Source organism: Centroberyx affinis, unplaced genomic scaffold (genome assembly GCF_046629955.1).
Source record: "Centroberyx affinis isolate AG114_WGS23_722 - 3 ecotype Tasmania unplaced genomic scaffold, CSIRO-AGI_Caff_v1 ptg000102l_1, whole genome shotgun sequence".
Classification (NCBI taxonomy): domain Eukaryota; kingdom Metazoa; phylum Chordata; class Actinopteri; order Beryciformes; family Berycidae; genus Centroberyx; species Centroberyx affinis.
The window spans coordinates 166,544-299,030 of record NW_027278804.1 but is presented as its reverse complement, the minus strand read 5'-3'; the positions used below and the strand labels follow the sequence as shown (position 1 = coordinate 299,030).

The 132,487-nt window shown below is 43.7% G+C and overlaps 6 protein-coding genes across 9 annotated transcripts; 4 read left to right on the top strand and 2 right to left on the bottom strand.

Moving 5' to 3' along the window:
* The first annotated feature begins 5,396 nt into the window (after positions 1-5,396).
* Positions 5,397-11,215, top strand: LOC139647894 (microtubule cross-linking factor 3). The gene is made up of 10 exons (XM_071523901.1): positions 5,397-5,552; positions 5,763-5,987; positions 6,496-6,654; positions 7,604-7,675; positions 8,001-8,320; positions 8,666-8,825; positions 9,206-9,278; positions 9,489-10,035; positions 10,809-10,938; positions 11,105-11,215. Exons 1-10 carry the CDS (start codon positions 5,412-5,414, stop codon positions 11,213-11,215), a joined length of 1,938 nt encoding a protein of 645 aa, XP_071380002.1. The 5' UTR covers positions 5,397-5,411.
* Positions 11,216-14,372: 3,157 nt separating this feature from the next.
* On the top strand, positions 14,373-30,089 carry mtcl3a (MTCL family member 3a). Of its 2 annotated transcripts, XM_071523889.1 has the most exons (8): positions 14,373-14,526; positions 15,318-15,485; positions 20,908-21,210; positions 24,466-25,059; positions 25,383-25,462; positions 25,830-27,672; positions 28,514-28,549; positions 28,632-28,748. In XM_071523889.1, exons 1-7 carry the CDS (start codon positions 14,482-14,484, stop codon positions 28,541-28,543), a joined length of 3,063 nt encoding a protein of 1,020 aa, XP_071379990.1. In that variant the 5' UTR covers positions 14,373-14,481; the 3' UTR covers positions 28,544-28,549; positions 28,632-28,748. The 2 variants fall into 2 exon arrangements, with proteins under 2 accessions (XP_071379990.1, XP_071379982.1); XM_071523881.1 differs by lacking the exon at positions 28,514-28,549 and having other exon boundaries at positions 28,632-30,089.
* A 6,771-nt stretch (positions 30,090-36,860) lies between these two features.
* echdc1 (enoyl CoA hydratase domain containing 1) lies at positions 36,861-40,637 on the top strand. The gene is made up of 6 exons (XM_071524018.1): positions 36,861-36,925; positions 37,821-37,996; positions 38,361-38,503; positions 38,590-38,642; positions 38,846-38,926; positions 39,121-40,637. The coding sequence occupies exons 1-6, from the start codon at positions 36,861-36,863 to the stop codon at positions 39,542-39,544; spliced, it is 942 nt and encodes a 313-aa protein (XP_071380119.1). The 3' UTR covers positions 39,545-40,637.
* Positions 40,638-52,468: 11,831 nt separating this feature from the next.
* On the bottom strand, positions 52,469-56,766 carry LOC139647851 (E3 ubiquitin-protein ligase rnf146-like). 2 transcript variants are annotated; one of them, XM_071523841.1, is made up of 3 exons: positions 56,653-56,766; positions 55,824-55,883; positions 52,469-55,439 (listed from the first exon to the last, which is right to left on the bottom strand). In XM_071523841.1, the coding sequence occupies exon 3, from the start codon at positions 55,425-55,427 to the stop codon at positions 54,273-54,275; it is 1,155 nt and encodes a 384-aa protein (XP_071379942.1). In that variant the 5' UTR covers positions 55,428-55,439; positions 55,824-55,883; positions 56,653-56,766; the 3' UTR covers positions 52,469-54,272. The 2 variants fall into 2 exon arrangements, with proteins under 2 accessions (XP_071379942.1, XP_071379951.1); XM_071523850.1 differs by lacking the exon at positions 55,824-55,883 and having other exon boundaries at positions 52,469-55,428; positions 56,653-56,762.
* Positions 56,767-56,859: 93 nt separating this feature from the next.
* On the top strand, positions 56,860-58,431 carry mdh2 (malate dehydrogenase 2, NAD (mitochondrial)). 2 transcript variants are annotated; one of them, XM_071523868.1, is made up of 2 exons: positions 56,860-57,406; positions 57,527-58,431. In XM_071523868.1, the coding sequence occupies exons 1-2, from the start codon at positions 56,981-56,983 to the stop codon at positions 57,992-57,994; spliced, it is 894 nt and encodes a 297-aa protein (XP_071379969.1). In that variant the 5' UTR covers positions 56,860-56,980; the 3' UTR covers positions 57,995-58,431. The 2 variants fall into 2 exon arrangements, with proteins under 2 accessions (XP_071379969.1, XP_071379962.1); XM_071523861.1 differs by having other exon boundaries at positions 56,863-58,431.
* Positions 58,432-59,585: 1,154 nt separating this feature from the next.
* rspo3 (R-spondin 3) lies at positions 59,586-77,972 on the bottom strand. Its single transcript, XM_071523817.1, has 6 exons — positions 77,101-77,972; positions 69,961-70,155; positions 69,142-69,285; positions 68,734-68,880; positions 67,879-68,064; positions 59,586-60,719 (listed from the first exon to the last, which is right to left on the bottom strand). The coding sequence occupies exons 1-6, from the start codon at positions 77,198-77,200 to the stop codon at positions 60,487-60,489; spliced, it is 1,005 nt and encodes a 334-aa protein (XP_071379918.1). The 5' UTR covers positions 77,201-77,972; the 3' UTR covers positions 59,586-60,486.
* Between the last annotated feature and the right edge of the window lie 54,515 nt (positions 77,973-132,487).

Sequence of the window (132,487 nt, the reverse complement as noted above, 5' to 3'; positions counted from 1 at the left end):
TATAATCATGGTACATAAATGAGACCATGGTTGAGACAACTGGTACGCAGTGAATTTCTCTAAAATAAGACTACATTTCCCATAACCCCTGTTGCTTCCTACAGCAAACATGATGTTTCCTTCTTCAGTCAAAGGCTTTCTTGTTTTTTGTTTTACTGAAGAGGATAAACATGTTAGAACTGAGTTTTCCATCGGCCTTTCGCTCTTTTCACCATCTGCCTTTGCAAAAAACTCTGAAAGCTTTAGCTCCGTTTGCACTGGAAGATTCTGGAACAGCGCCCTCTTCCTGTTCTGTGCTGTAAAACAATCTCTGTACAATTGGATTTTGACATGAAATCTAACCTGGGGGTACACAATGTAAAATGCAGTGTAAAGGCTGCCAATCTTTTCCGCAATGGTCTCATTCGATTATGGTAAATACATGAAATTAATGTGGTAATTATTCATTGATGTTAAACACGTAGCACCTTTAAGTGACACCATGTATTAGAATCTACAAAAACATGAAACTCAGTATGGAGCCCAGAGAATGACACTGCAGATTATTCTTAATAATCTTTAACAGTGACAAGTACGCCGCCTGGGATCCTCCGTCTGGACATGGTGTCACTGAGGATTTGGGGGCGAGACAGAGGGAGAGAGAGAGAGAGAGAGAGAGAGAGAGAGAGAGAGAGAGAGAGTTGAGTGTGTGCAGTGAATGGGGATGTTGTTATTTTTAGGTGTGAGTTCATCAGGGCCTCTCTGTCTCTCTTTCCCTTCTCTCACTCTCTCTCTCCCTCTCTCTCTGCCCTTGTGCTGATGCAGCTTGTCCTAGCCGCTGCCCTCCCTGTTCTCACACCAGAGCAAGGTGTGGGATGAAGTGCTGGGATGTGAGAAGCACTTTTACTACCCAAGATGATACACACAGCCTGTTTTCGCAATTTTAACAGACCTTGATTCTCAATTTCTACCATCTGACAAATACTGGCAAGGATTGCCAAGTGAGTTACCTCATTATCACTCCAAAAATCTCCATCTTAACAAGTCATTCAGTCTGATGTGAAGGCTTAAAGTCTTACTTTTTGTGAAACGAGTGAAAAATGCTGACAATAGGGTGAGATAATTCCACTTGTTTCCAATGTAGCTTCACTTGTTTCAGGAATATTCTGGAAACAAGTGTCAATATCTTGACACCCCCCAGTAGTACCTATTGACAAAATGACACTTAAATCGAAAAAATTTAACTCAATACTAGATTAAATGACAAAATGGAGAATATGCAAATCAATAAACTGACACATGATGAAGATCTTGTGTGAATTTCCTATTCTTACCCTGATGATTAAGGCTAAGATTTCTTCTCAGAGGATGATCTGACACTTTCACACCCCAACATCATCCCTCTCTCTACAGTCCTGTGTTGCCAGGTCTCACTCTTGTGTTCTCACTTTAGACATAGTAGAATCAGTAATCTGGTCTAGCACATGTGGGCCCCCATCTGTCATTGTAAAGTCCCCACAAATGACTGAATGGCCAAAGGGCAGAAGGAGAGGGGGGTTGGGGTGGAAGTGGTGTGGCGTGGTGTGGTGGCAGTGGTGTGTGTGTGTGATTGTGCAAGGGAGTACAGCGAGCCCCCGAACATCTGTGATCCTATTCAGAGAAAATGGACGACAACCCCTTGTGCAAAGCCGGCTGATTGGCCCTGCGACATCTTGTCTGGCAATTAAACTGTGATTACAAAAGGAGAGCGGTCTCGTCCTTGGGTTGGATCAAGATATAGTGTTATACAAGCCAACGCAGACTGAAGCTAATGGATCGCACAGAGGCAGAGGGCTAAGAGCCGTGGCTACCGAAGCCTTGACAAAAGCGGAGATCCGTGCCATGAAGCATTCAGAGCAGAGCGAATCCTCGCTTTCCATCCAGCAGCGTTCTCTCCGCTCCTGGCGCTCCCTACAAGCTTTCTAGTCACTGCGCTTGGCTTCATATGGGGATGATGCATGGGAGAACAATCCGTCTCATGTGTAGCGCATTTCAAACAATCACGGAACTTTAGACGTGCATGTGATTTATCCTATCAGGTAGAAGAGAGCCAGTGGAGCAGGGCCAAGAATTAAAAGCTCCAAATGACAGGCGAGCCGAGTCTGGCCCACCTCAAGTATAATTCAACCAAGGTGAAGATGCCTAGGAGTTTATGTGGAGCCTAGGAGAGTCGGGCCTGGTTCCAAACTGAATCAACGGTCCTCGGTAACCTTTTCCGTCTGAAAGATACACACATGAGCCCGGTTCCAAACTGAATCCGCTCTCCTGACAACACCTATTCAGCCACATTCTGGGGGAAATGCGTTGGCAGGCGGGATTCCAAAAGAAATTTCTTATTCATCCCCTGACAACGGAAAGTACTCTACCTCTCCAACACACACTAAGCCTTCCTCCTGACAAATGCTTTCTGGGCATCCGAGGAAGGGTTTTGCAACCAAGGCACACACAGAGAGAGAGAGAGCGAGAGAGAGAGAGAGAGAGAGAGAAAGAGAGAGAGACGACAGCAGCCAAGTAACAATAAAAAAAAGAAAAGACCATGCTTTTGGTGAAGGGCCGATTGTTTTGAAACACAGAGGCATGGGGTCTTAAAATAAAACCTAACCATGACTGAACTATTTAACTGGGCTCCAGGTTAAGACTGGGCGTATTAGCTTACAAGAGAGTATCGGGAGAGCTAACAAGCCATTCCTGATTATTAAACCAAAGTCAGATCTTTGTCCCGAAGCCATTCTTCAAACCGAGACCAACAAAACAAAACGTGACACGGGTGCAAGTATTTGAACTCTCTCAGATGTGCTTGATTTAGCTTGTCAGACGCTTGAACTGCCTCATATGCTGTGAACAGGAGATGGAAATTGTCCTGGCCTGCTTCCCAGCTAGTGTTTATCAGTCAGGGCCTAATTGTCCCCATCTCCTAAAATCCAAATGGAGACTAAAGGAGATTGTATGGAGGTGGCAGTGAATTCCACCTGCTGGATGTGCTGAAAATCCCTAAGTCAAATCCCTGATTGAGATACTGTACTTGTCCTTGTTCAATGACACAGCCTCGAAAAGAAGAGATGACGTCTCCTGTCTGTCTATGCAGCTGTCAGCCATAATGTCCTCCTGATGTCATGTATTTTGCTGCCCCATTGGCAGGAAATGCTTATTACAATATTTATGAGAAGTGAGACGCCCTATAGGGGTCAATTCAAGTCTATGGTGACAAGGTCAATTCAGCTGAGGATAATTTAGAGTTGATCACATTGTGGTGAGGGAAGGAGAGAGAGGAACAGACAGAGAGAGAGAGAAAGAGAGAAAAAAAAAGAGAGAGAGAGAGCCGGGCAGCTACTGTATCCTGCTGCATGTATCCTCTCCTCTGTTCTTCCAATGAGAGCAGCCTGCTGCGCGCAACTTCATTTCCGTCCGGCCCCTCCCTCCCAGCGATGATGTAATGTCATGAATATTGAAACAGTTGGGTTGGTGGTCGGGAGGCGCTCGGAGTCAGCATCCCTCTGCCTCCCCATCACCACTACCCTTCGGGATCCGACAAAACAGCCAGGAAAAGGTAAGGAAAATCATTTTGAGGTGCATTATTTTTGACGTGCTTTTCCCTTTTCCTTGACCACGTGGTTCTCTGTTGCATGAATGTGACAACTGTAATCTGTATAAAGGACAACCGTCTGAATGTAGTCCACCATTCATCTTATGCTCTGAATTGTTGGGCCTCCACTGTAGCTTGATTTACTGTTGCTGTTCCCAGTTGTTTGCATGTAAAAAAAAAACAACACATTAGCCTACTCCGAATTGTGCTTTTTTCTTGCTTAGAGTAATTGAATGTTGTTTATTGGAGGCAACACTGATTGAGGAATTATTGGTGATAAGCAATCGACCCTTGGTTCTTCTGAAACCAAACAGACAAAAGAAAAAATGCAAAAGCAACTATGCCAGCCGTGCAATAGATGGAAAAGGTATTGTGTCTTTGCTCCTGACACTTTATAGCTCCTCTTCCATCCGTTTGAGTAATGAGTCATCGAGCATGTTGGATACGAGGAGTAAGATGATGGCTGACAGGAAAGGATTCTCTAAACACTCTCATAAATCTAGATGGCACTTCTAGCTCCATGAACCTGGATCATCCCAGACAAAAGCCTGGTTTCTGCTCAGCTCGGTTCGGTCTGAGGACCACAGAGGCCGCTCAGAACCGACTATATGTCTCACTGAACAAACAGCGCTGTTTAATTGGCTGGCTGCTGGTTCAGATTTCATATCCAATGACACTGCCTTTTCTTTGCGCTCGCACCCGCCCTGTTGCCCTTTCGGCGGCGCACAAGATGCAAATGTAGAATGCCCGTAATTGTCTGAGCAGCAGCTGATCTCACACACATCAAATCAAACAGGGCTTGAATGGCCGACTGCATAATTACTACGCGCAAACTGGTGGTCACATAGGCTACTCCAGCCTCTGGGTGCTTTCCATTGACAGTAATTGGTCAAGCTTATGTAAATACCTCATCTAAAATGCACGGTGCGTCCATTTCTCCACCTGGTTTTTATACCTAAATTAATCCCGTTCCTTTTTTGTAGTTTCTGGAAAACAACAAACTTGCACTATGGGTAGACCTATAGGGTAAGGCAGACTTATTCTTCATGGGTGTGCTCTGGATCCTTATCCATCTTTTCCATGCACATTATATAGGGCTGAATATTGGCTAATTGTTTTTCAGCTGCAGGGATAAAAGGGGAAGGGATGGATGTTGTTGTTGTTGTGGATGAGCTGAGCCATCGCCTATGACACCATGATGAACCCATCCTCTGCCGACTCGCCGCGGCAGCCAGACAATAGCAGCCGGAAGCAGCAGCAGCGGGCTTCATCACCTGCCGGCCTCAAAGACGGCGGATCCAAAGCTACACAGAAGGGCAGCAACTCGTCAAAGCCCATCACGTCAAAACAAGGAGGAGGAGGAGGGGGAGGAGGGGGAGGGAGAAGCAGCCGAGGTCACTCTCCCGTTTCTACAGCCACAGGCAGAGACAGGCAGGCCGGGGGCGCTTCTGCCTTCAGAGGCGCGGCTGCTGTCCAGCCCGCTGGTGCTGAAAGCCCGACGCTGAGCAGGGCGGCGGCGGCGGAGCGAGGCGGCGGCCCGACACCCGACGACTCCTCCCGCCTCGCCGCTGACGCCTCGTCGCCCTCGAGGGCGGAACAGAGCCGCGTCGTCTCCGACCAGCCGTGCGCTTCCAAATCCCCCAAACTGAGGAGCAAAAACCCGAGAGGAGGGGAGGCGGCGACGAGCGGCGGCAAGAAGAGCTCCAAAAGCACAGTAGGCTGCGGACCTGGCTTCTGGAAGGAGGGATGCTTACAGTCCGAGCTGATACAGTTTCACCTGAATAAGAGCTTGGGGAAGAAAGGGACAAAGATGCAGGCGAAATCGGCCTCTCCGCCGGCCTCTCCGCCGGCGATGTCCCCCGAGCCCGACAGACCGCAGCCGGCTCCACAGCCCGACCAGAGGCTGCAAGACGAGATAGAGAAGCTGGAGGACGAAAACGATGACTTAAAGGTAAGCTAAAGGGATATAGTCCAAGATTGTCAATTTTTCTGATATCAGTTGTTATGTTTTCAGCATGCGCCATGGTCGCACCTGTTGTAGCTGCAGGCTGCATAACGGCTAGTGGTATCAGTACTGTAGGCTATAGGCCTAAGCAGGTTTTATAAAGGCCTAGATTTGATTTTTTTTGTGACGCATTCCCATTTTCCTCACTCTTGTTAGACTGAAATCGAGGAGATGCGGGCAGAGATGGATGAGATGCGGGACACCTTCTACGAGGAGGACGCATGCCAGCTGCAGGACATGCGCAGAGAGCTGGAGAGAGCCAACAAGAACTGCCGGATCCTCCAGTACCGACTGAGGAAGGCCGAGAGGAAGAGGCTCCGCTTCGCAGAGACCGGCGAGGTGGATGGAGAGCTGCTCAGGAGTCTGGAGCAAGACCTGAAGGTGATGCTACGGTCATGTTAGACAAGACAAAAGCTAGTGCTGAAATAAAGAGTGAATTGCAGTGAAAGGAAGAAAGAAGCCCGAACAAGCTTTCCCATCCATGTGTTATAGGTTCACATTTCTATTCTATTCTATAAAAAAAATAGAAAACTATCCAGATACGGATTTCTGACTCTTCATATAATCAGGGAGCTACATAAAGTGAACTGTATGCCATACACACTTTAAATTCCCACTGTGACAAGTGCTTTTTGCTATTCTATTCTATTCTATTCTATTCTATTCTATTCTGTTGTAGTTGATGAATAAGGCACTTCTACTTTAAGGATCTAGTTATATATCATTCAATATTACCAGACATGTCCTCATGGGTGAAAAGATGGGTGGCTGGTGCATTCACAATATAGCCAATCTATTTCACCTTTTACATAGAAATAATAACGTCCTTAATAATGACCCCTTCTCTTTCTCTCTCTCTCTCTTTCTCCTGTCCCTCTCCCTCTCCCAGGTGGCGAAGGATGTGTCGGTGCGCTTGCACCACGAGCTGGAGATCGTGGAGGAGAAGCGGACGAAGACAGAGGAGGAGAACGAGAAGCTGAGGCAGCAGCTGATAGAGGTGGAGGTCACCAAGCAGGCCCTGCAGAACGAGCTGGAGAAAGCCAAAGAGGTGAAGCGGGATGGGAGTGTGTGTCTGTGTTTGTAGGACAAAGCGTTGAGTTGAAGCCTTTGGGTCCGAGGCATCCTTCCTGTCTTGCCCTAACCAGGCCTATGTGTGTGTGTGTGTGTGTGTGTGTGTCAGTGTGTCCGTGTGTGAGTGTGTATAGCTGAGATGAGTTGACACAGTTGAAACCTATAGTGGTGAAAATCATCAAACTGAACAAACAAAAGTATGCCAAGGAAGTTGGGGAATGCAGATAGGGAATACAGTAAAGAAGGGGTGATGCTGGCAGTATTGATAGCGGACATATCAATACAATGCAAAAGGCATAGTAGGGAGAGCTCTATTACAGTAAATTCTATCTAATGCTGCAATGCTTTGTGTTTTTACCATTTTTATCTCAAAAAGATCACATTAGCCTTTACAGGGAACAATCACACTAAACAGAATTCACATTCTATTCCTACAATTTGGGACAGTTCACTCAATGACAGTTTGACATTGCTGACTTATAAAATGTGGGGGTAAGCATTTTTTTTTAAAGAATCTGTCCCCATACTCATAAATAATTCTGGATCCTGCCACAGTGTCCACAACACCAGTCTGCTGTTCATTCTCAATGGAGCAGCTCCCAAAGTGTCACTTGATGACATAACAGATGAGAGCCTTTTAAGTTTTGTGAGATATTCAAATCTCGATTAGTCACTATCCAACATCAAAGGCACAACAGATGTGAATGCTGTTTTCGGGTGTATTTTTACATGAAGGCTACAAAAATACACTTGGTAATCTGGGCTCCGCGATCATTTGAATATCTCACCAGAAATGTTCCTGACAGTGATTTTAAGCAGTAGAGTTTTTCCATTGCTGAGCCCTTAGTGTCCCGTAAATCTGGATGATATCACTGCCTCCTCTCAGAAAATAGTGGGCTGATGACGTAACCACTGTTTCCCTGCAGCTTTCACTGAAAAGAAAAGGAAGTAAGGATGGGCAGAAAGCAGAGAGGAGGACTCCACAGACTCCAATCGAGGTGAGTCAAAATATAAATAGATTACAAACCTATGAACTGCAATGGAGATGTCTAATAATGAGGTCAGAGCAATGTTTCTCAGTGCAATTACTAAATTAATTGCTTACTAGGCCCTGTCACAGAGAGAAAAGACATGTTGCAATTGAAATTATTATTAGGCATGAAAAAGAACATGGCTGTCACCTCCTTACAAGATGTTGTGCTGAGGCAATGGAGTGAATACGATAAATGGAAATACGATTAAAAAGAACAATTTGCTTGTGTATTTTTCTCCATGTTAAATATTAACAATACTCTCCTGGTTACCTCTCTTCCCTCTTCGCAGGAGGAGAACGAGGACCTGAAATGCCAGCTCGCCTTCATCAAGGAGGAAGCCATCTTGATGAGGAAGAAGATGGCCAAGATCGACAAGGAGAAGGACCGTCTGGAGCAGGAGCTGCAGAAGTACCGTTCCTTCTACGGGGACGTGGACAGCCCTCTGCCTAAAGGCGAGGCCGGAGGGCCGCCCACCACCCGCGAGTCAGAGCTGAAGCTCCGCCTGCGTCTGGTGGAGGAGGAGGCCAACATCCTGGGGAGGAAGATCGTGGAGCTGGAGGTGGAGAACAGGGGGCTGAAGGCCGAGCTGGATGACATGAGGGAGGACAGGTACTACGCTGTTCATCTGCTTCTTGATTATTAAAGCAGTGGATGGTTTCTTCAAATAGAACCAAGGCTGCTGGTGGGAAGGCGAAGCATTGATTTCTCTTAAGTGTTTTGTATAATGGGGAGAATGCATATTTTTTTGCGGAATGGAATGGGCTGAAAACCAAATTTCAGAGCAATCAATGCCTCTCCTCTCTTCTCCTCTCCTCTCCTCTCCTCTCTTCTCCTCTCCTCTCCTCTCTTCTCCTCTCCTCTCCTCTCCTCTCCTCTCCTCTCCTCTCCTCTCTTCTCCTCTCCTCTCCTCTCCTCTCCTCTCCTCTCCTCTCCTCTCCTGTCCTCTCCTCTCAGTCTGGCGGCAGCAGAAGCGGGTGGTTCTGGCAGTGGGGGTCACCAGTCCAGGGAGCAGGGCGAGGCCCTGTCAGAGCTGAGGCAGCAGCTTCAGCTGGTGGAGGATGAGGCAGAGCTTCTCCGCAGGAATTTGGCAGATGTGGAGGAGGAGAATAAAAAGGTAGACGCTGTTTAGATTGCACTCATTTGGTTCCTGCGTCTGGGACAGATATCCCTGTTGCCCCCCTTCTAATTGCAGCCCTGTTAAAAACTGTGGAATTTTAAATAATTTGTATGAAAATTGCACCAGATAGTAACTACTTTCAACCTAATATATAATGTATGCTGTGTGATATTTATGTGACTATTAGGCTACATAATGAGATGCAATTTTTATGAGCGTCTCCTTTTTCCTTGTGTATCTACTGCTAATATTAGTATCATGTGGGACATCGTATGAAACCTGTTCTCATCTGAGTCTCATACATAACAAATTCAAGTGCATATATTATTTTTCAGTGCTGAACATACAGAGGGAATAACATTCACTTTCATATTTAGGTGACTACTGAGCTTAACAAGCTGAAATACAAGGCTGGGTCCCACGAAGCTGGGTCGAGACACGGAGGAGGAGGTCTGTTTGTGTTTTTTGGATTCAGTGTCTTTCAGCCAATTATTCTTCCAAGAGACAAAACAACTGCCTTGCAGAATAAGACATATCTCTTCTTTTTTCAGCTTAATAAATCTGTATCAAAGTGTTTCATAAAGCCTCCAAGAACTGCACGTTAAAAGTTTCCTTTCCCGAGGTGTTCCACTTTCCAATGCCTTCTCCGTTCAAACCCAGGAGGAGCTGACCCCGCCAAAGTGGAGACCCTGCAGGAGGAGCTGAAGGCGGCGCGTCTGCAGATCAACGAGCTGAGCGGCAAAGTCATGCAGCTCCAGTACGAGAACCGCGTGCTGCTCTCCAACATGCAGCGCTACGACCTGGCCTCCCACCTGGGGATCCGGGGCAGCCCGCGGGACAGCGACGCCGAGAGCGACGGGGGGCGGGACGACGACACGCCCTCGGCCTGCGCCTCCTCCCCTCGCCTCCTGCCGCCCCACCGCAAGCGCGAGGGCCCCATCGGAGGGGAGAGCGACTCGGACGAGGTGAGGAACATCCGCTGCCTCACGCCGACGCGCTCCCTCTACTCTCCCGTGGACAGTCGTTTTTTATCCCGAAGCCTGAAGGACCGGCAGCAGATGATCGACATCCGCATCGAGGCAGAGAGGCTGGGCCGGACCATCGATAGGCTTATTGCAGACACCAGCACCATCATCGCCGAGGCGCGCGTCTACGTCAACAACGGGGAGCTGTTTGCCCGGCTGGATGAGGATGAGGAAGGGGGCAGGTATGAAAGACATGAAACTGCTCCCTCTGTGGTTAGGGCTGCAAGCGTCAGCCCACTCAATTCAGCCTTACTGAATCTCTGAAGAGAAACCAAACCCCAAACCCAAATCTGTGTAAAGCCTGATATCTAAAAGTAAAAATCATGCTACTGAAATTGCCATCTGTTATTGGCTGATCTTTGCTGACAGGTGATGTCACCATCTGTTGTACTCTATAGAGGGGTGACATCACCTGGCACAAAAGATCAGCCAATAGCAGATTTCAGTAGCATGCTTTTTACCATTAGATGTCAGGCTTTACCCAGATTTGGGTTTGGGGTTTAGTTACTCTTTAATTTCAGTGCAATAAACTGTTGATGTTGTCTGAAAACCTTGCATTCCAATTTGTGTGATTTTTAGGTTTTTACTTCACTTGAAGACTTGCATGATCCTTAATCATTTTTGACATCTTTGGCATAAACCCTATTCAAGATCCACTGTACAATTTCAAAAATGAAACATTGTCAGCCTGAAAAAATGTCAGAATTCCTAAAATGATTCGTTTTTGTAGATACATGTTTTTTTTTATCTGACGCAAGCAGAGGGAGGGAGCAGCTGCATAGGTTACTAAAGTCTCCAAAACACAGGAGAAAAGGAGGATATAGTGAAAACATGGCAATTTAAAGTGGAACTCACATACTCTTAAACTAACAGATAGAAAGCATGCACAAAAGAATACGGATAATAATGGTAATTCAGTTTGAATGCAAAATCACTTACTCATTTGGCTCCACAGGATCAGGGAGCATGAGCTGCTGTACCGCATCAACGCCCAGATGAAGGCCTTCAGGAAGGAGCTGCAGAGCTTCATCGACCGGCTGGATGTTCCCAAGCCGGAGGATAAGAACGCAGAGGAACCACTGTCTGTAAGTGGATGCAGATACATTGGAAGGATGGAGATGGATTGCTGGTGATAAATGTATGGTGTGTGAGTGTGACTTGGATGATTGTGTGTTCTCCAACATGCACTTTTCTCTAACTGCTTCTCTAACTCCCTCTTCCCCCCCATTCCTTTCACTTTCATCCATCAAGATGTTTCAGCCCATTATTTTGCTGATCCTCATTCTCGTTCTGTTTTCCTCACTCTCTTATGCCACCATTTTCAAATTGGTATTCCTTTTCACCCTATTCTTTGTCCTGTAAAGCACATATCCGATCGCATATTATGTACCCCTTTGTTTTTATTTTATTTTTTAACTTATTCATTCATTTCAATTCTGTTATGTTGAACTCATCACATAAGGTCACTCAAGGTACAGGACACGTTTCATTTTCCACATACGACCCAAGCCACTCATCTACTCAGAAGCTTTCCACATTTATTGGAGTCCACACACTTTGGAGCGTCAGTGGAGGATGAGGTGAGTAGATATGTCTCTGAACTCTTTGACTCTAGATAGCGTGCTGATCTGTTAGACCAGCTATGTTTTTGTTCCAGACACACGCCTGCCACACCCAGAGGTTGGTTTGCATTACTAATCACATTTATACGCATGGTGGGGGACTTCAATAATTGCTACCACTGTAAAAATAACAGAAGAAGAGCACTGGTTCAGATGCACAGGCCTATAAGTAGTTACATTGTAAATAGGTTGCCAGAGTTTGTATTCTGGCTATTAGGCCAATGCATAGAGCCAAGTGTGCGCACATAGCCTACATACAAGCGTGCACGTGCACACACACACACACATTCATACAGTTTATTTCTGAAATTGGAACAGACATTATGTCACTTGCAAGTTCTTATAGGTAACTGTACTCCTAATGTTGTCATTAAGTCATGACATAATCTGTATCAAATTGTCCATATGGCCATAACTCCCCTCCACATCCCCCCTCCACCAGCTATAGTATACCCCCATATTTGCGTTTATGACAGTTAGGCTATGTGACACTCAGGATTGTGAAAAAAAATGACGCCCTTGGGTCTGGGTCTGAAAATAAAGCCCAAAATATGCTGGATGTGGATCTATTTATCCAACTGCTCGGATGTGGCCACCAGGACGGGGGCGGAACCGGACCACTTCTTTCATCCCACCGGTGGGATGTTTTACGTCATATATTAGGGCCAGCTGTGGAGAGAGAGGGAGGGAGGGAGAGACGGGGAGCGAGTGAGAGAGAGAGAGAGAGAGAGAGAGAGAGAGAGAGCGAGTGAGTGAGAGAGAGAGAGAGAGAGAGAGAGAGAGAGAGAGAGAGAGAGAGAGAGAGAGGTGGGAAGGGGGGGACTTTTTATTCTCGTTAATGAAAGCATCGTTTCAGCTGTAGGCTATCTCTCTCAAGTTGTTATTTCTACCGGATTCTAGACTTTCGTGGCTGTTTTTGAAGAGGTTTTAGGACATTCATTGCAACATTCAGGATCATATTACCAGAACAGGTAAGAGGCTGTTTTAGCCAGATGGCACATGCTTCACATAACTTCAGACAGTGGAAAATTGAATCATATTAGCTCATGGTAGGCCTATATTGGATTTTTTTGCCGCACGCGCGCAGTATTTGGCTACCGAATTGACACGTGAAAGCTACAGACATCGCGCGCAGACACTATAGTGTTGTTGTATAGTAATGCGTTACAGTAAAGTTATTACTGGTAACGAGTAGTGTAACGGTTAGCTATTTCAAATTCAGGTGTGACGTTACAGTTACCAATCAAAATAATTGGTTACTTTTGTTGTCACCCTTTATAAATATCAGACTGAAGTTGAATCCATCGATGAGAAATGGCAGAAAGGTGTAGGCTATTCTATGGGTGTAAGTTTTCCCGCTACTTCGACTTTATCGTGCAAACGGATGATATAAACGCTGGACATCAGCGCTATTTGGTTTTCCTGGAGGAAACGAGATGTAGGCTAACTAACGTTAACTCTACGTTTGAAGGTAAGACAAGAAGACACTAACAGCTAATTGTGCGGAGGTAATGTATAGCCAGTAGCTTGAAATCACTGTTCCCGTTGCGTAAGAAGTGAAGTAATTACTTTTTTTTTAATGAGTAACGAGTAATAGCCTACAGCACTTTTTGAGTATCGAGCCCAAACTACAGCACTGTGCTTAGCGTACAGCATGCTGCTGTGCGTAAATTGATTTGTTGCCATGGATACTGCGCAAGGTCGTATCCAGCGACGTAATTAGAGCGATGCAGGGCTGATTAATTAATGCTTCCCGCTGCCTCTGCCAGACTCCTCTCATAGCTGGCTGGAGGGACATAAATGCATGGTTACAGGGGGTAAAAATACTCCGCTGCTCTTACATCAGTGCGCGGCGTGATATTTTTGGGTACTCTTTCCCATTCGCGTCGGAGTGGTTACTGGGTGTCTGTCCTCGCCAGCTCAGGATCGTGGAGTAACTAAACCATCTCCCTGTACAGTTGTAGTAGGGGAGAGAAACGAGACAGCGCGTCCTGAGATTTGTGAAAGAGATGTAAAAGGATAATAACACAGGAGTGCAATAGTGAGGAGGACTTGGAGAGAGAAAAGGGACACAGTGGGGAGTCTGGCACCAGAATGACGGACTGACCTTGTCCCACTAAAGACATGGAGGGGACTAAAGCGTCCTGTCCCGGTGCCTGTGCGAGCAGAGCGGCGACGGCTGCCCTGAGAGCTGCTGAGCGGCCGACGGGGGAATTGGCCGGTTTTGGATAATTTGCTCACTCACCATGCCATTGAAAAGGCTGTCATTTTGTGTTTTTTGTTTTTTTTCATGGGTGTCAGTTGGGTATGGCAAGGTTTGGGCACTCGCCATACTGTACAATAGAATAAGTGAGTCCAAATTTGATTTTGTGGTTTTTATCGTTATAATGGAGAACAAAGATCAAGAAACAATTGCCAGAAATCTAGTTCCAAACCATACTTTAAAATAGTTTGGTGACCTGCGTCTAATAATTTATCACATGGAGCACATCTAGTCAGTCATCAGTCATTGCTCCATTGAAATTTGACTATTTCTAAGCAGGTTTGGACGTTTTAGTGGCAAATGATAGATGCGGGGACTTTGCCATACCTTAGCGTTCAGTGAATTGACGCCCCTGTTTTTTTGATTCGTTGCTTGTTGGAGGAATGTGGAGCGCGTTTGGGAACGGGTCGGGGCTGCACGGTGGGGGCGGCGCAGGTGGGGGGTACGTACCATCCCAGGGCTGGGAGTTTGTGCCGTGCTCCAGGGTGGAGAGGGCAGATCGGGGCAGGGGCAAAAGTCGCAGCCCGCTGAGGAGGATCTCCTCTCCACCCACCGTCTTCAGTCAGATCTTCGAGCCCCAGTCCGGTGCTTCACCCGGAGGAGGAGGAGGGACGCCGCTTGAGGTCCTCAGGAGCCAAATCTGGCCGGGTCCCGAACCGCAGCAGCAGCAAAGCCAACACACACGACTGAAAAAGAAATTTGAAGACTTGAAAAAGCGACACGGACACGACAAAGACGAATGGATGCGCGAGAAGGAGTTACTGTTGAGAGAAGTGGCTGACATACAAGTAATTGGAACGAATTACTGCCCCTAAATTACTATAAACTATAGGACTATTCCTATATGTAGGCTACTTGGAGTGTGTCTGTAGTACTCATTGAGTGTATAGTGACTGTAGTGGTATTTTTTTCACTATAATTTTCCTATAAAGAATTGTAGTTTGTCTGTGGTAGCTTGCTGTGGTTTGTTGTGACCTTGCTGTATTTTGTGGTATTTCTATCTCTTAAAATTCCTGGGGATATATAGTTTTATGCTGGGATCTTTGTATGGTAACCCTCTGATTAAGAGAGAGCAACTTTAACCCCAGACACTTTCGTCTTAACCTCAACAGGCTTACACTTTTATTCTCTGACTTAAAACATGAAGAATTCAAAATTTTATCATTTTATTGCATAATGTAAGTATCCGTTTATTAACTTATCCTTATTAGTACAGTGCGGTAGTTAAGCAATAACCACCTAAAGTTTTCCACCAGTGGAGCTCCAGTAACATTTTGTGTTACTTGGCACAAGGCAGCAATATTTGTTTAGCAAAAATTACCACCCAGGTTTTCCTAAGCAGGGAGTGGAGAAAGTGGCATGAAAGTTGAAGAATTCTGCATATATTATCAATGTCTGATATATTTCATAGTATTTCATCAACCATTTAATTGTTAAGCGATTATATTAGTTAAGTAGTGAAAATGTAGTTTTTACATTTTCCACCAACAAAACGTTTCCATTTGGGGAAAGCAGGCATATTCTATCTGTCTGGTATATCTGGTTAACAAGATTACTGCCAACTGTGTATCCAATGCAGGGAGGGGAGAACAGGAGGATTCTGCTGGACCTGAAGTCGGTTTTGGAGGAGGTGCAGGTGGAGGTGAAGAGAGAGGAGGAGAAGAGGAGCGATCTGCAGCTGCAGTACACCAAGGACAGATGTGCCTGGGAGCTGGAGAAGGCTGAGCTCAAATGCAGGATTGCACAGGTACGGATAGGTGATGGCGACTGAGTGATAATGTTGTGTGTGTGGGGTGTATTCAAAAACTGTTATTCAGTAGTAGAGTTTTAGAGTGTGTGTGTGTGTGTGTGTATAAGTGTGTGCATCCAAGTGTGTGCATCCAAAACCAAAGAAACGATAATTATTTTGTACAGTGGGTGTATTTAATCACTATACCGTACAGAACAAGAGCAGGATTTGTTTTTTCATTTCGATGTATTTCTCTCTCTCTCTTTGTGTGTATGATTGTGCATTTTCTCATTTATGTACATGTCTATCTGTAAGTCTGGCCTCTAGTTTGGTGTAAATTGGGCTCACCACATTTGCCACCCACTTGGCGAGGTGATAAGTTGCCCTGGCACCCATCCAACCCCAGTCTCAGCTTAGACAAAAGCTTTGCACCGAGGAGACGAGCTTAGTTATCCCCGCTCAACCAGACACATAGACACCCAGCTCAGCTTTCAGCAGCTTGCTCCACTAGATGAGATATTAACAGCAGCTGTCTGTGGTAACAATAGGTTAAGCGTTTCTTGAAAAGGGCAGAAAATACTTCTTACACAGACGTAGGTTTACAGAGCAGTGCCATTCTTTATAAGGCATTGCCAAGGATCACTTGGGGGACCATGCGTAGCTATTCTTGAAAGCAAAGTGGCTTTAGGGATTTAGCATTTTGTTTTGGTTATAGTTTAAGGAAATGGGTTTATTTGGTAAACCTAAAGTAGAAGTCTGTGTGAACTTGATCAGACTTGATCATTCTTCGTCAATGTAAAATATGAAAACGTCCTTCTGCCTGCCTGTCTCTGTCTCCATGCCTATCATATCTGTTGTTTTCTGTGTGATATTGGGACTGTCGGGTCCTTATCTGCCCTCAGAGCCCCATATGATTTCTATCACAGACCTATAACTGATTGGTCACGCATTCACCCATCCACACAGATCTCATTTTGTTCCTCCCAAGCTAGAAGAAGAATAAAATGTTTCTCTGACTGAAGTGATCAACTTGGTCAGAAATTCCATAACGTGGTGCTGGAAATTAACAAGATGGTGCAGTGATGTTGCTGAACAGTTGGACAAGCGCGCCGATGACATGTCGTGATTGGGAATGTGACACTCGCACAGCAACATGCTTTTACCAGATTAGAATCAGAAGGATTGACCAGACGGTTTAACAACAATCATGTCGTTCCTCCAATCCCAAGTAGATGGTACAATGTTCCTGTCCAATGCTTCTCTTCCTCCTGGCTGCTGTGCCCTCACACACAGTATGGTTGACAGAGGGCCTTATAAAGACAGAGGCAGTCTGTGTTCTGCTTTGTGTTTCTGAAGCCTAGTGAGGCAGAGGGGAGCGGAGCGGAGAGGGAGCTTTAATCTACTGCAGGAGTTTATACCACAATGTCAACACACACACACACACACACACAGACACAAGTTTATACCATAGCGTGCGTGTGAGTCATCCACATCACAGAAACTTCAGTTGCCTGCCATTCCCTAGACAGAAGAATCAGGAAAATGGGGATGGTGTGTGTGTGTGTGTGTGTGTGTGTGTGTGTGTGTTATTGTCTATGAGTGTGGGGCAGAGATAAAGACAGACAGACTTGGAAAGGAAAGAGATGTCTTTATGTGTGTCTGTTCTGTGTATACATTTACAAAGTGCTCATAATAGTGTGTGCGTGCATATGTGTGAGCTTGCAGATTATGTACAGTACTGTTTGTATTTCAAATTACTTTTTAATCCATTAGCTACATAATTAAGGAACAATTATTGTCAGCTATGGCTATGGGTTTGTGCTGTTTGTGATGAAGACGTTCTTCTAAACAAAAACAACATGGAGACTTTTCTGCAAAGCTAGGGGTCAGTTTGCTTATGTGTCTGATCAAAATACTAACAATGCCTGGAATCCATTTGTTTCTCACTCACATATGCACAAAGCTTTTATGGAACACACAAACACACACACACACACACACACACACACACACACAGTTTTCTATATTGATTGCACAAACAGACTGAGGGGAATGTTGGCTTGGAGTTGAGCTATGTTGGGCGGGGTTAGCTGCATTGTAAAAGTTGTTTTCTGCCTCTGCCACATCCTGCCACAGTTTATACTTCTGGTTACATATTCACCAAGTGCTAATCTTGGGTTGCTCATCAGAGTCAAAATGCATCAAGTCAGGGTTTCCTAGGGAACCAAATGACAAATTTCACTCAAGGACCCAGACGTATTAATAAATGTTACTATTCTTGTCATGCGGGGACCCACCGGCAACAGGACCATAACCCATTTTTGGTCTGCCCATAACTTAAGAGAGCAGACGTTACATGTCATATGGCCGCTGATCTGAGACCAGTTTGTCTCTGTGATTGTGACCGTAGATCATTACTCATTTAGAGGCAGCAAGAATGCTTTCAGAGTCACTGGAAGAACTTCACTTTGAGGTAAAGAGGTGATAAATTTCAACATGAGTGAGAAATTCCCCTGATGCAGTAAAGCAAAAGCAATTCAGCTTCCAGCATTATTTACAGCAGGAAAAATGTCCATTGGGTCCTCGTGACCAATGACATCTGCACAAAAAGTTTATAAAAGCAAGATTCCACAAAGAAGGCATGGTCATGTTGGCTGCCAAGCCTGGTGCAAAAGGATTAAGGAGGATGCATGAATCAGAGCATGAAAAATGCTAATGCTGAAGCATAGTTTCACATAATCTACATCGGGCAGAGGGAGTGCGTGCGGCGGTCGTTAGAGAACAGAAGCGGCCACTCGGTCGACTGCCTTATCTGCAGGAAGAGAGAAAATAGTAAGAGGTCTGAGGACAAACTGAAGCCACACTGACTAACATGTCTGTACGGTTTAGGCGGCTGCTCTTATATGGCCAGTGACTAGTTGGTATTGACATCAGGTGCGATGGTTGATTGGCTCCAGCTGTTGGCACTTGTCTTGTCTGTTTGGGTTTTATGGTACTGCGAGGTGATGCTGAATGTCTGGCTTAGTGGCACAGCTGGCAGGACATGGTTTGGGAAAGTAAACCCACCTTAAAAAGACATCAACCAAAGCCACTAATCACAGTCACTGTGACTATAACCCTGGCTGCTTTCTGGTGTGTCAAATGCTGCAATCGAACATGCTTGCATGTCACCACGCCACTCTTACATCCTCACCTTGAGTCTGAACATACGGTAAAAGGATTCATGCATAAAGGCTCCAAGTCTTACTTGTTCTGAAGAAAAAATACCTTTTTTTTCTACGTCTTTGCAAACACACACCCTGTCTCCACAGCGTAGTGGGCCTGTGTAAGTATCTGTGTGTGTCTCCGCAGTCTTCTCGGCACCGCTACCCCCAAATACCAAGCAAGCATCCAAGGTCCCAGGCAGAGGTCCCTGGCCGGATATTTCTAGGCATATTTCTCTGCATGCCACTGATTTATGAAAGCTGCTGGCAGCAAGAGACATCTCACTTTGCCTTAGCAGCCAGCTCCCCCCTCCTCCACTTTCCTCCTCTCCCCACCTCCCCGAGGAATGTGACATTGTAAAGTCTTGGCTGTGTGTCTGCTATTTATAGTGGGACACCATGGTGACACAGTTACCTTTATATACCCTGTACCGTACAGTGACAGAGAGGGTGGCCAAGAGTAGCAGGAGACGGCTACTTGGGACTGTGTTTTTAGGTTGTGTGTGTGTGTGTGTGAGTGCGTGCATGTAAGTGCGTTTCTCCTCAGTTGGCTTTATTACTGTTTACCTGGTTCCCTCTTGTATGCACAGTACAGTAATCCTCTTGTATATACAATATTTCCTCTATAGTGCGCAGAAGCTTTGCCTTTGCTGTCCCGGTCAGTGGAGGTCTTGACTTCTTCTTTGCCATCTTGTTTTTGCACTTTCACTGTTTGTGTACCTTTGGGTGCTTAAATAGACTGTGGACAGCACCCGTCATCATGCATCTGTAATTGTGGAGAACTTTCAGAAGAGCCACAGACAGACAGAGAGGCTTGCCTTGTTTTCCTACACCATAATTTCATGACCCCAGGCCACAGGCAGAAATAGCACCATGACCGAGGCTTGCGAGAAGGCCTCGCTCAATGTCTGTATCTGAGTACTGAAAAAACACACGCACACAGGCATGCGCATATGCATTCTGTCTCTTTCTAACAAACACACGCACAGGCGTTGTCTTGGGCTCTTTCCAGTTCCAAACCATATTTACCACAGAAAGTGGTCCTTCTGTTTCTCCAAACCCACCCTTAGCTTTAAATACTTTAAAGAGGAATGCCTCTCATTTCAACAATTCCTATATGTTATCCCTGTGGTATTGGACAGCTCAGGGTAGATTTCTGAACACAATCATCTAATCTAAAGCTAGAAATAAGTCAACCAAGACTTATCTTAGATCATCATCAAGGTGTAAAATCTGCAGCTCCTTCACTGACAGTGAATGGGAGTTTGACATAATGGAATGTCTAGTAGTACAGTGTCTGATTATGTGGAATCTGTTTGAGCTTTTACACTGGAGTGAGCTTTATTTTATTATAGTGCTAACAGAACATCAGAAAAATGACCCTTCTAACTTGAAAATCAGTCATACTTTTGCAGCTTTTCCAATTAATTCTCCATAGAGTGACATCACAGATTTGGGGGGTGGGACAAACTCCTCTCTCTTGCTTTTGGCTAAAGGGATCATAAATGAAGAGACACTAACACAAACTGAACCGCCCAGGGCATAGGGAAAACATTGTTGAATTGGGGCATTCAGTAATACTGTCATGTAAAACAGAAATGAGAACTTTGAGCTAAACAAATTGATATTTTTAGATAATTCTAAGAATTGTGGCAGGGAATCAGTCGGGCCTTATTTGTGTTGAGAAAGATTCCGTGTGAATCAATTTTTAACCAAACACTGCTGCTCTTTGACTGCAACCACGTGCATCCTCTGCAGACATATTTTACTGTGCCTGGATCTGCCATATCCTGCACTGTATCCTGTGTTAGAGAAGTGCCATAGAGAAGCGACTGTCCATGAACCCCGCGTGTGAGTTCTTATGGGATATTTTCATCTTTCAATCCTCTCTTCTCTCATCTGTCTCCCTCTTCCCTCCTCTGAACCCACTCACACTCGTCCCTGCGGTCCCTCATTCCCCCCACTCCTCCACCTTCTCTTCCTGCCGCTCCTTCATTCTCTTAATTCCTATTCTAACGTCTGTTTTTTTTCTTGTTCCTCTCTCTCCCCTGCCTCGCTTGTCTTGTCATTTCTCTCTCTCTCTCTCTCTCCCTCCCTTCTTCTGACTCCAATCTATCTCTTCATCGCTATCGACTCTTTTCCCCACTGTCTCTCCCACACTTTTCCCCCCACCCTGCTCCCTTTTCTCTCCTCCTCTATCCTCTCTGCACTCCCCCTCTCTCTTTCCTTCTGTCCAGTTGGAGGCTAGAGAAGGTGCTGGGTTGGTCAGTGGAGGGGTCCAGTCAGGAGCGGGTCCTGGCTCTGTGGCGTCCCAGGGCGCTGCAGAACGGCACGGCGAGACCTCGACGTTCCGCCGGGAGAGGGAAGAGCAGCGGAGGCTCCTGGCGGACACGCGCTCGGCGGCCATGGACCTGCGCTGTCGCCTAGAGCACAACGAGAGGGACTGGTCGAGGGAGAAAGCCGAGATGCTGGAGAGGTTCGACACGGAGAGGAGGGAGTGGGAGAGCCAGCTGAGAGACATGCAGAGGAAGATAGAGGAGGTGAGGTACTGAGTGTGTGCATGTGTGTGTGTGCATGTTCTTGTACCAAATGTGCTCACAAGGATAGAAAGATTACAAAAATCTTCAAAAGTGAGGACAGTCCTCACTTTTCAAATTGCTAATTTATGGTTAGGACTTGGGTTTAAGTTTAGCGTTAAAGTTTAAGGTTAAAGTTAGGGTAAGGGAAAGCGTTAGGCATGTAGTTTAGAAGGTTAAGGCTAGGGTTTGGGAATGAGTGCAGTCAAGGCAAAGTCCTCACAAGTACAGTAATACAAACGTGTGTATGTGTGTGTGTGTGTGTCAATGATAGGTGGGTGGGTGCTTGTGCATGTGTGTGTGGATGTGTGCACATGTCTCTGTGCATTTTCTTAGATGGTCATTTTTTTTAAGGTTCATTTACATAAACCACAAACCATCATAACAGTATCAAAATCCACCGCTATTGACAGGCTGATAGATGATGAGAATGTCACTGTTAGATTCACTATGTGCACTGGATATTGTTTATAGCAGCTGTTCTTACAGATTATGGTTAACCCTAATTATAACTGCAAGTTTATAGGGAGACATTACATATGGTTAGCAGAGGCTCCTCTACATTTGAATTATATCATGTAGACCATGTTGACTCAAATCCCTTTGAACAGTATCTGTCATACATACTGTTGCCAGAGGTATAGATCACACAAGGATTTGGCAAACCTAGCTTTAGGGTGCCATACTGATAACAAGAACTGTAGATTACATTTATAGGGCAGCGGGTTGCATAGTGATTACAATAATTAAAACAAGTGATTCTACTATTTAGTGGATAGTAGATAACCTGAGCTCTTTGTTGACAAAATAATAACACTTTTTCAGACTGGATCCTCTGTATTTTAGAGATTTATTGAATGATGAACTTAAGATATTTCTTTTTCAAAATGTATGTATAGCATTTTGGAAATCAAATCTTTCTTAGGTGTATATTTCATGAGCTTGGAATTATAAGGTTCTAAATGACTTTTTTTTTTTCTCTCAACATTGAGCTGTGGAATAAAAAAAAATAAAAATTTTGGGATTAAATATTAAAAAGACAGAAATTATGTAACAGTTTAACCAGCTGGCATGTCAAATCCTTGATGCTGAATACTGCACTTCACCCAGATAGAAGCTTATAATTCCAACTTCACTAAATAGTTCTTATGGTTTTGGTTCTTATGCACATTTTATGGTCCATCGTCCTCAGGAGGTTTGACTAATTTGTATAGGATATATGGCGTCCTATACACTGAGGTGTTTACAGTGTGCACCGTAACCCTTCCCTCCTACACATCCTGTTCACCATCAACACTGTCAAAACAATATCGCTGATCAGTGCAGCTGCAGAGTAGAGGAGAGGGAGTGGAAGGGTGAAAGGAGTGGAGGGGGATCCGCCATTTCCCTGATCTCTGCTTGTGTACTGAGGTAGAGTTGGGCGATGAGCCGGTCTATGAGCTGGAGTGGGAGATGTTTATGAGAGAGATAAATGGGTGAGGGGAGGGATTTAAGCGGAAATTAACTTAAAAATAATTTACATACGTTAAATATAAATTTATATTCGTGAGCATGAGCAACTTTCTCCAAAAGATAGAAACTAGAGAACCAAGGCTGTAATCTGTGCATTATTTCACTGTACTGTTAACACTCATAAATTAGAAAATGTATCCATATGTGCCTTTGGTACTGTCCTGGTGGCTCAGTGGTCTAAGGCACATACCATGTAACCGCAATGCCCTGGGTTCAATTCTGGCCCAGGATGTTTGTCTTGTCATCCCCCTGTCTTTCTTTACTTTCAGCTATGTAATAAAGGAGAAGAATAATCTTTAAAAAAAACAGTCGTCCATTCACTGTTGAATGAATAAATTAAACATCATCAAGACATTGTTGGCTCCCTAGTTTCTAGCTTTGAAAGAGACCCATTCATGTTCAGAAATCTGACTGAAACTGTTAGATAAGAGTTTTTAAGATGGATTTTCCCTTTTGGGTGAGTAGAATTGTGCTAGGGTATATCAGGTTAGCTCGTAGGGCTGAAAAAGGGGAGGTGAGATGAGAGCTAGTGGATTAGAGGAGAGAGAATTATAAGTAGAGGAGGATGGGAGGACAGTGGGGAGTAATTCAGAAAGAGGGAATGGGACTTAGAGAGAGGGAGGGAGGGAGAAAGGTACAGAAAGGGACAGTCTAGCATGGGTGGTGACGAGGGCCAAGTCTACCAGCGGATTAAAATCTGACATTCTCAGAAAAGCAGATTAGTGTTTTAATGAGGGAAGTCATACAAAAGAACTTGGATAGAGTGGTAAGGCACAATTGGAACAATTTGCTTTGAAAAGAACATGTGGCTCTCATTTGGCCCCCCAAGACCAGAAAATGAAAGAGGAAAACAGCAGAGGAATAAAGAAGGCTAAAAGGCAGTAGTCCTATCCAGACATTGCATGATGGGAAGGGAGCCCAGTGAACTTGAAGTCGTTTTTATTTTGGGATTCTGTGGTAGGAGGCCAGAGGTCATCCAAGTTTGTTTTAAAGGAGTCAGTTTTTTTTATATCTTTGTGGTCTAAATATGTTCATCAGATCCATTGCTATGCTCTCTTGGCTGGCTTCTCATTATCCAGAGTTATTCTGTCATTTTACATGAGCAGTGGATCCAAAATTACTATTAGTTTGTTTGTAATGTAGTGATATCATGCCATTTCCAGCCTTTATAGTATCTCATCTTTTCATTCGTGACCCACTTATTTTCGTCTCTCTCAATGTGTCCATTGAGAGAAAAGTTGTTGCTGAAAGAGCTGCCATCATTTAGGCTGTTCAGCCTCTTTCAACACATTAGTCTGGTCTAAGGCTGTCCTTGGCTATAAATTCCTAGTGAACTAATGGATAATAAAGTTACTTAAAGACAGATGAAGTTAGACTAAAAAATATAGGATTTGTTGATTTTGTTTGATTTTCTTTGTTGGTTCTTAATTTCATTAACAGTAACATTGATTTTCCTGTATTATTGTCCTCCTGCAAAATGTAATCTTGACAAAGGATGACTTTAGATATCATGTTTACCATGGGCCAAAGTTTATTTTATTGTAATTCCAGTGATGTGCTCATAATTTTTAATACAGCATAAGAAAGAAAAAATAAATATGAGTATAAATAAGATCAATCCTAGCAGTCAACCCAACTCAGTGCTGTGAGTGTTCTACTACTGCTCTATTGCTGACCAAGACCTTCATTACCTTTTCTTATCTCCAGCTGTACTGTGAGGTGAGGGCCAAGCGAGAGGGGACCGGACTGGAGACCGGAGTGGACAGTGGGACGCAGGACGATGATGACATTGCACATAGGCTGAGCATACATTCAACCAGCACTGGCTCCAGTCTGCTCAGTGACCAATCACGCTCTGAGCCCCTCAGCAGTAGCAGCCAATCAGAACCCCCCAAACACCTGCCATTTCCTGGTTTCTACTGCCACAGCAACATCAGTGATGGTGGTTGTGGTGGCAGAGATAATCACCACTCCCCTTGTTTCCAAGGAAACAGCCTCTGTGAACTTAACGTTGGTGGCCCATTTGCCCAGAATGACCAAGCACAACCTGACCTAGAAGATGAACTGAGACCCCGAGACCCTCGGCAACGAGACTCAGTCACTGACAGCAAGGAAGCTGTGGATACAGCAGAGCTGGAGGCTATTTTTCAGGGAGCTCCAGGATGTGGTGTGCCACACAGGAACACTAACACCTCCAAAGGGAACGTGAAATATGTCCATGTTGGTCCTCTAGAAAGTCCCATAAGGACAGAGCTGAGTTACGGCAGCGACAAGAAGAAGAACACCACCGCTCTCAATGCTGTGAGTATATTAAACACTATTTTTCTATTTGCTGAAAACACTGTATTTATGTACAGTATGCACACATCCTTATGTTTTCCATTTCTTCTCTTTGCTCATTTGCTTTGCTATCACTATGTTATTGTTTCACCATCAGTGTCCCCGCATTCCCTCCTGTATATCTGCCTCCATCATGCCTTGTTTTAACTTTTTTAACTTTTTTTTTTTCGAATACACAGTCCTCTTTATCTACCATCAACACAACATCTCAAGTTTCTGTTTTCCTCAGTAATACACAGTATCCTACATCTCTGTCTGTTTCTCTCTGTTTCTCTCTCTCTCAGGCTCTGAAGGAGATAGCCCGTGTAAGCGAGGAGCTTTGTAGTTACCAGGATGAGATCAGAAAGAAGACTGGAGATAAGAGGTACATAAATCCCCATTGCTATGTCAACTTCCTGGCACCAACATGTCACTATGACAATCATTACAAGATTTAATCAGACTGTACTTGTCATGTCTTGGTGGTCTTAACCTTTATCACTATGTGTGCAGCAGTACATTTCATAGTTCTAATGCAATTACAATGTTCATTTTAGTGCAAACAGTGAATATCTTTTTGGTGAAATTAGATAATGTAGGATCTTTTTACATGTCTCTCTTACAAAGGAGATACAAAATATATGAAATACCAGATATACATGAGATATAAATACAGATTAATTATAAACATGCAAAATAATGTAATTGGAATAAATGCACTTTGTTTGTTTAATTTGTTTAATTTCCCTCAGGAATCGATCTGAATCCCTGTACCTCCCTGAGGAGAGGGAGATGCTGCTGGGCCATGTTAATACCGGACTGGAGCTAGATGAAGCACCCTGCGACCTCAACCAGATCTACGACGACCTCCGGGCCTTGGAAAAGGAAAACTGGATCAACTTGACACCAGATAACACCTGGCGGGCCAACAGTGTGCTGGCAGAATCCTGGAGAACCAATAGCACAGGACCAGACAGTCATGGAGACAATCAGACAAACCCCACAATACCTCCTGAGATGGATACAGAAGCCCCACCTGTCCCTCCTCGCACCTCCTCCTGGAGTCTGAGCAGCCCCACCCCCCCAGAGCCAGAACTCCACATCCCAGAATCCTCCATAATCACAGGCAGGAGGTGCCACAGCCCCTGTGTTCTAGTGGACAGGAAGTGTAGCAGCCCATCCATTGTGAGGAAGTTTGAGGCAATGCTACAAGAGAATGAGGGTAAAGTTCTGGCAGACGGTGTGGTAGCATCGTGCTCCGTACCTACTAACTCTAACTGTAATGCCGGCTGCTGCCACAACCGCTGGTCATGCGATGCAAGCAAGTTCAGTAACAGCAAGTTGTCTACATACATGCCTGTGCAGAAAAGCTTCTCTGAAATCAACATACTGACTGCTGGGAAAGACTTGCGCCCAAACTACAGGCCTGCCGTTGGCAACCTAAAAAGCCCTGAGGGACATCAAATGCCTCCCGTGGTCAAAGAATTACCTGTAGATTTGCTCTTGCCCTCTCTGGAAATACCACCTGCCTGCCCCAACCTCCAGGGCTCCAGAAGGAACATAATGCTGGAGCAGAAAACAGCTGAGTTCAACCGAACTCTGTTTCAGGCTGAGATGGGTCGTGGGGTTGAGGACAGTTTTATCCCAACATATGCCTCCTCTTCCTCCTCAGATGAGGTCCCAACACCCAAGGAGACTAACTTTGACCTTCGGCCACAGTGTGCCGAGGTCACCTCTGGCATCATCAATGTGCATCCTCAAATCACACTGTCTCCTTCCACCTCTGACCCCACAATTCAGAACCCTGAGGTCCAATTAAGGGGGACTGGATGTGACCCCCAAGGTCAGGGTGTCAGACTGAAGCAGGAAGTCCCTCCTGACCTTTCACCTCAACAGTCAGAGGTTAGGCTCAGGGAGGCAACCACGGTAACCTCTCTCACTGCCACACACCATTCTGAGGTCAAGCACAAAGCTCAAACCCCAAACAGCCCTTGCAGGAAAACACAACACAGAGCAGCTACAGAGACTCTCTTCTCTGAGCCTGCCTTGCCTGCAAATATCCAGCCAGCCCAGAATGTGGCTGAGTCCATCACTAAGAAGGAGAATCCCCATGGAGTGAGGCCTCACCCAGCCAAGGTCTGTGCCTCAACCCAGCAGCCTTCTCCTGAGGCCAGACCAAGACAGACAGCACAGCCGAGGCATACGTCTGTTACCTCTTCCCAGTCTGACACCCCCAGACCCGGGCCTCGTGTGATGACTGACCACCCCTGGAAGCCCCTCACTCTGGCCGCCTACCCAAGGCCCGAGGGATCCCGGTCCAACTACGGGGCGGTAGAAAGGATTCTGAAGAGTTATGAGAGCGCAGCTCAACAAAACCAGAGCCAACAGCATCAGATGGCTTCAAGTCCCAACCTCAGTACCAGGCAGGAGGAGAATGTCATTGAACTGTTGGGCATGCTGGACATGGACCCTCTGCCCTTGCCTCCTGTCCCTAGACATACACACTTTTCACACACCACACACACACACACCGCACATGCACAACTCAGCAGCCACAGTGCCATGGGCGTGAAAGAACTGCGTCTCACAGTGCAGGTGGGTAGAGTCCGATATACACAGACTGTATGCACACTCCCACAACTATGCATATGCCCTGCCGCCCACAAGCAGGTGTGCCACATACTGTACAAATGTTTACATTTAGAAGCTATCAAGCATTCTCTTCAGTTAACATATGTAGGCCTCCAGTTTGCTTTGACTGAAATACTTTGTCAAAGTATATTTGCAAGGCCAATTACACTAGTGGACCTGGAGGACCTCACACATATCGTTCTGTTTCATTCCATTCTGAAATACTCAGTGATTGCCCTTGGCTGAGGACGGATCCAGAGGGAATGTTGTTTATTTCTGGTATGTGCTCAGAGACAGAAGCAGGCCAAAGCCTTTATTATAATCTGGGCATCTGGGTCATTTCATTGCTAAAAGGCTCCTAACAAAAGGAACTGGTGGTGTGGCACACAAAGTTAACTTGGCAGGACGTCTACCCCCCTCACCACCCGTCCCCCAAAAACTTGTCTTTCATCTTGAGGGCCTCTTAGTGGAAGCGGTTTTCTGTCCTTTGTGTTGTAATTACAGAAATATCTCCAAACAGCCAGCTGACTGAATGCCCTCAGCAGACCGCAAGAATCAGAAAGCTCTAGAGATTAAACAGCTTTAAAGTCATGCAAATGTTTTCAGAAACGGTGGGAGCGATAATCAGGCCAATTTGATTTGGCCTCACAAAGCCAATGTAACTAGAGGCTGAATGACTGAAAGGAATGGGATTTACTTCTGTAGTTTTCACAGGAGACTATTGGATTTTTTTTTTGTGTTTCTCACTGGATAGGTTCGTGCACTCAAATGTTCCTGTTTGAAATATGCTTGTTGTTTTCCCTAGGGACGAGAAGACTACAGATCGGACAAGTGAGAAAATGTAAAGTATCTGAGCTGGTGAATTTGATTGTTGATAGAAAGGTGTGATAATCCTAAATGTTAATTCATTTGTTTCTCCACAGGAGAACAGAGAGTCTTCCCTCCCCTCCTGCTCCATCCAGAAGAACTTCTCGAGGCCCGCCCGTCCCGCCAACCGACGCCTCCCTGCCCGGTGGGCCAGCCGCTCCCCGTCTTCCTCCTCCTCCTCCTCCTCCTCTCCCTCCACCACCCCCGTCGTGCCACCATCCGTCCCCCTCCAGAAACACACTTCCTCCTTTGCCTACTCGCACGCCTTTCACATGGAGACAGTCATCATTTGAATCCCACCTGAACCCAGTGTCTGAACCAACGAGATGCCTTCGCTCATGACCTCTGACCCCCGAACCTTGAATCTCCTCCCACTCTTCATTATCTTTGTACATACTAAAATCCAGACTGCTTCTTCACTCCTACCGACTCAGAAGTGCTTTAGCTGTGAGTTCATCAACTCATTTTTAGAATGTAACGGCGCCTAGCTGACCTGGGCAAGAAAATAGAGATCTGAAACGGTTTCAAATATTTGGAGGCGTGCTTTGATTAACATGCTAGGCCAACATGTATAGCCTCAAAGGACTGTGAAATCACTTTCCAAGACAAATTGCATCAAGTGCACCTCAAGTTCATGTCCATCTGAATTGATATCCTATGCTCAGGTCTGGATCCTAGCTTTGACTAGTGTAGCCTTGCAGATCTGCCTACAGTGGACCCTTCAATATTTCCCTTTGTTCTATATATGTACACCGTATAAAGTGATGCTAGCTCCTATTAAAAAATGGTCTACAATTTCTAATCTACATCCATCCAAATTAATCTGTCCTCTGCAGCATGTCCAATATGATGTATTTTGTGGGCAACATGTTGTTTTGTCTGCTCATTACACAAAATACACAATATACAGAATCATGTTGGATTCCAGGCAGTTATTTTGGAGTAAAGTTTTCCATAGCATCACTTTTCTCAGTATGGTGGATGAAACAGTGTTGGTTTTCTGCCTTCTTGAGTATTACTTCTATGCCTGGACTGTACCTTGCCTGTGACTAAAATCATTTTGCTTTACATTCATGGCTGGCTTTACATTTTACATAATTGCAGCAATGCAGAAACAACCAATATTTACTTGATATCAACAGATAGATTAAAGTGTTTTTTTCTAACTTTGTACCAAAGGCTGGTTTCTTTATATAGAGTTCTTTAATTTGAAAATTAAATGCATTATTTTTATGGCTTTTATTTTTGCTCTTCACCCATTGCTGATGTTTTCCAAAATGTCTCTCAATATGGAATCTCAATCATGAGAGCCTGCTTTTGTGCATAACTGAAATAATGATGCTTACAAGAAATGGACAAAACCCTTTTTCTACTTTTACTAACTCTGAATGGTCACATATCAGGACATTACTCAGTTGAGTAGTACAGTCTGTTGGGTAAAAGTGGTGAATCATATCATGATGAAAGTGATGCCTTTGCTGTTCTTTTTGTGTAATAAATATAACAAGGACTTATATTTTCTCTTGTCTTTTCACCTTCCAAACTGAAGTATAGTACAAAGTGCAGTTTCATTCAGTGTTTTTGTTTCTACACTATATCTTATAGTTGCAGTGTATGTAGTTTTGTCTTTGACTTTCATTTTCACATAGTTTATCTTTTAGAAATATACTTCAGCTGTAATACGCTTTGCTTCATTTATGAAGCGTGCCTGTGAGAGGGGCTGCTTGTGAAACCTCCACCAATACAGTATAGCACATTATAAGGGGAGGTTATAGTATTCATTGGAAGTTTAAGACCAGGTAGTGGACCAGTGTTTCTTAAATTATGGTTTGGGACCTAGAACAAGGTCATAGGCCTGTTAGTTTAGGGTCATCATGTAACAGAAGTGCCAGTCTGTTTGAGTGAGCCTAGGCCACCGAGGCAGGACTAAATTTTACTCAATATGGGCAGTTTAACAACCCTTGCTTTAGACAACCCTTGCTTTAGACAAAAAAAGACTAATTAACAGGAGTCTTGTTTTACACGTTTTACATGTGTAGATTTTTAAATAATCTACGCAACATTTTTTGTACTAAGTTGACTGTATGCCACTGTGCAGTTGCCATACTCCAGAACAGGCCTCTTCAATTGGTAACCTGTAGGGCAAAACTCTGATAAGTTCTAAACATCAATCAAAAACTGCATCAAGAATATCAAGAGGATTCCTGGGGTGATAATAACCCCCCACCCCACCCCACCCCACCCCCCTCTCTGTTCAACCCGCTAAGATGAAGCACCAGAACCAAACCACTCATGGGGTATGGCTCCCTCAATCTTATTGGTTGACATCTTTGGTGACACTGTGATCTCTTCCTCTGAGTGATGACCGTGGCGCTACGTGACAGCAGCAGAGGGACAGTCCATCACTGTGATGGGGTGTGTGTGTTTGTGTGTGCCTGGGTGTGATTTGTGTGTGCATGTGTTTGTGTATTCCTCCATATACAGTATGTTTTATGCATTCCTTTCTAGATGTGTGTAATTTCACTGACACACGTCACATATCTGCTCTGGTGCTGTGATGAGCTTGACTCACCATCTCACTTCCTCACCTCTGTGTTTGTCTAATGCCTCTAAAATTTTACTGCACTGTCTGAAGGTAAGTGAATCACCTTCACACACACACGCACGCACACACGGAGGCATGCAAACATACACAGGGATACGCATGCACACACACACACACACGCATGCACCCCTGGCCCTGAGAGGGACAGATACCTAACCCCTCAGTCTGAAACCTGGCACCCTGGGCTGACTGAAATAGCAGGTGCGATAATGTTTTGGTGCCAGAAATCCTACCCGGGTGCTGATATAAATATTGTCATCCTTTCCTGATGCCCGGCCTAGCGCTCTCTTGGCTCTCTCGCCCTGTTTTCCGGTGTCAGAGCTGGGTGGGAGAGTAACTTCCCTACATTGGCCTATGCTCAAGTCTGGAGGCTCCAGATGCTGGAATCATTATATAACCGGCACTGGATGTTTTGTTTTCACTGCGGCTTAAAACACAATTTCACTGGAACGGTTATGGAACAACATGTATTTTTAAGCTAACACTAAAAGTTGCACCAACTTTTCTCAACAAAATTCCAAGATTGGACACAGCTATGAGTGATACATTTCTAATCAGCAATTACTTGGAAAACAGTTGCAGATTTTGTCATAGTAAAACAACTGAAAATCTAGCTACAACAATCACACTGGCAATATGACTGTCATTAGGCTTTCCATTATTTCTGATGTTGATGACAGTGATTGTGTGATGAGGGTGATGATAATGAAGGCAAGCTTTGAGGACAGCAGCTCACTTCACTGATTAGCACACCTTCAACCAGAGAGGAGGAACTAATCAGTACAATCAGCTACTGTCGTGTTTGGTTGGAATGAAAACCTGCATACACTCGGCTCTCCATGGCACATGGCTGGAGACGGCTGTTGTTTACAGCATCTTTCACTTTACACTGCACCCGGGCAAATTCCAACACCAGACGGCTTAGAATTAAACACAAACAGCTGTGATATCCAGAGGTCTTTACTGCATGTTTAGTACTTTATACAAGCTTCCCACTCACCACTGCCATACACACAAAGACAGAAATAGACACACACACACACACACACACACACAGCGCCCACTGGCTTGCATCTGGCCCCCGGCCTGCTATTCAACTTATAGCTGATTTGACCTGATTTGATCTGCCAGTCAGGTCACAGCTCTACACATTCTCCATCCTATCTAACATGCAATTTTCATTCTCTGCACTGCATAGCAAGCATATTTACCAGTTGTGTCCTTTTTAGTCCTTGGCCACTGTCCATGCTGCATTTTGGCCAATGACTTTCTATGTAAATATAGTTTAAGCATCACTGCCCTGTTTGTGTTTACTACAAACATTGTAACAGATTGGATGGTAAAACTGATCCTGTCTGGTCTGCATGGAAGCTCTCTTCGCTCACTAACGATTTCCATTACAGGGCCAAACATGGCCAGCCAAGCATTACTCATTCTCATGTCTTTGTATTTCCCACTGAAACAACAACACAGAGTTTTGTTTTGTCTCTTTTGCCAATAGAGTTTTATTGATTGTGAGGTTTGGGAGTTCCCAATAAACTAGTTTCAAATAAGTACTGATCCCATGTTGTGAACATTTTGAGCTGGTGCTGACAAGCCCCAATTGGCGTTGCTGTGGAAAAGTGTTCAGAGGCTCTCAGCCCTCCAGCCCCACTGACCTCCCTGCACTCCTCACTGGAAACCTCCAGGCCCCAGAGAGCCTCTGGCACCTGCCAACCTGCCATTCTTCCTGCCCTGAAATAGACCCTCGCTGGCACTTATCTGGTGTGTGTGTGTGTGTGTGTGTGTGTGAGAGAGAGAGAGAGAGAGTGTTTCTTATCTTGCTGGGCTGGTATAGAGCCATGCTGACTGCAGCGCATTCCCCAACTTCCTGCAGAGCGCTAGACAGCTGCATATCGATCAGCGCTTTTGATGCATCACTTCAGGGGCCTCTCTCTCTCTCTCTCTCTCTCACACACACACACACATACACACACACGTGCACGCACACACACTTGCGCATACCCGTGCATTCACCATCTCTCTCTCCCCCATTAGCTAGATTGTAATTTCAGACTTCCTTCCATTATCAGTGGGAGTCTGTGAGCAGCATCACTGATTCCTCCACTCTCCTCCACTAAGGGACGGATCGTAAAACTACATCACCGACTTTAATCAAGATGACTCAACAGGCTGATTGAGAGCAGAGGATGAAGTGGCCAGAATCACTCACACTCATATTCACATTCACATCCATGGCCAATTTAGAGTCTCCGATCCGCCTGACAAATACAGGGAGAACATGCAAACTGCAAACATGCAAGGTGCTACCCACTGCACCACCATGCCTACAGGTGCTGTACTTCATAGACTGATGTTTAGAAACAGGTGCAGCTGTTGACCTGGCTGCCTGTACTGTACAGAGCGAGAGGGAGAGCGTCAGCGTGTCTGGGATGCCTCCCGGGAAGAGTCTCGCCGTCCCGCCGACCTTTTTGAATTCCTGCCCCACTTTTAAATAGACCGGAGAGGTGCGGGTGCTCTAAAACAAGACTTCGCCCCTTGGATGCACTGCGCTGAATCCTAGCTGATGGCCTTTTATGTCTGCAGTATAGTTGTGAAGAAAATATAGTTCACTGGCCATCATTTACGCAATGCAGGTGATTACGTCTGCTAAAATGGTGCTATTTTGTGAGCAAAGATCTTTAAAAAGCTAATACATTCAGTAATAATCCAGGTTTACTTTCATGCCAGCAAGATCTTTGGAAGCTTGGAAGTATATAGGTGTGAAATATTTCAACTGGTGGATTTCTTTGGAACAAAACTCTTCCAAAAGTAGATTTAATAGGGATGTAGGCTACTCAGTGTAAATATGACTCATGAGCTGGTGCATGAATGCATGATGAATGGAGGTGATAGGCATGTAGATACATGGAGGGGAAGCTCTTAGCAGTCAGCAACCATGTTGTGCTAAGTGCTAATCCAGGTTTATCAGGCCACTATGACATGCGGGCATTATACAGATCCGCCCTCCTTTTGACGCTGCAGATCTGTAATCTCTCTCTCTCTCTCTCTCTCTTTCTCTCTCTTTCTCATTCTCACATACACACATGCTCCTGCAGTATGTCTTTAATCCATTTGCTTTGGCCCTTTGATTCAGCATTGTTGGAGGGACTGGAATTCTCAGCAACTGACCCAAGGGAAACAGTCGCTATTTCTGGTTCCTCAGTTTGTTTTCAGAGAGACGTGTAGGACAGTGAGGAGAGATAGAGGATGTGTGGATACCAGTGAAGGATTTATGCTCCCTCCATACCATAGATTAGCCCACAGGACAGGAAGTAGTTTAACCTCCCTCTGCTTTTGACACCATTTCCTTCCGCTTTCTTGCACCATCTCTCCGTCTTACACCACCCATCTCGGTCTCGGTCTACTCTCCCTCTCTGGCTTTGTTTCTGCTTATTTGTCTGCCTCACAGTCTCAGCCTTATGTTCTCTCTCTCTCTCTCTCTCTCTCTCTCTCTCTCTCTCTCTCTCTTTCTCTCTCTCTCTCTCCCTCCCTCTCTCCCATCTGATCCCCCCATCCATCTCCTTGACACAGTAAAGTTCACAAAGATGTTACGAAGCTTTACACACCTCATTATTTACGCTGGTGCTTTGGTTTTGCCCAACTCAGACATACTGGGTGTCACATTATTTGAATAACGCGCCCACAGGTCTGCAGCAGTTTATGTCTGTCAGTGTTTGTACAGTATTCTGATCCCGGAGCAATTCACACTTTTTACTGCCCCTCAGAAAGGTGTTAGTCCCTGTTGGTATGCCATTACATGTTGCTAGGATGAGTTGATGGTGTTGCTCATTACTCACTATTAGAAACTACGGCTACATTTCCTAAGAATGTTTCTTTCTGGCCAAGCTGCCAAACCAGTACCCATTGCATTTTTTGCCTAGAAACCAATAATAAAAATAAACGTTGCTTTAACCCTGACCTTAACCTCATTGGTGACCATATGCCAAACCTGATCCTTGAATATAAAATACCAAATTTTTGTGGTCATTGACTTTTGAGGATATAGACATTTTTGGCTTTGCGGCTAAAAAAAATTAAAAAGTAAAATGAGATAATTAGTATTTTTTATGTTTTGGGTTCAAAGGCACTTCTGAGAAACCACAGAAGACCACAGCTTAGTACAATACTGAAAAGTTCATTGGACAATAGGTCAACTTCATTGATTGTCAGATTGCCCATGCCAACACTGTATTGTAACTCTACCTTGTGTAATTTCAGAGCCCGCGGTCCATACTACTGAATAAGGACATGCCATTGCTGTGTTTACAAAGTGCTGAGACAGACAGAGACCAGATCTCTCTCTGCAGTGGCCTCAGCCTATCATTATCTTACAAATCATAGGCTTAAATTGGGCAGGATGTTATAGTTATGTGGTGTTTTGTGTGAAATGTATGTGGCCCAATATCGCAAATGCATAATTAATGGATCTTTATATTTAGATTTTGCCTGTTTGGAGGAGGTGATACAAATTAATCATTTTTTTTCTTTGCTGCATGACAGTATTATTATGCCCCCCTGTGGTGAAGCTGATGAAATACAACCCTATCGCCATGTAGATTTCCGACTGGTTCATGTTTCCAGGGGGACAGGTTTCAGAGTAACACCACAAGACTTTCACATCAACCAAGGTTGGCAATTGCATTTTCGTTGCTAAATGTTTTCTAATTACTCTAATAGCATGACATAAATTGATTCCAAACGTTTGGGTTTTCTCTGCGACGCGTCGTGTTTACATTTTAAAGTTGGAAAGGGACACTGAAACCTTGAATGACATTCAGTTTCCACATGACAATAAGAGTACATTTGTTTGCAGAAAAGCAACAGCAAGAGTTTCTACAGCATTCAATACTATGAGACTTTGGTGGTGCGGATTTGAAAACCCGGGCCTTTTGTAGTTAATACACTATTTTAATGCAGCGGTTTTACATCCATTAATTGAAAAGCAACCAAAAACAAACCAAGAGACGAATCCTGGACATGCTCCATTAAGAATGAATGAGAACACAGTGGCAGTGGCTGGGATCATTTTACAGGGATATCATCTCATTTTCTGGTTCAAAATTTTAGTATTATATCATTGTTTTGTGTCATTTTAAACCATAAAAGAAGGCTTATTTGAATGTAATATGTAAGCAAATATGACTGCTAAATGTCAGCCATTGTCAGAGGATTATTTTAATGAACAATGGCATTGTACAGCAAACAGGCAGGGTCAACAAAAGTGAAACAAAAAAAGATACAGTCTCCACAACATAAAATACATCTGTATAGTAATTAACAATGTAATCATTTTTCCTGTTGCTATATTACTTAAGTGAGTCTAGTAAAGAGGCATATTCATAAGACAAGGTTCGATATCTGGGTTTCAGTTTGCTTTTCTGAATTAATGACATTTTTTATATTCAGTCAAGTTATAATGGGAATTCATTGTCAAGTATGTGGATAGATTTTCCCAGAATGTTGCAGTAATATAACAAACCCAAAATAAGTGACACAATCTATTTGTCCTCAAAGTTAATTTCCCCTCTTACGTGCCCGCAGGCCTATTTTATATAGTCATGTGAGTCAGAGATCATTTCAAGGTGATTTTATGGTCTCCATCCTCCTCTCAATCCCTTCATCTTCATGCTGCAGCAGAATGGTTCTGTGTGCGGTGAGGCGTCTCCTCCTGAAGAGCAGCGGTGGCTGTGGAGCCTGGGCCAGGTACAGCAGCCTCCAGCATGGTTTATCACCACTTTAATCCCTTTTTATTGGCCTAATACTGAGGTGTATTGTATTCATAAATAAAGTCATAAGTAAAGTAACAGTAAGCTTGCAATGATGCTATGTTTTAAGCTTTTAAGCTCAAAATCACAGATTACAGAGTCTAGGTAGGGTTTTCTCATGTGCTGACACTGGCAAAAATGAATGCATCCTCTAAGTCACAATCAGAAATGGTTCATTATTATGTATTAGGAATTTTTCCAGGTGGATTGGTACCATATACCTTCAGCAGGCCGATTTATAGAGGGATAAAGAGTTGCAAGGCCTGTGCCAACAAAAATAAGTTTCAGCTCTTAATTCTGACCGCTGCTGTGTCTTAAAAGCATTCATCCTCCTTTTTGTGAGAGTGCAGGCATTAGCTTTATAGCTGAGTATGTCCATAAGTCTGGTCTCCTATAAAAGGTTAGGCATGCCATTCCTTTACATTCAACACAGTGATTTGATTTGCTGTGATTTGATTGATTTCACTGTCATGCTATGTGGGCTTAGAAGACACAGCCATACATCACATTGCAATTTGTGTATAACAAGCATCTTCTTAAAGAAACTCAGGTATTCTATAAGCAAAGTGTGTTACTGTTTTTGACATATTGTGCTGACATGGCTGTTCTTGTGTTGTTAGTTTAGGTTCATACCGAAAATCAACATCCTAATTGTCTTTAAAAACAGCAAATTATATGGGATTCTATTTAAATCAGTTCTGTTCTTTCTAAAAACTCAACTTCTGTGATGGGCTAGATCTGTATAGGGGTAAGAAACACCATGCAGAACAAGTAGGGATCATTTAATGTGAAACCGTATTCTAATAAATTAATAAAAACTGCATTCCTCCAAGGCTGCTCCAGAGGCAGAGCAGTGGCTGTGTTTACTCCGGCAGCCACGGCTTCAACCAGGAGGAGATCAGAGAGAAGCTGCGGGCGTTCCCTGGAGGCTCCATTGATCTGCTCCAACAGGAGTCTGGCATCGCCGTGCTGACCATCAACAACCCCGCCCGCATGAACGCCTTCTCCGGTAAAGACGCTCTAATACTGCGGATTCATAAGTACAATCTGACATTTTCACTTTGACTACTGGGGATTTGGTATTCTGGAATGGAATGGAAACTAAAAAAAAAAAAGAGTATTCCCTTCTAAATTCATACAATTTCTCATTTGTAAAACTTTCTAATTAAAATCCTGTTACAAGTTACAGTTCCTTCAGATATGTACATGCTTAATTTTGTTGTTTCCTGAGAGTAACTACTTACCCAAATGCTCTGTTGATTCAAACACAACTCATCTCATGTGGAACTTCCCCCACGCAGACAAATGACAGTCCAGTGCTTTGTTTAAACAATGAAAGGACGAAGCGCTTACTGTTCTGCCTGTCCTCCCAGGCAGCATGATGGTGGATCTGGAGGAGAGGGTGAGCCAGCTGGAGAACTGGACAGACGGCAAAGGCCTCATCGTCCAGGGGGCCGCCGGAACTTTCTGCTCCGGGTCGGACCTCAACGCCGTCCGGGCGATATCTAACCCGCAGGTGGGGAAATGAGAAAAGTGCTTTACCTCCCTCCCTCTCTGTGCCTGGGACTTAAACACCTGAATGATGTTTCTTTTGCCTTGCAGGATGGGATGAAGATGTGTATGTTCATGCAGGATGCTCTGACAAGACTACTGAGGTAAGAGCTTCTGGCATTTTCTGCTGTACTACTCTACTAAATGTCTGAGGCTTTGCTGGTTCTTTGCGTCAGTATCTGACACATACGCAGGCTAAAGCTTTGATGTTTACTTGGATGATTCAGCAGCCGGTCTGAGCTTAAAGAAGTCGGAGTTGAGCCGTTATGCAACACAGTATGCTGACAGAGTTGTTTTCTCAGCACAGGCTGCCTCTGATCTCTGTTGCTCTGGTGGAGGGGAGAGCGCTGGGAGGAGGTGCAGAGCTCACCACCGCCTGCGATTTCAGGTACAGCAGTAAGTGTGTGTGTAAAAGAGCAAAGAGTAATCTGTATGTGGGTGAATGTGAGAGAGAGAGAAACATTCATCTGTCCTAGCAGACAGCTAGGACAGATCACACCAAAGTCATCACCTCACACATTGCGTCCAAAATGTTCAGATTCTACCGGTTCTGACATGTGACCCTCCCCTCTCTGCTCGCAGGTTGATGGCACCAGGCAGCGTGATCCAGTTCGTCCACAAACACATGGGCCTGGTCCCGGGCTGGGGCGGCGCCGCGCGACTCGTCCGTGTCGTCGGAAGCCAGAATGCGCTGAAGCTCCTCGGCGGCGCTCTGAAAGTGGACCCCGAGCTGGCCGTGCAGATCGGACTGGCGGACGGAGCGCTGGACGCCCCCCAGGAGGCGGGGGAAGGTGGTGCCATCGGTCTCCCGCGGCAGGCTGAAAACTGGATCCATCGCTATACGAAGGGGCCCGCCCCGGTGATCCGGGCTGTGAAGAGGGTGGTGTCGGCGGGGAGGGAGCTCCCTCTGTCAGAGGCTCTGAGGACTGAGAAGGAGGTGTTTGGGACGGTGTGGGGCGGACCGGCTAACCTGCAGGCCCTGGCCAGCAAGTCCAAACACAAGTGAGAGCTGGAACCAGTTTCCCCAAAGATCAGCCATGTGCGTTGATGTACTGGATGTTTATCTGAGACGTTTTGGGGAAGCCGTGTGTGAAGATGTCACACTGCTATTCTTGGGGAGACGCTGACTCTTAATTGAACTGTCTTGACGTCACCAAAATGCATTTGTCCTTTGGTGAGCTTAAGACATTCACAGGGATTTTCTTGTGATAAGCTAAACTGTGTTTTCTAAAAATTATACACTTTTAATATGGACTGACTTTGCTGTGGGAGTGGATACAAGAAGGTTTTCTCCTATGTGGGCTATGGTTGGAAAAAGTATTAATCTAATCCATTGATAATGTAAGCTTGCTCATTGTCACATTCAGTGAAATGTTTTGTTTGTGTGCTTTTTCAACATGACATGTTGATTACTCATCAGCTAACACAAGCAGGAGCTGAGACTACAAACAGTGATGCTGATACTGTGCCTGTTTTGTTCATGTGCTGCATAATGTATTCCTGCAGGAAAAGGTGGAATTAGCATTTTTTTGTTCTGTAAGAAACAAAACTAACACCGTAATTAAAAAATCCCACTGTTCCTTTGTGTTATATTTTAGAAGCCGGGTCCTGCAGTCTCTTGTTCACAACAAACGAGTCTAACAGCCCCGCGACATTGAATGTTCGTTACTGCTGGGAATCGAACTCCGATTGAGAGTCTACAGTCTATCTCCCTGCAGCACACTTTTACCCACGTGACCCATAAAGTGGTAGAAATGGTTTGTAAGTGACTCAAGATATTTCTCACCCATGCTTTCTGTCAACAAAGACTAGAGAGAAGTGCTTATTTTTGAGACAGACCATCCGTTTGACCTTTGTAAGGACCGAGCCTTGACAGATAAAATGACCATGACCTGCAGTAGGTTATGTTGGTAAGATGATGCTCCTGATATTTGACAGCTTTGGACACATTCACAAACTGGCTGTTAGGGCCTTACTGACTGCAAGTCCATCTAAAAAACAGCCAAACAACTATTGGGTTCAGTCTCTGCAGTAACAGTTGCCTGGATCATGTGACGATGCATTCTGTATCCTTAAATGTTCTTAAGTTTTGTTAAACCTCTGGAAACCTCTCGTGAATAATAATGGAATGTACTGGATTCAAATAAAGCATCTAAAATAGTGTTTGGTAGGTGACGACCTCATATCTCCAAAATGTCAACTTTCTGCAAAGTGGTTGTTTTTAGCTCCATGCATTTTTCAGATTTCCAACGGGTTTTGAAAGGGTTTCATAAGCACCAAGAGTCATAGAATTTATTCAACCCACAGAGCAGCATGTAATCCTTCAACTGAAGTAAAAACAGGAAAATCAGCAATGTTGGAGTTTTCATGTGATAACAACATGCAATTCCATGATAATTTCTTCATTTTACATGAATTCACAGTAAATGAAATAAATTGACTGACATGGACTGACTGCAATGCAACACAACATTTATTTTTGAGAAACACACTAAAGCAACACAGATGAAGAAAGTTTTATACAGCTGGCGGAAGAAGCGGCACACTCTCCTCTACTTGGTCTTTTCGATCTCTGAAAAGTGAAACAGGACAGTCAGTTCCTCAGTTCATCTTGATGGATGCAGCCATTAGCTACAGTGTGAACAGACCTGATGAGGAACTCCTACCTGATGTGGTATCAGAGGATCGTTGCACCAGAGGATTTTCCATAGGGAGGCCGAGAGGAACCAGAGAAGCTTCAGCAGGGAGGCTCAGAGGAACCAGAGGAGCTGAAGCAACAGCAGAGTCCATTTCTGGGCTTGGTGTTGTTTCCTCGCTCAAACCTCCATCAAAGGGGGTTGAGTTCAATGCTCCATCAACCACAGCTGGCTGAGTGGAATCAACTAGATCCACCTGAAGAGGGAGAGAAGTTTGGATTTTGGAAAATGAAAGTGTTTGTTTTTACTCCACTGTATCTAATGCGACTACTCTATCATACATGTATGCAGCAGGTCTTCTTACCTCTTTGGTGATCAGCACAGACATTTCTGTGTGTTTCTGTGGCTCGAACATCACACAGATTTCCCCTACTGTGACTTCAGCGATCCTGGTCAGCAGCTCTCGCCCAAAGCGGTTCAGCTCCTTCACGAGGAGGTCTGGTGTGTATTTCTCTCTCACCTTCTCCTGGATAGAAAGGACCTTCTCGTCCCGGATAGAGCGGGAGAAGGCAGCCTGACGGTCCATGGAGGTCAGAGAGGCGGAGAGCTTGTCCTGAACGGCTTTGGTGAGTCCGACAGCCAGGTCGCTGAGCTGCAGTGAGGGCATGACACACGAGAGGCTCGCCGGATGAATCCAGAAGCCCTGCAGCACTTTGGGCACAACCAGCATCGCCACCTCCTGGGGGCCGAGGAGGCTGGAGCTGGGCCGCTGCTGCTGCTTCAGGCTCCTGGTGGCTTTTTCAGCCAGTCGCATGATCTGAGGGTCTCTGTTGATGAGAGGTGCTCAAAATGAGTTGAAATACACATTTTCTATTTTTCTTTACTATATCCCATTACTATGGGCTGCTGCAAAGCCCCAATTTCCCCACAGGAATCATTCAAGTTTCAGTTTATCTCATAAATGTGACTTACTGAAAACGAGGACTGTCTGCGTCTGGTGAGTTGAGCACCTTTCGGGCTTCAAACTCAATGTCTCTCATCTTCATACTGATGTTCACCTCCCACACCTGAAGAACACACACACACACGAAATAGGATGCACCATTCAGATCTGACATATATACAGGATCAATCTATTGTTATGTGATTTACTCCAAACTAAGTATATTCATGAGCATGGTCTTACCAGCGAGAGGAGAGGCTGGACACTTTCATCAAAACCCTCAAGCTCATACCTCCACAATCTTCAAATAGAAAGAAAACAGAAGGGTCATCTTAACTGTTGCTCTGTTTTCTTATCGTTAGAAACAGACTAGCTTAACATGAGCAGAGTTGATGACAGATTGAGTGGTGGACTGTCTGTATGTGTCTCAGTTAGTCTTACCGCTCCCTGAGAGATTTCTTGCCCTGCTCCACCAGCCAGTCAGTCATGTCCTCAGCTGTGAGTTCAGATGGGACCTGCTTTTGCTGCTGAAGCCTCAGCAAATGCACCATCAGTTTTTTCTATAACAGAATGGAAAAAGGCAGATGTCCTCATGTATAAGCATAAGAGACACTAGCAGAATTTATGAGGTGTTTTGTTTTGTGTGTGCCTGAAACAAAAGTGGTTCTTACTTGGGACAGATAATACTTCCTCTCCCAGCAGAGCTGTAGAGTCTGCTCATATATTGACACACAGAACAATGCCTTTGAAGGAAATGAGATAATGTCAGTCAAAAGCTTTTTATGCTACATTTTAATTACAACTCAAAATCTTTACAGTTTAACTGCAATAAATGAATGGTCAAATACCTTGATGGGTCTATAGATAACCCTGTCTCCTTCCATCCAGTCCATGGATACTGTGCTCAGAGGAACCAGAGGAGCGTCAGTATGGAGGGTCAGAGGAACCAGAGGAGCTTCAGTACCGAGGGTCAGAGGAACCAGAGGAGCTTCAGTACCGAGTCTCAGAGGAACCAGAGGAGCTTCAGCAGGGAGGCTCAGAGGAACCAGAGGAGCGTCAGTATGGAGGCTCAGAGGAACCAGAGGAGCTTCAGCAGGGAGGCTCAGAGGAACCAGAGCAGCGTCAGTATGGAGGCTCAGAGGAACCAGAGGAGCGTCAGTATGGAGGCTCAGAGGGACCAGAGGAGCTTCAGCAGGGAGGCTCAGAGGAACCAGAGGAGCTTCAGCAGGGAGGCTCAGAGGAACCAGAGGAGCTTCAGTACCGAGGGTCAGAGGAACCAGAGGAGCTTCACTAGGGAGGCTCAGAGGAACCACAGGACCTTCAGTAGAGAGGCTCAGAGGAACCAGAGGAGCTTCAGCAGGGAGGCTCAGAGGAACCAGAGGAGCTGCATCAACTACAGCTGGCTGAGTGGAATCAACTAGTTCCACCTGAAGAAGGAGAGAAGTTTGGATTTTGGAAAATGAAAGTGTTTGTTTTTACTCCACTGTATCTAATGCGACTACTCTATCATACATGTATGCAGCAGGTCTTCTTACCTCTTTGGTGATCAGCACAGACATTTCTGTGTGTTTCTGTGGCTCGAACATCACACAGATTTCCCCCACTGAGACTTCAGTGATCCTGGTCAGCAGTTCTCGCCCAAAGCGGTTCAGCTCCTTCACGAGGAGGTCTGGTGTGTATTTCTCTCTCACCTTCTCCTGGATAGAAAGGACCTTCTCGTCCCGGATAGAGCGGGAGAAGGCAGCCTGGCGGTCCATGGAGGTCAGAGAGGCGGAGAGCTTGTCCTGAACGGCTTTGGTGAGTCCGACAGCCAGGTCGCTGAGCTGCAGTGAGGGCATGACACACGAGAGGCTCGCCGGATGAATCCAGAAGCCCTGCAGCACTTTGGGCACAACCAGCATCGCCACCTCCTGGGGGCCGAGGAGGCTGGAGCTGGGCCGCTGCTGCTGCTTCAGGCTCCTGGTGGCTTTTTCAGCCAGTCGCATGATCTGAGGGTCTCTGTTGATGAGAGGTGCTCAAAATGAGTTGAAATACACATTTTCTATTTTTCTTTACTATATCCCATTACTATGGGCTGCTGCAAAGCCCCAATTTCCCCACAGGAATCATTCAAGTTTCAGTTTATCTCATAAATGTGACTTACTGAAAACGAGGACTGTCTGCGTCTGGTGAGTTGAGCACCTTTCGGGCTTCAAACTCAATGTCTCTCATCTTCATACTGATGTTCACCTCCCACACCTGAAGAACACACACACACACACGAAATAGGATGCACCATTCAGATCTGACATATATACAGGATCAATCTATTGTTATGTGATTTACTCCAAACTAAGTATATTCATGAGCATGGTCTTACCAGCGAGAGGAGAGGCTGGACACTTTCATCAAAACCCTCAAGCTCATACCTCCACAATCTTCAAATAGAAAGAAAACAGAAGGGTCATCTTAACTGTTGCTCTGTTTTCTTATCGTTAGAAACAGACTAGCTTAACATGAGCAGAGTTGATGACAGATTGAGTGGTGGACTGTCTGTATGTGTCTCAGTTAGTCTTACCGCTCCCTGAGAGATTTCTTGCCCTGCTCCACCAGCCAGTCAGTCATGTCCTCAGCTGTGAGTTCAGATGGGACCTGCTTTTGCTGCTGAAGCCTCAGCAAATGCACCATCAGTTTTTTCTATAACAGAATGGAAAAAGGCAGATGTCCTCATGTATAAGCATAAGAGACACTAGCAGAATTTATGAGGCGTTTTGTTTTGTGTGTGCCTGAAACAAAAGTGGTTCTTACTTGGGACAGATAATACTTCCTCTCCCAGCAGAGCTGTAGAGTCTGCTCATATATTGACACACAGAACAGTGCCTTTGAAGGAAATGAGATAATGTCAGTCAAAAGCTTTTTATGCTACATTTTGATTACAACTCAAAATCTTTACAGTCTAACTGCAGTAAAATTATGCTCAAATACCTTGATGGGTCTATAGATAACCCTGCCTCCTTCCATCCAGTCCATGGATACTGTGCTCAGAGGAACCAGAGGAGCGTCAGTATGGAGGCTCAGAGGAACCAGAGGAGCTTCAGTATGGAGGCTCAGAGGAACCAGAGGAGCTTCAGTAGGGAGACTCAGAGGAACCAGAGGAGCTTCACCAGTGAGGCTCAGAGGAACCAGAGGAGCTTCAGTACCGAGGGTCAGAGGAACCAGAGGAGCTTCACTAGGGAGGCTCAGAGGAACCACAGGACCTTCAGTAGAGAGGCTTAGAGGAACCAGAGGAGCTTCAGCAGGGAGGCTCAGAGGAACCAGAGGAGCTGCATCAACTACAGCTGGCTGAGTGGAATCAACTAGTTCCACCTGAAGAGAGAGAGAAGTTTGGATTTTGGAAAATGAAAGTGTTTGTTTTTACTCCACTGTATCTAATGCGACTACTCTATCATACATGTATGCAGCAGGTCTTCTTACCTCTTTGGTGATCAGCACAGACATTTCTGTGTGTTTCTGTGGCTCGAACATCACACAGATTTCCCCTACTGTGACTTCAGCGATCCTGGTCAGCAGCTCTCGCCCAAAGCGGTTCAGCTCCTTCACCAGGAGGTCTGGTGTGTATTTCTCTCTCACCTTCTCCTGGATAGAAAGGACCTTCTCGTCCCGGATAGAGCGGGAGAAGGCAGCCTGGCGGTCCATGGAGGTCAGAGAGGCGGAGAGCTTGTCCTGAACGGCTTTGGTGAGTCCGACAGCCAGGTCGCTGAGCTGCAGTGAGGGCATGACACACGAGAGGCTCGCCGGATGAATCCAGAAGCCCTGCAGCACTTTGGGCACAACCAGCATCGCCACCTCCTGGGGGCCGAGGAGGCTGGAGCTGGGCCGCTGCTGCTGCTTCAGGCTCCTGGTGGCTTTTTCAGCCAGTCGCATGATCTGAGGGTCGCTGTTGATGAGAGGTGCTCAAAATGAGTTGAAATACACATTTTCTATTTTTCTTTACTATATCCCATTACTATGGGCTGCTGCAAAGCCCCAATTTCCCCACAGGAATCATTCAAGTTTCAGTTTATCTCATAAATGTGACTTACTGAAAACGAGGACTGTCTGCGTCTGGTGAGTTGAGCACCTTTCGGGCTTCAAACTCAATGTCTCTCATCTTCATACTGATGTTCACCTCCCACACCTGAAGAACACACACACACACACGAAATAGGATGCACCATTCAGATCTGACATATATACAGGATCAATCTATTGTTATGTGATTTACTCCAAACTAAGTATATTCATGATCATGGTCTTACCAGCGAGAGGAGAGGCTGGACACTTTCATCAAAACCCTCAAGCTCATACCTCCACAATCTTCAAATAGAAAGAAAACAGAAGGGTCATCTTAACTGTTGCTCTGTTTTCTTATCGTTAGAAACAGACTAGCTTAACATGAGCAGAGTTGATGACAGATTGAGTGGTGGACTGTCTGTATGTGTCTCAGTTAGTCTTACCGCTCCCTGAGAGATTTCTTGCCCTGCTCCACCAGCCAGTCAGTCATGTCCTCAGCTGTGAGTTCAGATGGGACCTGCTTTTGCTGCTGAAGCCTCAGCAAATGCACCATCAGTTTTTTCTATAACAGAATGGAAAAAGGCAGATGTCCTCATGTATAAGCATAAGAGACACTAGCAGAATTTATGAGGCGTTTTGTTTTGTGTGTGCCTGAAACAAAAGTGGTTCTTACTTGGGACAGATAATACTTCCTCTCCCAGCAGAGCTGTAGAGTCTGCTCATATATCGACACACAGAACAGTGCCTTTGAAGGAAATGAGATAATGTCAGTCAAAAGCTTTTTATGCTACATTTTAATTACAACTCAAAATCTTTACAGTTTAACTGCAATAAAATAATGCTCACATACCTTGATGGGTCTATAGATGACCCTGTCTCCTTCCATCCAGTCCAAGGATACTGTGCTCAGAGGAACCAGAGGAGCTTCAGTAGGGAGACTCAGAGGAACCAGAGGAGCTTCACCAGTGAGGCTCAGAGGAACCAGAGGAGCTTCAGTACCGAGGGTCAGAGGAACCAGAGGAGCTTCACTAGGGAGGCTCAGAGGAACCACAGGACCTTCAGTAGAGAGGCTCAGAGGAACCAGAGGAGCTTCAGCAGGGAGGCTCAGAGGAACCAGAGGAGCTGCATCAACTACAGCTGACTGAGTGGAATCAACTAGTTCCACCTGAAGAGGGAGAGAAGTTTGGATTTTGGAAAATGAAAGTGTTTGTTTTTACTCCACTGTATCTAATGCGACTACTCTATCATACATGTATGCAGCAGGTCTTCTTACCTCTTTGGTGATCAGCACAGACATTTCTGTGTGTTTCTGTGGCTCGAACATCACACAGATTTCCCCTACTGTGACTTCAGCGATCCTGGTCAGCAGCTCTCGCCCAAAGCGGTTCAGCTCCTTCACCAGGAGGTCTGGTGTGTATTTCTCTCTCACCTTCTCCTGGATAGAAAGGACCTTCTCGTCCCGGATAGAGCGGGAGAAGGCAGCCTGGCGGTCCATGGAGGTCAGAGAGGCGGAGAGCTTGTCCTGAACGGCTTTGGTGAGTCCGACAGCCAGGTCGCTGAGCTGCAGTGAGGGCATGACACACGAGAGGCTCGCCGGATGAATCCAGAAGCCCTGCAGCACTTTGGGCACAACCAGCATCGCCACCTCCTGGGGGCCGAGGAGGCTGGAGCTGGGCCGCTGCTGCTGCTTCAGGCTCCTGGTGGCTTTTTCAGCCAGTCGCATGATCTGAGGGTCTCTGTTGATGAGAGGTGCTCAAAATGAGTTGAAATACACATTTTCTATTTTTCTTTACTATATCCCATTACTATGGGCTGCTGCAAAGCCCCAATTTCCCCACAGGAATCATTCAAGTTTCAGTTTATCTCATAAATGTGACTTACTGAAAACGAGGACTGTCTGCGTCTGGTGAGTTGAGCACCTTTCGGGCTTCAAACTCAATGTCTCTCATCTTCATACTGATGTTCACCTCCCACACCTGAAGAACACACACACACACGAAATAGGATGCACCATTCAGATCTGACATATATACAGGATCAATCTATTGTTATGTGATTTACTCCAAACTAAGTATATTCATGATCATGGTCTTACCAGCGAGAGGAGAGGCTGGACACTTTCATCAAAACCCTCAAGCTCATACCTCCACAATCTTCAAATAGAAAGAAAACAGAAGGGTCATCTTAACTGTTGCTCTGTTTTCTTATCGTTAGAAACAGACTAGCTTAACATGAGCAGAGTTGATGACAGATTGAGTGGTGGACTGTCTGTATGTGTCTCAGTTAGTCTTACCGCTCCCTGAGAGATTTCTTGCCCTGCTCCACCAGCCAGTCAGTCATGTCCTCAGCTGTGAGTTCAGATGGGACCTGCTTTTGCTGCTGAAGCCTCAGCAAATGCACCATCAGTTTTTTCTATAACAGAATGGAAAAAAATCTCATGTCCTCATGTATAAGCATAAGAGACACTAACAGAATGTATGAGGTTTTTTTGTGTGTGCCTGAAACAAAAGTGGTTCTTACTTGGGACAGATAATATTTCCTCTCCCAGCAGAGCTGTAGAGTCTGCTCATATATCGACACATAGAACAGTGCCTTTGAAGGAAATGAGATAATGTCAGTCAAAAGCTTTTTATGCTACTTTTTAATTACAACTCAAAATCTTTACAGTTTAACTGCAATAAATGAATGGTCAAATACCTTGATGGGTCTATAGATAACCCTGTCTCCTTCCATCCAGTCCATGGATACTGTGCTCAGAGGAACCAGAGGAGCTTCAGTAGGGAGACGCAGAGGAACCAGAGGAGCTTCACCAGTGAGGCTCAGAGGAACCAGAGGAGCTTCAATACCGAGGGTCAGAGGAACCACAGGAGCTTCACTAGGGAGGCTCAGAGGAACCACAGGACCTTCAGTAGAGGGGCTCAGAGGAACCAGAGGAGCTTCAGCAGGGAGGCTCAGAGGAACCAGAGGTGCTTCACCAGGGAGGCTCAGAGGAACCAGAGGTGCTTCACCAGGGAGGCTCAGAGGAACCAGAGGACCTTCAGTAGAGAGGCTCAGAGGAACCAGAGGAGCTTCAGCAGGGAGGCTCAGAGGAACCAGAGGTGCTTCACCAGGGAGGCTCAGAGGAACCGGAGGAGCTTCAGCAGGGAGGCTCAGAGGAACCAGAGGAGCTGAAGCAGGGAGGCTCAGAGGAACCAGAGGAGCTTCAGCAGGGAGGCTCAGAGGAACCAGAGGAGCTTCAGCAGGGAGCTTCAGCAGAGGAACCAGAGGAGCTGAAGCAGGGAGGCTCAGAGGAACCAGAGGAGCTTCAGTAGGGATGCCCCTACTGATGGGTCTATAGATGACCCTGTCTTCTTCCAACCAGTCCATGGATGTTGTGTTACTGGAGGACAAATCAATACTGCAGGAAAGACTAAACAATCAAACCTACAACCAAACGATATCAACTACAGAGTAGACGCAAAAGCACTCAAACACTGTTGATACTGGTGGCACAAATGACCTGAGAGTGTTCAGGAAAAAGGTTCATTGTGTGTTTCTGTGGAAGACGGAATGGACTTACTGTTGAGTCACTGACAGTAGAATTCTGCTCTTCATGACACACAGACCCTGTTTTGGTTCAACTGCTAAAGCAGAGATGACCAGGGAAAATATAATATAATATTATTTTATAATATATTATAATATACAGTATATACACGTACATATATATATTGATCAAGGAGTTGTCATAGCATTGTTAATTTAATTATCTGACTCTGCTAATGTCAATTCATGCTGTATGTTCCTGTCAGTTTAATAAAATAGGTAAGATTGAAAAAGATGAAACTTTAATGATCCTTGTGGCATAATCGGGCCATTGCACCAGCAAATATTAATAGGATACAGCAGAGAAAATAGAATAGAAACAACAATATAACAAATGCAGGTACAATAAACATACACAACTGACAATTTCAACATTAGTTCAGTAAAAGTATTTAGAAGTATGGGGAATGCATCAGGACATTATTAGGGTGTGCAAAATAGACAGCAGCACTTATTTAGGCACAGAACAGAAAATGAGAGCAAAATATGTAGCCTACAGTATGAAAACATAAAAATAGGAAATATATACTATGAGAATATAACAAGAAATGTGAAATGCCATTATAAAAATATCATTGTATATGCATGCCATGTACATCCAATTAAACTTTGGACACACACATTTTTCTTTATTTTTACTTTTTATTTTTGCTGGGTTTTTTTTGACATTTTAGAATAATATGAAATAACACAAATGGAATAATGCAGTGACCAAAAAAGTGTAGTATTTGTTATATTTCAGATTCTTTAAAGTGCCGCCCTTTGCCTTGATGGAAAGACAAAGGCTTTGGAAAGAAATTCATACATAGGCATCGACTTCACTATTTATATTTGTCTAAGAAACAAATTTCAAACATTGACGCATAAGTCTTTAGATCAAAATGGCTTTAAGATCATGAAAAACATAGTATATTCAATCAGGTGTGTCCAAACTTTTGACTGGTAGTGTATACATACATATTCAATTGCTTGAATAAACAAGACTAAGAGTCTAACAGCCCAATGATCTTGAATTTTCGTTCGTGCTGGGAATCGAACTCCGGTCTCCTGATTGAGAGTCTGCAGTTTAACTCCAGTTTCAGTCTTGTTTTCATTGATACTAATAGACTTGTGCTCATTTTCAACTCCACCTTCCTGTTAACTTCACTGAATCACTGAATTTGAAGTATTTTGTGTACTATGTGCACACATCATCTTAAAATCCCTACAGTCTGTATGTATCTTAGATTCACCCCTTCGATGAGAATTTGACTGATCTATTTAATAAAAACAGTTGATGTACTGTATGATTCCACAATGTTTTCTTACAATCGCAGTAAAACAAGGACTACATTCCACATTTTCAAAATCCCTTCTTTCTCCATCAGTCAAACAAGTGAAAACTGTCATCCCTCCAGGTCACCTGAAAATGAGATTATGGTAATGATAGATCATGCAAGGCTGAGCCTGACTGAAGCAGACTGATAACAGCGGCATACAGATAGATACTAATGAGGAATAGCAGCATCCATCTGGGAGGACTGCAGCACTGAATAGATGCGACTGCACTCCTTCTCCTCCTCCTCAGTTTTGTAGAGCCGCTGCTGTATCCAAGGGATGCTCTTTCAGATTCCTGTGTGGTCGCAGTGCGTCTTGTCGGCCTTGATAATGCCCACTCCCTGTTTCTATTCTGTGTTGGAGATTCTCAGCTGTAGGTCAGATCATTATTTGGCTGATTTGTAATACCCTCACTGTACAATGGCTCTTATTTATACATAACTCTGCGAAACCTTGAAAGATGCTGCAACCCTGGGCCAGATTGAACAGTTGAAGCATTCATGCTGAATATTTTGTACGGCTGGGTACTCATTTGTAGCTGATGCTTTTCATTGCATATATTAAAAAAATGCTTTCCATTGGGATACTGCTCATAAATGAGGCATTGCAGAAACACAGACACACACAGCAACAGAAATGGCGAGAAGCGGGCAGCTCCCTGGAGGATGCCAGGCCTTTTGTCTCCTGTTCCCCTTCCAAAGGTCATGTGTTTCCTGGCCAGGCACCCAGCTGGAGTGATAATAGCTACTGTGGTCGGAATACCAAACAACCAGAAGGTGAGGGAGGTGATGTCCCGAACAGGCCTCTTCTCCTCACTACATACAGCTGGTGAACACTTACATGGTTTGAAATTAGCTTTTGTATTAAGGCCACGAAACATAGCTGATATTTTGTGTCAGTTTTTCGTAATTATCTCTTATAGCCCATTAGGTAAACCACAGATATTTTGCCCCATCTGACAATAACCATCAAGGTCGAATGTTGCTGTTGCTCATTGTCTCAAATGTTTGTTCATGTATCATCAGCTTAATGGTAGCCTTATTTTAGCACTCTCATGAAAACAGTCAATATTACTGACTGCTTACTTCACTCCCCCTTCAGTGGAGGTGCACTTTTATCCTCTGGTTGATTCTTTATGTTGGGATTTAAATTAATGAGGAGAATGGAACAGTTTCTGTCTAAAAACTCTCTATAGGTTGAGTGTAGAGAAAAACAAGTCTAATGTCTACAACATTCTCCTTACAATGGGCCCATTGATACAGTCCTGCTTGCATAAGACTGATTTTCAAGGCAGAGACATTTTTAAAGAACTAATCCACCATGAACTGCGTCTCATTGTGTAGTATAATGAGTAGCCACAAAATACACTAGGGTTCAAAGAGACAACAGCACACAAAATGTTATCCTTTTAGGATGATGAAATGACACAATTTATTCTTAAATTACAAACGATGTAACAAAAAGGTTGCCAAGCAAAAACTGTTACAGAAACTTTATTTTTCAGAATGAGAAGTCTAAAACTGAGCTGCTGAGTGAAATGAAGATGTAAGCACATAAGAAATATAAAAATGACATAACTTTACATTTCTGCAGGAGACAGCCAACAGCGATGGCCTGATCTTGTTCTCTTACTGCCTCAGACATCAGACAAAACAAGACAGGATTTACAACCAGAAGAAATGCAAAAACAAACATAAAATAAAAACATTTACTCAAACTAAACCCAAAAATAGCAATTCTCAACATCCTCCCACCTAGTAGTGTTAAATAACTCTCTCTTCAAACACATGCACAAATCATGAAACTTTAGAAACACACCAATTGAGAATACTTTAGTCAGGAATATTAAGAATACTTGAGACTAGAGGCCTCAACAGCTTTAAAACACTGAAATATGTTACATTAAAGAGCCAATTCTTTCAGTTGAGTCAGGGAAAGTTAAGATAAAATTGATATGCAATTCCATTATGAGCATTTGTTTACAACAGATTTCTCAATATAATTTAGAATAGACACTCAAAAAGCTGCAGGTTAATTGAAATCTGTGAATCGGACTGTGTTGTGAAACATGAAGTGTGAGCTTGCAATATCCACATAGCTCAAGGTGTTACTCCAGTCCTGAATCAACAGACTAATACAGTAAGCAACACCAATTCAATCACAGCCCTACTTGTATATGGTTCATTGTTTTCTTTCTTCATGGGGATAAACATCCAGAAGAAATGTCAAACCAACCACCAACTGCCAAGAAATAACACATTTCCAAAAGTCAACAGTTAAGAAATAGTTTCCTAATCTTGAAAGAAAGGCTTCATAATCATTTAAATCTGGAGGAAGGATATTTAGAATTATTTAGGTGGGGTGGAGGTGGGTTATCAAGGATCATTTTACTCTTTGTGACAGTAGTCAGATGAGTCGAGCTCTTGGGAGCCCATTTCTGAGTGCTATGTTAGCTGAGAGAGTTAAACTGTAGTAGATTAGAGTGCAGATGTTCATGGTAATGATAATGACCAAGTTCCATTTCAGGAAGTAACTTCCCCATTTGTGCCTTCTTTCACCACATGTCACAGATCTGGGCTGGGATTCCCAGAAGCCCTCTTGGTATTAGGATCATAAATTGAAAGACAAGAATGACCTCAGTGCCTAAGATGGGCAGAAACAGGTCAGTGAGTTACTTTTACTTCCTGGAATTTTAAGAGAGACTCAATATGCCTGCAACTAATTGGCTGCAGGTACGCAGACTTGCAGTGCATTTGCCAGTTGAACACCACAAGCCTGTAACACCTACCTCAGTATGTGTTAGATGGACAATTATGAATCAAAGTTTCCATGGCTTGCAATAACATGCCGCACCCATCTGATTTTCTCTGCCAAAATGTACCCCTTTTGCCAGTATGAGAATGCTTTGTGAAATCCAAGCTAAATTAGAATGGCTGGGAATAAACAACAAGACAGAGACTAAGAAGGAGTTGACAAACAAATGATCTGGATACATGTTAATGTGAGCCAATAAGAGGCACAATTACTAAAAACTGAATAAAAGCATGTTTTTACTCAGAGGGCCATTATTTGTTATTGAGTGTGTCATGCCTCATTTCTCCAGTAGCAATCCACCCACATCAGATCTGTGACAGTGAGTGAACAACAGCATATAGTGAGGAATAAATTAATGGAATGGAACACAGCCATTTGGTGATGATGGTATTGATGATGAATTCATTTCACACTTCAGTCACTGTACACTGGCCATCAGGCATTCTGGACCTTCCGTTGCTACTGGATGAGGAAGGGGGAGAGGTGGAGGACTCTGCCCCAGGAGGGGCTCTGTCTTCTGGATTCAGTCTTTGCCTCCTTGGCCTCTCCTCCCAGGGCTCCACACGCTCCCCATCACCCCCCTCCTCCTCTTCGTCCTCTTCCTCATCATCGCTCCAGTCTCCAGAGCCAGACTCGTCCACAGAGGTGTGAGGGTCAGAGGACCTGGAGGGTGAAGCCTCCTCCTCTTCTTCCTCCTCTCCTTCCCCAGCCTCAGACCTCTCCTGGGACGGTGTCGGCCTGGGGCTAATTTGCAGCTGCGAGATAGCATCCTCCAGAGAGGGGCTACTGCTGCCAGGCTGGCCTCCGAGAGAGGTGGGAGGTCTGGTTGTGGCTGGAGGGGCTGTAATAGCAGAGGCGATACCAGTGACCTGCTGCTGTGCACCTGCTACTGTGGTATCTGCCCCATCAGCCGAGCTCTCTCGACCTGCTGCCCCAACAGCCCCGGCACCGCCCTCACTGTCCAAACGCAGTCCAGCCACCCCTTTCTTGGGGATATCCACAACGTCTCTCTTCATCTTGCGTCTACGACCGTGCTCGTTGCGCCTGTACTGCACCATGTTCTCCAGGTCGGCTACATACAAAAAGCCGGCGATCAGCATCTCGGCCGTCTTCTTGCCCTTGGAGAAAGCGTCCTCCAGCTCGCGGCTGGTCCGCTCATCGTACTGCCACCAACCGTTACGCCCCTCATAGTACCAGGCGTGATCGCCCGCCGCCCCACCTCGACCCCCTGCTGATGCCTTCAGCTCCTCTGGGGAGAGGAGCGTAGGCCTCTCCAGGAAGTCCTCTGGCACTTCCTGTCTGCAGAGGGCGCAGCGCTTGCTCTGCCAGGACGCTCCCTTCACACAAAGGAAGCAGAAGACGTGACGGCACGGCAGTTGCACTGGGTGGACGCAGCTCTGCAGGCAGATGGCGCACTCTGGTACTGGCAGGGCCGGGGACGAGTTGCTGGAGCCAGAACATGACGATTCTGCACTGTTCCCGCTGCCGCCACCGCTGTTGCTGCCTTTCTTACTGGATGGAAGCGAGCTAACAGAGTGGTCTACCTCGCCACAACTAGCCATCCTTGGGAAGTACTGTTGAGTGGGGAAAATTGTGAGAGATGGTTATAATGGGCAGGTGTATGGATTTTACATGTGGATTTATTGGCAAAATTGATTTTGAGAAAAAAAAACAGGAGGAAAGATTATTATTAGGCCCACAAATGGTCAGAGCACATTGTAGTGAGATATATCATATGCAATGAAAGGACACCGATAATTGTTGTTGTCAAGTAAACTGGCAAAATGACAACACAGCAACTATATAACATTCTTGTTTCATGTCAAAATTCTTGTCACTAATTAGCAAGTAGTCCCAAGATTAAATCAAAATGACAAGGATATGTCAAATGACTACAACCTATATGCCACCTCTATCTATACACAAGATTGGCTTAGACGCCATTATTAGATACTTACTGGAAGAACTGTTAATGCTGATGTATCATTAGGAGTGCTGATGGACCTTCAAACTCGCCACTGCCAAAAGGGAAAAAAGCACTCGGTGAGAGTGTATTTGATTTCAATCCTTGCTGACAATATCGACAACTGTGCTACACAATTTGACGCTATTCCTTTTGCAAATTATAAAGCAACCAAAGCTGCAGGTGTTAAGACAATGGCAATTCTAACGTGTTACCTAGCAAGTTGCAAGATTGATGTTTAAACCTATTTCAAGTTAGCGTTATTTGACTTAATGATACGTTTGAAATGCCAGGAGTTACTGGCTATCTGATACTGCACAAACACAGGGAACTGAGAGGAACAAAGGATTGTTCTGTCTCCTGACCATTAGCACTGAGACTGTAGCAGCTAACGTTACAAGTTACTAATACTATCCCAGCTGGCCTTTTTTGCCTGGGCTGTACAGTAACGAACCCAGCTAACGTTACCTAAGTAAAACACCAGCTAACGGTTAGTTACTCTCAATTTTTAAAGACATTAACTGATGACTTGGTCTGTAACCTAGTTTAGATAAATACTCAACAAGCTTGGCGTTTGCTACCCAAGCACAAAGACAAGTTCAGTTGAATAAGGAGATTTCCTCGACAGGCAAAGGCGAACATAACAATAACCTGTTGTAAGCTAACGCAGGCTAGGTTGAGGGCAATACTTTGACTCCAGCAAATAGACGGCGTTCAACTGACAGCGCTAGCCTAGCTTAGCTGGGCGACACACATAGCAAGGTTCGTATCGCAACGGGAAACATTTTCTCATGGTCCGGGCAATGCAACTACTGTGTACGTACCGTGTCGTTGGATTTTGCTGTCTTCGTTTGGTGTAAAGTTACAACTCCTGTAACGGCACTAATTTTTTATGGTAATTTTAGCGACTCAAAATGCTAACTGGCTTTGTTTTCCTCCGAAAAAAGAAGCTGAGACGAAGACGAACGACGTAACATGACGCGAGGACGTCATTTTACGTAACTGCGCACGCATCACCCTTATCTTCTACGCATGACAACGCACGAGGTCTTCCGGTACGCTCGTGGCTAGAGGACGTTAGTGTCACAGGGAAGAGGGGCTCTTCAAGTTCTTTATCAACTAATACAAGAAAACCCGCAACACACTCACAAAATGTTTTCCCGAGCTGTGAGACCTACTATCGGCTTCGCCAGGAGCTTGTCCACCTCGTCACAGAACAACGCGAAGGTGGCGGTGCTGGGAGCGTCGGGCGGCATAGGCCAGCCGCTGTCTCTGCTGCTGAAGAATAGCCCCCTGGTGAGTCAACTCTCCCTGTTTGACATTGCACACACCCCCGGGGTGGCCGCCGATCTCAGCCACATCGAGACTCGGGCCCATGTAACCGGCCACATGGGTCCCGACCAGCTGGACGCCGCACTGCAGGGCTGCGATGTTGTGGTCATTCCCGCCGGTGTGCCCAGAAAGCCCGGTATGACCCGTGACGACCTCTTCAACACCAACGCCACCATTGTGGCCACCTTGGCCGATGCCTGCGCCCGCAACTGCCCCGAGGCTATGATCTGCATCATCGCCAACCCCGTCAACTCCACCATCCCCATCACATCAGAGGTCATGAAGAAGCATGGCGTCTACAACCCCAACAGAGTGTTTGGTGTTACAACGCTGGACATTGTCAGAGCAAACGCCTTTGTGGCAGAGCTCAAAGGCCTTGACCCCGCACGCGTCAATGTTCCAGTGATTGGAGGCCACGCAGGGAAGACCATCATCCCCCTCATCTCCCAGTGCACACCCAAAGTAGAGTTCCCTGCTGACCAGCTGGCCGCTCTGACCGGCAGGATCCAGGAGGCCGGCACTGAGGTGGTGAAGGCCAAGGCCGGAGCCGGCTCTGCTACCCTGTCCATGGCCTACGCCGGGGCCCGCTTCACCTTCTCCGTCCTGGACGCCATGAACGGGAAGGAGGGTGTGGTGGAGTGCGCCTACGTGAGGTCCGAGGAGACCGAGTGCAAGTACTTCTCCACACCTCTTCTCCTCGGCAAGAACGGCATTGAGAAGAACCTTGGGCTTGGCAAGCTGTCCGCCTTCGAGGAGAAGCTGGTGGCTGATGCCATGGGCGAGCTGAAGGGCTCCATCAAGAAGGGAGAGGATTTTGTGGCTAATATGAAGTGAACAGGGGGGCACTAAGTTAGTTGGAAGCAGCATCTGTTGTTGTTAATTTGTCCAGTCTTACAAAAAAGGCATCAATCTCAGAATCTCTTGCAGTGTTTCCTCTTAATTTGTTTTAGCAGTGGGATAATCTTGGTTCTGGGATCCTGGTTTTGCCCTTGGTTCTGTTTCCTAAGTATTATGTCCTTGTAGTTTAAACATGGCTTTTACTTGCATACCTATGAGTTATGGACTCATTGTACTGTGATTGCTCTATATTTATATTGTGCAAAAGTCAAAGATAGATAAAATTTCAGATTTCTACATTTATCTAATAGTGGGGGATTTCTCTGCTGAATGAATGAGGAGGAAATGCTGTCATCATGCCTGCTGATGCATATAGATGTTACTGATGAGCAAAATGTTAATACCTTCATCAATAAACACGAGCCTGAAAAAAAGATTCTTTGAAATATTCCTTTTTTTGTTTGTTTTTAGAAATGATAGGTCTAGCTTGACTGTTAAACTGATATAGACTGTGACCAAATATTTAAGACTACCTGCACTTATCATGAAATGGACTGAACAGGTGAATCCAGGTGAAAACTATCATCATTGATTTTACCTTTCAAATGCATTTCAGTCATGAATCTGAAATGTAGATGAAGGTGAGGGGCAGATTAATGAGCAAGTTCTAAGCATTCAGACATGGATTGTGCAAGAAGGGGTGCAACTCACACTCTTTATATAGCCTGTAGATCAAATCATAATTTACATTCAATTATATATGACTTATATATGACTCGCGCTGTAAGCTTTGATTAACATGGTAGGGGTCTCGGAGGTTGGTGCTATACTTACCTAAGTTATTGGCAGAAAAATAAAAGGGAAGTTATTTAACTGCAAACATATTCAATATGATGGATTATGTCAGTGTGACTGCAGTCAATGTGATATCAAATTTAAACTACATGTTTATTGAGGCACAATATAAACTGAATACGAAATTAGGTGGGTTAGAATAGTAGGGGTGAAACTGAACCTAACCTCCCTTAATGTTTAGCTTTATTGCCATGGATGAAACAGTTATTTGAGTCCATTGTTGATCTTCATACTGAAGGCTGTATGTATGTCTAAATCTCAATTTCTGAAGTGGCTTCTTAAAGACCAAAAGAAGACTTTTCTAGAGACATGAGACAAAACAAACTGAATCTGTGAGTCTAGGACTTCCGTATTGTCAGGATCCATGACCAAGTGCCCAGTTATTATGTAAGTTAGTACAACTGATTATTCACCCAAGCGAGGTCATGACATAAGATGTCATATACTCTGAGGCAAGAGATGAAATTAGTCTGATCAAATCCTGATCCTATGAAAGGAGTGAACTCTTATTGGTTGTGTACTGTACACTGAAAATTCCATGAGGGCTTGTTCAGACCAGAAGCAGAACAGACAGGTAGTGGGATGAAGAAACATTCACTTTGCTTGTTGGCACTGATGGCATATTATCTGTCGTCTAACAGAGATTTTTTTTTATCAGCTCATTTATGTTGATTGCACAAGGTGGAGCTCAAAGATCAGGAAGAAAACAGATAAGGAACAACACAGACACAGGTACAAACCCATTATAGTTTTATTTGACATACAGGTGCTTTTGGTTTCTAGTCAAGGAGCTTTACTGTGAGCACAGATCCCATTGACACCAATAGGCAAAACCAGTGGTAGATTGGATTTCTCACTAATCTGGGCAAAACTAGCTTTTGTCCAAGAGATACAGAACAAATGTTAATGATTTTCACCTTTTGACCTCATTCCATTGACAAAACCTATTCGGTCTCTTTGATTCACATATGACAGCATGCAGGTCCTCCTACATCTGCTCTGCTCTGTCAGCGGTAGTGATTATGATGATGTCACAAGATGGTGAGAGCAAACTCACTTTTTTCTTTTTTTTTTTTTTACAAATTCTGCACCAAAATAAACAAAATTGTAAAGACATCTAAAGAACGGGAACAACAATAAACAATGGTTCTACATAAATGTCACAAAATCTACATTCAAAAAACCAAAGACGCGCAATGTTGTACCTGGGCCCCATTAAATAACCATATCAACAAGCACATAATATAACCTCATTGTCTCTCCAACGCACATGTCCATCCGTCTGCCTGCCAGTCCTCCAGTCACAGACATTTCCCACTTTTTTCTTTGTCAGTGTCTCTTGCATTGTTCAAACTTGGGGAAAAGCAAAAAAGAGACACTGTGTCTCGGTGGTGGAAGTGAAGGAGTAGAGCCTAGAGGGTAGAAAAAAAAAAAGAATTTTTGAAGTCCATAGTGGCCCGAGCCTTGTGGCTGAACGTGCCCCATCCCGCTTGTGCATAAACAGTATATTCAAATCATACAGGTAGCAGCAACACCCCTGCTGTGAGGGGTTGAGGGGGGCGAACAGTGGGGGGAGATGGGGGAGAAAGAATGGGGGGATAAAAGGAGGAGGGTGGGGGGGGGGGTCCGCAGCGCTACTGTGCGGGGCCGTCTTCAGCCGGGACTGGGTCTCTGTCTTGGCCTCGGCGGTGCCTGTGCTCAGTTTTGTTCCTGCTGTCGGATTCTTCGCGTTCGCCCGTGTCTCTCTCCCGCTCTCGCTCCCTCTCTCTGTCCCTCTTCCTCTCCCGCCGCCCCTCCTGGTTCTCCTTGCCCCTCCGGTTGTTGCGGTTCCTCCGCTCTGCTCTCCGCTCGTCCTTCCTCCTCCCTCCTGGAAAGAAAGAGGGGGAAAAAGATGAGTAATTCCAATGTTTGCTCTCCATAATTTTCATTTCAACCAAATACCTATGAGAAGGAGCAAGTATTCAGAATTCTTTGCAGCATATATAGTGCAATCAAAACAACCACAGAAAGGGTTTTAATGAATAAAGAAAATGTGTAAAAGGTAGGTATCATGTACATATCAGATAGTACCAATTGTTCTATGGCTGCCACCAAAGATGTCAGTCTCATATACTCTGAGAGTGATTCACATTATGAATATTGTTCCTCAATTGATTAATTTGGTGCCTCAAACAGGCACCAAACTTGGCTCATTTCTTACAAAGCACTGGCCCATTTTGTCACCACAAGTACTATATTCAGTTACTATTCCTGAGTTTATTCTAAAAGAAAAATAGTTGTGGACACTGTTGTTATGGGAGAACCTGAGGCAGCCAATGACCATTACACCACAATAAGCCACTTAGAATGAGAAACATTAACCGGATCAATGAAAATTCTTGCTGCATGTATTGTCCATAGTATCCGCTAATTCTCTGTGGCTGTATCCTTGTTTTGGGGCCATTCGAATGTGTGTTTATGCATAAGAAAAATATTTTCTCAGATCTTGATACCAGTGGTTGAAAATTGTTCTTCCTCTTCAAGTAATCACACATACATTTATTAATCTGCTTTTACTCATTCGTTTTATGTTACTTGTTTTACGTTGTTTTAAGTTACTGAAGGTGTATAAATAAATATCCACCCAATATCCAGTATCCAATATCAAGCTAACTTTACTCCATGTACTACCAGCAGCTGACATGCAACAAGTTCATGCCCTTTCTCTGGGGGTTGTCAAAAGGCATTCTGGGAAATGTAGGAAATCACTAACTGAAGTAGAAGTAGATGAGGCAGGTTGAGGGAAAGTGGATACATAAAAAAAAAAGAAAATGACAACATTTCATCACAAAATAACTTATGGAATCATCTCATATTGATTCTATATAAACAGTGTAAGGGTATCTGAGGGTGGATTTTTCCTTTAATGTGAACACTGGTCCATGCAATGTTCACTATCCACCACTAGATGTCAGTCTATACCCAGAGACAGCAGCCACACCCTGTCGGCCTTTCAGCTGTTGCAATCCTCTCCCCTCTGATAAGCAGGCTTTGTCCAAAATAGAAAGCCTTTAAATAAACCCCCAATTTATCTGCTCTTGCAACACCATCTCATAAACAAAACGGAGAGTTTAGGAATGCTGGAGGTTTATCTCTGCTGGAGCTAAAGTTATTAATGATAATAACAAGATCCACCCCCAGGGAGAGTGGAGACAGATCTTGCTAGTCAAACCAGAGGCCCTTTCCTGTTGTTGTGCTGCTGCTGCTGTCCGTGTATGTGTGTGTGTGTGTGAGCAGAGCGGAGCAGCCTGCTTGGATGGTTGGCTGGCTGGACGGGGGATTGTGAAACTGCTGAAGTAGGCAGTAGGCACAGACACAGGGAGAGAGAGAAAGAGAGATAGATAGATAGAGAGAGAGACAGAGAAAGAGACACATCTCTCCCTCCCCGCTCTCTCTCTTCTCCCTCCTGTCCGCCCCGTGTTTACCCCCTCTCTCTCTCGTCCTCTCCCTCTCTCAGTCTGTTCATTAATCAAGCCGGTTCTCTGGTTGGACCGGGGGGGAGAAAGGTCCAACCAGAGAACCCAGGTCCGACTCACACATTCCAGGTTTCCACTCGGAGCGATACTGGGCTCTAAAAGGACACAAGCGCCGGTGAGGAGGACGGGAGAGGGCCCGTGCATACACACACACACGGACACACATGTACACACAGATGGACGGCCGGACGGTTGTATTCCTGACTCACTGGGGGTCTCCCCTCTCTCCTCTAAACACAGGAAGGCCCCTTTGCTCACATTGTTTTCTCTCCCCTGACACCATAACTATTTACAAGATCAATGGATTAGTCATACTGTATTCTCTGTGCTTTGGCAGAGCCAGAAGAGAAACCTAATCCTGCCAGTGTTGAGATGATTAGGGGACTGTTTATCAAACCAACCTGCGTGTTGTTAGTTGGAGCAGTTCCTGATGGACTTTGTAAACTGTGTGTTGACAAGTGCGTAATGGAGCCCAAATGAGACACCTTTGGAGGTTTTGGAACGCTCTCAACAGACATTTAGTGCATTCTGAAGAGCCTAAAGTTTTAATGTATAATATAACCAAGCATTTCTTAAGATTGGCAGTGAGTGAGTGACAGACTTTGGGGACAACCCAAGAACATTTGCAGGGGATGAATGGATATATTTTCTCAATTGGACCCTGTAGCAATATGAAATACAGTGATATGGCTTCATTTGCGTGTTAAAGATAGCTTCATATTCACTATCAGTGAATCAGCTCTAGAAAAATATCACTGATGACATCACTGTTTCGTCTGTTTCGTCTGGTTTCCATTTTTGGCAGAGACTTGCACATAATAACAATCAATCATTGATGGAGCTGTGCAAGATTAAAGGAATAAATTGTGATACTTTCCCTTTAAATTGTCTTATTCTAGTGTATTAGACTATAGAAAAATATTGTAAGTGCACAATAATATTCTGAAAGCACTTAGTGAAAATCTCCCTAATGCATAATGTACTCACATGGATTGTAAAAACAAAATATATATGCACAAACATAATTTACTAAAATATGTCCTTACAAAACAGAGTTCCAGCTGATGATGTAGCCAGTAGTAATTTTGGGAATCCAAAACCTAAAATTATATCTGAAACATACCGGGATAACTCAGGAAACATAATTGTATGGAAACACTTGGCCCAATTCATTTTCTGCTGACAAATAATTTACCCTATCACCTCATATTTGATCACCTATCACTAATCACATGAAACTTATGTCAGGTGCTGGAACTCAATTTTTTTTTTTTTTTTTTTTTACTTTCAGTTGATCATGTGACTGGATCCAAAACTGTGAACAACAGCATTGCCTGAAGTGCTGTTGTTTAGCAATGGCTCACACATGCATTTGGTGCCTCTCAGTACGGATAAATAAATATCATCTGGGATTGATTGGTTGCAAAATACAGCATGAATATACCAATAATGGTGTGATGTAAGAGAGCAGTTGGAAATCTCTCAGTAGATCACTCTTTAACCAATCCCTCAACGCATTATATGATGTGTGAAATATGTTGCAAAATATTATACACCGCATGCCCCATTTCGGCTTTTGACATTTATACTTACGGGTGGACTCATAATAAAAGATTTATTGAACTAATGAAGTACAAACATTGCCATTCTAATCAAAACCTTATTTGTATCTGTTTTCATCAGTCATCTGTACACATAAAAAACATAACAAACGGGGACAATGAGAAGTTAAATTACCTCATTATCGGTAAACACAATTTGCCCTAATCTCTTGTAAACAAGTGGAATGCGTGCAGAAATGTGTCCTCCCTTTCATCCCCTGTTGTTCCCCCTCAAATCCCTGCCTGTATAGTGTAAACACACCCGCTGCTGTAGACCTGCTGAGTTGACTGTGGCAGCGATGTAACTTCTAGAAACCTGCTACAGCGCATACACACAGCGCACGGCTCAGTAAACTGTACTGGAGAGCACAGTGAGGGGGCTTTACTGGGAGAGACGCTGCACAGACTGCACACACACTGTCTGGCATGCTGGCACAATGAGCGAGGGAGCATGCCAGTGAGAGAGAGAGAGGGAGAGAGAGGGAGAGAGACAGACAGAATATTAGAAGAGAAATGGGTAGAGAGCAATCCAGAGAGTGTATAAAATGGAAAAGAGAAGAATAGGAGACAGAGTGATGACAGAGCACAGGGACACAGAGCAAGGGGATGGGTGTGTGTGTGTGTGTGTGTGTGTGTGTGTGTGCGTGCTCGGTGGAGGAGCACAGCGAGTGTAACGATGGCACATCCTCGGTGGCAGGCGTGCTGTCGTCCGGGGAGCTTTTGGCGGGAGCCAGGCTGGGATTAAAGGCTATGGGCTGTCCCGCAAGAGGAATGCCCGCCGCACGGCCGCCAGCATGACATGAGGGGGGTTCTGTGTGTGTGTGTGTGTGTGTGTAACATCCCCCCCCCCTCACTGACTGGTTGGTACTGGCTGGCGTATGTGCGTGTGTTTATGTGTGTTTGCATGCAAGGGGGATCTCTGTGGGTCAGCGAGTGTGAATTGTGTGTTTCTCTGTGTATATAAATAGTAAGGGGTCTGTGTGTGTGTGTGTGTGTAGTGGGGGGGGGGGGGGGGGGGGGGGGGGTGTTAGAGGGGGCACCCAGTCTATCCGGCTACAGAGATAGAGAGGTGAACAGTAGGTCGATCGGAGGACAAATTAGCCAGCATTAACTTGAAAGAGGCGGCGGCGGATGAGGATGTGTGTGTAAACATTCCCAATCTCTAGGCATGGATAACAGAGGAGCAGAGCCAAGGTTTCCTGACACTAAGAGCTCGAATCTGTCGGTTGATTTCCTGGAGCTTTTTTAACTGTTCTGAGACAATATCGCTCATTTAACACGTTGATTAATGGGTTATGAACTGGAAGCTGTGATACTGCAAATTTGAGATGCAATTTTAAAAGCGAATATCTTGAAGGGATTGATTTATTTGAATTCCATGGAGCATTAGTGAGGTGACTGTTCGGCTACATAGAACTGGAGGCAATGAGGACTATGGCTTGAATCTACTGTAAAGAAAGAATGACTCTGTATGGGTTAGGGCAGGCAAATCCACAGTGGCAACTCATATGAGATGGAGGCCCTGGGTGGGAAAAACATCATGTCTTTAAACTGCAGATTACTTTTAAGTTATAGTTAACAAGCCAGGTGCATTTCATAATTTGTGCTTAGGTGGAAGATGCCATCCACCTTCATCACTATTCAAAATCACCTTAAGAGGTCACAAAGCAGGCTAAACGGCTTGAAAAGAGGAGAGAGTGAGAGTGAGAGAGAGAGAGAGAGAGAGAGAGAGAGAGACAGAGAGAGAGAGAGAAAGAGAGTACCACTTCGAGTCAGGAGTGTGGAGATGGCCCTCAGGTAGAGGAGAAGGAGACAGTGGAAGGTCAGAAGGAAGGGAGGTGGATCTTTTCCCGAAACTTTAAAAAAAAAAAAAAAAAAAAAAAAAAAAAAAGGATAGTACAGAGGAGGAGGTTTGGGAGAGGAAGAGGGGAGGTGAAAGTACGAGGAGCGGGAAAAAACAGATACGGCGATTTGTAGAGGGAAAAGGAGGAGAGGGAGGGAAAACGAAATATGTAACATGTGTGGAGGAGGAAATGAATGGAGGAGGAAAGGATATGGCGAGAGGAAGAGGAGGTGGAAAAGAGAAAGGCGGAGGAGGAGGAGGAGGAGGATGTATCAGTGTCTGAGGGCTGCTGGGGATTACCGCAGGTCGGACCACTGACCCCCTAGCGTGTGCAGAACGTAAACAGCGAGGAGAGGACGCGCCGGAGCAGATAATTAGCTCTCGTTTTCGCCGGGGATGCTCCCGGACGGAGCCGGGGCAGCTGGGTAATCACACGCGGGGGCAAGGTCGATAAACGAGGGCCTGTGGTGTGTAGAACCCAGCTGCCTTTCTGCATCTTTCTTTCTTTCTTTCTCTCCTCCCATCTCTCTGTATCACCTCTCTCTCTCTCTCTCTCTCTCTCTCCCCCTCTCTCTCTCTCTCCACCAGGCTCAGGCTGGATCAACAGAGCGGTCGACTCCACACTAAGTCTCGGGCCCCGACCCGACTGACTGGGAGCGCCAACGGGGAGCTTAAATGGGGGGTGTGGGGTGTGTGTGTGGGGAGGGCATGTTTTCTTTGGTGTGTTAGGGAGTGTGTGTGTGTGCGTGTGCGTGTGTGTGTGTGTGTGTGTGTGTGTGTGTGTGGAGGGATATGTGGTTGGGAGATTGGATCAGGAGAGAGATACAGATAGAGAGAGAGAGAGAGACACACACACAGGGGTGACAGAGGGCACATTTCACAGTCTGCATTACAAATCAGGTCGACCCAGTTGACTCTCTTCACAAATTACCACCTAGAGTTGCGGACGTGTAGTTATTTTAGTGAGACAAGTTTGTGTGTGTGTGTGTGTGTGTGTACTCATGTAGGTGTGCAAGTGTGAATTTGTGTGTTGGTCTGAGAGAAATGGAAAGGGTGTATCTGTATCTGGATTTGTGTGTGCATGTGTTGGTCTGTGTGTGTGTGTGTGTGTGTGTGTGTGTGTGTGTACTGGCAGCTGTGGGGATAAACCAATACTGATCCCCTGGTCGCCGCGTGCCTCCCAGGGGGAGGATGTTGATGTTGAGCTGGCTGTTTCTGCTCCAGAGTCAACTGCTTTTCTGCTGCATCACACACACACATACACACACATACACACGCACGCGCACACACACACACACACACACACACACACACACACACACACACACACACACACACACACACTGTGTTTGCTCTGTAAGTGTGAGGCCCCAGGGGGCTGGATCTCAGCCTCCTAGCCTGTCTGCGATCTGTCATTTAACACTACAGAGCCCGGGCTAAAAAACAAGCGACCGCAGCCGCCGACTGCCTCACACACGCACACACAGCCATCACACAGAGCCATCGTAAATACTCCATGGCATCGATTTTTAGAAGGAGACGAGCCCCTCTCTCTGTCTTGCCCCCGTCTGAAAGCATTTTTCGCTCAATTCATTAGCAATGATCACGCTATGCCGTGTTTACGAGAAGCAGAGAAAGCGGTTTCACTGTTTAAAAATCCCAAAAGGTCTCGTGGGAAAACACCCAACAACCCTGTTGCAACATCACACATGTGTGTTCCCCCCACTGTCCTCCACTCTAACCACAATGGCAATCCTCTGAGTAAACAGTCATAGTCCCTAACGGAAGAACGACCAGCTCTGATTGTACAAGCTGAAGCAGCAAAGTCTGGAATTCATAGAGAGCTAAAATCCTGCCATGTGTCAGAAATACAATATCGGTAGAGAGCATGATGGGATTGGCAGCGATTACAACAGGCAATGGACAATATGTACCCATTTTTTTTAATTTTGTGAGGTTAATCAGTTCTTTTGCATTATATATGATCAGAAGGCAGGATTTGACACATAGGTAGGACACATAATCATCCTCCAGCTTCCTCCTCCTCATCGTCACCGGTGTATTTACCTGGACACCTCCTCCTCTTCACCAGACACTCTTTGATCTCGGAGATCTCGGGGCAGGGCGTGCCGAAGGGCGACGGGTACTGGAGGACCTGCCGCGTCCGGGTCTCCTGGCCCCGCTTGAAGCCACAGGTTCTCCCGGAGCGAGAGCAGGGGCTCCACTCGCTCCACTCGCCCACCTCACAGTGCACTGGAGGGATTGGGAATGTCAGTGATTATTAGTTTCGTGTCAACATGATGCCCAGTTTTTTATTCTATTTGAGTCTATTCTGCCATACATAGACAAACAGGAGTCGGTAATTTGAGTGATTTAAAAGTCAAAGGTCCTGACTAGTTTAGATTATGTATGAGCAAAAATTAGACCCATAAATACTGCTAGATGATAATAATATCCACTTCAATAACAACAGCACAGTTGTTGGAACAGGAGAAAAGCTTGTCATCAAGTCGTGTTTTTCAGTTCCACTACTCACACAGTCTCTGCTCTTTGGCTTTGAAAGACGGCATTGTATTCTGTTCTGTTCTGTTTTTTCCCTTCACTTCAGTTCTTTTCTGTTCATATAAATAATAAGATCTGTAAATATTTCCATTAAAAGTGTGCATGTGAAAGACAAGTTTAAATTCTAGTTCATTTGCCAAGTGTAGGTATTCTACATTTTAGCCATTTAGCTGATGCTCTTATCCAGTGGGACTTACAATGAGCGAGCAGCAGAGAGAGTTTTAGTGCCTCAAGGACATTTTCCCGGCTGTCGCTGGAACTGAGCCTGAGCTCTACTGGTTACAGGACAGGCTCTCTATCGTTTGTGGCATACACACTCACTCGCACACACACACACACACACACACACACAGGGCTGACCTTGTGGGGTACACTCCATGAGTTTGTCGTTGGGCTCGTAGTCTTCGGGACAGACATGGTGGCACCTCCCCATCAGCTGGTACAGGCCCGGCCGGCACCGCGTGCACGTGTCGCTGTTCACACACGAGTCACACTCTGCAGGGCATTCTGCAGACGGGCAACGCACAAATGTAAATTGTAGCTCTGTAATCAGTAGAGATGTACAACTTCTGGACAACACAGTCCTGCGCTGTTGTTCCAATCCCCCCATTTGGGAATTGGAGGAACTGCAGGATAAATGCAAGGTGAGGGGGGATCCTGTTTCACGTAAATTTGTCCCCATGATCTAGAGTACATAAGGGACAAACCCCCCCCACCCTCACCCCCACCCCCAAACCTCCTCCAGATGAATGAAGTGTGAACACTCACTGGGAACACACTCCCTCTGCGTGTCGCTGCGGACCAGCCCCTCGGGGCAGCTCTCCTGGCACTTGCCCAGGTGGAGGTAAAATCCCGCCCGGCAGCGTGTGCAGAAGTTCTTGTTGAAGCAGGAGTCGCACTCCGGCCTGCACTCTGACAGAGACACACAGACCCACCGCCGCCGTTTATTTAACCGCACAAGTTATCGTGTGTGTACCGCATGTTAAATATACAGGGTGTCACTGTGTGTGTGTGTGTGTGTGGGGGGGTGTCATTGGGATACAGGAATATAGGCTACTGTAGACAGATGAATGCCTTTTACAGGGTGCTGATATATAATTTAAAGTAGAGCATCACTTCATATAATTTGACATCACCAAAAACATACTTGTGTTTGCTTTGCCTTTCAAAAGATGTGTGTGGATAAGTAAGCAATTCTATATTGTGATCAATTTAACAAGCTAGTTGCTAGTAAATCGTTCAGTTACATGAGTATATCATATTTCACAAGCAGGTCCTGCAACTGTTTATGGACAGAGCAGATATATTTTGACAAGGTCTTGGAGCCAACTAGCCTACTTGCACTTATGTTTATCACATGTAAGTAAAACATACTGTTAAGAGGCCACATTTAACACAAGACATGGCTGAGATACTGTGTGTTGTCATGTGAAAGGAAAAAATACCAAGGACAATTCACTACAGGAAAGACGTGCAACTAATACCAGATGTATATACAGTGCAAGGAATATTATTCTGTTACAATATGGTTAAGGGACAATGTCTTTTATACAAGTGAAGGATTTAATTCTCATCATTATTACTTACTTGTGCAGGTGTTTCTGTCTGGGGAGCGCGTGCCGTAAAAGCCCGGAGGGCAGGAGGTCATACACACCCCGATCTGCTTCATCCCAATCCTCTCCAAGTGCATGAAGAAGCGCGGCTTGCAGGACAGGCAGCCATTGTAGTCGGAGCAGGTGAGACAGCCACCCTGCTGGCACCCCGAGCTCACCCCAGAGATCTCTGTTCACAGCAGGGGAGGGGGAATCAAGTGTACATTTAAAACATGGTAAAAAAATGAGATGAAGATTACTTGCTGAAGATCAAGTATGCCTAATGTTTTGAATTTCTAATAAACTCAACCTCATGTTTAGGTTTCATTTCAGTTTCATAAAAAAATCAAAAGAGACAAGGGTCACACTTTATTTTGGATAGTCCAATGCTGACTGACTGTCAATTGACAATAATGTGTCACTAAAAGGTCCTCTGATTTTCAAGTGATCCTCACTATAGTGTGAAAAGTAGCCTATAGATATTCAGTGACTGGGTTAGGGTTAATCTTATTGTTAGGGTTTGGGTTACATAATCTGCGGAGAAGCAACACTTTGTTTAACATCTACTTTTTGTAACTTGAGAGTTGAGTATCAACATTGGACTATCCAAATGAAACCAAGTCAACAAATGTCTATGGCTTACCCAGATTGTGGTTTTCAATAAACCTAACCCCAGAGAAATATTTGGCAAAACACTGATTTTATGGATATTTGGAAGTCTCTCTTTTTGTCACTTTGTTTCTCTCTCTCGTTCTTGCTCTCTCCTCCTCCATGCTCCCATTTATCCATTTATCAAGGCTTCAAAAACTTAACCAATCATTCCCCAGAAAGACCAAGGTATTCAGAGTAGCATCCCATGTGCCTGTAAATGCTAAAGCCTTTGTGTATAACATTGGGTATGGCATTCAAAATAGAGGTCCTTGCATTTGTATGTGCACCATATGGCATGAATTTCAATTGAGAAGAGCAAAAAGATACATTTTTGGCATTTGTGGTACCTGCCTAGTTGATTTTAAAATGCCTTTGCAGACAAGGTTCCTTAGTTTTACTCAATATATGTAACACACTTCAAACACTTCTCAGATTAAATGGCAAATGGTCACATTATGTTTGCAAATGAGCTGGTTCGTAGATCATGTATAGTATGTATTATCAGTTCAATAATATTATGTTCCAAGTTTGATGTGGTGAGGTAAAAAATGTAAAAAGCCTAAGGGACATATCTTATTTTCTAAGAATTCAAGATGGGTGAAAATCCATCATAGGATACTTTGATGGTCCAATTCATAACTTTGTCTAGCAAGTTCAACTGTACCACGGTTTTAGTTTCATGGCTCTATCTTGGACAGTTGTGAAAATTCATACATGCATGAGAAATGGCAAACACAATACATTTCTGAAATAACCACCACAAAGAAAACTCAATATAACTCAATTGGGTGAGTAAGACTGTGTCTAATGTGTTGGGCAAAACTGTTTAGATGACTTGTTTGAAAAATGAATCAAACAACTCATATTTTTTGACGGTTTCATTCCTGTCTGTCAAGCTGCCATGACAGCTCTCACAGAATATTATTCCCATCTGAAAGCTTCCAGAAAACAAAACTGAGCCAAGTAGCGGTCTCTCTCTCTCTAGTTTGAAACAAAAAAGCCCTATTTCTCCGGTATTTACTGAGTGTAAAGAATGTGAGGATGAATGAATGAGACGATGCCAGTCCAACTGTTTAAACTGCTAATTTTCTGGCGTGATCTTTTATATTATATAAGTGGGAATAGCCCTAACCAACTTGTTTTTGTGTATTTTAACAGTGTAACAGCAGTGAAAGCTTGTAAAATGTGGAACTGCTACAGTCGCTGCATCTGTTGTTTGGATCACAGTAATATTAGTGTGTGTTTCATCTCACTTTCAGCTGATAGGTGAGAAGTTAAGATATACACATGAGTGAGTTTGGCTTTGATTCTCCTAACAACACATACATACTCCTATATTGTACAACCAATGTCAGTTAGCCAGTCTATCAGACTATGAGGAAAAACTATAAGAAAAATGGTTTCAAATATTTTAACTTCTGGAGGGGCGCTTGATTTATATTTCCATACACTTAAGCATTTCCAAAAATGCCCACATCACTTTTCCGATACAGAATCAAGCACCACATGTTTTCCCTCACATCTGATAAATATTGAAGTGCTATTTACCTACTGTTGGTCTGAGGCAAGGAAAAGTATAGACTTTTTTCCAAGGGACAAGGCAAAGGGTAAGTGGACTGTATCGCGAAGGGCAATCGTTTCACATGCTCCCAAGCACGAGAGTAATGTGTGCGGCAGAGGCTGCAGTGAAATACCCACAGAATTAACATGTTATAATGTACAATGATTTACGATAGGGGATAAATCGCCTACAGCGATTGATATCCTATGATGGCAATTTACTCTGTGTTTACGACCCTGTTTGTGTACATGTGTACCGTTGTGTTTAGTTTATGTTGATATATGATGTTTTACAGTAGTGTTTTCATCCCCCATTATCCCCTAATTTGTGGGATGACTCACCAGACTTTGTCAGATGAAAGCCCTGGTTGGAGCTTGTAATCATTTTAATGCTACAGAACTGTCAGAGACATTTAGAAATGTCTCCCAAGTTGCAGTAAGTATATCTGAATGTAACAGTGAAAAAAATCCAAAAAATCCAAAGTTAATGAAAGTCACACTGAAATAAAAAATGACTTATTCGCCTTTTTAGCTCATTCAAACTGTCATACCATACACCTATTTGACAATTTATGCCAAAAAAAAGTCACTAAATTTATTTTATTGTATTTTTATATCAAAATCTCATGACTTGTACATCCTGGAAAATGGAAAATATTTAGTGGTGACCAGGAGCCACCAACCAATAAAACCATCACAGATTTTGAACAATTCCGCCCCTCTGCCCGTCCTATCAAATATCAATTCTCCCTAACTGATATCCCATTGGTTTACACTTTTGAATGATCCCTCCTTACATTCTGTCCCACCCCAATATCCTGTTTCATCAGGAAATACATAACATGAAGGAAGCAAGATGCTCTGAAATTGCCTTTTCATTGTCACTTTAATGACTCAGGAATCTGTTTCCCAGAAAACACTATAAATTTAAAGAGCCACATGTGCTGATGAAGGAGAAATTACTTCAATATGATTTCATGCGGTCAGTGTCCTGCAAAAACCCTGTATATCTAAAAGACGCCTTTTTCAAGATCTGGGAAAACTGATTGATATCCATGTATTTTTCATATTTTATAACACATTTTCAACGGTTTGATTTGGTTGATTTGGTAAACATGCGTTCTGCAGACCACCAACAATGATCCAGATCAGGTATGACTCCAATACAGATAAGAGACCATGCTGTGAGGTGTTTTTCACTCCTGGCCCAAATGTAACAGTAGCAGCATCACTGTCGCCATGAGGAAATAGGTGAAACTCAATCCTCTGGTGGAAATACTATATGCTTTAGTCAGATCAGGAACGTGGCTGTGTGTAATGCTGCCCGAAAATCATCCTGAGGAGAGCCTGTTACAACTTACTGACTTACTGATCCTTACTAGAAGGAATTATATCTTTAACATGAATAGTGTACAGATGTAGCCAACAGAGGAGTGCCATGTTTTACATACTTGTTGAACTCCTACTGCATTGTTGCTACATTCCCAAAAGGAATCGTTTGGAAAGTCCTGCAATAGCAATACAGTCCATGTACCTCTCCCTGCTCTGGGCATTTCGTGCCACTGGGTTAAAGTTGGCCCTTTTTCCTCCTTAGTTCAGGGTTGAGCTGCCAGTTTGCCATAGATCACGGATACTGTGTTTGACATAGCTCCGCAATCTTTACAACTGCTGTCCATTTGCCCACATGTGTTCCTGCCAAGCTACCCTGATTCACAGAAGTCTTAAGACGCAGGAATTTGGCCTTGCCCTCGCACTTGCACTGACACAACCTCAGGTGGGCAGCGGTGTCTTGCATAATGTACCCACACACACACACTCAAACTCACATATGAATAGACGCACGCGCAGATGGTTCTTCAGAAATATTGAATTTTTGCAGTAAACTAGAACTAATGTGAAAAAACAAATATTTGTCCACAGTGTTAAATATCGATCTGATCCTCTTAAGGATTCCATCATGCCACACACTTGATTTCCCTGCCTTTTCATTATTTTACTCCTGATTTACCTTTAAATTTTCATCCCCCACTAAGCTGCCCTCTCTCCATAATCCATAACCTCTGTGATGTTAGCACCCAGGCACCCATATGCTCTCATTTCTGGATGCATCATCGCATACAGGAAGCCCGGGGCTCGGGTTCAGCCTCCGTGTGGTAATTTTGGCCCGTTGACTGAATGGTCATTGACTCCCTACTCTCCCCTACCCCTTCTTCCTCTCTGAAGTCTGTACTCGTTCACCCCCCACCCCACCCACTAATCCCTCCATCCTCTGGACGTGGTGGATATCTGTGTCCTCGGTGCAAGTTTGAACCCTCGGATGCGCTAGTCAATTAAGGGGTACTGAGCCAATCTGGAGGGCAGAAGTTCACTCTACTCCTTTCTTCAAATTCCTCAGGCAGAAATGAATTAGTGCTTGTATCAGAAAGAGGGGTTCAGTGTGTAGATACGCTATGGTGTTACAACATGGGTTCTTAACTTTTTCAGCCAGAAAGGAAGGAAGGAAAATTTTAGTATCTCATCCAGGGACATGGACACTAACAAATTACTACTCTTGTCAGGTGAGGTCCCACAAGAAGTAGGCCGGCAACTCATTTTCAGTCCTTAGCCAAGGTTTAAGAAACCAGGGACTAGAGCAAGAGTGTCTCTTCTCTCTCTCTCTCTCTCTCTCTCTCTCTCTCTCTCTCTCTCTTTGTGTGTGTTTTTATTCATTCACATTGCACAGTCTTCTATTCTGTCTTCATATTCTTCAGGAGGAAATTAACATTTCAAAGAGATGATCTTAGTTTCTTGATGCAAGGTAAAAAGCATAAAGACATTGTAGAAGTCTGGACAGTCTCCATCTATCCTGCATTGATACTGCAGGATTTTCCAAACAAATTCTCTTGGGGGTAAAAAAAAAGTGTGACTTCTACAATATCCACATACAGGTCATTTCCTTCACTTTTACTAGTAGGAATGGTGTGTGAGGTCAGCTTGCTGCAGTTCAGCTAAGGACTATAGAGGGTGTTTCACACTGCTGAACCGCAGCAAACTGATCCAAGCGTAGCTCTTCAAGGACGACCAGAACTATATTGAGCTGAGCAGAGCTGGGACTAGTTTCTGAAAGGTGATAGTATAACTCAGGAACCTCTGTAAAAAAGCTGTAATGCTCTGCTTTTGTTAAACGTCAACTTTGGTGCTCATGACAAAAAAAAAAAAAAAACGTAAACTGGCCTTTTCTGGGCCGGTGAGGTGCCGATACAATCAAATTTTAAGAGAAAGAGATGCAGCGGGAAGTTTCAAACAGGTGGCACAGATAAAAACATCACTCTGAAGGTCTATTATTGTAGATCACAGACAGTTTTCGGCCACGCTGGCAAGTGATACATGGAATATTCCAGTTAGCGCTGCTCTTCTCTAACATACTTAGTCAGAGAGCACATCTGGAGGCCCTCAGTGATAAAGTGTGCGTAGGAAGAATACAAAAATATACTTTATTGATACTTTTTTCATCATGGAGTCATGGAAAAAGGCTGGTCAGAGTTCAAGGGATGAGACATAATGTTGGAGCACAGGGAGATATATGGGATATGAAATACCAGGAGATTTAGAGTCTTTCCCAGTATGGAGCTTCTCTGCTCTTTTGATGGACCCAACAGTCAATTTAGCATTATCACGAATTTTCAACAATATGAATGATAAAAATGGGTCATGATTTCCATCTTGACAAGCACAGCGTTTTAATGGACTCAAAGTTAAGATAAAAAAATATTTTTTTTAATTTTTTCTCAGTAATGGCACATGAATCTCGTGCGACTTTAGTACTGTGCTTGACTGTTTCCAATAACTGCCTGGCATAGCCTAAATCTAAACTCTTGCTTGACACACTATGATCTGAGTCCACCGACATCAGAAGAAACTTTTCTCATAAAATGTTGCAGTTTGAGGAAATAAATCTGACATGATAGCGGGGATTTTGACAGACAACCAAATATTTCAAAATGGGAATCAAAGTTGTGGATATTCCTTTGAACAATGATTCTTGTCATTACCACCCTTGATAATAATTGGACGAGGCACCGCACACCCGAGCGTACAGTGCGGTCTGCTGCATGCTCTGGCCGCTAGAGAGCGACGGGAACCAGGGGACGGAGGGCAAAGCACAGCGCGCCTGGAGGCTTCAGGTGTCAGGCAGCAGAATCACTTCAAGTTTCACAAGAGACACACGGGACTGGACTCTTAACGGTGAGATTACGGCATGTTTTATGCGATACAGGCACAGAGCTAATGCGCAAAGGCCGGAGCACGCGCTGGAAATGGCATCAATTGGCATTCATTCATTCATTCATTCATTCATTCATTCATTCAATCAATCAATCAATCAATCAATCAATCAATAACAGCAACAACCTATTCTAACAGTACAAGCAGCTACTGTTAGAATAGGCTGATAGAAGTCAATAGTAATCAACCCAATTAAAACAAGAAGCTGTGACGCATAAACCTGCCCGGCATCACACGGATTTATCAAGAGCACAAGCATTAATATCTTGGGTATAACCATTGGCCTAAACTGGGTATGACAAGTTATGTCTCTTGCCGTAACTTAGCTTAAGTAAGTTCAACTTTGATCTTGTAGTTTTGATTATTATAACGGAGAGAAAATGGAGAGAATGGAGAGAATCGCCTGCAATTTATTTGGTCATATCTAAGAAAAAAAAAAAAAGTTTGGTGACATATAGGCCGAGGTCGGGGGTTTTGGGACTTTGACGTCTATGTGAGTAAAACAGCCAACGTTGAATTAGAAGACAGTGACACTAACTGGACATAGAGAGACTGCGCTGAGTGTGCGTGTATGTGTGTGTGTGTGTGTGTGTGTGAGAGTGCGTGCACCACACACACCAGGCAGCATCTCGCCCTTTACACAGTACTTGAACCTACTCACGTTTATGTTGCCGGTGCCTGGAGCTGCTGTGCTGCTGACAACCAGTGTATTCCATGCAGTGCAAGATGATCAAAACAAAGGAGATCAGTTGTAATTGCATAGTAGCCCAGAGATGAGACTCGTAAAGCCAATGTCAATGTCCACCAAATCACTTATTGGATATGATTCCGTTCTCTTCCCCCCAGACGGAGGCAGAGGTGTAATTCCTAGACAGAGCAGGACCCCCAGCCCGGGGCAGACGCATGGGATATGTGGTGGTGAGAATGAACGGTGGCCCAATGATGCCTGGGCCGCTTAGACAGTAACATCCTGGATAGGATCCTCATATGTGCCAGGAAAGCCAGACTGAGTCAGGTAGCAGTTATCCGTGCCGTGATAAAGAGCATTCCCTCCCCAAAAAACACTCGATTATCATCCACTGCGCGCAGGAGGAAAGCAGAATCAATCATTTAGTGGAAGTCAAAATACTAATTATAATTATTAATTAGAGTTAAAATAATTTGTTATCCCTGTTTTGTACTCCAGATTGATCTCTCTCTCTCTCTCTCTCCCCTGTCTCTCTCTGTGGAGATGCGCCGTGCGTCCCGGTGCGTAATTTCTCTACTGTGCCAGGCGCGGAGAGGGTCCCGGCTTCATCTCAGCATCAAAGGTGGCACAAAAAACTGCAAGCCATCACAAGGACCAGCGCTAGCAACCATAAAATAAATTGCTAAGTTGAACGTTTTGCTGTTCTTTTGATTGTCACACACCTCTCCTCGCTGTCGGCGGCAGGCAATTCAACCCAAAGTAAATCTCCGCAGTTTCAGCGCTTTTCTGCTTTGCGTGCAGGACCTATTCACTCCCCTCCTGCCGGCCCGCTGATGACTTCAGCCCTCTGCAGTCTCTCTTTCTCTCTCTCCCCCTCTGAGCTCCAAAGTTTATTTAGAGGGCAAGCCCCCACGTCAGAGAGAGAGAGAGAGAGAGAGAGAGAGAGAGAGAGAGAGAGAGAGAGTTAGTTGACACAATAAAGTTATTTCAGAGATGTTGATTTGTCGGTGATCGTTTCTGTCTATGGGTTAGTAGCCTAAATCCAAATGTACCCTATTTGTTTTATTTATATGAATTCCCACATACACATTGTTAACACAAAATGATGCGCGCCCACGTGATGAGAAAATAGTCTGATTGAACTCAATGGATTTACCTGTGATCCTATTTAAGAGAGATGGACCTCTTCTTCACATACAGTGATAAAAACGTTTTGTCCGTCATAAAATAAACATGCTTAAAAATATCCTCGCATGTTGATTTCTTTTGAAAATACATCTAGAAATATGAAAGAGTATTTTTTTTTCTCTGCATAATAAAGTTGATATTAACTTTGATAGACCTACAGTATATTCCCTCAAAAACACTTTTAAAACACATTTGCTTCAATTCCTGTAGGTTGTGGGTCAGATTACATCAATGCTGAGTGAGAAAAATGAGAGCAGATGCTACTCGAGATGTCATCAGGATAAGAGCACACTTGAATTCTAGGCCTATATTGAGGATGTGGTATATTTATTTTCAAAGATGACATTGTGATTGATATACAAAGAGGGGGGTCTACCTAAAGTTATACCTATAGGAATGTGCTAAGGACACCAGGTAGCAGGTAGAAGGCGGTCTAATCATTGGCTGCTGCTACTACACAATTTTAAGTTTAATTGTTTCATTTCAGCGGAGGATGATGTCTGTTGGAGCCTAGAGAGAGAGAGAGGGAGAGAGAGAGAGAGAGAGAGAGAATGCCCCAGTGGACAGTTATGTGCGTCAGTAGCAAGAGAAACATCTCGTTGTATAACCTCTAGAGGGAGTTAGTGCCATAAAAGCTTGAGGAACACTGTCAAGAGAAAAAAGCATGGGCATCAATTGGGTATGGCACTTGACCTTTCCTACGTGAATCTAAATGTGATCTTGTAGTTTTTATCATTACAACAGAGAGCAAAGATTAAGAAAAAAGTGGGAGAAATCAATTTGGAAGCCACGTCGTACAGAATCACAACAGAGTGTTAAGGACTAATGTGTTCCCTCTAAACTGTGTGTCTGTTTAGAAGTTTTGGTGGCAAATGATACTAGATGCAGGGACTTTACCATTAAGTCTGGTGAACTAAGGCCCCTGGAGACGGGAGCAGAGCAGTGGAGAGAGCGGGGCTGGGGCCCCATTTGTCTAAGCGATGTGTTGATGTTTAGGGGGGGGAACAGTATGCAGAAGTCCAGCGCGTCGCTCCGCTGTGGCTTCTGGTCTTCCATCAGTCACAAGGTTGTGGAAAGCAATGCAAACACAGTGTGGGCTCTTTCATTCTTTATGGGAAAACTTCCCTGTTTGCCCTGCAGTAACTCACAGCTGGGACAGTGAGACATAACAGAGATCGATGCATTGTTTTAAACCCTTTCACCTCCGCTGAGTCAGAGTGCTGAATCCAACCTTTACTGGGGATTTAACACATACTGATGCATGTGACAGAGTGATGGTGATCCAATGTACAAATCTGATGTGTCATATCAGCTTTTATAGAACTATGGGTTTGGACAAAATCACTGGTAGGTCTTCATTAGACTTCTTACTTAATTTCACACTATAAATATCACATTTGGGCCCCGTGTGTGTTAAATGAATGCTATGAAAAAAATGTGTTTTTCCAGAAAATAGTAAAAAATATTATGAAATGTTATGAAATCTTGGGTCAAGCCCCCTCCCCTCCTCCTCCTCAGTCCCAGGAGATCGGTGTAAGGGATGTGGAAGCATAATACTCGTCTTTGTGCCCCAGTCCCAACGAGCCCAGCCATCCCCTGGGGGTAGAGGCGCGCACGTGTGTGTATGTGTGTGTGTGTGTGTGTGTGTGTGTGTGTGTGGTACTGGGGTGCGGGAGGTTAAGGTCACTTGGTCAGTCCCTGTGACCATCCAGTGAGAGAATCAGTCGACACCTGTAAATGAAGTCGGGCAGGTGCACAAACCCTCCCGACCAAGGGTGGATGCACACTACAAGATTTTTTTTTTTTTTCATACCACATTTAGCCCTAATTTAGCCCTAATCTAATTTAGCCCTTGATCTATAGGGGGGCATGAGAGGGTATGACATCATCCTTCTTAACACAAAGTTAAAACAAGCATAGAATTTAGGTCAAACTGATTTTGTTCCTTGTGTGTGTGTGTGTTGTCCTGGTCACATCCTTGAACATAATATATTATAACAAATCCCACTTTATGACAGCCTCAGCCAAGGTGCATATGCCTGCAAGTACTAGAATTCAAAGTGGAACAAAAGATGAGCAAATTACACATATAACCCCAGTTTAGACTAGGAATAAAACACCATGAAATTAAGCAAATGTCCAGAAATCAGCCCTTCCTAATGAACTGGTGTTTCGTGTTTTGTTTGTGATATTGATCTTGTATTGAGTGAATCCGTTTACCTTGACCTTATGGAGAATATCATACTCCTATAAGCCTGGACTGGATCAGAGCGACGAGCACTCCCGCCGCCACCACAGTACACATGTCTATGATCTAAAAACTGTTCATTCCCCAGGCTATGACTCATAAAACCCCCAGATGACAGTGACAGTGTTGATCTACTGTCCTGTCATAAGCTATTGAATTAGACAGGGCTCAGCGCGGACGGCAATTGGTGGCGCGTGCCTTGCTGCGGCCTGTGCAAACATGGAGGCTTCAGTGTGTGGCCTTATAAGCAGGTTTTCTGAGGTGGCATGGACTGGAGCCGACGGCAACCCCAGAACTATTCTGATCCGGTGCGTTCCCTCTGCATGAAGCAAGCATGGGGCGGAGGAGGGTGCACAATGTTATGAAAATAGACACGCGTGGGCACACACACACACACACACACACACACACACAAATACAGGCTCTAAGTTCTAATAAATAATTACGGCTTCATGAAATTCTCTTACATGCGGTCAGGCAGGCTTAGATTAATACAAACAGGCATAGGACAGGTGCTTGTATTGTGAGGGGAAGGTGGGGCGGTCATATCTGAATAAAGGAATGTGTGTGTGTGTGTGTGTGCGTGTGTGTGTGCGCCTGCATTCATATGTGTGTATACTGGGATGATTGGGGGGATCATTTCATAGTAAGAGGGATTGAGAAGGTAGTCAAGGACAGATAATCAGGATGAGCAAGAGCTGTCAGCTGTACATACAGAGAGGGAAAGCAGGTCAGAGTTTTGTATAGAGAAGGTCAAAAGACAAGGATAGTGTGGGTGTGTGTGTGTGTGTGTGTATGGAAAGGGATGGGATTCCACTTTTTAGAAAAAGAAGAGACATGACCTGCATGAAAAAACAAGTAAATAAAACAGCCTCCCTACAATCTCCCATGTCAAATTTAAACAAATGGACCAAACATGCGAAAAATGTGCATGTTCAAATGTGTGTGTGTGTGTGTGTGTGTGTGTGTGTGTATGTGTGTATGCTGTTGCTCTAACCTGGTGCATCAGGGTCTTCTCATAGATGTTAGCGAGGCATTCCCTGGATGTTCCACATGGTTTTATAGGCCGTGCACTGCATATAGGTTTGCGTATGTGAATGCATGCAGCATATACAGTATATGTGAATGTGTGTATGCATGTGTGTTAATGTGTACAGCTTCGTACATATGCATATGCATTTAAGTACGTAAATGTGTGTGTGGATGTGAAAGTATTGTAGTGTGTGTGTGTGTGTGTGTGTGTGTGTTGTGTGTGTTGTGCGTCACTTTGGAAATTACCCTATAGAGGAATCCCCTCTGCCGGCCTGACTAATTTGGTCATGAGCGCGGCATTAACTGCACATTCCTCCACTTCCCTCTCTCGACGGCAACACTTTAAATAAACGCAGGGCTGAAGATTGTTCAAAAAAAAAAAAAAGAAAAAAAAAAAGGGTACCGGATTCCGCGTCTGGCCCTCGGTGAGACCTCAATTTATGTATTTCCGCTTCTTTTTAGCCCGTCTTTTGAGAAACGTGACTACCCACCGGATTGTCAAAGTGACTAGTATGACTGGAGGAGGAGGAGGAGGGAGGAGGGAGGAGGGGGGGAAGGAGGGGAGGAGGTAAAGAAAGTCCTGAATTCACTTGGAAGGGGGTTTTCTTTCATCCCCAGAAAAATGAGAGGAAAAGTCGGTGAGCAAAGCCAGCCACCTCTTGACAAGAGTGAGAAAGTTTATATATTCCCTTCTCCCTCTGGCTACCCCACCGCTCGGCCTCTTATGAAGCCGCCGAGAGACAATGACGGCGTATCGGGGATCAAACCCCGCTACCCGGGAAATTTTAATCATCGGAGCACCGCCACCTTTTCTTCCCATCAGTTGTTGCCAGGCAACAGGTGAGGCAGACCCCAGGTATTCCGTGTGTGTGTGTGTGTGCGTGCTTGCGTGTGTGGTATTTCTGGCGGGGGCTCTGGAGGGCGGCGTGGATCAGGGTGTGTATAGAAGAAACCTCAGGGTGATTTTATTAATCTGCGTGGGGATTCTTTCTCTCTCTCCCCGATAAAAGCCTTTCTGCCCTTTCTTCATAACAGGCGGGCCTGTCTCGCCTTCGACTTTTGTCCCGTGGTAATCATTCCGCTCCGCAGGGACCCGTGTCAGGCATCCGCCTCAAAGAGAGGCTGTGTGCGAGTAGGTGTGTGTGTGTGTGTGCGTGTGCGAGAGAGACAGAGCACACTGTGATCGCTATGCAAACTTTACAAAGCAGCATCTCTCATGAAAATACAGTTTATCATGCAAATACTGTTTTGACCTTTCGCAAAACACATGGTCCACTCGCTGCGCTAGAGAAATTTCAAAAATATTTGCTGCAGAAAGTTGAAAGAAGGCAGATGGCCTGAGCTTTATTTTTCTAGTGAACAATTTCCTCCCAATCTAAGGGGTTCTAATGGAAAGATCTTGAATTAAAACATGTGTGAAAGTACAATTTACCCCTTGGTTTCTAACCCAGGCAGAACAACCTCGGCGAACCACAGTGAAAAGAGAATTTGTCTTTTTATGAAGCAAATTAATGCAGACATTTTTCCATCCAGTAAAAACTAGACCCTTGCCCTCTTCCAGCAAAGCTCAGCATTGGCCACATCTGTTCTGCTGAAGTTAGCAGTGGCTAATGTTACGTTCTACATTTCAGGAACTGTTAAGACAATGTTCAATTGAGCTGTTTTAATAGACAACAAGCCAATTGATTTAGAAAGCCTCTCTGATGTTCCAGACACTGGAGCAAGGTGAAGCCTCTCTGCTCTTGGCAGTAGTCACTCCTCAGTGTGTCTTGAACTGACTGATTTACAAAAGGATCTTGTGTTTTCAAAGGAAGTATCATTTACAATATAATTTAAAAGTAAGTATAATTTGAGAGACAGAAACTGACAGTTCCAAGCACAGTCCACCAGACAATTTCCGTCTACCAAACAAAGTCAAAGCTTGTTCTTGTTCTTGTCAAACAACATTTTTCGCTGGATTTTTAGCATGATGAATTAATGATTGATTGAATGAGTACTTGAATACCACTTGAAATGCTTTAATACATTTACATAAAACAAAAAAAGCAAATAAAAACAGGCTATTATGTTTATCTGTCACAGGTCTGATTCTGTTTAATGTTGCTCACACATTGTTATGGTAACCAACAAAAGAGAAATAATCTCTGTGCCCAGAGGCCAGAGGAACTAAAAATTAACTGGTGTTGATTATTCTCACACAAGCAATCCATTTCATGTTTGAAAACCAGTCATATAAAACGTACCCAGGACCCATAAACAGCATGATTCAAGGGCTGGTGTTTTTATAATTAAAGCCAAAGCTCGTTCCTGCTAATGACCGGAGTTGGACTCTTTAGTGGGGACAATGCATGTGTGCTCCACACAGACTAAACCCAATTGACCTGCGGGAGGGTTGCAGAACAGAAAATCTGAGGGGTTAAAATATGAATGTGAGGCTTGCAACATCCCCTAATGTCCGCCTTGTAGAGCCGAGCCTGTAAGTGCTGCGCTGGCCTGATTGTATCTGGCATTCTGTTTGGTTTGTACTGCTGAACCAATTCAAACAAGGCTTTATTGGTGCTGGACTGGTGACCAGTGTTTCTGAGAAGAACAATGTAAAAAGGGAAGAGAAGTGATCCATTATAATGCCTCTAATTGGCACTATAGTGTAAAATGCTTATGTGCAGTAGTGCATATTGTCGTATGAAAAGCTCAAATTTCCAAAATATCAACGTTTCAGAAATTAAGAAAACCAGCCATGTTAGGTTGATGACAATGCACTGACATTATCTAATGTGTTTTGAAAGGGTTGCATAAGCCCAAGAGGTCAGAGAATTTTTTCATCCCATAGAAGATCCCATGTAGTTGTTAAACTGTTTTCACATGTCAACATCGATATGTAACAAGGACTATGATTGGGAGTAATTTGGGAATAATTGTCTGTAATTTTTCCTTGAAATAAGGGCTTTTCAAGTCATAATTAGTTACAAGTCAAAATTGCTTACAAAGGAGATGACATTTGCCTCATGAATCTATGTGAAACATACCTGGCTACCCACATAGCTCTAGACCCACACTAGCTAGACAGCACACATATGGGACGTGTGTGAAGCACATGAGGCCAGTAAAACATGGCTGATTCTGCATCTGAGCAAAAGAGAGGGGCGACTGACTACAGTGGCTGTTTATAGCCAGTGATAATGGCCTCCACATAAAAGCAATGGTAGGCTAATTTATGCCAGTTAATTTGTGACATTGTCTACAAGAAGTCTTGCTGTTAGACCAGTCTAAACATTGGAGTGTCAACTGGAGGTACTTCGTATTGTATTGACATAAAAGACTGGCTGTATGACTGGTTTGCATTCATTTGCACCATTTTGCATCGCAAAATGAATTTGAGCTAACACACGATTGAGCGGAGGAGGGCTACAGGTAAACATGGTGAATGGAAACACCACAGGAGCTGAAAATCTCCTGTGAGCAAAGAAAAACAATAACAGTGGAGAGTCTGAAAGACTAAAAAAGGAAGATTAAAACTTAACACTTTGAGATAATACTGTTAAAAAGTCTTTGCCATACATCTCTCAGTTTTATCTGATCTCGTTAACAGGACTGAAAATACAGTATAGTCACAAAACATAATGGAAGAACAGGACTGCCTCCTCCTATTAGCAGTGTCATATCAGTGCTTTGCTTACTGAGTGGTGGTATTTCATGTCGAGACTGCTCAGAATGCAAAATAGCTGCAGAAAATGGCTGCAAATGGGAGCAGTGACATCCAATGAAAGCACTGCATTTTGTTCTTTCCTGTCAAGCAAGATGCTTGACAGATTTGCACTGCTGTAAAATAAAAAATCTCTATGGTGCTACTTAGCCAGTTGGACTCACTAATGTCTATCCACATGTGAGATAAGCTTCACCATCGGGAAAATCGGTTTCCATTGTTTTCACTGCCCTAATTAGATGGCAGAGGATGGAGCAGAGTCACGCTATGTGTCTCCCACTGTAGCCAGATCAAACGGAATCGAGACAAGCTTTTATTTTGTAGGGTTTTTTGATGAAAAAACATAAGAAAAACTATGCTCCCCAAAGGTGAATAATTACCATAGTGATTGCAATTACAATCAGTAGTGGGAGTTCACTGTGCGTCAATCCTGTACCAAGGTCAAGCGGTTTTGAATGTGCGTACATCAGTGTCTTAAACTTTGGGTTGGAGCCTAAAATGGTTTCCCCACATGACATGAGCGCTAATGTGTGTTAATGAGTCTGGGACCCACGATGAGGCTGAATTTACTCAAGTTTGGACCCTGGGTTGAAAAAATGTTTAAGAAACCCTGGCATACCCCGTTCTTCCAATCACTGGGCCTTTTTGGATTTACCGACCCTGTCCTTAGAAGAACCCTCAGCCAGGTCATAGGTTACACTTCTCTGGACATAGAGAGACATCCGACATGGGATTGGATGTTGGGAAGGGCTAATGCAGCACAGATTTGGGGGCGCTGAGGGACTGTGCTTGGATGTGTGTGATATGGGCAGGTTTGTTGTACTTGGATGATTTGCTTGGCAATAGATATTCCTCCCATCCTTGATCAGCTAAAGTGAGTTGGCTCTGACAGCCCATTCACACCAGGAACAACCCGCTTACCTACGAACACACACACACACACACACACACACACACACACACACACACACACACGGATGCCCACAATACTCTGGCATACTGTGGGTAATGTGACCTAATGTGACAGCAGAAGAACAGTGGCAAAGGCAGAGAGAGAGAGAGAGAGAGAGAGAGAGAGAGAGAGAGAGAGAGAGAGAGAGAGATTTACATGCACACACAGTCAGATGTGAACACACACACATACTAAACCGGATATCAGCCATCTTCATAATAAATGACTCATTTTCGTCTTAATGTGGAACTTACTGGAATTTTCTAATCACCAACAGGTGGCAAACACAGAGAAGTAAAGGTCTCCCACAGAGCCACGACACACACATACTCTGTCTGTCTGTTTGCCTGTCTGTATCTCTCTCTCTCTCTCTTTCTCTCTCTCTCTCTCTCTCCCTCTCTCTCACTGTGGCCAAATGGCAGAAACTCAAATGTGCTAACACTCTGTTCTCATGGTATGGCTCAAAACCTTTCATGATTGCGTGCATGTGTGTGCATGTGTGTGCATGTGTGCGTGTGTACGTCTGTGTGTCTGTGTGTGTTAAGGACTGTATGTCAGTGTGCATGGTGGGATTAGAAACGTTCCGAGACCTCCTGAACCAGCCAAAATACAGGCGTACGCGCGCACACACACACACACACACACACACACACTACTTCCACCACTCTGAAACTACATGGCTAGGACTTGCTAGCTGTAGCATAATCTTACACAGCACCAACAAAACAAATGCACACACATATTCATATGCATGCACAAAAACAACACAATACACTAAAAACCTACCTACACAGATGATTTTCTGTTCTTTTTGTTTCATTTTAGCGTTTACAGCTTGCGGCAGCGCAGTAGCTTTTTGGCTTGCAACAACCTCCTTACTCCCAGAGGATCATGGTCACTGTAGTTTAAACACAACAGAACAACAAGTGAGCCATTGCTTTCCTTTTCTACTGCTTGCTCCATTTGCTATGTAATACTAAGCTAAGCCAATAACCTTTCCAAAGACTGAGTGGATAGTATTTTGGAGTGTAACTATTTACCACTTAGCAAAAAACAACTTGCTGAACAAAAAGCTACCAGTGGCTGTGGGTGACAGAGAATTAGTTGATTCATGTGTTTGTTATGAGGTATTAAATCAAAGTTATTAGGCTATAATCATTTTTTACAAGATGAGACTGTCGTCTTGTGTATGTTTGGTTCGGGGAGATAAAAACATTTTCTCCATTTGTGCTAGCTGCGCCAAGAAGAATTTATTGTCTCCATGGCTTTGCCTTCACTGTGGCTTCACAACAGTTTTACAGCAATGGCTGTGGAACAATTTGTATTATTTCGCTCTCCTCAACAAAGGTGCAGCACTCCTAAACCACTGGAGGCATGTTATTGTAACCCCAACCCTTAAATCAGTTGTGAAATAGCTGCAAATTGGACTGTGAAAACACCGTCTGTGTTGTGGGAAATATCAAACATTGTGAGATTTTTATTTCATAGCTAAAAGGCTGGAATTTTTAAACACTAAACCCGTTGGAACATTCATATGTCATAAAAATAGTTCCACTGATGCATCGATATCCCCGTTATTTACATTACTCTCCAACATGTGAGTCACTTTGAGCTCCAAAACCACAACTTAATTTGTCTTCAAAGAGGTGTGGGCAGAGAGAAAGAAAGAGTGGAGAGAGAGAGAAGACATAAGAGAAAGAGGAGAGAGTAAAAGAGAAGGAAGAGAGATGAGAGCCTGCATCTGCCATTGAATCAAACACACATCCTTGTCCACCAAAGTAACTGAAGGATGACAACATGGGTCACACAGACAGTACCTTGCTTCAGTATGACTTAGCAGAAATCTCTGGGAAATAAAGTGACAAACCAAGTCCCACAAAGCCTGGACCGACCTCACAGCGAACCCCTGGATAAAAGCCTGAGAAGAGACTGGCCATAAAGACAGATTCTCTCTCTCAGCCCTCAGTATACGGAGTTGTCTTCCAGCTATTTAATCAGAGATGTTTTAGTGCTGGTAGTTAAGTAGCGGAGATTTATGGCTGTGTGGAGAGGTGTTGCATGAGAACGGAAAAACACAGCCTCACTGAACCCATCATAAAGCAGAGCAGCGTGGACTAGACTGCCAGGCTCGGGTCTATCTTTACCCCTCTCTTCTTTCTCTCTTATTCACATCCTTTCGACTCATCTCTTTCCCTTGCTCTCCCCTTCCAGTATCCATATTTCTATCTCTTTATCATCTCGCCTCTCCTTTACCGCTGGATCATAACTATTAGCCCATAAATTTTACCTTGAACACCTTGCGGCCCTGCAGAGAACTCCATGTACGTACACATGAGCGCACACACTCACACACAGACAAAGGGAAAACCAGCGCAGTAAATATAACTGGGGTTGTTATGCAGCAACGCATCCCAGTACTGTTTTCATCAGCAACAGGGTAAACAAATGCACTGAACCCAGTGTAGTTAATGGGTAATGGGTGCCTGGGTGCCTTGGCAAAACAACACAAGGCATTTATTTAGCATGCACACCAGTATAGTGATGACACATGTGCGCATATTAACATATACACACACATAACTGCATGCACACACGCACACACACACACACACACACACACACACATGCACACACACACATACACACACATTTTAAAAGCTACTTTTGCATTGACTGAAATTAATTATATTTTCCAAATATTACAGCAGGTCAGAGAGATTCAAGAACATTTAAGGACATCAGAAGCATCTCCACCACACAACCAAATGTTGCAATTTTGAGGATAAGCCTAGCCTCTATCTGCCAAATATCAGGACCATCAAACACAAACATACCCAGAACCTCATGCTCTTTATTGATAAAAACAATATCAGGTGTGTTGGAAACACTGGGATAAATGTCTTGAGTGATCATAATCCGTTCTGACATCACATGCGAATGTTTGTACAGACACACATATCGGTAACACATCTCTGAAAGCAAACGCATCAAAAATATGATGATTATGTCTAGCATTATGTAGGTCTTTGTATATATTACACCTATTCACAACATGTGCAAGAGATATTACAGATGTTATGGCAGAAGACAGTGTGGGTTATGATCATCATATAGCTATAAAGCCACGTTCTACTTCTCTAGCAATCACTCAATCTCACCATGAACCTGAAGTGCCATTTCTCTCACCTCTAATTCTATGGTGCTACATATCTACAATAGGATTGACTGCTTATTTCAAAGATTCTTTACTGTAACAACAAAGCAGACATTGCTGACATTGACATTTTTGCGGCATGTGTGAATGCTGTTGCTGCAAAATGGTCTATATATCATATGTAGTTGTTTGTGTGTAGGCTACACGAGTGTGCCTATGTATGTGTGCACGTGTGTGTGTGTGTGTGTGTGTGTGTGTGTCTGTGTGTGAGGAGAAAGTGAGGAGTGAGTGTGTAGATATATGTTTAATTGGTTTGGAATGAGAAAGCCCCTGGGGTGCGAAGGGAAGCTCCCCTCTCAGGGCCTGTAAACACCTCTGCATGGGCCAGGCAGCTTGCGTGTGTGTGTGTGTGTGTGTGCGTGTCCGTGTACATGCCTCGGCTCTGTTTACACACCAACAGGGACACACTCCCTTTGCCCCATACATGCCCTAAGAGAAACACATGCACACGTACACACACACACATAAGCGCGCACACACACTCACACACACACACAGATATTTTATGAGCCGTCTAGAAAAACAAATAAACAAACTCCACAGTCCCACGGAGCAACAGAGCAACGGCACACACGCTCGAACACAAGGAAGCACTTTCTCTCTCTCTGTTTGTCTATCTGTCTGCATGTCTTTCTCCCTCTCTCTTTCTCTCTCTGTCTCTATCTCTCTATCGCTCACTACCACACAACTATTACACAGGCACACATTTGTACATAATTCAGCGGAGCACCTCGTCCTTAGTGCAGTGGAAACTGCATCGAGAACGCCAGGCTGTTTAAGGAGATTGTCCAAAGGAAAAGCACAATGCTTTCTCTGGAATGTCACATGAGGAAGTGGAAATCAGAAAAGAAAGGAGAACATTAAAACGGAAATGAGAGCACTAAAATGAAGAAAGACACATCATTCAGTATTATTACATAGCATTATCAGGAATAACATTACACAGTGGTGTATATACAGTAAAATCTCCATTAGGGATGACATTTGACCTCTCCTTGTCCTGTCAATGAAGATGCTCTCCTCTTTTCTCACTCTCCGTTAATCTCGCTCCCTTCATCTCCTCTCGCTCTCCTCTCCTCTCCTCTCTCATCCTCCTCTCCCCTCCTCTTTCTCCCAGGGTCACGGCTCATTGGAAGACAAACATCCTGACCCTCCGCACACCCCCGCCGCTCCCCCACGGCCATCTATAAACTATCCCTCCCTCTATCCCTCCCTCTTATCCCTCCCTCCCTCTCAGCTTAGCTTGTAACCATATCCTACCTGCAGCGGATCTCTTACATGCATTCATCAACGTCAGCCATTTAGACGACCTCTTAGAGGGCAAGGAAAAACAAAAGACAACATTAAATTAGTGGTAGAGAGAGAGAGAGGTAGAGAGAGTTGTTGTGTTGTTGCCGGTGTGATGTGAAGAGGAGGCGTCCTGAAGAGAAGGCATGCATGGAATTGGTAGGATAGCCCCCTTACTGAGCCTGAGAGTCACTGATTCAGGTCATCTCAGTGTCAGCTGGGACAGCGTTTGTCAAAGACTGAATCCAGACCCAAAGGTGGAACGTAGAAAGATTAAAACGGGTCCCTGAATTATTAAGGCTGTGTAAAATCTGTACGAAGATCACCACACACTCGACTACTGTCTTTTGCTAAGGTGCTAGAGGTCAAAAAACATCAAAGCCTTTGTAAAAAAAAAAGTTGTTTTCAAGATTTGGGTCCTCAGAGATAAAGTTCGTAAACCATTGCACTTAGACCATGGAATTGAGCTGACTAGAGGAACTGAGAGTATACTTCAGTTATTGCCTATCGCATCAGTAACTGCATGATATTTGCCAAAATATGACATCATTGAGGAGCATTCAATGTATTACTACAATATAACAATTAAATCGGATTTAATCACAAATGTTGTTGCATTTGTGATTGCATACTCCAGAAAGACAAAGAGTGAAAGGAATTTACTTATAGACAAAACGGTTCTCATTTCCTATTTTAATGCAATTCAGACATTTTTTTTTATACAACATGAACAAAAATACATGTAATATCCAAGATTAGTTTGGGTTTGGGATGGTTAAGGTTGATTTAGGTTACTGTTGGCAGACACAAGGCCCGTGGGCTATATCAGAAGTGTGACGCCGCCACCAGCCAACCACCATGTCTCTCTGCTTCCTGAAGCAGTTCCACTCAGCACAGGACGAGGAGTGATCCTACATGCAGGCAGACCCATCTGATAATGGGCCTGTTCTCGCCTTATGGAGAAACGACAATCAAACTGCGGAGATGTTGTGCCTGAAGAAGAAATGCTTACCTTATCTCTGTATTTGGGTGCAACCTGAAACAGTTCCTGGGTTTGTTTAGAGTGATGTGGGTTTGCTCGGTGAGGTAGATTGGATGAAATTGAAGCTGGACAGTGGAAAATATGAGTATAGGTAAGCTGTCTGGCCAGGGGATGGTAAGAATCAAAAGGATATTAAATAGACTTTGGTGAAACAGTAGACAGTCTAAACTCTCTTGTCTGGAGGGAGGTTCGTTTGAGTGGAAGTAATCCTGTCTGAATTGTTTTTCTCCTCTGTGATTAAAAGCAGTCATTTTCTTACCAATGGGATAATTGCTCCGGAATGAAATCAAACAACATCTCCATTCATTCATGTTGGATTATGACTAAAGCACGCTTAATGCCATTTCCCCTGTAGAAAAGAGGTATGACTTGGCCAAAGTAAAGCATAAAAAAAAGATGTCACAGTTGCTGGATAAATGCCTTGGACATCCAAGAAGTCAGTTGTTCAGGAATTCAGAAAAACAGTTTCATTCTTTGACTGACAATCATGCTTTGTTTGAAGATAATCGATGTATTTTGAATGGGTTTCACAGTCCTTGGGGTTGTACAATCTAAATGAATATAAATGACAATGTGCACTTTAAATTCAAACAAAAACAATCAAATGAAAGCTTTCGTGCGACAGCAGTAATATGTCACCTTTGTGGCCCGATAAAACTTTTCAAATGTTGTTGTTTGGTGAAAGCAGCCTTTTAAAGCTTTTGTAGTTCTGAATGAACTGGAGAGACTTTGACAGGATTAACAGTCCCTGAGTAACGCTTTGTTTTCCTGTGTGTCCTCGTCTGGCTGGACCGACGCCGTTTGAAGTCAAGCCCTCCATTGATGAGCAGAGTGCGTTTCAGGGCGAACAGATCCTCTCTGGACTGGTGTGTCACACTTTCATCTTTTGCCTTCCTTCTCCCAAACTTACACAGGTTCCCCATGACAGGAGCGCTTGGGAGAGCCTGAGTCACTGAGTGAAGTCAGTGTGGAAGCTGTGGGAATGTCTTTGAGGTCACGGAAGAGAGGGGAACAATGAGAGGATGACAGGAGGAATAACCGAGGGGAGAGGAGGCTGTGTTTTAACAGCTTGCGTTGAGTTCCTATATGAAAAACATTTCATTCTGCAGAAACCTTGCATCTCCAACAAGTCCATTTTTCACATTTGTGAAAAATGTCTTCATTTTACCATTTCATACTAATGTATTTTTGACATCCTCTGCCTTAGTTCCAAACTAATGAATCATTATCTACATGTGAGGGACAATGTCAGTTGTTAATTAGAATAAAAAAAAAAAGTCACTCTGACTGTCATTCTTTTTACTCTTTGAGTTTTTGTTTTTATGTAACGCACCTTGTAAACTCACTTTTTAGGCAAGTGCTATGAATTACATACAATGTGGCTTTGTACAGTCCATGTGAATATAAATAATAGTGAAGATGAAAAAATTCTAGAAACTAAATGAAATTTCCTTGCTATACTGATGGTAGCTGTCTGGGCAGAGTCCGACCTTATAGCAAGCCATGAAAGAGAGAGAGAGAGTGTGTGTGTGTGTGTGCGTGTGTGTGTGTGTGTGTGTGTGTGTGTGCTGGAGTGTGAATCCTTACTACATACCGTATGTATATCCTATATGTCTGTGTGTGTGATGTGGGGCCAATGTGCAAGCAGTATGGATGTAAAGCGGATTATAACGCCCCCATCGACCCTTCATCTGTCTTAACTCTCACACTCTTTAGCCCTCTCAGCTCAACAGCTGATCAAAGCAGCAATTGATCAATGCTTTGAGGCTTTTGTGCCATCTGTGTTACTCAACATCCATTTTACTTACTAAACCTTTGCTTCAGGTTCAACAGAAGATTTATCAAGCTGTATACAGGTATGAAATATATGGTCCCTGTGAATATGCAAAGACTTTTAGGTCCTTTTTTTTCACACCCAAAATGACACATCCCAAAATAAACATAATTTCCAGCATGTTGAGTAAGTGCAGTGAGTAAAGAGAGGGGAACGTGTTGTTGGCTGTATTTAGTTCTGTGTTAGCTGCTATTGGCAGCCACTATTTCTGGAAAAGGCGATGCTATCTGCATCCATCAACAGGCAAGTCTCTGGAATTTTCTGATTGCATCTGTATTCCTTATCGCCTCCTGTTTATTGTTGCATTGCTGTGAAAATATGTAGTGATCGATTCACGTGTCACTATTATACTATACTATTATACACTGACAGACATATACACACAAGTTATATCTTGGGTTATATCTTGCATTAGGATGTGTGTGTCTGATAGCTATGTGTGACACTGTCTACCTAGTGCCAGATTTTCCTCGCTGTCCTTCAGAACTGGAAAGTCGCCTAAATGTCCTCAAGCCAGACATTGAATCCCTACCAGCTCCCTGGGGTGCTGTTCTGTAGGTGACCCTGACCTCTGAAACGTCCAATATTTTTATATTGTTATTTGTTATTGTCATTTGTTTCACTTTTGGGCAGCACACACTTTCTGTGTGGAGTTTTCATGTTTCCTCAGATGGATTGGAGACTGTAAAGTGAGTGTGTTTGTCTATCTGTGCTGGACTGGTGACCTATCCAGGTGTTTCCCTGCGTTCCACCCAGTGCATGCTGGGAAAGACTCCAGTCCCCCTGTGACCCTGAATAGGAATAAGCATCATAATAGTCAAAGAGCTAAGCACCTATCATCTTGTTGTTTCATTTTTTCTGTAAAAAGAAAATGTCATTGTTTTTCTCAGCGGCTGTCTAAGCGCACCCTGATCTAAATAAGGTTAATTTGATGGGAACTCGGTGCTTAACTAATTCAAGAAATCCCGTAGCGTACATCCGAGTAACTTTAGATGATTGAAACGAAGCCCCGAGCGCCCTCAGAGTAACAGCTAACATCCCATCAACCCAATGCATGCTTGACTGATGATTTGGAGGACTCCCCTATGACCGAGGGAAAGAGAGCACGTAGGATAGAGGAGAGGAGATGAGAGGAGAGCGGAGTGGAGAGAGGGGAGGAGGAGGAGGAGGTATGCTCGGGCTCTTCGGCCTGTCTGTTTGTTTCCGTTCGGTGTTGAAAGACTATCCTTTCATCTCCGCTCATATGCCGGTGTCTGTCTTCGCACAAAGGGAAGCAGGCAGAGCTTTATCTTGTAGAGATTTACAGAGAATTTACGGGGAGACCCAACGGTTGCCGGGCCCAAGCGGCTAAGTGGTCTGACTGATAACGCCCTCAGAGATCCCTGTCTCTGACTAGACGTGTGGAGAAGCGTGTACAGCAACTTGTGTCGGAGGCGAGATTGCAGCGAAAAACTCCACTTCCATCAGATTTCAGATAAAACAATGCTCACCGGTGACTGATACAAGCCTACTCGAGTGTTTAAGTGTACGTTCATTCTGAATAAAGAGGTGCGGTCAGTGATTGATCTGACGAGAGCTCAGATGTGTTCGAAATCAACCATAACACCCCCTTTCGCTCTCATCTTCCCTGTTATTTACCACTTATAGGTAGGAATTTGGTTTGATACATTTAGGGACGTGAATTGTGGACGTGCAAAGCAACTTATTCTGCAGCCATGGGTGTTACCAAGGATCCCAGCCCCAGTGAAAAGATATGCCTTTGAGGCCCTTCAAAATATCCAATACATAACAAACCTAAACAATGTGTGGATTTTGCAGAGGCCTGAAACATTCCCCCATTTGGCCCTATTCTCCACCATCTTCCATAACATTCAAGTGATATCAGAATCAGAATCGCTTTATTCAGTGCAATAAATGTACAAAAATCAGTTTTGGTGACAACTTACATAGTACATCATATATAGTATACATAAAGTGGAACAACTCCATATCTTTTTTTTTTTTTTTAACTGATTTTTTTTTTTATCACACATGATACAGAAAACATACAACAACTCCATATCTTTTGAAGGAAAAAAAACAGACACATTTCTATAATGTTTCATCCACATCTAGGAGTTGCTGAACCAAGTTCATTGTTCACCCTGCACAGTACACACCTCCATCTCTTGATGGACCCATGACACATGCCCAATATTTGTGGACAATACACAGCCCTAAATTCTTGTCCTATTTGTCAATCCCCATTCCTGTGAAGGTATTATTACTCTAATCAGTTGCCTCTAACTGTTACCCATGTGTCAACACCTTCAGGAGCGAACACAGTGACAGACATATTGGCTTCCTAAATCTGCTGAATGAACCTGCTGCAGCCTGAGTAAACACTAGTAGTGAAAGCAGCAGGACCAACAGACAAGGCTGTGGGAGTAAAGTAACACCTCAAGCTTTTATTAGAGAGACACTCACATTGTCAAAAGGCTCAGTAAAGAGGGAGCAAGAAAACCACAGCTAAAAAGGTGTTTGTTTTCATAGTTCCTTAAGGCTGTGTGTGTGTGTGTGTGTGTGTGTGCATATCTGCACGGCTCCTCAGTCACCCTGCAGCCCCTTAAGTACACAATCGGACGCATTGTTCTGGACGATTCTTCTTATCAGTTGGAGAAAGGCTAAACGGCAGAGCTACGGCAGGCAGAAGCCCTGCTCCGTGCTGCGGTCCAGCTCCAGAGAAATGTACACTATGTGCAGTCACCATGAAAGCTTCGCCCAGAGTTTACCATGTGGACTGTGGAGGATCTGCTTCCAGGTGGAGATGGGATCTGTGTGTGTGTGCCTGTGTGTGTATGTGTGTGTGTGTGCCTGTGGTGTGTGGGATGAGATAAAGAGTCGGGCTTTTGGGTCACAAGGCTTGGATAAACACACAGTTGTCGTCATTTGCATCATGGTATTACGTCACTACATCAAAAGTCATTCTTATCCCCTGGTGTCATTTAACATTGTTGTCATTACCACTCTTGCCATGCCATCTTTCTTAAAACAACAAACTGTTTATAAGTAAAATTGTTGAGGTTAAATTGTTCAAATTGTCGAGGTTCTGCAGAAAACCAATTTTGTACAGCTGACATTTGTTTTGTTCTACTGCATAGAGAAAGAATGAATTTGGGACCAAGCCAAGCTATTGTAAATTCACTGTGAAATATGAAAAAAATATATATACATATATACAGAATCAACAGGAAATTCAATAATGTTTTCTTAATTTCTCAAAAGTTTTGGAGATTGTAGAGGTTTCTGCAAGACATTAATGATTGCTAGCAATGACTACTACTGTCTTTGCTAATTATCCAGGCTTATTAATTATTCCCAATACCAGATCATCTTCCTCATCTGGTATGGGTGATTTAATTCACGCTCGCCTGGAAGGGCATGACATATTATGCTCTCTCTATCATCAGGTCAAGTCAATGACAATACTATGTCTGCCCACAAGACAGCATAGAGAATCCTCAAGCTGGATCCCCTATTGCTACATGTGGAGAACGAGAAAGAGCGACAGAGAGAGAGAGAGAGAGACAGACAGAGAGACAGAGACAGAGAGGGAGAAACGGTGGAGAGAACCAGATGGTTGTCCTTTGATATCTCCTCTGTTGGAGGGGCCAGAGAGTCAGCGTACAGCCTGAGACAGAGAGAGGATACAGACACAGAAGTCCACATCACTGTGGTTTGGGTTGCTTTGAATTCTCAAATCTAAAGCAGGCTCCGAATGCACACACAAACAGATACATACACACATACATGCACAGATGCGCGCACACGTTATATTGCGCACATACACATACAAACAGGCCCACGCAGACGCACAAACACAAAGGGCAAATACGCAGCTGAAAGAAATGTGTGTAGCTTGGAGGAGGAGGCGTTGGTGAAATCAACACTGGTTTTATGATTTAGTGTTCGGATTACCAAGATATGCGGGTAATTGCATGTGGGAATGAAATGACATGTGATTGCCTTTGTAGACATTAGTTTCAGTGGTTAATTAGCCTGTGTGTACACTGTGTTGATGTTATTCATGCTGTCCGTAAATCAAATCACTCTTTCATGTAAAGAGCAACTGTCTTTGCAGGATCTGGTCTATTGAAGTGATTAAAACCAAAATGTACGCGTAATTACAGAAAGTGTCAGCATGATTCACAGAGACCATGGGTTCTCAAACACCCAGCTCAAGACCTGACTAAATTTACTTCCCCCCTGGGACACTCATTACCATGTGGGGACTCACCAAAAGAGGACGGGTCAGCAGCCCATTTTGACTTCACACAAACAATTTAACACTGGCATAGGCTGCTGGTCTTCTTTTGATACTTGGTGGCACTGAGTTTGGTCTGGAATGCAGAGACACATATGGATAAGCTGAATTTCCAAGAGTGTGAAAATTTTAAAGAAGTTTATCACATTTCCCTGCTGAAGAGTAGCCCTGTCTACAGGGGCCGCTGGCCATGTGTCAAAAATGTCAACACTTGGCCTATACTCCAGAGAAGTTGGCGTTTATATAGGCTTAATATCAGATTGATCTGAAAAATGATGCCGGGTCCCGATGCCAGCCAGCCAGCCAAGCCCAGATTGAAGATTTTTTTTCCTGTTTTCTATAAAATTGCAAGCAGGTGTTCATCCCTTCTTTTCTCTCCTCCTGCTACCCCCATAGCCTCCCTCCTCCGCTCCCCACCTCATGCGTGTAAAAGTGTAAGTTCACAATGTACCAAAACCTCCCTGTTTTAAACAACCATTTTTTCTAAACAAAAGGTATCATTAAGATGTTGACTTGAGCGTAAACAGCTAGGAAATTAAATTAAGATCACTGTCCTTCTCTCATACATCACCCCTGACTCTTGAAATCTCAGAATATTATTTCTTAACCGAGCAGAGCAGGGGAGGGGAGGTGGGGGCAGGGTAATGTGGAATTTGATGGCTAGCCAGACAGGGATGCAGTTAATTTATGCTGCAAGTGAACAAGTAAAAGAGGGAAGCATGCCAGAGCCTTTAGTTTGAAACAGTGGAAAGGGAATTAGGGAAGGAGAAGGATAAAGAGGTACCCACTTTCCAAGAGTTTATGTGTCAATAGCATGAATTGGACACACCATTTTCATGTGTTCGTCATGTGGTAAAGTTACGAAACTAAAACAACTTCGGTTAAGGTTAAGGTCAGGTGGGTTATGGTTAGGGTTAGGGTTACGCAATAAAAGCTTTTGTTATGATTAGTGAACTAAAACGATTTGGTTGAAGGTTTTGGTAATGATTGAAAACTGTCATTGAAACTTAAAACTTCATTCACAGCGGAAAACTTCTTTGCATGAATTGGGAATTGAACTCTGGTTGCCAGAGTTGAAGACGATGTGTACAGTACATTGTTTGTTTCCTCCATGTAATCCACTTTTCGTGCACAGAGCACATTAGTTGCATGAAGGCATTGTGCTCATTTCATGTTCCAGAGGGTACCATGTCTATAATCTTAAATTGACCACTGAATTGGCCAATGAAACTGACCAATAAGAGTGTCACAAATGTGTCAAAATTGGAGATATTAGAGCTTGTATTCACTAATGCACCTATTTTTCTTAGTTCTTAATAGCTGCTTTGGGAAGTGTAAACCATGGTCCAGCCTTTGCCATGTGACTATATAATGCTTGAAATGCAACACTCATTTGCAGAAACTTACAAAATTTCATTTTGAGCACTGAAAGGAATTCTTAACTCTTATCAGCGCTGTTGGAAATACACAACAGTGTGCTCTCTCTGTTGTGAACGATGAGAAAAAGAAGCCACTATAGACAGGTGCCAGGTCTGCAGCGCTACACCCCCCATTTCAGAGCAGGAAATTGATACGTTAGAAACAAATGAGCCTAACTGTTTCAGGAAACGCGTCTCTCCTCTCATCCTCCTCTACTCTCTCTCGCTCCTATCTCCTCCCTGCCTGTCCTCGGTTTTCCCTTTTCCCCGTGGCTGCACCCCTGAATTCAAAGAAGCATGTTGAGGAAACGGAACCCAGTGTTTCGTCTCAAATCCGCTATGCTCCCCGGCCTTGGAGAAACCCAACAACCTCTCACCTTCTAGAATTCACATCTCTCCTTCTTCGTCTTCATTCTCCATCTCTCCTCCTCTCCCCTCTGTCTCTCTCTCTCTCTCTCTTTGTCCTTTGTACCCCCCCCCAAAAAAAAAAAGACTCAATTTGTCTCCATGTATCTGGGAAAATCTCTCTAAAAGGTGCAGCCAAATCCCTCGGATTTGGAGAAGGCTCTTGTCTTTTTTCACCCCTTGCGGGTCGAGATTGATGGGCCACGTAAGTGCTCTTGTTCTCTCCAGTTATTAAACGCATCCATCACCCTTCTTCTCAATTATTAAGATGAGATAAAGAGCAAGGGGGAGTCTAAGTGCTGGACCGCGTGGTTACTGCTGCCGCTTCAAGTGATTAAATAGCATTTAAGAGGTTCGGGCTCCTCACTCATCTCCTCCCTTGAATGTAGTCTTGACCGATACTACATTTCACAGCAGAGGCCATCAGGATGTTTGTGTGTCTTAGCATCAAGCCCGAGCCTCATCCTTTGTTGAAAAGCTGACGTGGAGCCGAGCCGCGCAGCTCAAACTCTTGATGAATTGCTGGGGAGATTGAGCCTGCGAGAGAAATAATGTACTGCTTTGTCCGGCTCATTTCCTTTTGGTTAAATCGTCCTGGCAAAGTGTTCCCCTGTGTCTTTAAGACCGGAGCCCAGTGGATTCTGTTTTAATGGGATGCTGAGCTGGTAGTTAGTGCCTTCAAGGTACGCTGACACTTCTCAGCAAAGCAAAAATCATGTACCGAGAATTAAGCATCCTGAAAATCAATGGCAAGAATAAAACTGATAAAAAAGTAGCACACTTTCTTTGATAATTATGATTGAGATTAAATCATTGTTATTGAACTGAACTACTTTCAACATTCAAATAGCTACCTTGAGTGATACTGAGCTAGAAGTTAGTGCCAGTGGTGAGAGGTTTTCAGGAACTAAGCCTTATTTTTAGCCTGGTCACCATGCATTTTAAGCTACTGTACATTTATACTGAACAAAAATATAAACGCAACACTTTTGTTTTTGCTCCCATTTTTCATGAGTTGAAATAAAAGATCTAAGACTTTTTCTATGCACACAAAAGGATTATTTCTCTCAAATTTTGTTCACAAATTTGTTTAAATCCGTGTTAGTGAGCACTTCTCCTTTGCCAAGATAATTCATCCACCTGACAGGTGTGGCATATCAAGATGCTGATTAAACAGCATGATTATTGCACAGGTGTGCCTTGGGCTGGTCACAATAAAAGGCCACTCTAAAATGTGCAGTTTTATCACACAATACAATGTCCGGGTGGCTGGTCTCAGACGATCTCGCAGGTGAAGAAGAGGAGGTCCTGGGCTGGCGTGGTTACACGTGGTCTGCGGTTGTGAGGCCGGTTGGATGTACTGCCAAATTCTCGGAAACAACATGGGAGACGGCTTATGGTAGTGAAATGAACATTCAATTCAGGGGCAACAGCTCTGGTGGACATTCCTGCAGTCAGCATGCCACTTGCACGCTCCCTCAAAACTTGCGACATTTGTGGCATTGTGTTGTGTGATAAAAATTGTGACCAGCCCAAGGCACACCTGTGCAATAATCATGCTGTTTAATCAGCATCTTGATATGCCACACCTGTCAGGTGGATGGATTATCTTGGCAAAGGAGAATTGCTCACTAACATGGATTTAAACAAATTTGTGAACAAAATTTGAGAGAAATAAGCCTTTTGTGTACATAGAAAAAGTCTTAGATCTTTTATTTCAACTCATGAAAAATGGGAGCAAAAACAAAAGTGTTGTGTTTATATTTTTGTTCAGTGTACATTACAAGTTTGAAGTGACACAGGTTTTTTACGTATCCGATATATATGATTTATTGCTCAAGGTATAAACAGCAAAAAGTTGCATGATATCCGATTTTTTCAAATCTGATTTGGCTATATTCATAAGTGGAACTTATCTGTCTGAGCCCGCATGTGGCCTGTGTCCAATATCAGATTTTTGTGTGGCCAAGTGTTTGCCATGGCAACGTAACATCAACACATCCACAACAGCGTAAACGTCACTTATGATCATATCCTGGTCAGTGACTTAGCCATCAGTCCACTACCAGTGATAAACAGGCCTGCTCGACTTCACTGTCGTTGGTGAAGCGAGTGTGGCAATTGCGATCAGTCTGTTGACTAGAGAGGAACTAGATTATAAAAGGAAAATCAGCTCGGCTTCCATTGTTTTACCGACATGGATAGCACTGTCATGAGTGGCACTGTAGCACGCTGACCAGTGGCCTCATTTGTTACTGTTCATTTGCGCATGTGTGAAGTTTAAGGATGCAGCCTGTGTCTAAACACACAAATCAGATATGGGTCACATATGATAAAGTTTGTAAACAGCCAAGTCCAAAAAATAAGATATGAATCGAATATGAAAAAAAAGGAGTTATTGGAGTTATGACAACGGTGTGATATTTCTTCACCATCCATTAAAGACTTTTATCAACAGACTGGCTGCACATATGAACAGCACTTAAACATGGGTATTGTGTTACTTGACTCTGTAGATTTATTTTGGTAGCTCCCCAAACACACACACACACACACACACACACACACACACGCCACCTCAACTGTTTCTTTCTTGCACTTTTTCCGATCCCTCTCTCTTTGTAGCACAATGTTTCTCATTTTCTTGCTCTATGTCTCTTTTACTATATCTCTTGCTCACACAAACACACACACACACACACACACTTGGTCTCCCTGACTTCAGTGAGTGGTTTTCATTTGCTTCCTGTGGCCTGCGCACCATACATTGCACCACAGCATTCCACCAGAACAATTTATGGATTTTATTAGATTTCTAAGGCTGTATGCCTTTGGCATTGTTGGAAAACTGTGGCAATGTCCAGGATGAGGTTTGCTGAATGTGCGCGCACACACACACACATACACACACACACACACACACACACACACACACACACACACACGCATATCAGTTCCATCTGCCTCTCCTATTGAGAGCTATCAAGGCCAGCAGCAGCTCAGTCTAATTGGAGTCTAGCCCCCTCAGCTTTCTGCCGGGTAACCATATCTACAGCTTCCACTGTCTGACCAGGAAATTCAGAGGGACAGCTCCTTTCCAAGCTCTGCCAGCAGGAGTATCTGCTGTTTACCCACTTCTTCACAAAACGTGAAAAACACAGAGAAACACTCACAGATTTGTTCTATTCTCTGATTAGGCCTGCCATGTGTTCGACAGTTTTCCTGCTGACTGAAAGTGAGTTTTGCTTGGTTGCTGGCTTCATGTTTTTCCAAGGGTCATTCTGTTCTGTTGTCTTGCAGCAATTAGCCTGGTTGGCTCGCCTAACTCTCTCTCTCTCTCTCTCTCTCTCTCTCACTCTCTCTCTATCCTTCTCTCTCCCTCTTACCAAACAAACTACTTATCTGTTTAATCCAATAACCGATTGATACATTTTCTGTATGTTCATGTCCATGCACCATCACTGATAGTCTTCTGGGTCAGAAGAGGAGAGCTTGGACCAAATGACCAAATTCACCAAAAACACACACGCACATAAACTGTATGTGTGTACGAACGGGCACACATGCACACATATGGGTGCACACACACACACACACACACACACACACACACACATTCCAAACCCGACTCCTGAACCAACTGTAACTGTCTGGAATGGATGCACCTGTTTCATAAAATCCACTTCCATAAAGTCCTCAGAGTGATGGGAGGAGACGTGAGAGAATGTACACATGTGTTCCATTTTACCCCATTGGACATGGCTGCGTAATCCACATCATTACCACAACAAAAACAGGATGTAAATCTCTGTGTTGCTGGCATAAAAGTCAATAGGTCATCCTGGGTTACAATACATGTTTTAGTGGATGGGACGGATAGACGGACAGAGGGACAGGAGGACAGGTTGATGGATGTCCGAAGCATGTAATCCAGTCCGTCATTTTGGAAACAGACCTTCGAGATGGCATGTGAAAAAACCCTCAAAACAATTGAAGACAGGTTGCTGCCCTCCACTTGCCAATCGAGATGATATAACTCTTCTGATAGGCAGACTCGAAAACATTGTGTTCATAACCAGCCAAATGTTTTCGTTCCTTAACTTAACTACCCCCCTCTCGGCATGTTAAGAATCCCAGTGGCATGTCAAATAGGAGGCGGAGGCACGGCAACATTGCTGAGTGCTTGTTCAGAGCCGACCAGGCCGTCACCCAGTGCAACCACAATCACTGACACATGTAGAGGTTTAAAGGCATTAACCTCAGTGTTTAGGCCCGAAAACCACTTCCCCTGTCAGGATTGCGCCCCTGAGCTGTGGCGGCCCAGGATAGGTACACTCAGAAACTGTATGTCTTAAAGAGCTGATAGTCTGGAATGTTTGAATGCTGTTAGTCATTCAGCCCAAAACTCTACAGCTACATCCTACATAAGATGCAACCGTCACCAGGCGGTCAGCATATTGAACAGTCGAACAGGAACCATTGGGGAAAATTTGGGTTTCCACTCTTTGAGATGGAAGGCTCTGGGTAGACTCAGTCAGCAGGCGCTCAGTATTTAGGACATATTGTACTCAGACTGCAACACTTCTTCAAAGGGTAAACTTCGTCTCTCAGACATTATCAGTTTGCGTTTGTTTGACATAGCAATCGCAGCTCACTGTATAGCTAACCTCAGAGGTTTATATACAATAGACTTGTAAGGGAAACGGAGCGTGTGGGGTTTCTAAGTTCATTCTCACCATTGCGTGGTGCCAGCATGGGTGATTTTGGCTGCGAGCGCTGGCTCAGGTTGCTACGGGCAGAACCGTCTGTCTGTTCTCTCTCTCCGCTCTCCAATTGGTCATATGATGTTTCTAGTTCTACTACCACAAAGTAGATTATAGGGAACAATGGATTCCAAGAGAGGACAAAAGAGTATAACCCAACGAGACAAAGATGCAAAATAACCAAGAAGCATGGGAGGAACCACAAGTTAATAAACAGGAATTCTTTGTTGAATGAGCGTCAACATCAGGTTGTTTTTCTCAGTACCACAGTCGAAGCAGTTTTCCACATTATGGTGTTAAAATCCGCAACGATCTATTTTTGCTGTGGTTTTCTGTGTTGCATTCAAACCAACCACAGGCTAATAAACAAGAACGTTGTGTGTGAACTGAGCATCAGCAGGTTGCTTCTCACAGTGCTGTATGCGGTGCCGCAGTCAAAATAGTTTTCCGTGTTTAGTGATAGCATCTACGACGACAGAGCTGACCCAGAGCATTGGCTGCCAAGGGCCCCCATTCATATCATATAAGACACACCAGGCAGGGAATCGGAAAATCCATTTATTAATATGCCTGGCTCCTGATAGGTGGCCACATAGCAACAGAAGCAATATGTTTAATGACCCTGGATCCCAGGACAAAAGGCTCATCCTGGCTGCTACAGTGAACCTCCCAGCTATATATGTGCTTTTGCAGCTCTAAAAATGATTCAATAATCACAGTCATTTGGGATCATTGGAAATATATTAAACTTCTCAGTTTGTAGACTTGCTATTTTGAGTGCCAGCCCAAGATCTTGCCTCGGGCATCAAATGTACCAATGCTGGCCCTGAACAATCATGTATTTATATTGTGGTTTTCATTGCACTGTTCAAACAGCTTGGTATTGTTCTACAAAATAAATACATAATGTCAAATTGAATCAATCGATCAAAGAAAATTACAGCGGACATTAGCATTAATACTGCCATGAGGTAAAAGTGTATTTATATCATTGATGGAATGTTTAGACAGGCTTCATTTCCTTGTCATGGCATGAGAGTGATTGCATAGAACTAATAACAGATACATAATGTTGTATTTGAGAGTCATTAAGCCCCGGAGTGGAGTGTTAAATGGGAAACTATTCAAATATGTTGCAGCCATCAGCCTCCAGATAATATGCCAGACCCCCTTCCCCTGCTTTGTTTAACTTAGCAAGGAAAGATTACTGGGGCTTTCCCTGTTTTTCATAACGCATGCAAAGCTGACTGATTTTTGGACTCATTTACATTTGACTTTTTTTTCCTCCCATTTTTTTTTTCTTGTCACTTTGTATTCTTTATGTACAGATGTATCCACTGCATCAAATAAATTGAATTTGCTGAAGTTGGACTTTCGACATTTGAGCCTGCATGTTTCATAAGTTCATAAAACTGGCTCACTTTACTATAACAATATGGGCTCAGCACTCATATTTTCAATATTACATCAAAGAGATGACTGATAGAACCAACAGCACAATTGCCAAATATGTATATCTGTCATCTTTCTCCAATTCCCTCTGTCATCTCAAACCAGCAGCAGCATATAACTATACACCTTCAGTTAGTTTTTGGTGTCTTTGGAATTCGCCAACCCCAGTTTTCAAAACAATAAAACATTTTCTCCATCTGCTTGACCGCTGAAAGGAAACCATCAAGCTAATAAGAGTAATTGTGAATGATGTTAATTTGTTTTGTGCTTTGTTTGCTTTGACGGGTTTATGAAACAGCACTGAAAGATTGTTATCATTACACACAGAGATGGAACAAGCAAAACAAAGGAACATTATCTAATATGTTATTTCACCTTGAATGAAAAACATTTTTTTAGCTTCTAATTTGGTATATCTGGCTCCCATCAGGGATAATTCAAGCAAACACGAATGGTTTTGTTTCCTAACATTAAAGATAAACAGCTCTTTGGTGTGGAAGGTCAGCCAAAAAATCTTCAAAAAATCTCTGTTTTTTGCTTGGGTTGAGCCTCTTAGTGTTGTTGTGTGTTGCCAATGACTTGTTTTTTAGTTTGCTTAATAAATTATGAACACTCACATTCCAATCAAGATCATTTAGGCCGAAGACAGAACAGAGTTGACCAGCGAAACACATTCCAGAGCAGATCTGTCTGATTCTATACCACATGAGACACTTCATTTTGAATTAATATTAAGTGATGCATGCCATGGCTAGACATGTACAGTCATGTAGTTTACACGCATTTGACCTCTTCCCCTATTTGTATGTGTACGTGACTGGAAAAGTCAATTGCACAATATGTGGCACACAGTTTATAACATAATCACCAAAATTTAGAGAAGAATGCCATCTTTGTTTAGTGAGGCCAACACATCAGAGGGAAACATCTCAACGGGAGTCATTCCTCAATGTCCAGGTAATAAAAACGAACATGTTTGTATCTTTGCGCAGAATAACCGCACTCCATATGGTTTTAAATAGCTTTGTTTTCAGATGCATCTCTCTCTACCCTGTAATTTGTCTGATTTCTGAGTGGTTTCCATACTTTTATTTACATCATTGCCTCAAAGGGTTAGGGGCTGGATGTTGTTATAAAAGGCATCACTGTTTTGAATATCAATGCATCCACTCTCACACCATCTGTGCTGGCCCTCGCAATGTCATCTTTGCAGAGCAAGAAAACTTACAGAAAAAACAAAAATGAAAAATCAGCTTTTGTCTCATCTCTCATCTCATGCAAATATACAATACAATGTAGCAGCCATTTAGCATTTGCATGTGTTGACGATTTGGGAATTCCACAATAACAAAAAAAAAAAAAAAAAATTGACATGTTATGGAGATGATTGGTATTTGGCTTGTTTGTCAAAGGTCTGTGTATGCGTGCATGTGTGTATGCGCAGTTGCGTGTGTATGCGGTTGCGTGTGTGCGTGCAGTTGTGTGTGTGTATGCGGTTGTGTGTGTGTGCAGTTGCGTGTGTGTGTATGTGGTTGTGTGTGTGTGACAAATCTTGACATTTCAAATCTAAATGAAACGTATATGTCAGCTCTATGAGCATCGTTTGAATCATATGAAAACTGCAGATGTTTCGTTGCAGGGATCTGGATGGAAATAGATTGTGGGTCTACTTCTGTTAGCTGCCCACAAGTCAAAGAGTTTTGAGAGAATGAGAAGCGAGTGAGTTTTCATAACCTCGTGTCCCAGGGCAAGAGGCTATATATCTTCTTTTGGTCCTGAGTTGTACAATTTTAAGAACCCAGGATGTGGAGTGTGAGTTGGTGATGTCAGAGTGAGCTGTTGCTGTATTGCCCTCACCAGACAGAACGGCTGTACAAATACAGGCCCACATGTTATTACTGTTTAAAATATAAACTCAGAGGTTAAAGCAGAGGCTAATAATTAGTGCCAGAGCAAATTATCAATATTATTACTCAGATTTCTGAGGTTTGTACCACAGTGCAGCTGAGATGGAGTCAGGCAAGAGTACAGTTACCCATTGTGAATAGAATAGAATAGAATAGAATGCATTTTTTTCACCTCCACCATTGTGCATCCTCATTTGAATTTACATTAAGAAGGGAGTCAAAATGTCATAAGCAAAATGGACACAAATGGGTGCAAAAAAGAAAGCAAATGGTAGAATAGTATAGTACAGAACAACGCTTTTTTTCTCACTTACACCATTGTGCATCCTCAACTGAGATTACATTAAGAAGGGAGTCAAAATGTCAGAGGCAAAATGGCCTCAAATGGATAACAAAAAGAAAGCAAAGGTATAGTGCAGAATAATGCTTTTTATTCACTTCCACCATTTTGCATCCTCATTTGAATTTACATTAAGAAGGGAGTCAAAATGTTGGCCACAAATGGGTGCTGTGGCATCAAGCGAAAAGAAAAAGGCAAAGACTAGAATAGTATAGTGTAGAACAATGCAGAGTATGACAATGTAGGATAAAACAGAGTCCAAATTGTATCTGTCCACTTTTCAATAAAGATTTATTTCACTGGAAAAATGTTATATAGCCAAAATAAACGCCACCATTCAAACTTGTGCTGCTGCAGTTTGGTGTGAAACGCGCGGGGCAGAGAATGCAGGGCAGAGTTCAGCAGATGAACATTATCAATCAGAGGAATAAACACAGAGACAAGCTGAGATCCAGGGAGAAGGGCTCTTTCTCCATCTCTCAGCTCACGCTAGCTGATAAGGCAGATGGGAGGCGAGGCGCTCACTATCATCAGCCACTCAGAACCTAACTCCACTATTCAACCAGAGGGGTCAGAGTGGGGGATTTGATGCTGGTAGTGTGATAATGAGACATGCAACGTCTTTTTCTTGGATGCAAAAATTGATATTTTGCAAGGTTATTCATTTCCAGGCACATTGAGTGTGTCATAAGATTGTGCTTGGTCAGAGACAGTGAGCTCACAGGATCCTTTTCCAATAGCTGTTAATTAGTAAAAAGTAGGGATGGGACGAGATTTGTGTCGCAGAAATAAACATAATTCTGCACAGTCATACTTTGTTGTCATTGAACTTTTATTGAATCGTGGTTGTATTGAATCGTGAACCCCGAATCAAATTGTATTGTGAGAGAAGCACATCGTCCCATCCCTAATAATAAGTGAGCACATTACAATTAACTCAAGGTACTTTAACTCTGAGCAATTGGGATGATATTTCATATTTGAGCCTTCCCTAATTTGTCCATGGGGAAAATTCGTCTGCGGCTTGGTTTTTGAGCCACATCGTTAATCTGAACGCACAGTAACTGACTGATATTTGTCTGCACTGGCTGTTAAAAGTGAAGACAGACGTTTAGCTTTCCCGGCCAAACAAGGATGAGCATGCAGGTTATCTCCATTCCCATCAGGTTAGCCATCCATGGAGCCAGATAACTCTGCACTGCAGCCCGGTCTGAGAGAACTGAGGCCTGTCTGGATTTGGGACTGCTAATTGGAACTATACACTGCGAAAGTTGGCAAGTGATTTTGTAGACCTAGTCAAATTTGTTGAAGCCAGTAAAATTATCTGCCAGTGCCAAGATGATTTCACAAAACCACTAAAATAAGCTTGATAAGTCTGGATACAAGATAAAATAGCTTAGCAAGTTTTTAACATTTTTACAGCTCAAAAGTGTTTAGATGACTTTCCTCTATTAAGGAAATAAAGACTGGCAAAATCTACCAATTGCTATTTTTCCAGGTGTGAGGGTGTATAAGTGTAAATCTTCCACTGCTTTCCCAGGTAATCGCTGTAAAATAAAAACAATATGTTGTTAGGTGACGTTCCACATTAACAGAGCCTGACTTTCGCTGCCGCGGTGCCACCTTCTTGTTTACCTTTGCATTAAGGATCCAGCCTTTAAGGGCTGAGTCAACACTGTCCCGCTTCTCCATCAATCATTCTATCCCTCCATCCATCCATCCGTCCATCCATGGGGCTCTGCGTGGAAAAACACTCCGGCTCTGGCTGCCCACACCGCTCAGGTTCTGGGGTTGCAGTCATATGTGTAAGAACAACATGATGCTGCAAGAATGGAGGCATTCCTGACATTCCTCCGCATCTGTGTGTGTGTATGTGTGTCTATATTGAGAGGCAGAGAGAGGCAAAAAAGAGAAAGAGTGAACAGATACAATACAAACAGATTTATGGAGATACAGTATGTATGGCGGGGGAAAAGGAGAATGAGTAAATCCCAGAGAGCGCAAAGGACGGGAGAGAGGATGAAAATAAGCAAAAGAAAAGCAGGCTGAAGGGAGTGATGGGAGGAGGAGAGGTGAGAAAAGGGCAGTCGGTAAAGGAGGGAAGAAAGAAAAAGAGAAGAAAAGGCATTTAAGAAATGTGGGAAAAGAGAGAGAGAGGGGGCCGGAGAAGAAGTTTGGAGCATAGAAAGGTGAGAGAAAGAGCGGGTGTCGGAGAAGCGGGGGCGTGCGAGAAGAAGTGAGGAAAGTCAGAAGGGGTGAATGAGAAGAAGGGAGGGGGAGGTGGAGAAATGTGAGAGGAGGGGCGGAGGGGTTGAGACCCTCCAAACAAACAAAACTCTCTCCACACCTGTGGCTGGAGACTGGACGTATGTGTGTGTGTGTGTGTGTGTGTGTGTATGTGTGAGTGTGTGTGTGCGTCTGCATCCACTTTCATTGTAAATTCACATGCATCTATGTGTTTGATGCTTCTTTATTTCTGATCAAAGTTCTGCTAATATACATAAATGACTACATAAATGATAAAGACATACTCTCTCTATGTGTGTGTGTGTGTGTGTGTGTGTGTGTGTGTGTGCATGAATACACACATTTGTCCCATCACAGATCCTGTCATAGCCAGACGGACACTTGAACAGACAGAGGAGTATTTCTTCGTCAGACTTGAGCTTCAACACTTCCTCATCATAATCGCATCCCATATTAGGATTTCTATTTTTAGTTGTCCATTTTTATGTCAACGGCAATATTAGTGTGTGTGCGTGTGTGTGTGTGAGAGAGAGAGAGAGCGAGAGAGAGTGTGTGTGTGTGTGTGTGTGTGCAATTACTGTCCACTCAATGCAAACAGCAACAGCTGGGGCTGAGAGCCGCATGTTCCACCCACTCCACCCTTTTCCCCTCCGAGAGGAAAGTTCACCAACAGATCAAGCAGACCAGCCTTCAGTCACTGCAGCACTCATGGTGCAGCAGCCTCTTTGGCCCAGGCAGTGACAACACATAACTTTTTTTTTTTTTTGCTCTGCGGACGGGTGAGAGAGCGAAAACAAAGCTGGAAAATCACAGTGATAGCTCAGAGGACTGGATGTCACAGAACGGATGCCAGTAGAGATGAGGCTTTTCTAATATGAAGAATAAGATCAAAGTTTCCAATGTTACCCCTTGAGCGCTAGTCTATTCAGGCCTACATGCTACATTCAATTAAATCCAAGACTTGACAAAACCATTGAATGACATGCACTTATAAAATACACATGACATGCTGGCTACATAACCACATGAAACACGACTGGTGACTCCATCACTTGATCTCGGTTCAACTGAGAGGGCAAAAAAACGAAGCGGTGGTTTGTCCGTTCAACCAAGACTGCTAACTATGCCAAGAGCTTTCAAGTGTCATCTGCCATGCAGTGACATAATGTCCCATCCCTCTTTATCTAGTCCAGGTTTGCCTCTTTCCTCTCCACAGACAATGAATAAAATGTCTCTTTGCCACTGGCAAAATTGGACCAGTTGTGTCTGGGATGTTATGTGTGGTGAATACACTTATGAAAAGCCCATTAAAGAGCTAAATAGGGTATGTGAACATGAACGAATGAGAAAAAATATGAAGAGAGACAGACAGACAGATAGGCAAAGGTAGACAGAGTCAAAGAGAGGGAGAGAGAGACCTGACATTTGTGCGTGTGTTTAAGGGAGAGAGTTGTGAAAGAGTCCTTATAAATCCTTGGCAGCGGCGAGGAGCAATTATAAAAGAGGATGCTGAAATTAGTGGAAAAGTCGTTCTTCATCTTTTCCTGGCACTTCTCGGTCTTGCACAGACAATCTGACAAGTGGATGGGGATGGTTGGGTTTGAGCGCACCATGTTCTAATTATTGGGTGGTCAAAGCTCCAGAGGAGGAGTAGCTCTGTCTTCTTGCGGGACGGCAACCATAGAAGTGGGGAGTGTTGCGGTAATCCACTTTGTTGGACTTTCAACGTTTGCCATAGAATTTTGTTTATGTTTTCATGGAAATAAGTGTTGTTTCACGTCTGGACAACTCATGAGGTCACTGAATTACCAGTCAAAAGTTTGGACACATGCATTTTTCTTTATTTTTACTATTTTTCACATTTTAAATAATAGTAAAGACATCAAAACTATGAAATAACACACATGGAATGATGCAGTGACCAAAAAAAAAAAAAGTGTTAAACAAATCAAAACTATCTTATATTTTAGATTCTTTAAAGAAGCCACCCTTTGCCTTGATGGAAAGGCAAAGGCTTTGGGAAGAAATTCATACATAGGATCAACTTCACTATTTATATTTGTCTAAGAAACACATTTCAAGCATTTAAGCAGAAGCCTTTAGATCGAAATGACTTTAAGAGAATGAAAAACACAGAACATTCAATCAGGTGTGTCCAAACTTTTGACTGGTAGTGTAGATGTTAATAATGTTGTCATGAAAATAAGCATGGGCTCAGTGCATGAGACTGATGATGCGTTACCATGGCAGCTCTTTCTTTGAATTTCATGCATGGTCCTCAAACTTTGCTCATTTCTACAGAGTAAGCAGATGCACCGGGAAGAGCCCTATCTATACATTCTGATTCTGTGCGGGTCGCAGTCGCTGGGCATGACTTAGGGTAGAGGAAGGGGAAAACAGATTCTCCCTGCCATGGTGTGTACGTCCGGATCTGATCTGTAAACCTCAATGTGTTCCAGCCGTGCAGAACAAGGCAGGGATGTCTTGATGTTTCCACTCTCTGCGAAACCCTATCCTTCTCTGTCTAAGTGTGTGTGTGTGTGTGTGTGTACGACACACACGCGGACGCATATCGCTTGTTCCTTTCCCCTCTCACATCTCTGTCTATAAATCTGTGTTTATACCAATTGCTCCTCTTTCTCTCTCCTCCTCTCTCCTCCTCTCAACCAATCTATCTCCCGTTTCAGCTCCCAGCTCATGAGATCCAGGAGAATAAGACCGATGTAATTATTTTTACTGAAGCCACTATTTTTTCCCCCTTTTCAATCCGCAAACAAAACAAGAAGTAAAAACAGATGTAGCGGTTTGTTTTAGACATGCAAAGCAGCTGAAAACCAACCCCAGGGAGTGGGTGTGATATCCCATGAGTCTTTGGGGCCGCGCACATTCTTTTGGCCAGGCCCAGATACCAACACTCACCTTCAATTAAGCTCTCCGACTAAGTGCAGCCCAACTGTATACACGCTGTTTCTGTTTTACCATATAAGATAAACATAAGAGGGGCTATTATGTGGTCCTTTGTGCCATTGAGGATTGTGTGAAACGTTGTCCTTTTAGTCTGTGGAATACAATGAAATAGAATAGCGGAGATGATAGTAGCAGAGCAGAGAAAAGAAGAGAGAAGAGGAGAGGAGAGGGAAGAAGAGAAGAGAAGAGAAGAGAGGAGAAGAGAGGAGAAGAGAGGAGAAGAGAAGAGAATTAAGAGAAGAGTGTCCATGCCGTGTCAAAGCAGCAGCTGTCAGATCCAGCTCACACACAGCTTGCCCATACAAACGTACTGCATGTGACCATATACTTTATTTTCACTCGGGCCACTGTGGCGAGGCCGCTGTTGGCAGCCTTGGAGGAGGGCGGCTGCCTTCCAGTCGACACTCAGGGGACAAAAATCCCTCGTGCCCGGATGTGTGTCTCAGGAAGCTGAATCTGAAACAACTGAATTTGAATTGGGAAAACCGAATTTGAAATTATATCAAAAGGTTCAATAATAATCACACTCAATTTCAAGCTATTGTATTACATTTCAAATTGTTCCCTTAAAAATTCAAGTTTGGAATTCATCCATTCAACAAAATCCTTTAAAAAAATAAATAAATCAGTGGATCAATATGAGCATGACAAATTCAAATTTATGCAGTTCAAATACAGTCTCACTCATCTCGCTCCATAACAGATACTAATGGTGACACTACAGAAGAAAGGAGCTGGGTCAATAATTCCAAGGATATCGATATTGTGGAAATCTAAAGGTTTATTCCTGTTGATTATAACTTCATTAATCTCTACAAGAACTGAAATACCAGGAATATTATTATTATTTTTTACAAACATATTCCAAAGTGCCCTGTAAAGTCTATTTTGTAGTTGAACGGCTTCTAAGTAGAGGTATAAATAGTTAATATAGAAATAAATATTATAAATGTTCCTATCACAGCATATTTGGTTCAGTATTTGCATTTGGAAACCAGTCAATTGAGAATTTTTTTATGTTTCTACAGAGTGCATCGATTAGAATCTACATATTTGGGAACTTAGAGCCAAATGGAAGAAGGAGATATATTAGTCCTACAAATAGAGTGGACAGGTAGGTAATGCAATTTTCAATTCCAGATTTGATGAGCTGTAAGAATTGAACAACATTTTGTGAGTATGATGATGAATGATAGAGACGAGCAGAAAACTCAGAAGCGTGTGTATACTCCTTTATGCCTGACCATCTGTCCCACCTTGTTGTGAAACCGGCTGCAATTGTGCCAAAGCAGCAGGAATCAGCGAGCTGATGCTGTAACGCGATCAGGACAGAGGCTTATGGTGGCTTATGGTGACTGGAATGTTTGGTGTTGTTGCCACACAAAAGCAGAAATCTCTGAGTCATCAACCTGAGAAAAAGAATATTTAGAAATGGTTTCAGAGTCTTGCACCGCTGGAGATCTACTTTTACTCACTTGCAAGTCACTGCTGATGGATGAAAAACTCAAATCACCAAAATGTAAACTTGTAGGAACTGATGTTTCGCTGACTTCCCCACCAACGTCCAATATTATTTGAATGGACGCTCATTCAGCCTATAAAACCATGTAGACAATGTAACTGTAACAAACCAGAGCCACACAGTTCTCAGGTTAACACTAAATTAGTTATAATGGAAAACTTGATGTTTTTTTTTTTTTTTTTTAAACAAATAAAGAAGATCAATCACAATTTATCTACCTCAGAGGCAGAAAAATGTCCAAAATCTTCAATGAGCAATGCACACACACACACACACACACACACACACAGTCTTACTTAAGTCACTTTTGGGGTATTTACATAGACTTACATTCATTTCCTGGAGACTTACCCTAACCATAACCATAACCACTACTTGCCTAAACCTAACCCTAACCCTAACCTTAACCTAACCTAACCCTAACCTTAACCTAACCATTACCTTAACCACTGACCCAAAAATCAACTTTTTACCAATTGGGGACACGGCTTTTGTCCCCAATTGCACAAGCCGTCCCCAATCAACTGGTCTTAAGTCTGGTTTGTGTCCCTGAAAGTGACTTAAGTCATACCCACACACACACACGCACACACAGGCGCTTTTCAATCTTTCCTTCTCTCACTCTTTTCTGAAAAATTATGAGCACATTTCAGATTTGACATCCATCTCCGGTCTCCATTTCTGTGCCGTATTGAAATCCATCGCCCTATTTGGGAATTTGCTGGAATCAAGAGATACAGACTCCAGGATGACATGGAGAGTTTAGACCAGTAATAAGTTCGGAATGTTTGGCAAAAGACAATTTACTTTATTTGCGTGGTGGACAGCAAAGCAGAGAGAAGCACGCAAACTCAGCTGGACAAGAAAAAAACAAAAACAAAAAATACATAAAGCAAACACTCAAATTATCTTTCAGTATTATCGAGACACGAGCAGAGCTGCAGGCGAAATTACCCAAGAAGGTCCAGAAGGAAAGGCTTCAGCAGCTGGATTGAAGGATACATGATATTACAGCTAAGACCTGCTCACACCAGTGGTCCACAAGGTTAGCTAATGTTAGCAGCCATGTTGTTAAAGTTATATTCATCTCCAAACCAACTAGGTTGAATTGAGTCTTTTTCCTCTGTCCAAACTCCGACACCCGATCTCTTGTTTAAAGCTCGTACAAAGTGATTGAATGCTCAATAAACTTCAAAAACCCTCATGCAGTCAGCAAGATTTGTATCATAAACCCTTTTTTTTTTTTATCAGAACCCAAAGCAAGAAAGACAGAAATCAGGCAAAAAACACGTACATAGAACCGAAACGATTTGTATTCCATCCAATTTCAACAGCTGTTTCCAAAGCCCCTTGACCACAGAGCGTCTCGGATCTGTAAAACTTTGTGAAAAATGCACCAATTTGTCAATACATCATACCATAAAACATGAAAAGGCAAAATCAAAATAATGACTGATTTGGGCTTTCAGGAGCAGCGTATCTCTCTGCCAGGCCTCGGTCTCCTCGCCGATCAACAGAGCTGGACGGAGTGAGGAAGTTGTCATCTGGATCCAATGAGCTGGCTGGAGAAAGTCTGATTGTTGAACTTGTTGAAGGGGCTCCCTGACAGAGTTACACGAACCCAGCTCTCTCGTTTTCTCGCTCTTTGTTCCCCTGTCTCTCTTTCTCTTTCTCATTTCCATTTACCTTCTTGTGCCTTCTGCTCTCCGGTTCTCTCCTTAGTCTATCCTCTGGTCCTCCTGTTCCTGCTCTCTTTTCCTCTCCCCCTCTCTTTCTTTAAGTTGTCTTGTCGTTTTCGTTCTCTCTTCCACTAAACAGGGGGAATATGGTTCTAATCAGACACTTCGCAGGGCCAGTCTTCCTGGGCCAGGGGCTCTTGACAAAACCTCAGCTTTATTCTGACCTGCTCTCCAAACCCTTTCTTCACCTTAGAGGGATACATTGACATTTTTAATTGCAGTCGGTTATTTTTCTTCATTTTGTCATGTCCTTGAAGAAAGTTTCAACATTTGTCCTTCAGCAACCCCAAAAGATTGTTAGAAACATTTGCATTTCTCATTGAAACCAGTGAGTACTGCAAGCTGCAAGCTAATGAGCCAACTTGCTGCCATCAGTATCCATTGCTTTCAATGAGAGATTTATACCACATTAACAATATTGTTGAAAGGATATTATATCCTGAGTGGAGCTACAGTAGATCAGATAGCGAGTATGATGTCATGTGGCACATCTTTGCTCTTTACTTTCAATATTTTAATGTTGGACCTGAAGTTTTTTATAGATGATATGCTAGACATGAGAGTTTTGGAGAGGCCTTTAAAATGTTATGCGACTCAAAGAATAACATTACAATATTCTCAGTTATTCAACTGGAGAAGTTAAATGAACTAATTCATCATCTAATGATAATAATGTAACATGGCACATCAGTGAATGTCTAGCAAATTGCCATCAATAACGTCCTTTAGCAATTTTGTTATAACTGGGCAATGCTAATAATTGCAATAATGCCCAATGAAGGAGAGCTGGGTTTCATGCTACATAGGAGGCTAGCCGTTTCCCTCAACAACAACAAAGATGGAGAAAGTGCTAGTGGAGAAACTGGTTGCTGTAGTAAGTGAATATCCAGAGCTTCAAAAAGTACACCGACCATATAGAGGCAGTGTGGGATTGGACGTGTATTGGGAATATCAGGTAAGCCATAATTGTCGAACAACACATTGTCTGCTAACCAGCTAACTGCTCCCCAGCTAACATCAGATAACATTATCATGATCCATTTTTTATTTCTCCTTTCTCCTATAAATCTCCTCCATGGATTACATTACTACACCTCTGAAATTTGGATTTAATATCCTAAATGATATCATGAATGGGATTGAATGGCATTTACAAGGCAGGGAACACTAGACTCATTTTAGCTAATGGCGTGTAAACATCCACAGCAATTTGGTAAGGGAGAGAGGCCAATCTGGAAAATGAGACTAACTTTCACCAACAACGGAGGAATCCTTTAAATGCAGAACATACACGATTCCGACTATAGAAAAAAGAAAAACACACAAAGAAAGCAGCCGTGAGAGAAACCGAAGTCACACATGAGATTGATTAGGAAAAAAATATTGTTTTACACTTGACATTTCCGTTGCTGCTGTTGTGAGCGCGACCCGTTGCCGGGGACAACGTGATTCCATCTTTCTTATTGGCTGTCAGGAGATTCTCACGGAGTCGCCCTCAGATCATGATTAGAGCCTATCATTTTGAATGCTGTGATGGTTTTCAATGAGGGATCTGTGTGTGTGTGTGTGTGTGTGTGTGTCTATGAGAGAGTGGGTTAGTGGTTGGGGTGGGACAAGGGGGGGTCAGCTGAATCATGTAAGGTTCTCCATCCAGACAATAAACTCACTGTTTTAATCTCGCTCCCCAAAATCCTTATGAGAAGGGCAGTCTTTCTCCCACCCCCATGTCTAAACACATGGTGTGCTCTGTCATCACCTCATCCACTGCCGGCTAAAACACTGGCTTAATTGAAGAAAAAAAAAAAAAAAAAATTCCACCACAAGCAGTCATTTTCTCAAAGTCTAAAACCCAGTCAAAAACGTAGAAAAACTTTTAAATTCTGTGAATGATAAATCATCCTCTGTGCTTTCTTGCTGTCGTTGTGGTTGAGAGTCAATTTACTGGTTGGTCTTTACTTAAACCCTCCAAATGCGCTGTATGTTCATACTGTGTCCCCGGGCCGGGCATTAAACCCTGTGAATTTGTTTTTCCCTCCCCTCCCCATTTTATTTCAGTTGACAAAACTTTCATAAAAGTGATTTATTCTACTGTGGTCGGGCAGTGTGTGAACTAAAGACAGCGACAGAGAGGGAGGGTGTGTGTGTGTGTGTGTGTGTGTGTGTGTGTGGAGGGGTGCACGTAGATTCAGGCCTAGACACTCACAATAACAGAGGTTTTGTTATGGTCTGCTTTAGGTCATGGGTGAAGGTGGCTGCAGGGTGAAGGTGGTTGCCTTGAAGAGGAAAATTGGTTTGCGTGTGTGTGTGTGTGCCTGTGATGTGTGTGTTTGCACGTCCATGCCTATTTGCAGGCACAGGTGTGTGTTTATGTGTGTGTGGCAGGGGGAGTCTCTGTTTGACTGGAGACCCAGTCATGGTGAGAGAGCAAACCAATCTCCACCTTGGTCTGCTCTGATGAGGGCCTCATGTAAACACACTCACTGTAATTAATGACTGAATTCCCTTGTGAATTCTCTCTCTCTCTCTCTCTCTCTCTCCCATCCTTCTTTCTGCATCCTCAGTCCCTTCTCCATGGCTTTGTGCTTGCTCTCTTCATCAGTTCTGTCTGTCTGTCTGTGCAGGCCTCAGCACCCCTGTTCAGACCTAATCTGTCTGTCTGTCAGTGCCTGGTAATTGGAGCTGTTTAGGGGGTCATCCAGCCCAGGTGGGCGGGCTAGGGGAGTGTGTGTGTGTGTGTCTGTGTGTGTGTGTCTGTGTGTGTGCGCTCAGGGACAGGAATGCGTGTCGGACCAGGAACCACCGCTTCCCACGGCTGTGCCACCCGTGAGCCGTGCATGACAGGCATACTGAAGGGTAGACGTCATGTTGAGGAATCTTACAGGTGCACTGGAGACCCTCGTAGTCATTATTCCAGCGTATGCCAGTTACCTCCGGCAAATCGCATTCTCCTTAACGTTTGGAGTTCATGGTCACTGATGTGAATTTGATTTATGACTGTTATCGCTTGGAATCATTCATGTCTTTCCCTTTTATTGTAATATGCTGAAGGTAACATAGAAACGTCTTGAAAATGCATCCTGTGCAGGTCCCTCAACTGAAGTTTGAGCAAACTGAGAGGGTAACAATCATGAGTTTTCCACTTGCACTTGTCGTCCAATCAATCCATTTGTCAATATTTGTTAAAATTTTCAAACCGGACCAAGCGATTTTACAGCCGATACAGCCTGGCGTATCAGCTTTGTCATGATGGAGATTTGAGGGTATTTATGTCAACAATGTCATGTCAAAGTTTGTGAGCCTCCATCGTTTGTTTTTGTCTGGAGAAGCTGTGTTGTGTTGGATTCGCAGATGGGGAGACCCGATATCAGTTTGCACACATGTAATTGCTAAGTTTCAGGAAAGTCTTTCCCTGAGATTGCATGACTCGGTTGAATCTAATTATATTCATAAGGTATATATACAGTATATCAGAGAGGCATGGAACAAGGAAGTAACATGGAAATCAACAACGCTGGAAATCAACAACAGACTGGAAGAAAAATGAGAAAATGACTTACACTGCCTGAAATAACATCTGTGCAATTGGCTGTATAAAGTTAACTATTAACCTGATTTGTAAATGACCATAGGGATATACTGTATTCATTATCGTGTTCACAAGATGGACACCACAATGGATTACAGATTCCTTCATGAATGGAGAACTGAATCATATCTAGATATATAGAGAGAATCTTAATAGAGCAATAGATATTAGCCAATTGTGCTGGTAAAGCTAGCATAAGTCATTATACAGCACTTAAGAGAGAAACAAAATCAATTCTAAAGCTGGTGTATATGTTACCTTTAAATATACAGGCATATACTGGATATAATTGTACTTTCCAAGTTCAAGTTAACCTTTAGATCCTTATTTCTTAACATACGGATTGGGACCCAAAATGGGTCATGGGCCTACATCTGGTGGGTCCCCACATGATAAGAAAATAGCAATGTGTCTTAATTACCCTGCATCCCAGGGTGCAAGGCTAGATTTCTCATTTGCACACCTAAAGAAAAAGAATTTGACTTTGATCTTCACTTCCATTGAACATACAACAAAATCAGTGTTGCTGTACGCTCTTGCGTGACTGATACCCCAGGTGAGTGGAGGAGAAAGCTGTGAGCTCACAGAGCCAATACCAGACAGTGGTAGTTTGTTGTTCTGCTGTCTTTGTGTCCGTCTGTCTGTCTGTCCGTCTGTCTATCTGAGCGAGGTCGAGCGGCAGGGTCAGGCGAAGCCACCCATACTCTGCTGGAAAGAAATGATCATTTATCACCTGGTGATTCACTGGGATAGAGTTACCGGAGGGAGGGAGGAAGGCTCAGAGGGAGGGAGGGAGAGGAAAGGAAGATAGAGGAGTTCCAAAAATTATATAAGCATGTAAATATGTTTTTCTTTCTCAATAACTGATTCTTTAAAAAGTACAATGGTTTCTATATAACAAAAACAAGTGAATAAGTGATAAGAACAAATGAAGTACTGTATTTCCGATTGTTATCTCCAAAACATTCCAGTTGAGTTAGCTAACCTTGCACAGGTGCACCCAGACCAAACTGATGCTGGCCACAGATAACAAGCCAATTTCTCTGACATAATCCAAGCCAAATATATGTCTTTTTAATTTATGTGCTTTTTCAAGCTGAATCCCAGGCTAGACTGCCAACATTTACTGACTGTATACAAAACTTAACAATGCCAGTGCACATTTTATAAAGCCTGACATAGCCGTAATTTCCGTAAAAATCAGTAATTTGGAATAAATGTCAAAACTGCAGTTGAGCAGGCTGGAACAGTCACAGGCCGCAAGTTTGGAACCAGAAACTTCCACTTGTCTGTGTTTCCGATATATATACTGTATATATATAGAGAGAGAGAGAGTTGCTCCTTGCAGCAGGTTGGAGAGTTCGACTGTCAACACACTTACTGTAACAGGAGCAACACACCCTGCTCCTGCTCGAAAGAGCTCACGGCAACAAAACAACTCCCTCAATAAACAAGTACGGGGAAAAGGTCAGGATGGAAATAGTGTTGGAGCGAGGCTGGTGCATCGATTTCAGCAGTGATGACAAGGGCTGTTAATTGGTAGCAGATAACATCTGTTCATGGGGAAATTAGGATGGAACCCCAGGCCTGCTTACTCACGTCCTCCATGCTCCTTCCCTCTGTGTGTGTGTGTGTGTGTATGTGTGTGTGTGAATATGTATGTGTCTGTGTGTGTGTGTGTGTGTGTGTGCGTGTGTATTGCAGTTTGGATTGGGCGAGTTATGTATGTGTGAGTGTTTATTGGTCAAAGTTGGGGGAGAGTAAAATATGCTTTTCTACATGTCGTGCATGTGTGTGAGTGTGTGAGAGAGAGAGAGAGTGCATCCATTCATACATACATTCTTCTCTGCGTGTGTGTGTGTGTGTGTGTGTGTGTGCAGGGCCATCCTCTGAAGTACCCTGCTGACAGTAACCAAATCCCTGTTGATGTGTCTAGCCAACAGACAGATCAGTGAGGGCTGCCTGTCAGGAGCAGTGACCCCGGCCTCCCAGGCTCTTTAGCTGTGCATCCACCATGGAGACTGGAGGTCAGCGGAGGGCGGGGCGGGATAGCTGGTAAAGGACTATGTGATGGTGGTTGGGGGGGGGGGGGGGGGGGGGGGGGGGGGGTACACATAGATACATAGATACACCCAGATGCAAACTCTAGAGGTCATTTTTTTAGGAGCAGCTCAATAAGAGATGTTGGTAGGTTGGTCAGTGCTTAGGAGAATTACGGTATGCACTCTTTAGGCTGCACAGAGCACACACACACACACACACACACACACAGTGCTTCAGAGACTTTGTATTGAGCAGGAAGGCTATATAGTGCAAAGATCCTATAGACTACAAATACAGAAACACCGTATTTAAATTTGGAAAAAAAATGCTCCCTCAATCCTTCCTCAAACATCATAACCATTATGCATGCTGTTTACACTGACTGTCCTCCAGTTACGCTCCTGGCAAACATCAGTTTGCCTCCTAAACTGTCCGTAAGGCTTCCCAAACCTGGCATTCACAGCATGTCACACATCCCCCCACACTGTTGCCATGTTGAGAAACATTCCCTTGTCCCTAAACCACATGAGACCCACAGACATCTGGCCCCACCCCTCTACTCTTTGCCACATATGAGGATTCAGGATGTGATGGATACCAGGGCGAGTAAGCGACACGATGAGGTCAGAATATACAGATAAGTGAATGAAAGGATGGATGAGTGGATGAGATGCTGTGAATCTGATGCTTATGTGATGTGCCACATGGAATTATGACAGGGAAGGCATATGTGTGTGTGTGTGTGTGTGTGTGTGTGTGTGTGTGTGTGTGTGTGCATATGTAGGTGTGTGTAGGGTGGGGCACAGGACAGGTAAGTGAGTGAAAGTCCCATGTACCCTATCATACTGACTGGACGCTCAAAGCTCAAAACTCCATCTCATTTGTCTATTTAATTTTGAAAATTGCTTGCTCATTGGGTGCACTTATTCATTGGATATAGCGGTAGTACTTGCTCAGTTTAGTTACGGATGTGGGTTGCATAATATTTTACCCTCCACTGCAAAAGTCAGCAGACATTACGGCTTATTTAGACATTTCCTAATCAGGACAATCCTCTGAATGCTCAGATCCCATTTCTAAATCTTTGTCTAAACCCTTTTTGTTCCTGTGATTGTTCTTTCTCTTCTCGCTTCCTTTCTTTCCCCGTTTCTCAATCCATCTGTTTTGTAACGGGATCCGTGCATCGTTATGAGTTATAGAAAACAGTCGCGGTGGCTTCCCAGCTATGTGACTGTTTATCTCCCCCATACACCACAGCGGGATCATGTTATGGGGATAAAAGACTATCAGGACAATAGACTTGGCTACACTTTCACATTGCCTCTGAATCAAATCCACAGTCTGGCTGCTCTAGCTCTATTGAATAAACCCTCATATAGAAATGTCACATTGTTAAAATCTAATAGAGTTTATATGTTTCAGTCTAAATATGAAACATACACTGTCTGAGTGCTGTGAGGTTAATGTTGTTTTGCCATATTGCTCTGGCCTAAGGATTGATTGCATGTCACAGTCAGTGAAAGCTAAGTTTGGTTCAGCTCAATTAGGCAGAACAGTGGAAATTACAGTATTTGATTTGAGCAGAAATTAATACTCACTGTGTAATTTGATAAATCTGTTTTATATACAGTGTTTGTGGGTGGTACACTTGTGCTACAATATGAATTCTATTTTATATTCCTGATTTTGACACTGATTTTTTTAGTCAATCTCTCTGGATTCAAATCTATATCGATGAACCAAGTCTTTTGTGGGTTATCTGAGGCAGTATTATCACACAATCTGCTCTGCTCCAAGTGGACAATATTCATACACAACCTCTATGATACAACCTCATTGCGGAAGCAGCATGGTTGTTGGCTTCCCCATGTGTTACAAGCATCCCATTGTGTTCCCTCGACCACAGGCCAGCCAGTAGGGATAAAACAACTTTGTGCCCATAAAGCAAACATATATATGCTTGCCGACAGATTCTCAGTTGCATGTGTTGCACAGTATCGGATGCTCTTTGTGAACACTTGATTGAAGTTTGAATGCTGATGGTTCGATTGAAGTTTAATTGATGTACTGGCGGGGTATGTACATATGTGTCCTTACCACATTCGCCCACTGGGAGCTGTGTCCTACATGATCCTTTCCCGTCATGCTGCCTTAGTTCAACATGTCTCCAAAACCCAAAGTCCTTTGTGTGAAGGGAAAACTTGTGTGGAGAAACTTTGGAAGCATGTTGAACTTCTCCTTCTCTCATATCAGTGGTGTAGGCGAGGCTGTACGGAGGTATACAGAGTGTAGTCAGGCAGTATATCCCGGCCTGGCCCGGCCCGGCTCGGCTCGGTCTTAAATTCCACCGGCGTTGAGTATCGGGTTACGTGCGTGTAGCTGGAGGAAGTAAATACCGTCTTTATTGCAGCTCATCCATTTGGTTTATGCCTTATTAAATTATGAAGCAGGCAGGACAACAACAGGTATGTCTGACATGCTTTCCCCCCCTCTAAGTTTATATTGTTTCCTTTTGGGGATCGTACTGTGGGGGAGGGATTGTTTTGGCCTTTGGGGACCAGTGTAAAGCCTGGGTCAGTAAGCTGGGGGAAAGTCTGTGTGCCTGTCTGTGCTTTCCAACCCAACAGACCCCACATGAAAACGCACCTGCGGACTTAGAGAAAGCCTCCTCATTCCTCACTGCTTAACATTGACTCACTGTCTGTGGAGAAAAGTTTGCTTGTCTTAAATGAATATGATATAAATGCGTCCTTTATTTATTTTAACACTGTAACACTTGAAAAGGACAAATTCTACATGAACAATCAGGCTTGTTTTTAATGTGCTCTAATCAAACCCATTTCATAAGAAGTAAAAAGGAAAGTAAATGGTTAAAAAGTGAAAACGGAAAAATGCTGACTTGTCAAAACATAACTTCACGCCACAATATGCCGTGGCTTCCTCTTCATGCCAAAGACAGACGGAAGTTGGTATAGATAGACGGCTGCCAGTCCCGCATTGGACAGCTTATTAAACAGCTAGAGGCTTTATCTAGACAGTATAAGGGTGGTGGTGATGGTTATCGTGCCTCTGCAGTGTAAACTGTGCAGCTGAGGGCAACGTCTCACACCCACATCGTGTGTAACCTTGACAACACTGGGCACAATATGCAGCCTGCAGGAACATCGGCTCACTAGAGTGCTTGATAAGTGATGAACAAGCTTCTAAAAAATCATAGCTGGGATTTCATGCAGGAAAAGGGACTTGAACACATCTATTTTACTTTTACACAGTCATTCTGAGGACAAGCTGGTTTGTGGGATTATTTCAAATAATCTTAAATCTGACATTTGAATGCACTGATATGCATAAGTAATAGATAGCAGCCTCTGTTTTCTTCACTACTTCCATGTTCTCAGTGATTCTACTATACAGAGATTCTCCTACAGTGTAAACTGTGTAGTAGCTTGCTCCTGCCATTTTGTTTACACAGCATCCAACATTACCATCACACCTGTCATCAAATCTACCAATCAGAAATAATGTATTAATTTTGGAGTCAATCCTCCTTCAGGTGTCTTGGTCCAGTGAATCGTGGTCTCCTGTCTGATTTTGAACCATTAGCTTATTTAACTGAGAAAATGAAACCCCAAATAAGATCAAATCTACTGTATATTTTGGACAAGTCCCCCTCCTGGCCTCCTGGTTTGACCAGGGTTTGACATGGCTCAGGCTCTTAAGTTCTTCTTAAGTTGTTTTCTTTCACAAAAATCATCTCACTCTATCTTCAACTTGTGAGACAAAATCTTTTCCTCTGAGACTAGTTTTGGCAACAGACTAGGCTCCAAATTCGTGGACACCACTTGAGAATATGTTGATAATTATTTTGGGGCATAATTGAGAACTATGATGTATAAGCATGGTGATAGTGGCCCTCATGCCAGCCTTGAAATAACTAATTCAGGCATTGAGAAGATTGTAAGAAACTTGTCCAACAGAGCTGCCAGGCCTGTTCATCAATCTGTTCACACTATTTTACACTAGCTGTGAGGTTAATGTTATGGTATTGGGTACTACAAAAAAAACATATTTTTGTAGAAAAATGGATTTGGATTTGGATTTGTACCCATATTTTTGTGGAAGAATGCTTTCGAGATAAAAGGGGACCATTAGCTTGAGCGGATTTATTGAATCATTTCATTGCTTTGCATAACTTGTCTTTCATATCTCGTCCAGTTGCACAACTGCAGCTTCGCCTGTAACTCAGCACACACAGTACCCCATTTAGTCTTCACCATACATCTTGCTCTTGTACAAACATATTGTACCGTATATAATACTCTATATACATTTGTTTAATGAGTGTATACACCAAATCAAACAAGAAATCACAGGCAGAAAAAGGAAAGGTCATGTTCCATCCACATGCGCGGAGGGACTGACCTCGATACATCAGTGTTGTAATTAAAGCTACATTTCATGTCTCGGTGGCTTTCCCCATAATATTTACACTCCTGTTGCCGCAGTTCAAGAGAATTCCCCCCCTGCATGTGATACAGTGCGGAGGAGAATTCAAATAAACATCCACTCGGAGGTAACAGGTTTAAGATGTCACAGTCAGACAGTCATCCATCTTGTGGTTGAGGTCTCTGTCACCTGCACTGTGTGTGTGTGTGTGTGTGTGTGTGAGGGAGGGTGGGTTTCTGACTGTGTGTGTGTGTGTCAGTGGGTGTATGCACACACTCGGGCCTTGGCGTGTGTGACTGTGTGGATACATCAGCAGAATTCCTGCCCCCGACATCCCTCAGGAGATCAAACATGGAAATAATTAAGGCAACAGTAAATAAAGCAGAAATGAAACCGTAAACAGCGGGCAGCGCTGAGACAGATGGAGCAGACGTACATCGGGGCTGGCTATTTGATGTCTGATTCCACCGACTGCCTGCTGACAGCATGCCAGAGAGAGAGAGTACACTGGATCCTGGCTAGCCTTACTGTAGCTACTGAAGCCTCTCGCATCACAGGCTGACACTGACTGGGAGTTCAGAGTGATGAGCGGGGTGCTTTGTGTTCTTTATTCAGGAGGTACTTGTCTTAAACTTGTTAACTTTTCAGTTAGTGGTCTGCAATTCAAACTCTGAATATGCTTTGTGCATAATGGAGTTTTTATGTCACATTTACTATGGATAGTATCAGTGGGCGATTCGTTTGAAGTGAATGGAAGGATGTTGGGAAAGTAAAGTGTTGCTGTACATTGCATTTTCCCTAAAATGTTAATTAGTTAATTGTGTCTCCTATTCATTTGTATTTGTATTTGAACTTGAATGTTTGTATGATCCAAAGACGCACCAACAGGTGGAACTTGTAAGTGTAATTTACCTAAATGCATTTCTATATAGATTTGGAATTTTGGAGTAGATAGAAATGAAATTTGGTGTTTTGGAGTAGATAGAAATACATTTGAATTTCTATCTGCTCCAAAACATGTGTTCCATCTACTGCCTTAGCATAAATTGTGAATTGATGCCATTGAAATTCCCAAGGCCTCCCGAATGCATTAAACATTTTCTCCATAAATGTGATCTGCATAAACTATCTATCTTTGTAACATTGTCACTCATCAATAAGCACTCTTTTTGTCTTCTTTTCAAACATTATTTTTTTATGGCTTCAGTAGTTTTACAGGGGAAAGTTACAGAAAGGATCGAAGAGCAAGAGGGTCAGATTTGATCTCACAACATCACAAACACACAGAAGGTGCCTCTTCTCCCCCAGCCTGTCCTCTGTGGGACACTGAAGAGATACTGTACAGGTCTGTTTTGCCAGCTCCTCATGTGGATCACATCGCTGTGAAATATCGCATCGATAAAAATGATGCAGATCCTCCTGGCGCTCTAGAGACTTTAGCCTTTATGACCTGCTAGCAGACAGACTGACTGTGCTGGAGAATAAACACAGGTGAAAACCCTTAACGCTTGAGACTTTCTCTCTCTTCCTTTGGCTCGTCTCATCTCCTGTCACTTTCTCTATTTCTCCTATTTCTTTCTATCTATTCTCACTCTCTCCTCTGGTTCTTCATGCAAAGGTGTGTGGGTGTGAGAGCAGGTGGTTTTGTTAGGGTGTTTGTTTCTCGCTCTCTCTCTCTCTCTCTCTCCTTTCTTAGTGTTTCACTGATGTAAACAGATGGAATTTTCCCTTTAACTAGTATGAAGTTTGTAGTATATGTGCTGCATACTGTTTGTCTAATGTATATTATTGCACTGTAAAGGCTAACACATACCTCACACAACTAACTTGTGGATGCTGCACAGTTCAAACGCGGCTCCCACGCAGCTTAGCCATGCCTAATACACACACACACACACACAGGCAGTGACCACGGACGGTGGTGATAATAGCAGCCACATGTTCCAGAACCTGTTTTACTGTAAATACACATTCACATACACACACACTGAGTATGAGAACTAACACACCGTCATACACCCCCTCTCTCTCTTTATCTTTCAGTCCCAATCTCTGTGTCTCACTCTCCCCCATCCTTCCTCTTTTTAAATCCTTGTCTTCATCCCCTTCCCATCTCTCTCTCTCTGTGATTTGCGGCCCCCTGGATGTGATGTGAAGACTGTTATCCTGGATGGTTGTGTAACTCTGGGCCCAGATCAGGGCAAAGGCCAACCTCTGACTGCAGCCTTCCTCAGATGTTCCCAGAATACAGTATTACCATTTTTTTAGGCAATGGAGATGGATGAATATTCTGTAGCATGGTTTGGGATTGGCAATTGAAATCAATGTGGATACCATATTGTCTGGTTGGCTGATAAATAGAAAATGCTTTACAGTTCTTGGCCTATGGAACATAAAACACATCTTTATGTCTATCTTGCAGCTGGGTGGAAATAGAAAAATAAACAAGTGACTTTTTTTGGCAAGTGTAACAGCGTCATAGAGGCTTTGGTCTTGGCACAAAAACCAGCTAGATGAAGATCCCACATGTCCTGACACTACAGTGCTTAGACATATCCCGTCAAGATGCAAAGATAGTGTTTTGCATGGTCAGTGCACTTAAGAGAGATTCATTCTTTACACATTAGGAGAGAGAACCCTGGGTACCAAATTGGCTTTGATCGTGAAGGAGAACAAGAGGAAAAGGAAAAAGGAAAAGAAAGGGAAGATGATTTTTATTTATTTATATATATATATTTTTATTTAGTAGTCAAAGCAGTTAGGTGATACTAGAGATTGAGAAATGCAGGTAGACAAAGGTCAGTAATTTACAGTCCCACTACAATCAGTACCAGAATAAGACCTTGAGGCAGTGAAGAGGCATTTGAAAAGAAGAAGCTTAGATACACTGAACTAGGGTACACACTCTGGAAGTTGGGTAATATGGATTCGTACCCACATTCACTATCAGTTTACTTACACAGTTAGGGATTTGCGGTCAGAGCATACATCAAGCCACATAGGAGTTTATATATCATATGATGGCAGCAGAAGTGGCAGCCTCTGGTTGTTTTACATACTGTAAATCTTGAGTCTTGGGTCGGCTATCCCATTACTCACTGGCCGCTGGCTCACGGTAACCAAATGGCATTGATGTCCAATGTTTTGTCAGCCTTTTTGCTTGATGAAATCAAAGCAGTGAGAATGCATCCACCAGGAGAAAGTAAACTTCTCTGTTTTTTCAACTAGGCAACATCATCAAGACTAATAGGAGATCATCAAGATAGGAATAATCATAAGTCATCAGACACCAGAATTCACTGTTTAGCATCCTGGTAGTTTTGTGGCCAAATTCAATAAAACATCTGTAATGATACCTACTTGATGAACACAATTGTATACCCAATCTCACCCAAACAACCATTTAAAAAAAAAAAAATGTTTTGGCATCCAAGCCAGTTTTTGATATGGGTGCATACCCTCAGTAACACAAGGGATAGTTATATCAGATCCTGTGCATTGGTAAAATATCTAAATGTCATAGCTGTTGTGTTGTATGTTACTCCAGGACCTGACATGAGTATTCACATGAGCAGACAGATAACACAGTTTCCCCCTTCATCTTTATTTCTTTGGCTTTTATCAGAAAATAACTGAGTTTCCCGATGGTAAGACCGATAGTATAGGCTAAGGAGAAAAAAAAAAAAAGCAGCATATGGGAGATGGTAACGTAAAACATAGTAGGGTATTGACATTCCTTCACCAATGACTGATGAGTCCATTCGTGATGAGGTGGAGGAAAAAAAAACAAACCGAAAACCTGATGAAGGATTCAGCTACTCTGGGCAATATGGCACTTCTTACATGTATGTGTGCATGAGGGAGAAAGGTATCAATAATTCCCATCAATCATCCACTTCCTGCCTCAGTCAGCAGCTGGTATGTAGGAGAGCTGTGAGAATCATTAATTACGTACACACACACACACACACACACACACACACACACACACACACACGCACACACTACATCATTACTGTCAACAGCTGCCGAGCAGGCCTTGCGAGTGCCCAAATAACATCATTATCACAAGTATTCTTCAACAATGTGCCCCCTTCCAGTCCCCCTGGCCCTTTGCTCCACAAGGAACCAAAAGGAATATGGCTGCACTCCCCAATCTAACCCCCCCCCCCTGCCCCCACCACGAGCCCCTGAACCCCCCCCCCCTCCCCTTTTGCTCTTCACACTACTGAGGTGACCTTTGACCCCGGGGACGTGTCAGAGAGAAGTCGGGGCGAGGGCCTGTCAATGGACGGTGGCTTGGGGGGTAAGAGAGTTCTGGGTAATGAGTGAGAAGTGTGTGAATGTGTGTTTATGGGATGGGGAGAGTGCATATGTGTAGATTTCTGGTGTGTGTGTGTATGCGCATGGAGACCGTGTCTGTGTGTATGTGTATGTTGACGTGGAAGAGAGTGTGCACGTGTGTGTTTGGGGGAGATTTAGCTCATTTAGGGGCGAAAGTGTGTGACCTGCTCGTTTATCACCGGCGACAAAGTGTAAAAGTCAGTTAGAGATAGAATTTGCTTTCAGCTCATAAATCACAGCATAGCCTGGCCCTTCAAACACACACGCACACACGCACACACACACACACACAGGCACACACACACACCAGTTCCTAGTTAACTTAAATGGCTTTCTCTCTCTCCGTCCTTTTCTTTGCTTTGCAGTATTTTTCTTTCTCTTGGCACTGATATCACATTATATGCGTTCTCCCCTTTCTTTCTCTGTCTCTCACGTTCTATTTAAGAATGAATTATTCATTGCCTATTTTTTTTCCTCTTATACATGTCTGAGTTGAAGTCTTGCAATAACTTCATCCATACCTCAAAGTTATTTGAACTAAACAAACGCCTAACCTATTGCAGACTTATAAAGTTATCACTACTCATTTACATGTAAATGTATGTAGGTTACTGCACCTAATTACCAAAATAAACCAGGGAATATCAGGGGTACTGCAGTACAGCCATAGTCAAAATAACAAAATGTGGAAATAAATTTGGTCGATCAGTTAGATATCTTAAGGTAATCTAAGCTCCCATTACTTGATGTATTTTAAGCCATTGACTTGACATTATGAATTAGATTTCACTGTGTATCCTATACAAGCTGTTCAAAGGGAGAACTGGCTGCTCTTTTCTGATGTTGCTTACATGACCAAGAGCTCAATGACCCTGGGAAGCGAGCAAACAGGCCACAGCACACACACACACACACACACACACACACAGACACATGTAAGTATCACAACAACCTCCACATCGCCACAGACTCTCTCTACACACACACACACACACACACACACACTGTAGTAGAGCCCCTACTTAAGCTGGCGGAAGAGCCTGTGGAGGATGTGGCAGGTCAAAAAGATTAGCCCAGCTCCCTGATGGTGAGGTGTCAGGGTAGTGAGCTGGAGGCCAAGGAGGGGAGAGAGGGGAGAGAGGGGAGGGAGGGGTGGGGCAGGGAGAGAGAGAGAGAGAGAGAGAGAGAGAGAGAGAGAGATGGATGGAGGAAGAGTGGAAGATAGGGAAGGAAAGTTGTCCCGAGGGAAGGAAGCAATGAAGAAAGTTGGGGATGAAAAGTAGTTGGAAGGAAGGAAGGAAGGAAGGAAGGGAGAAAGGAAGGAATGCAAAGGAACATATATCAGTCAGAATAGAACAAAAGTGAGATGGCTAGAACA

Coding starts and splice junctions, on each gene's coding strand:
- LOC139647894 (XM_071523901.1), top strand. CDS start 5,412: ATGCAGGCGAAATCGGCCTCTCCGCCGGCCTCTCCGCCGGCGATGTCC. Junction 5,553..5,762: donor ACGAAAACGATGACTTAAAG/GTAAGCTAAAGG, acceptor CACTCTTGTTAG/ACTGAAATCGAGGAGATGCG. Junction 7,676..8,000: donor CTCCACAGACTCCAATCGAG/GTGAGTCAAAAT, acceptor CCCTCTTCGCAG/GAGGAGAACGAGGACCTGAA.
- mtcl3a (XM_071523881.1), top strand. CDS start 14,482: ATGCGCGAGAAGGAGTTACTGTTGAGAGAAGTGGCTGACATACAA. Junction 14,527..15,317: donor GAGAAGTGGCTGACATACAA/GTAATTGGAACG, acceptor TATCCAATGCAG/GGAGGGGAGAACAGGAGGAT. Junction 25,463..25,829: donor AAGAAGACTGGAGATAAGAG/GTACATAAATCC, acceptor AATTTCCCTCAG/GAATCGATCTGAATCCCTGT.
- echdc1 (XM_071524018.1), top strand. CDS start 36,861: ATGGTTCTGTGTGCGGTGAGGCGTCTCCTCCTGAAGAGCAGCGGTGGC. Junction 38,643..38,845: donor GCTCTGACAAGACTACTGAG/GTAAGAGCTTCT, acceptor TTCTCAGCACAG/GCTGCCTCTGATCTCTGTTG. Junction 38,927..39,120: donor ACCACCGCCTGCGATTTCAG/GTACAGCAGTAA, acceptor CTCTGCTCGCAG/GTTGATGGCACCAGGCAGCG.
- LOC139647851 (XM_071523841.1), bottom strand. CDS start 55,427: ATGGCTAGTTGTGGCGAGGTAGACCACTCTGTTAGCTCGCTTCCATCC.
- mdh2 (XM_071523861.1), top strand. CDS start 56,981: ATGTTTTCCCGAGCTGTGAGACCTACTATCGGCTTCGCCAGGAGCTTG.
- rspo3 (XM_071523817.1), bottom strand. CDS start 77,200: ATGCAATTACAACTGATCTCCTTTGTTTTGATCATCTTGCACTGCATG. Junction 68,881..69,141: donor GCAGAGGGAGTGTGTTCCCA/GTGAGTGTTCAC, acceptor GCCCGTCTGCAG/AATGCCCTGCAGAGTGTGAC. Junction 60,720..67,878: donor GAAGAGGAGGAGGTGTCCAG/GTAAATACACCG, acceptor CTTTCTTTCCAG/GAGGGAGGAGGAAGGACGAG.